This window comes from Melanerpes formicivorus, unplaced genomic scaffold (assembly GCF_026170545.1).
Source record: "Melanerpes formicivorus ecotype bairdi unplaced genomic scaffold, bMelFor1.0.p_v2 SCAF_28, whole genome shotgun sequence".
In the NCBI taxonomy this organism is placed as follows: domain Eukaryota; kingdom Metazoa; phylum Chordata; class Aves; order Piciformes; family Picidae; genus Melanerpes; species Melanerpes formicivorus.
The window spans coordinates 9,109,636-9,253,814 of NW_027142380.1; positions in this window are offsets into that span (position 1 = coordinate 9,109,636).

Below are 144,179 nucleotides of genomic sequence, written 5' to 3' on the forward strand. Positions count from 1 at the left end.
TCTAGGTCAGAGGCATGCCTGTCCATGGCATGAGGCTCAGAGTAGACAATCTCTGAGGTCCCTTCCAACCCAAGCCATGTTATGATTCTATGATGCCTTGTTCCTGAAACTTCTTTCACCAGTTTCCAAAATAAATCTTTTCAGGTACCAAAATTGAAATTTCTCCCTTCAGGCTGCCTGATTAAATGTGAGGATTTGAAAGCAACTGAAGATAGGGTTTTAAATCAGGTAGTATTGATCTGCATGATGAGTATAATCCCCACTGTTTGAATAGGTGGAGAGGTATTAGAGTGCCTAAAGATGACTTAAATCTGTTATTACTTTGTGCAACCCCAGTTAGGGATGAGAAGATCAGTTGGTAAATTGAGGGATCATCATTGCCAATCTTTCAAAGAATTAAAAAGAGAATATTATGAGGAATTTGAGTTCATTTCTGTGAGGAAAGCATCACTGTAGGCAGGTACATAACAGCATTAGATGGAGATATTAAAATCCCTTGTTGTGAGGGTGATTTCCAAAGCTACATCATTAAAAAGGATGCCTAATTAAAAGGGAAGAGGCTTCTTTCAAGTTCTTCCAGGCTTCAGCTATTTACTGTAATCAGCTACAAGAGAACAACAACCAAAAAAAAAAGGTGGGATTGTCTCCTCCATTTGCATGCCTAGAATAACTCTTTTGGAATTGCTCCAGTGCTCTGTGTAATTTTAGACTTAGGACAGCTGCTCACTCTAGTCAAGCTAATGAAATTTCACCCAAAAAAAAAATACATCACTCTGTGTGCAGAACTAGATGGAGGCAAAGAAATATCAAAATGCTTGATTTGTCTCACTACCTGCCAGCAAAGCTGCTCCAGATGTACCAGGGTGTGTGGCACCGTGGAACAGCTTCAGTGGAAAAGAGTGCCAAGGTAAAAACAATGGGAGTGAAAGGGAAGAGAAGCACTTCCCTGATGGGATTTAATTGTGCTGTTGACTCTGGCTCTACAGTATCCCATCCTGAAACAAATGACTTACTAAATGGTGTGTGGTGCTTCGCCACAGCTTTGCATCTTAGTCCAGGCAAGCAGCTGTGGAGTCCTGAGGATGGGTTACATAAGCTCTGCATCAGGTTTATTTGGGAAATGGCTTACCTCTGGTGTTGTGTCTGTGGCATCTGTGGGGAAATAATCTTTACAGTTCTGCCTTCCACCAGCTGGTCTTCTCTTGGTCTTCAAACATGAGTGTCTGCCATGGAGCAGCCACCTGCAATACATTCATAGATCAATTTACTGTCTAGTGGTTTGGAGTGATTCTGTGCTCACTTTGAGATGGAGTTGCCCTGAGCAGCTGAATTTCAATGACTGTTTCCCAGGATTGTACTTACAGTAAAGTAAACCATTTCAGAGGTTTTTCATTTAGGCTCTGGCAAGTGGTTCTGTACTTAACGTTGTTTCGACTGGGATCTACTCTACAGGACTTCTGTGCAGCTCTTAGTCCTCCCTGTAAAGCAGATGGGGAAGCAGAGGCTTCTACAGCATATCCTACCTCTGTGAAAAGTTAATTGCAGGCATCTCAAGTGAGCAAGGAGGATATTCAAGTCACTCATCAATTCAAGATCAACTCCAGTGCAACCAAACTCATCTCAGCTGTGCTTCAGTGGGAGCCCTTCCTCTGACAGCATTGAACTTCTTTGAGTCTCTCTCAGGATTGGTTTGTTTGGGATTTTTTGCTGTTTTCCTTCTTCTTTCCAAAGACAACACCACTTCCTTACTAATGTGCTTGCCATACTATATTTCATTGCTGTATACCCTTCCTTTTTTACAGACAAGCTGATCAGCCCTCACACTTTGAGTTAGACTCAAGCAAAGACCTTGAACTCCAGCAAAGGGAGCTCACCCTGCTCAGGTCCAGTAATTCCTCTTTCTGCTGTTTTGTGGACTGTGTGGCAATAGATCTGCTGCTTCTATTCACCTCTAATGCTCTGTCTCATTAAAAGTCCCTCCACTCTTAATGGCCTTGATGAAAAATACATACTGTCCTGAAATAGTATCAACTAAGCAAACATCCTGAAAGAACATTCCTCAGCAGTTTGTATAAGTGTCTCATCTGTGCGGGTGAAACTTCAACTGAATGGAGTGTGTGGACATGCAGTGTCTGTGGTAGAGCTGGTAGCTTTAAATTGTCTTTGCTGTTGGTTGTTTAGCAAGGTCAGGTTTGCCCTCATTCTTTGGGAGGTGGAGATCTTAACCAGAGCTATAGCACTGATGAAAACCATTCATACCTTCTTTGACAGCACAAGAGGAAATCACAGAATGTTACAGATTGGAAGGGACCTCCAGAGATCATTAACTCCAACACCCCTGCCAAAAGCAGGATCACCCAGGGTAGTCTGCACAGGAATGCATCCAGGTGGGTCTGGAAAATCTCCAGGGAAGGAGACTCCACAACCTCTCTGGGCAGCCTGCTCCAGAGCTCTGTCACTCTCACTGTAGAGAAGTTTCTCCTCACATTATGGTGAAGCCTTCTATGTTCAAGTTTGTATCCATTGTTCCTTGGCATATTACACCACCAAAAAGAGCTTGGCCTCCTCTACTGGACACCCACCCCTCAAACATTTATAGACATTGATCAGATCCCCTCTCAGTCTTCTCAAGACTAAACAATCCCAGGACTCTCAGTCTCTCTTCATAAGGTCCCTTAAATGGCCTCAAGTTGCACCACGGAAGGTTTAGGTGGGACATTAGGAACAATTTCTTCCCTTAAAAGGTTGTCAGGCCCTGGAACAGGCTGTCCAGGGCAGTGGTAGATTCCCCATCCCTGAAGGGGTTGAAAAGCCCTGTAGATGTGGTGCTGAGGAACATGGCAGTGCTGGGTAAATGGTTGGACTCAATGATCTTAAAAGGCCTCTTCCAACCAAAATAGTTCTTTGATTCTCCACTTCTTATATTTTATGAGATGTGAGCTATCTAATAAATTTCTGGAAAGAAACCTTTTTCTTTCCTCACCCCCCCAAGCTAAGAGGATAGGATTGCATTGGCTCACAGGGAATTTAAATGCATTAGCTGTTAGCCCAAATGAATTTTCATACAAATTAATATTGTTATTGTATTTTAATAAAGCCATTGCATTCATGGAATTATGTAGGCATCAATCACTCGGAGGTGTCTTGGAACAATTATTGACTTCATGCATCATCTGCTTCTTCACTTCAAAATTTGTTGCACTCCTCATAAACACCATACATCAGCGAGCCATAAACCACACTTGAAATGCCTTCTAGCCCATCACAGGCACTGCTGTTAGAGTAAGCCTTCCCCCCTGCCCTCCTCCCCTCCCCCCTCAGCTGATGACACCCTAATATGGGACTCTGTAATTAAAATTTTGACATATGCAAAGAGTTGTAAAATAGATAAAAGAGGATGTATTGTAAATAGAAGTTTAAAGGCTCTGAGCAGATGGTTCGTCTGTGAAAGAGGTGCAGGGAGCGCCAAGAAATGACAACCAGATGGCTTAGGTGTGAAGGACAGGCAGGGAAATTTGGAAGAGTTGAGGATGGAGTGGACAGCTCCCTGGATTTTTGCTCACACTAAGTGAATCACCAGGCTGGAATAGAAGGTTAAGCGTTTTACATTCCTCTATTTGCATTTGTATGAATGTGCCAGTGGAAAACGTCCAGCAACAAAGCTTGATAATCACAGAACTGTTAGGGTTGGAAGGGACCTCAATGATCATCCAGTTCCAATCCCCCTGCCGTGGGCAGGGACACCTCACACTAGAACAGGTTGCTCAGAGCCCCATCCAGCCTGGCTTTAAAACTACATCGTGCTTCACAGGCTTTAGGGATCGAAAGCCTGTTTAAATTGCAGACCTCAGGGATAACACAAGCACTTCCATCCCAAGCCATATGTGTGCCCTGAGCTGTCTTAATTCAAAGAGAAATGTTTGGAATTGTAGTAAAATCACATTGCTTTTAGCAGGGTATCAAATGAAGTCATGTTTGCAGCTTGCTCCTTGCTCTGCTGCTACCTGTTGTGTTAGCAGATAGGGTGTGAGGGATTTCAGGTCAAATTAAGGTGATTACACACTTAAAATCACGACCAAAAAGGAATGTCTTTTGGGCAGAAATATCAGATAGAATATTGCTTATTTTCCCCAAGCAGTGGCAAGTCCTGGATCATGACGAGATTAAAAGTAGGACACTGCTAAATCTATCATTGAGTCCAATTTTCTGTTATCTTTTGACTCTCTCCTATTTGCCAGGCGAGCTTAGAAAATACATCCCCAGCTACAAAAAAAAAAATGAGAGAAGACTTTCTGCACACAAATGGACAAAAAGATCACTTCACTTTCAGTAATCAAAATCAAACTTCCTAAGAACTGTAAAGGTGCAGGGACTTTGAGAGTGCTCTTTGGTCAAATTCTGTGTGAAAACTTGATTAATGTAGCAAAGGGGGGATATTTATGAATCCTCCTGCAGAGGTCAGTTAGTTTTGTCAGCAGCTATTCGTTCTGAAAACAGTAACTGAAACCAGGAGAACCTTAGGCATGGCCACATAAACATCCTCATTTTACAGCAACAGGCAGTGCCCCACTGAGAGAAGATAAACTTATGGGTACTGGGAAATTTGAATAGAATAGAATAGACTAGAACAGAACAGAACAGAAAGGAGTAGAATAGAACAGAATGGAGTAGAATAGAATAGAACAGAGTAGAATAGAACAGAATGGAGTAGAATAGAATAGAACAGAGTAGAATAGAACAGAATGGAGTAGAACAGAATAGAACAGAGTAGAATAGAACAGAATGGAGTAGAACAGAATAGAACAGAGTAGAACAGAACAGAATAGAACAGAACAGAACAGAATAGAACAGACCAGTTTGGAAAAGACCTTTGAGATCATCGAGTCTAACCTCTCACACAACACCATCTAATTAACTAAACCATGTCTCCAAGTGCCACATCCAATCCTTTTTTGAACACCTCCAGGGATGGTGACTCCACCACCTCCCTGGGCAGCACATTCCAATGGCCAATCTCTCTTGCTGGGAAGAATTTCTTCCTAACCTCCAGCCTAAACCTCCCCTGGCACAGCTTGAGACTGTGTCCTCTTGTTCTGGTGCTGGTTGCCTGGGAGAAGAGACCAACCCCCACCTGCTTACAACCTCCCTTCATAGCTTTGGGAAAACTTGACTGAAGAGATTTCTCAAAGCTGTGGGGAAGGATTTCAGGGAATATTCCAGAGAGGAAATGAAAGCAAGAGAGAAACATCTCAGATCCTTGAGAAAATTGTGCACTGTCCACCTTGCCTGGACTGGAAATCTCACCAGGCTGGCAGATTGTCTTAGCATGCCTTGACATTTACTGATGGCCAAGCATTCAGAAGTGATTAAAGGTAGTGTCAAGCACTCTATAAGGCACTGTATAGTACTCTATGTTTTTGAAAATCCAGATTGCATAAGGCTGAGAGTCAAAACCTGGAAATCTATCCACTACAGACTACTAAAAGGCCACCATCCTTCTGTAGGTAGTTACAGAGATGCAAAACACTCCCAAAACAGCTTAATTTAGTAAGTTCTGTAATCAAGATTTGTTCGTTCTTTTTTTAACTCCAAAAGGCTGTTTATGTTAGATATGGCATTTCTGGCTACGAAAAGTGGATTTCTCCAAAGCAGGAACCTATATTTTTTAGGTTTACCTCGAGTTTATCCTACCACTTGCAAAATATACCCCAACACAATCATTATTTTGGCAGTGCATAATAGTAACACAAATGGAACTAGCAGCTGTGTGCAATATAGATGCTATAGTAGCAGGGGGAACACTGGGGTGCTAATAAAACCCTGGGCTTTGCTAGCTCCTGCTGCATTCTATACAGGCTTGGTATTGTTTATTACAACTGTTTGAAAGACTGGTAGAACTCAGCTCCTCCAAGAATCAAAGCAGAGGCTTACAAAGGCGTCCTGTAGTAAATAGTACTGAAACCACCAACTGCCTTTGCTTGCATTTGAGCAGGCCCCATAAACTGGCTGAAGCTCCTTCTAGTTTTCTCCAGGAGTTATTCCAAGTCTGACCTGTGGAGCAACATAGAATAGAATAGAATAGACTAGACTAGAATAGAATAGAATAGAATAGAATAGAATAGAATAGAATAGAATAGACCTTCAAGATCACCGTGTCCAAACCCATCCAACACCATCTAATCAGCTAAACCATGCAAGCAAGCACCCCATCAAGTTTCCTCCTAAACACCTCCAGTGATGGTGACTCCACCACCTCCCTGGGTAGCACATTCCAATGGCCAATCACTCTCTCTAAGAAGAACTTCTTCCTAACATCCAGCTTAAACCTTCCCTGGCACAGCTTGAGACTGTGTTCTCTTGTTCTGGTGCTGGTTGTATGGGAAAAGAGGCCAACCCCCACCTGGCTTCAACCTCCCTTCAGGTAGTTGTAGAGAGCAATGAGGTCTCCCCTGAGCCTCCTCCTCTCCAGGCTAAGCAACCCCAGCTCCCTCAGCCTCTCCTCACAGGGCTTGTGCTCCAAATCCCTCACCAACTTTGTTGCCCTTCTCTGGACACATGCCAGCAAGTCAACATCTTTCCTAAACTGAGAGGCCCAGAACTGGACACAGAACTGGCCCTGAACTGGACACCTTTGTGAGGTACCTTTTAGATATGACCTTTTTTTTTCCTTTTCTTTGTCTTAGTCTGCATTTATTTTGCTTGCTGGATAATCCCTTCAATCCCTGACAAAGCTCTTTCCCTCAGCCACCTCGTTCTGTTGCATACGCCTCTCTGCCTAGTTAATGCTGTCTCTGCATTTCTCAAGCACATCAAGCAGCAGCCAACATCCTCCCAGCCGTCACACCTCCTTATGGTGACAATCCCTTCTCCCTGCCAGCTTCTCCCCAATTTTCCTACCCAAAAACATCTCCTTTGCTCTGCTTTCCATTCCTGGGGCACTACAGTTTGCTATTGTGCAGCAGAATTCTCCTCATGGCTCCATACTTTTTTTTTCCCCTAGGATGTTGGTAGATTTATCTTCTCTTTGCCTGGAGAGGAAGCTGGAGCTATAAGTTATTCTCAGAGAGATGAACTTACTTGACCTCATCATAGGTTTTTTTGGTGTTTGGTTTTATTTTTCCCTTTCATTTTTTCTTTCTCTTTTCTTTTCTCTTCTTTTCTTTTCTTTTCTTTTCTTTTCTTTTCTTTTCTTTTCTCTTCTTTTCTTTTCTTTTCTTTTCTTTTCTTTTCTTTTCTTTTCTTTTCTTTTCTTTTCTTTTCTTTTCTTTTCTTTTCTTTTCTTTTCTTTTCTTTTCTTTTCTTTTCTTTTTTCTTTTCTTTTCTTTTCTTTTCTTTTCTTTTCTTTTCTTTTCTTTTCTTTTCTTTTCTTTTCTTTTTTTTTTCTTTTCTTTTCTTTTCTTTTCTTTTCTTTTCTTTTCTTTTCTTTTCTTTTCTTTTCTTTTCTTTTCTTTTCTTTTCTTTTCTTTTCTTTTCTTTTCTTTTCTTTTCTTTTCTTTTCTTTTCTTTTCTTTTCTTACTTTTTTCTCCTCTTTTTGTTTCTTTTCTTTTTCCTTTTCTTTTTGTTTTTTTTTCTTTTTCTTTTTAAATTATTTTTTCATTTCTTTTAGCTTTTTGTTTCTTTTCTTTTTTCATTTTTTTTATTTTCTTTTTCATTTTCTTTTTTTCTTTTTGTTTCTTTTTCTTTTTAAATTACTTTTAATTTCTTTTTGTTTTTCTTTATTTTATTTTTTTGTTATTTTTATTTTATTTTTCTTTTTTATTAGTTTGCTTTTTTTTTTCTTTTTTTTCTTTTTCTTTTTTCCCCTTTTTTATTTTTTATGTCGTTTTTCTTTTCAATTCTTTTTTTCTTTTTCTTTTTCTTTTTTTGGCTAAAAAACTGGTACTTAAGCTTTTGCATTATTTTTGCCTTTTTATCTCACTCCTGTACTCTAGGCTACCCTGGTTCTTCTCCTTGATCTCTTTTATCTGCTAGGTATCACACCATGCCAGCTGTCCAAAGGAGAGGAATTTTGGCAGGGCTGTTTGTGCTCTGACAGCTAAGGTTCTATCAGAAAAGCATTACAAATTGCATCCTTCAAAAGTTTCTACTGGCCACAACCATTTGCTCTAAAAAATCTGTGTAAGGTTTGGGCTAGGGATGTTCATGGTTAGAAATCTGGACATGGTTTATAGAAATGCACACATGAAAAGCTGGGTGTGAGCTGGACACCTGTGCTTGCAGCCCAGAATCCAGCCATGTCCTGGGCTGATACAGAGCAGTGTGAGCAGCAGGTGGAGGAAGGGGATTCTGCCCCTCTGCTGTGCTCTGCTGAGACCCCACCTGCAGTTCTGGCTTCAGCTCTGGAGCCCTCAACACAGAAGTGAGATAGATCTGCTGGAGAAAGGAACAGAGGAGGCCACAGCAACGATGGGAGGGCTGGAAGCGCTCTGCTGTGAGGCCAGGCTGAGAGAGGTGGGGTCATGCAAACTGGGGAAGAGAATGCTCCAAGGAGATTTTCTTGTGACCTTTCAGTTTTTAAAGAGGCCAAGAAGAAATGTGAGGATGGTCTTTTAAGCCAGGGCCTGTTGTGACAGGGCAAGGGGTGATGGTTGAAAGTAACAGAAGAGAGATTCAGACTGGAGAGAAGAAAGTTTTTACACTGAGGATGAGGAGTCACTGGCCCAGGCTGCCCAGAGAGGTGGTAGATACCCCATCCCCGGAAATATTCAAGGCCACATTGCCTAGGGCTCTGAGAAATCTGATCCAGTTAAAGATGTTCATGTTAACTGCAGAGAGGTTGGACTGGATGACCTTGAAAGGTCCCTTCCAACCTAAATATTCTATGATGTTATGATTCTAAATGCCTAATGAAAACACTACAAATATATAACAATTATATTTATCACTACCAGATTGCTATCATTTCACTGGGGGGGATTGTTCTTAGATAAACATGTTATTTGAATAAAAATTAACAGATCCATGTAGGGATGTGTATTTTGCAACAAAGAGAAAACATTCAAGTGTTATTTAGATTTATCACATCCTTAAAAGTAAGCCCAAAGCTGAGAGCCGGATGTAGCTCTGTCACACCAGAGCAAGTACCTGCCAGGTAGAGTGTGGGTGGGTTATGAGAGGAAGGAGAGAAAGAAAGAAACCTAACCACCCTAACCTCTTCCCTCTGCCTCTACCAAAGCTGTGGCAAAAATCACAATGTTTTGTTCTTTTCTCCTCTGAAGATAAAATCTTGAGCTCATTTCAGTGGGGAAGGGCTGTGCCCTCATTTATACTGAAGTCAATGATTTTTTCAGATGACTTCAGATTTACAGTGCCCTGAGGTAGAGAAGAATTTGACCCTTTTTTCTTTTTTTTAAAGAACAGTTATGGTTTTTTTGCACCATCTTCCTCCTGAAGACTCACTTGACTCAGCCATCAATATTCAGCACTTTTTAAGGCGTATTTCCAGCAAGTTCCATCAATGACCTTTAGAAATTGGTCCCTTCAAATAATAAAAAAGACCTCAATTACAACAACATCTGGCTCCATCTAGCACTTTATTTGCCTTAGAGAAGGGATGGAATGATGTTTAAGTTAATGCATAGGTCATTTTCATTTTTCACATTTACCCTGTAAGTGGCTCCATGAATCACCATTTATCTGGAGCCCAGTCACAGAAGGCAGAGACAAAAACACTCACTGACTTCCACAGCCTCTCCTCTTGCACACTTCAGAGAGAAGTGGAGTACTGGCACTAACCCACCTTTACAACCCATACAATAATATATATGCTTTTTTTTCTTAGGGCTGGATAAGAAACCCTAAAAATCTCTGTTGTCTACCTCAGTTCTTTCTATCAATACTCTATCTGGGATCATCATGACCTTACATGCTCACTTGCAAGCAGTAAACTGACAATTCTGCTCCCTTAGCTGGGACAAAACAGAGTGAAACGACAGCAAAAGTGAACTGTTTCCCTACCAACTTATCCTGAGGCACATAGATAACCCAAGCTATGTGACCAGTGATAGAGTGCTGCCCAGGGAGGTGGTGGAGTCACCGTCACTGAAGGTTGGTCTCTTCTCCCAGGCAACCAGCACCAGAACAGGAGGACACAGTCTCAAGCTGTGCCAGGGGAGGTTTAGGCTGGATGTTAGGAAGAAATTCTTCCCAGCAAGAGAGATTGGCCATTGGAATGTGCTGCCCAGGGAGGTGTTGGAGTCACCACCCCTGAAGGTGTTTAAGAAGAGCCTGGATGAGGCACTTGGTGCCATGGTTTAGTTGATTAGATGGTGATGGGTTGGACTTGATGACCTCAAAGGTCTTTTCCAACCTGGCTAATTCTACTCTACTCTACTCTACTCTACTCTACTCTACTCTACTCTACTCTACTCTACTCTACTCTACTCTACTCTACAGTGCTGCAGTCCCTGTATGTGCCATGCTGCAAAGTATAGCACAGTCCTGCTTGAAGGGACAGAAAATTGTGTGGAGTGCCGATGCTGACATGGCAGTGAAGCTCCTAAGGGAGAGGATGTGTAAAATGTATTATGTGTATAATGGAAGAGAGGACACAGAGTGAGCTGAAAATGGAACTGATTGGGATTTGGGGAGAGAAAGACAGAAAACCAGAGCTGAGCCCTAGCCAGTCACCACAGTCACCACTGCAGCATCTTACCTCTTCCTGGGTCTTCTGAAATGACAGCTTGGAAACCACCCACTTTGAGAATCAGTCAGTCCAGTTTAATCTGTATCTTTGCAGAGATGTCTCAAAGGGTTCCATTCTCTGACTTCACACAGCTTTGCTGGTTTGTTCTTGGGCATCCCCAGCACAACACTGAGAAATTCCCTGTGTACACACATACCTGAACACATGAACCTGTAGCTAGCTTAATACATCTAAAGCTGAGATTGGAACTAGGGACTGAATCAAATCCAGTGCATTTTAGAAGGAAACAGAAGACTTTAGCAAATGAAGGTTAAATACAGTAAGTTGTCAGTGGAAAACGAACCAGGTCCCTACCAGTGTGTTCAAAAGCAAGCAGGACATAAGTGCATTACCACTGAGATGTGTTTTCTAATCACAGAATCATTTTGGTTGGAAAAAGCCTGTAAGATGATCAAGCCCAACTTTTAACTCTGCACTGCCAAGTCACCACTGCACCACATTTCTCTGCACCACTTCTACATATCTTATAAAACCCTCCAGGGACTCCACCTCTTTACTGGGCTCCCTGATCTAAGGCTTGACAACCATTTCACGGAAGAACCTTTTTTTCCCCAAGTACTCAATCTCCACTTTTTCTGGTGGAGCTTGAGGTGGTTTCCTGTTCTCTTAGTGTTTGTTACTTGGGAGAACAGATTGACTCCTATACAAGCCCTATTTGGAGAGTCTAAGGGAGCTGAGGGTGTTTAACGTGGAGAATAGGAGGCTCAGAGGAGACCTTATTGCTCTCTACAACTACCTAAAAGGAGGTTGTAGCCAGGTGGGGGTTGATCTCTTCTCCCAGGCAACCAGCACCAAAACAAGAGGACACAGTCTCAAGCTGTGCCAGGGGAAGTTTAGGCTCAAGGTGAGGAGAAAGTTCTTCCCAGAAAGAGTAATTGGCCATTGGAATGTGCTGCCCAGGGAGTTAATGGAGTCCCCATCCCTGAAGGTGTTCAAAAAGGCTTGGATGTGGCACTTAGAGCCATGATTTAGTTGTCAGGAGGTGTTAGGTATTAGGTAATAGGTTGGACTTGATCTCTGAGGTATTTTCCAACTTGGTTTATTCTATGATTCTCTTTTCAGGGAGCTGCAGAGAGTGAGAAGGTCTCCTTTGAGTCTTATCTTCTCTAAACTAAATAACCCTGGTTCCCCCAGCCACTCCTCATAAGACTTGTGCTTTAGACCCTTCACCACCCTTGTTGCCCTTCTTTGAACATACTCACATCATGCATTAGAAAAGAACCAAGCAGAACAACTTGTTGTGGAAGATGGCACTGAAACTTCAAGAGTAGAGAGCATATTGCAACCACTTGAGCTAATTGGGCAGCAAAGACTCATGAAGCACAGCTCTCTTTGGAGTAGAATCACATTATGGTGAGAGGCTGCTTGACCATTTCATTTGTTGACAAAGTTATAAAGATAAAGATCATTAGACAGAGTAAGTAGTCAAGGTTTACAGAAAAAGGAACAGTAACATGAAGAAAAATAGAGGTTTTTATTTGAACTGACAAATTGCATTTATTATTCAAACAACTATAACCATCAACCAGCTTAACACCAGAAGGAGCCTGGAAAGATGAGGTACAGAAAGAACTTAAACACAAGGCTGGAGAGAAGAATATGATCAGCATAAGGGTGATTAAAAAATAACCCAGAAAGTGTACTCTGCAAAGCTTCTGTGGCACAGAGATGCCCAGTTTGGGTACAAAGAGCTGAATGTCCAAGTGTAAGCAGCAGCTGGATTGCAAGGTGTGCACAACAGGATTTAACTGATAGAAAATGCTGGAGGGGACAAAAAGCTACACAGAGTATGTGCATTGGCTTAGCAGCACAAAATCACCTGTGCCACAAAGCAAAGGGACATAACAGATGAAGTGCCTCTACGATGAACATGTTGCCTGTGCTGTGGGACCAAGAGCAGGAGCATCCTCAGAAGGGAAATACAGAAGCTGTATAACTTACCTGCATGTAAATGTGTGCTCAGGAAAAGGTCCTGGCATCCTCACATGGAGCTTTGAGAGCTGCACACACAGACACAGAGATGTACTTCTAGCAGCAGAATTTTACCCTGTGTCCTCTGATAGTATGGCTGTCACAGTTCGTGCCCTACACTGGGGACCCACAAAGGGCTAGGGCTGGGATGGCCACCAGCCAAGTGCCAAAGGCTCTCCAGGAAACCCTCTGACTTCCAAAAGGGAAAAGAAAGGGAAGAAGGGAGAGAGACTGCCAGAGTGGGAAAGAGACTAAACCATCTGGGATGGAAAGAACAATCCCATGAAACAAAGCGACACAAAGCAAGAGCCAGCCCAAGCCCTGATGGCAATGACCACACCATTGGCACCACTGATGCTGGGGACAGGCACTGGGCAAGTCCCAGCCTGGACTCAGCAGCAGATGGGAACTAGACTCAGAAGCTGGATTCTGGAACTGGATTCAGGGACACACAGATTGGGATGGAAGGCAGGAGGGACATAATCTTCCTGAGACACCAGACAGGGAAGAAGAGGCTTGAGCCTGGGAATCACTCAGCTTGCTCCTGAAGATACCCTCCAGGGGCTGCAATCCTTTGGTGGTCAGTTGAGGCTCTCCTGTCCTGGCTGCTCCTCTCCACAGCTGCCACCTCTGCCTTCCTGCCCCCAAAGGTGTGGCACAAGCTGTGGAAGTGCCCTTGGTGTGCCCGGTAGGAGGTCTCAGGCAGAGCCTTTCTGTAGCCCAGCTCTTGGCAGGAACTCTGCCATCAGCTTCTCCCTGCTAGGAGCGGCCCCTGGCTGTGCAAACCTACCCTGAACTTCATCAAGGGCCTCACTCAGCAGAGCCTGAGCTGAGAAGCCACAGCACTGACCAGGATTAGTCTAGTGTAGCTGAAACCAGGACAGTGGAATGCCAAAATAGTTCAGTCTCACGTTGGAACCTATCAGCTGTTCAACACAGCGCATCTGGGGACATGATAACGTACACAGTCCTAAGCAAAATTTGATTCCTACAGACACTCTTTCTGTTTAAGCTGTTTTTCCTTATCCTTCAAGGATATGGGGTATATTTGTCTGAAGATAACATATATCAGTTCCAAGCCACATTTATGAACTTCATTCAAAAGCCAGGACTCCACTGAGTTATTAAACCATTAAAGGCTTCTCTCACTTTTCATGTCAAAGTTAATAATAAATGATTAAAACAGTTAAAGTCAGAACTGCAGCAGTCAAAATGCACCATTGTCTCCCATCTTATGAGAATCAAGAACAAGCCTAGATGGGTTTTGATATGAAAACTGCCTTGAACTGTTTGTAATTAAAGGGAGCTGCTAGAAAAGGAACTTAAAACATTGCTCATAATGCTATCGAAAGTAAGCTGTTTGAGCCTTCTTTCAGGTAAGGAAATTCATCCTCTGTTCCATTTAAATGCATTAATAATATTCCATCACTTTTATTTATCTCAGTTTCTTCAGATTAGGATCTGAATGTGCTTCCAACATCAGATGTGCCCAGTGCAGAACAATGATGATTTGTACTGCACGATGAACAGCTGCTTTGGTCCTGACAAGCTCTGAAGCCCGGTAGTACAAAGCCCTCTGAGCAAAACATACCCTGCACATGATTACTTTTTTGACTTACAAGCTTGCCAGCACGCAAGAGAGTGTCAGAGTAATCCTTGTAAAGGGGAGTGCTAGCAGAGGCAAATCCTGTGCCTTGGGGCGATGTCAGCTCCTGCACTGGCCCCAGCCAGCTGTGAAAGCCTCGGTGCGGTGGGTCGGTTTGTGTGCCAGGGAAGCAGCTTGAAGGATGGAGTGCCCCAACACCATGGGAGGGCAAAACAAGAGAAATTTGACATTTCTTTGACTTCTGGAAGCATTCCAGGTCAGGTTGGACGAGGCTTTGAGCAATCTGATCTAGTTGAAGAGATGTCCTTGCTCACCACAGGGGGTGTTGGACAAAATAACTTCTAAAGGTCCTTCCAACCTTTTCTATGATAGGATTCTGTGATGACCATTTCTATGAAATGATCCTTCAGAGCTGTAACTTCAGGGCTCTTTTGGTATTTGGGGTTGTTTGGTTTTTTTTTCAGATACCATGGTCTTAGATATACCTAACAATCATAGGATCACAGAATTGCCAGGGTTGGAGGGACCTCAAGGATCAACCAGTTCCAACCCCCCTGCCATAGGCAGAGACACCTCACACCACAGCAGGTTGCTCACAGCCACATCCAGCCTGGCTGCAAAAACCTCCAGGGATGAGACTTCCACCACCTCCCTGGGCAACCTGTGCCAGTCTCTCACCACCCTCATGGGGAAGAACTTCTTCCTAACATCTAATCTGAATCTACCCATTTCCCATTTCTAGTCTTATTCCATTCCCCTCCAGACCTATCACTCCCTGACACCGTAAAAAGTCACTCCCCAGCTTTCTTATAGGCCTCCTTAAGATAGCAGAAAGCCCCAATTAGGTCTCCTTGAAGCCTTCTCTTCTGCAGACTGAACAGCCCCAACTCCCTCAGTCTGTCCTCATAGGAGAGGAGCTCCAGCCTTCTGAGGATCTTTGTGGCCCTTGAGCTATGAACCCTAGAGCGATGATTTACCCAATCTTGTTTCTGGGAGCAGTCTAGAATGGCTAATCTCTCCCTGGATTTTCTGTCTCCTTCCAAATGTTGTGACTAGTCAGATATTTGTCACTCAGTCAAGGAGTGCTAACTCATTAACTACCATCACTGCTTCATCTTGTTAAATCCTGGACTTGGGCATCATTAAGTAGTTCCCTTATTGAAGCTAAGAGAATTATTCATGTGCTTATGTGTGTGTTGGAGCATTTTCTTGTTTAGAAGCCTAGTCTGAGAAGAAGAAAAGCTAACCAACAGCTGGAAGTTAATATGACATGAAAGATTTTAATCTGACTCACATTTTCAGTCACTCTTAACCTCCTGAATTTCTGCAGTTGAATTTCAATTATCCAGATGTGGCTTCTTGAAGTATAAGCTCTTCTGGGGAAACCTGATGGGAAAAGAAAGAAAAGTGTGGATTCTTCTCCTATTCTATGCAAATACATAGAATTTATGCATTATATGTTAATAGAACATGCTATTTTTAATGGGCAGTGGAAAGGTGAAATTCGCTGTAGAAACATTCTCTCCAGCAGCATTTTCCTGGAGGAGAAACGTGTTGAAATTCATTCAAGAAATCCTGCTGACAACTGCAATGAATTCTATTGCTGTAGCTATTTTTGGGGGCACTTTGTGAAGGATTTATCTGGTGTGTGAAAAGCTAAAAGATGGTGTTGTACATTGTGTGATGGCACAATGAATTTAGCCATCGTGCTGCCTTTCGGGCTCGTGCACTATAACAATTCTTCAGTTGGATGACGGGGTGCTGTGCATCAAGCATCACTGCATAATGCTGCAGATTTCTCACACCTTTGGTTAGCTGGGGGTTCATTGCTACAACATAGAATGGTTTGGATTGGAATGGATCTTAAAGGTCATCTAGTTCCCACCCCTCTGCCATCGGCAGGGATACCTTCCACTAGACCAGATTTCTCAAGACCTTGTCCAATGTGGCCTTAAACACCTCCAGGGAGAGAATAGAACAGAACAGAACAGAACAGAACAGAATAGAATAGAATAGAATAGAATAGAATAGAATAGAATAGAATAGAATAGAATAGAATAGAATAGAATAGACCAGGTTGGAAGAGACCTTCAAGATCATCATGTCCAACCTATCATCCAACACCACCTAATCAACTAACCCATGCAACCAAGCACCCTGTCAAGTCTCCTCCTGAACACCTCCAGTGATGGTGACTCCACCACCTCCCTGGGCAGCCCATTCCAGTGGGCAATCAGTCTCTCTGTGTAAAACTTCCTCCTGACCTCCAGCCTGAACCTCCCCTGGAGCAGCCTGAGACTGTGTCCTCTTGTTCTGGTGCTGGTTGCCTGGGAGAAGAGACCAACCTCTGCCTGTCTACAACCCCCCTTCAGGGAGTTGTAGACAGCAATAAGGTCACCCCTGAGTCTCCTCTTCTCCAGGCTAAGCAGCCCCAGTTCCCTCAGTCTCTCCTCATAGGGCTTGTGGTCCAAGGATGTTGGAACACAACAGATGTTGGAACACAGCAGATGTTGGAACACAAGCTCCTAACATTCAGGTACTGAGTTCTACTGTGATACAAAACACACCACAACCATGTAGGAAATGATAGAAGAGTAGAATCATAGAACACCAGGTTGGAAGAGACTCCAAGGATCAAATCAAATGATGACACCTCTAGCCAAGTGACTGAAAAACCAATGGGGTTTGAGACAGTGGTCTTCTCATTTAGGTCGTGTGATTAAATCATACAAAGTCATAGAACCAGAGAATTTTTTGTTGTTGTTGAAAATGACCTTTAAGTTCATGCAATCATAGAATTCTTTTGGCTGGAAAATACCTCCAAGATCAAGTCCCATCAATGGACTAACCCCACCATGGCCACATCACAGAGTGCCGTGTCCACTCATTTTTTTGAACCAACTTCACCACCTTCCTGGGTAGTCTAACATCCATTAAAGCTGGAAAAGACCTCTAAGATCATCAAGTCCAGCACTTCTATGACCACTAGACCCTGTCCCAAACTGCCATATCTGCTCAATCTCTGAACAACTTCAAGGTGAAAACCATTTATCTGAACCACAGGTAGCTGAGCAAAGTCAGAGCAAAAATCCTTCCAGAAGCTGTGCATCCAATCCCCTCAGATGTGCTTACAGAATGAGAAGAAAAAGAAAAAAAGGGAAAAAAAAGAATCATAGAATACATTAAGTTGGAAGGGACCTCAAAGACCATCCACTCCAACCCCCCCCACCATAGGCAGGGACACCCCTCAACTAGGCTCAGCTGCCCAAGGTCTCATCCAGCCTGACACCCCCAGGGAGGAGGCATCCACAACCTCCCTGGGTAGCCTATTCCAGAGTCTCATCACCCTCATAGTGAAGAACTCCTTCCTGAGATGCAGTCTAACCCTACTCTCCCTCAGCTTTAAACCATTCCCCCTTGTCCTGTCTCTAGACACTCTCATGAAAAGTCTTTCTTCAGCCTTCCTGTAGGATCCCTTCAGGTATTGGAAGGCCACTATAATGTCATCCCAGAGTGCTCTCTTCTGCAGGATGAACAATCCCAGCTCCTTCAGCTTATGTTCACAGCAGAGGTGCTCCAGTCCACTCCACCACTTCTCTGGACTCACTGCTCACTCAGAGCACATAGTGCCCTTTTGTCCATAAGCTTCATCACTTCTAGTCTGCTTCTAAGAGAAATAAGGACAATTAAGGCAGGTTCAGGAGTGCAGAAAGGAAATAACAAAGATAACCCCCCGCCGCTCAAAGTCTAACTTCTAACTCCAGTTGGAAGCAGCTAATGTGCACACAGACCTGGCAGTGTTTGTGTGATACCTGGCTGGAAACAACCCACTCAAATTAACTTCTCATTCTATTAGCTTTGCTCTGATTGAAGCTAGCAATATAAGGTTGTAAAAGTGACTCCCTCGATGTCTGCTTGCTTCTTTATAGTAAAATGCCCTGATTTATTATTTTTTATTTGCCCACTGCCTGTTCTCTTTCCCTCTCTGGGGGAACAGCTGATCAGTCTCAATTCAGGCAGTTTCAAGAGGAAAGAGAGAAACAGCTAAAACAAGCTAGCAAAAAAAAACCCAAAACCCACCCCCAAAACACACTACAGGAACTATTTTGCTCTCTCTGTAATTTGAAAGAGCTCTTCAGCCACCACGCTGTTAAATTCCACCAGGATCTGCTGGAAGAAAGAGAATGCTGCAGGCGAGGCAGGGAGGAATTAACTTGGGGTTGTGGTTTTTTTCCTTTCAGCTCTCTTCTCTTTGGAAAACATTTTTTTAACTGAAATCCTTGTTGTAGACTAAAATAAATCTCATACTTGAGATACACAACAGCAAATCTTATTTACTCTGTGCGGCAGTGAGAAGTCTGTTTCTCGGGCGGTGTGAGAAAATGGGATTCCACTTGTACGGCAAGAGGAGGCTTGAGGATGATGCCACTGGAGCAAAAGATCTCCTTGCTGTCTGACATGCTGCCTGCTGGGCAACATAGCTCAGGAAGAGGGATCTCAGGGCAAACTGGTCCTGAAGATCTGCTGAGCACACTACTCACAGGTTGGAAAAGACCTCAGAGAGCATCAAGTCCAATGTGTCACCCAGCACCTCCTGACTAACTAAACCATAGCTTCAAGTTCCAATCCTTTCTGAACACCTTCAGGGACAGGGACCCCACCACCTCCCTAGGCAGCACATTCCAATGGCCAAGCTCTCTTTCTGTGAAGAAATTTCTCCTCACCTCCAGCCCATACATCATGGCCATGAATGCTTCACCTCTCCATGGCTGGACCACACAAGCATATTGCTAGAGAGCTTCATCCTGAAGAGACCCAGTATGGGTGCTTTGAGATGGCAACCAAAGAGCAGTAAGGAGAGACATGGAGGAGGTGTGTTCCAAAGGTCACTGCTGCCTGGGCTGAGCAAAGCCATGAATGCAGATGCACTCATTTTGGTTAAGAGGTGCGGGATAACAACATGGGAAACAATTCAGCTGTTCAGAGCTGATGTGGATACTGCGGCTCTGGCAGCAGAAAGAGGTCTGCTGAGGAGTTCTTTACTTTCAAGTGAAGTGATAGTTTCAGATGACTGGAAAAAAAAACCCCAAAAGCCCAACAGTGTAACATGCAAGAAAGATGTTCATAGCTTTGTGAGTTCTCTGGGTGAGACCTAAGCGAAATCAGCTGACACTTCAAGTGATAGACCTGAGCTGGGTGGCATGGGCTGCAGGCCAGCTTGGGAGCTGCTCAGGATAGAGGTACAATGTTCCCAACCCATGCCTGCAGGAACCTTGAACTGACAGCCACACTGAAGAGTTAAAGATCCATATGCCATGACTTTTAGTAGCATTCAAGCTCCTCCAATCTGTTGTTACAACCTGGCTGTGTGTGAGGCTGAGGAAGAGAAAATGATCTAAGTTATTCCAGTTACTTCAACAAAGCTTGCTTAGGGAAACAAACCATAGCCAAACAGAACAAGCTCAACTTTTCTTCCCCAAGCCTCCAAATAAGGGATAAAAATCTTCATGCTGTCTAATTCACAACAATTACATCTATTACTGGCTTATTTTAATCATCTTTAGGCACACTAGAATAACATTTCCCTTTCAAATCCAACAGAACATAGAAAGGAATTTGTGAAAGTATTTATGAAAGGAATTACAGGATGTGATGTGCCAGTGGGACACAGGATATGCCAGCCCAGGAGATCTTTTCCCACTTCTATTTCTCTTTCACTGTGCCTGTGTTCCTCCTTAGGAGGCTGGTATAATGAAAGTGCTGCTCATAATATGCAATATATTCTTCCAGATTACTATAATAGTGCCAAAAAAAAAAGAGAAAGAAAAAAGATAAGCAATGAATAATCATCATAAAATATATGGAAAGGGGATCACAAATCTCACTGATGCAGAACAGGAAGAATTTATTTTCAAAGTGCTGCTAATGACTTCTCTGCCTGCCCCCTCTGCAAATTGCTTTGAGCTTAGCACTGTCCCTTGGAAATCCGATTCATAAATTCACAAGCAGCATGAAATTCCAGTAGGAAATAAACCCCTTTTATTCAAATGCATTACAGCATGTTAATGGTGTTGCCTAGAACATAAACTGTGCTAAACACCAGGCTGAAGTACAAACAAGGCGAGACCTAACTGTGCGGCTTTGCAAAGTCCCTGGGTTAAAAGCCAAAGCTCAGCACACAGACAGCTCACAGATCTGAGTAAGTGGATCCAGATGATATTCCATGGCTAATTCTATCAAAGAGAAAGCTGAGCTCCTGGGAGCAGGGTAGCCTTGCCCAGCACGAAGAATTGATGCAGGGAGGGAGCTGCTGCTTGGGGAAGCCGCAGGGAGAGGCGCAGCACTTCCCAGCCCTCTGCCAGGAGCAGCAATGTGCAGGGAGCAGGTGCTGCAGCCTGGTGCTTTGGCAGCAGTGCTGTGTCATTCAGCAGCTGCTGATCAGGGATCGTTTTTCAGGAGAGCTCCTTCTCCTGACTGCCTCTGCTCTCGTTTTCCTCTGCGTGCCCTTCTTAAGCACACTCCACCGATCTGCTCTGCCTGGAGGGTGGTAGGAAGTTGCTGAATTTCTAAGTATTGCCACTAAATACATGCTGGTTTGTACCAGGACTCTGGTAACAACTGGCAGTCTCCTTGTATAATATTCTTCATAGCTCTGCTGAATACTTTTTGATCAGCACAGATGGAAAAGCTTCTCTTCAGTGCTGCCCAGTGATAGGACAATGGGCACAGGCTGGAACTCAGGAGATTCCACTGTAAGACAAGGCAAAATTGCTTTGTTGTAAGGTGCTGGAGCCCTGGAACACATTGCCCAGAGAAGTTGTGGAGTCTTCTGGAGAGATTCCAAAACCCACCTGGACATTGAGATCTTGGACAACTTGTCCTAGGGGATTGGATTAGATGATCTTCAGAGGTCTCTTCTAACCCCTGTGAGTCAGTGGTTCTGACACTACCCAGCATTGCCAGAGCATGTTTGGTGCCTCATGTCAAAGGCTGCTCTCTCCTTTTTCTCCTCTCTTGTTTTTTTAAGGGGAACCAACCAATATTCTTAGAGAATCATAAGAGGAAGTGATAGAGAGAGAAAAATCCAGGATGTTCAGAAATTCTGAAGTAGCTGCTAGGTGTGATGGAATCTAAGTGTGCCCAGGGGCTGGAGGCACCCATCCCATGTGCCAACATGCATCTGAGCAAGCGGGGACTCTACAGAGCACTTGTGTGAAGCCACTGGTGGCACAGAAACAAAGTGAAATTATGCCTCTGTGGAAATAAACAAATAAATAACTCCTTCATTGCAAGTCAGAGCAATTACCTTTGGAAAAAAGAGAAGATTAATTAAGTGAAACTCCTATAGGTCCTGGGGAATGGGAGGTTGTCAAGCCCAGCCCAATCCTTGAGACAAGAAGTGAAGGATCAGCCACCTGGAACAGCTTCACCAGGGAAGGCTCTGCAGCAGAGGATGTGGCTTCCATGGAATCCTGATGTTTCCCCTCCTCTGTAGCTCACTCAAAATATTAAATGCTAAAAGAAAGTGACCTCTGCTGCAGACCAAGGCTTAGGCAAACTTCTGCAATGAGCACCCAACATTTTTAATTACAGTTTAGTATTTTATAATGATTGTGTTAACTGCCTATAAAAGAAGAGAGAGCAACTTCATTGATGGCTGATTTAGTGGAAGGAGAGAAAGACTAAAAGTGTGGAAATATCAAGAACTGGCTGGTTGAGGATCAATGCTCAAAAATCTATATTTATCCATAAATGCTGTAGCTCTGTGATGTATCTCTGTTATCAGTGTGTATCAGTGTGCAAAAAGTCTTGCTGAGTTACAGCCTTTCCTCTTACAATATAACCTTTATAGAGTAAAGGAGGAATTTCAATTCACATCAGGGAGTGTCTCTGTCTCCTGGGCTCAGGTCTGGTCACTCACCCATTTCAAGGCATCTGCAGACCATCCTTCTTGTCAGTCCCTGCTCTGCTACCTGAAGCCCACAGGCTGCAGCCCACCCCTGTACTTCCCTCTGGGACAACCTGAAGCCAAACAGGCTCTTTACAATGCTAAAAAACATTGTAGAGAAAAATCTGTTTCCAAACCCATGAAGTTAAATCTCCCTTCAGACACCACTCCTGGGACCTCGGAAAGGTAGGCTCCTTTGGGCTTTACCACCAGCTGAGGCTGCAAAGCTCCTTCAGCCCCAGCTCTGGACTTCTTTTGAGCTCCAAGATCCCAGACTAGGCAAAACATGATTGTTACTGAAGAGATGTCACTCAAAGAAACAAAATCTCCAACACAAACTGTGTGAGCCTTTGCCTGCTAAGACCCTAGGCATTCTGATTTCAGTTTGATGGCAACAGACCAGTTTTTTGTACTTTCCACTTTATTCTTTCCTGAAGCTGGAGGAATTCAGTGATTGTGATGAATAACAAACACTCTGCTGCACTTGACTAATGGTCTCTCTTAATAACTATGTTGCACGTTGGTATGCTTGCACTGTAGCCTCTGAAAGAGTTTAGTGCATTATTAAATATCAATTCCAGTTCTGTCATTTCAGGCTTAACGCAGCTGAAGCTGTCTTCATATTTGAAAATCCAGTGATCAGACTATCCCATGAATATCTCATTGCTTAAAATTAGAGACCTAAATTCACCCTAAACAGCCAAAGAAAACCAGAGGAGTTCTCAAACACTGTTGAGAAGCTGCAATGTTATCATAGAATGAATAAGGCTGGAAAAGACCTCAGAGACCATCTAGTCTAATCTATTACCTAATACTAACAGCTCATGACTAACCAAACCATGGCTCCAAGTGCCACACTGAACACCTCCAGGGATGGTGACTCCACCACCTCCCTGGGCAGCACGTTCCAAGGGCAAATTACTCTTTCTGTGAAGAACTTTCTCCTCACTTCCAGCCTAAAACTCACCTGGTGCAGCTTGAGACTGTGCCCTCTTGTTCTGGTACTGGTCGTTTGGGAAAAGAGGCCAATACCCACCTGGCTACAACCTCCCTTCAGGTAGTTGTAGAGAGCAAGAAGGTCTCCTGTGAGCCTCCTCTTCTCCAGGCTAAGCAACCCCAGCTCCCTCAGCCTCTCCTCACAGGGCTGTGCTCCAGACCCCTCCCCAGCCTTGTTGCCCTTTTCTGGACACGTTCAAGTGTCTTAATGTCCTTCTTAAATTCACAAGCCCAGAACTGGACACGGGACTCAAGGTGTACAATATGAAGATTGTCATTGTGCCTTCAATGGATCATAGAATCATAGAATCAACCAGGTTGGAAAAGATCTCAGAGATCATCAAGTCCAACTTAGCAACTAATACCTAACACCTCCTGACAACTAAACCATGGCTCCAAGTGTCACATCCAAGCCTTTTTTTAACACCTCCAGGGATGGTGACTCCACCACCTCCCTGGGTAGCACATTCCAATGGCTAACAACTCTCTCTCTGTGAAGAAATTTCTCCTCACCTCCAGCCTAAACTTCCCCTGGCACAGTTTGAGACTGTGTCCTCTTGTTCTGGTGCTGGTTGCCTGGTAGAAGAGACCAACCCCCAGCTGGCTACAACCTCCTTTCAGGTAGTTGTAGAGAGCAATAAGGTCTCTCCTGATCCTTCTCTTCTCCAGGCTAAGCAATGCCAGCTCCCCCAACCTCATTGCCCTTCCCTGGACTTGTTCAAGTGAATGATGTTCACAGCCACCAGTGAGATGAGATGCTATTCAGCCCCTTCAGAAACATAATCTATAGACTTACTTGGTAAATGTTGGGTTGCACATCTTCAGAGCTTTGGATGTTCAGCCTGAATGTCTTCTTGGGAGAACTCCACATTTCAGAGGCAGAAATGTTTTCATTTCCTGGAATAGCTGTGTTTATTGCTTTAATAAACTCAATTAGGAAATACAGTTATTGGTTTGCTAACCAGGCTGAATTAAGTTTCATTTAAAAACAACAACAACCACAAAAAAAGGAAAATCTAGAATCCCAGCTTATTGTTGACAGAAAGGCACTTAAAATGTTAGAACAACCATATTCCTTTTCCTCCTCCTTTTAATGTGTAGATAAAGAAAGTCCTTCCTGCATTAAACCTTGAGCTAATCTCAACATTTCAAAAGGACTAAAATGCCATAAATAAAACTTTTAATTAAAATATTTACTACATAATATTTCTGTATTTACTATGGATGATTTTCCCCCCTGTTTGCTGTAGCTCACAATATAAACTATAAAATGTCTTTATTAAACTAGCAGGGAGTTGCTCCGAAGCTATTACCTTGCCTCTCCTGTAGCAAGGGAACTCACTCAGCACAGCTACTGTGGGCTGCAGAAGCTTCTGCTGCTTTTGGCCATGATCCTTTCTCTGGAAGAAGAATCACAGAATCATGGAAAGGCTCAGGTTTGAAGGTACCTTAGAGATCACCTGCTCCAGCCTCTCCCACCATGGGCAGGGATGCCTCTTAATTAGACTCATCTGCCCAAGCCCTCATCCAACCTGGCCCCCCAGAAAGGAGCCATTTACAACCTCCCTGGGCAGCCTATTCCAGAATCTCACCACCTTGTACTGAAGAACTTCTTCCTCAGATCCAGTCTAAACTACTCTCCCTCAGCTTAAAACCATTCCCTGTTTTCCTATCTCTAGGCACTCTCATGCAAAGTCTCTCTCCAACCTTCCTGTGCAATGCCTTCAGGTATTGAAAGGCATCTCTAAGGTTTCTCTGGAGTCTTCTCTTCTCCAGGCTGAACAACCCCAGACCCCTCACCCTATCCTCATAGCAGAGGTCCTCCAGCAGGTAAATAACATGGGCTGCAGCATCATAAACAAAACCCACCAAGAAATTAGACACCATTCCTAGCTAAAATTAGCTTAGCTCACATTTAATGGCCATGTTAGAGGCACATTCCAGTGACAAAAGGAATCACCGGGTAGCAGCACTTTTGGGAGCTAATAAGCTTTCAGATTTAATGCTGAGACAGTTGGGTCATGTCTTTTTCAAGGCAGGTATGAAGGTATTTCTATATCCAGAAGTAATACTCAAGTGGCTCCTGCTGAGGCATTATGGTACCTCAGTGTCTGGCTGGTGTCAGATGGGCATCAGCTGGCACCTTTCAGAAAGCTCTGCCACAGCATGATTTACTGTGCAGTGAGTGAATGAGGGCACCTGGGAGCAATGCAGATGGGTACAACACTGACCTAGGATGCTTCAAAGCAGTTTGCCTGCTGTGAAGGAGGGCCAAAACACAAGTGACAAACATCTGTGAGCTTCTTTTGGTCTCCTGGGTACTTGATTCCAACATACAGATGTAGCTTGTGTCCCTGGAGAGATTGATTGGGAAACTCAAGAGTCCACTGATGTCTGTCTTGCTAGGACTTGAGCCTGTGACGTGTACAATTGGCCCAGACATGTCTGTTTCTGGGGACAACAGGCCAGGCAAAAGCTGCAGGATCAAATACAGTGCTGAGTCCTGATCAGGAATAAACCAGCTTGACACTAGGTCAGTAACACACAGCCTTCACAGGATCAACCAGGTTGGAAAAGACCTCAGAGATCATCAAGTCCAACCTATTACCCAGCACCATCTAATCAACTCAACCAAGTTGCTCCAAGTGCCACATGCAATCCTTTTTTGGACCCTTCACTGGGATCCCCTCACCTTGCCTATAGGTCTTCAGTACAGCAAAGATGATGTAGTGATGCCTTTTTGCTGTTGGAAATCTCACAATATGATTGTAGACCATTAACTTGACTTCTCCTCTGATGGGACTTTTAATAAGACAGAAAGAGTAACTGGCCCTTGGGATGTGCTGCCCAGGGAGGTGGTGGAGTCACCATCCTTGGAGGTGTTCAGAAAAGGATTGAACCCACTTGGAGCCATGGTTTAGTTGTCATGAGGTGTTAGGTAGTAGGTTGGACTTGATGATCTCTGAGGTCTTTTCCAACCTGGTTGATTCCATGGTTCTATGATTTGTTGAAAAGGACTTGGAAAGGCAAAAGCAATAGCTACTGCTATGGGGAGAGCCTGTCAGTGCTGTGCTTGTCACATCCATCACACACCACTCCCAGCTGCTTTTCTTAGTGAAGAAGAAGCATGAGCTGATTCTTTGATCTACACTTTTATCCCAGCAAATTGGTGTTTAATGGTCTAAATGAAAAAAAAAAAGGTGGGTGGAGACTGTAGCCAAGATAAACTCATTGCTTCACATCACAGAAATGGTTAAGATCCCTGTTTATTTCCACAGAAGCCTGCTCAGTGCATTTATAAAGCCACAGAGCTGCTTTGGACTGTGGGTGGGATATTGTGTACTAATTTGCACCTGCCCAGGTTTTCAATAGTTAGATTATCTCCTGCAAAAACGATTGTGGAGCTAAACTGAAAAGGTTCCCCTAAGCTGAATAGGTTTAGTTATCTTAAACACAATGGCAGATTCAGTCTGTGTTCAGAGAATCACAGAATGGTTTAGGCTGGAAAACACCTTTAAGATCATAGACTCCAACCATTTACTCAGCACTGAAAAGTCTTCTGCTAAGCCACGTTCCTCAGCACCACATCATTTAAATAACATGAAGGAGGAGGATTCAACCACTGCCCTGAGCAGCCTGTTGCAGTGGTTGAGAACCTTTTGAGTAAAGAAAATATTCTCCCCTGTTACAAAACTCAAGGTCACTTCCTATCATCCTGTCACTTGCTCCTTGGGAGAACAGACCAATGTCTACTTTGCTTCAACCTCCTGCCAGTGAGAAGGTCTCCCCACAGCTTCCTTTACTCCAGGTTAAACGATCTGTGGTGGTTTTAGGTGATGCCTTTAGAAAATTGAGTTACAGATTTTGAGCAGAAAAGTAGAAAAATAAAACGAAATCACTGCTGGGTGTAGAAAGGAAGACTAAAGACTGTTCTACACAAATTCATTGGAGAAATATCTGCTAGAAGATTGGCTGTACCAAAACAACTCTTTCTCTTTTCTAATCTCTTCTTTGCTTGCCTCGCTCAGGAGAGATTAATCTGCTTCTGGCTGACCTTGGCTGAATTGTTTTCATAGAATCATAGGATCAATAAGGTTGGAAGAGACCTCAAAGACTTGAGTCCAACCTGTCACCCAAGACCTCATGATTACTAAACCATGGCACCAAGTGCCACATCCAATCCTGTCTTGAACACCTCCAGGGACAGTGACTCCATCACCTCCCTGGGCAGCACATCCCAGTGGCTAACAACTCATTCTGTGAAGAACTTTCTCCTCACCTCCAGACTAAACTTTCCCTGACACAGCTTGAGACTGTGTCCTCTTGTTCTGGTGCTGGTTCCCTGGGAGAAGAGCCCAACCTCCACCTGACTACAATCTCCCTTCAGGGAGTTCTAGAGAGCAATAAGGTCTCCCCTGCACCTCCAGACCCTTCACCAGCTTTGTTGCCCTTCTCTGGACACCTCAGTGTCTTACTCTCTGTGTGTTAGAAGGAAGTTCTGCAAACTTCCTTTGTATTTTTTCTTCCCAGGCTCATAATTAAATCACTAAGCTTTCCACATACTTATTACAAACGTTGCAGGGCTGTAATGTGGGCAAAGAGAGAAAAGCATTAAATACAGTTTCTGTGACAGTAGTTAATAAAAGGAGAAATACTGCAAAAGCTTTATGACAGATTTAATAAGTCACTAAATGACCAAACCCAAATGAAGTACTTACCACTGGGAAGTCAAACTGTGCCAAAACCCTGTTTGCAAATGTTGAAGGCTTAATGGCACACTGTTTAATTCTCTGCCTTCTCTCAGACTTTTCTCTTCTCAGCTCTATTGAAGTATTCAGACAACACAGCTTAAGATAAAGCCACCCTCACACAAGCCAGCCAAGTCAAGCCACTGAAATCAGTGAGAGCATTCTGGCTTAATACAGTTTCAGACATTGGGATGTAAAAATGGTTGCTTTGTGGGTTTGGTTTTTTCTCTCTTTTATAACAAATTTTATGACCTTCCTGGACCCCAATCCAGCCCAAAGCACATAATTTCCTCTGATAGTTTATCAATAGTTAAAAAGGTAATGAATATAAACCAAGCTATTAATCCCTCAGACAAATGTAGGTTAAGAAATCACAGTGTCTTAAAGAGCAAGAGGATGTGCAGATTTTTCTCAGTCTTCCAGGGAAAAGTAGCACTTGTGTGGGCAGCAGCTCCCTCCAGGCTCACAGGTCATGTGTGGCACGAACAGGAATGCAGTAAGGGAAGTCCCCAGAAAATAAGAAGACATTCAAGAACAAAATGTCTGTGGGGTTATTTTAGGTTTACTATATGTGGGACCAGGTTCTTTACTATTAGGGTGGTGGAAGACTGGCACAGGTTGCCCAGGGAGGTGATGGAAGCCTCCTCCCTGGAGGTTTTTGCAGCCAGGCTGGATGTGTCTCTGAGCAAACTGATGATATGTGAGGTGTCCCTGCCCATGGCAGGGGTTGGGAACTGGATGATCCTTGAGGTCCCTTCCAACCCTGACAATTCTATGATTCTATGATCATGAAGTCCAACCATTGTCTAACTCTACCAGGGCCACCGTATCACTGAGCACCAAATCTAGACAGCCTTTAAATACATCCAGGGATGGCAATCCCACCACTTCCCTGGGCAGCTTGTTTGAGAGACAATTCCCATACATTCCCTGGCCCTCTGGATGAAATCCTTCTATAATTCATTCTAAAACCCTGCTGAAAGCAGTGGGAATTTGGGGTAAGAAAATATTACAGCTTATCACATGGTAATCATCGGTGTTACAGCACATCAGACTAACATGGCAGTAAGTGGCTGAGTGGAAAGAGACAGCAGTTGAGCTGGTATCAATAGATAGCACTTAGCAGCAGGGTGCTAAGCAGTTTTTGTGGCTCCTGCGATGGTAATTGATTAACGGCAACATGCTAAAAACTACGTAAATAGAGGCATTAGCTAATTACAAAGGAATCACTTTCTTGTCTGCTTGCATGAAAAGCACAGGAGTGATTTCCCAGCTCGTTGAGTTAGTAAATGAGAGAAGAGGGAAAAAAATTCCAGCTGCATGTGGCAGGAGCCAGTCGGTAGAGACAGAACTGTGCTGCAGAGGAGAAGATTTCTTGGTCAATATATAAAGGAATGGCCAAAGCCCAGACAAAGAGGAAAAACTTGAGCTTGCTTTTTGAATGAACCAAATAAACAGAGACAAAGAGAGAAAGAATGTTGTTTGTTTTGGTTTTCCCCTGTTATTTGTCATCAGCACTGTGTGGCTCTCAGGCTTCCAGACATTAGGTCTTCACTGAGCTTGATGCTTTAGGTCTTATTTGGGCCCTCACTACAAGAACATTGAGGTGCTGGAGTGAGTCCAGAGAAAGGAAATGAAGCTGATGAAGATTCTGGAGTAAAAGTATTATGGGGAGAGGCTGAGGGACCTGGAGTTGGTCATCCTGGAGAAAAGAAGGTTCAGGGGAGACTTTTTCACCCTCCACAACTCCCTGAAAGGAAGTTGAAGCCAGGTGGGGGTTGTTTGTTCTCCCAAGTAACAAGTGATAGAACAATAAGAAATGGCCTGAATTTAGAATAAACCTTTATTTAGAATAAACCAAACCAGGTTGGAAGAGACCTTCAAGATCATCGTATCCAACCCATCAACCAATCCAACCCACCCAAACAGCTAACCCATGGCACCAAGCACCCCATGAAGTCGCCTCCTGAACACCTCCAATGACGGTGACTCCAACACCTCCCCAGGCAGCCCATTCCAACGGGCAATCACTCTCTCTGTATAGAACTTCTTCCTAATATCCAACCTGAACCTCCCCTGGCACAGCCTGAGACTGTGTCCTCTTGTTCTGGTACTGGGTGCCTGGGAGAAGAGACCATCATCCGCCTGTCTACAACCTCCCTTCAGGTAGTTGTAGAGAGTGATAAGGTCACCCCTGAGTCTCCTCTTCTCCAGGCTGAGCAACCCCAGCTCCCTCAGCCTCTCCTCACAGGGCTGTGTTCCAAACCCCTCACCAATTTTGTTGCTCTTCTCTGGACTCGTTCCAGCAAGTCAACCTCCTTCCTAAACTGAGGGGCCCAGAACTGGACACAGTACTCAAGGTGTGGCCTAACCAGTGCAGTGTACAGGGGCAGAATGACCTCCCTGCTCCTGCTGGCCACACTGTTCTTGATGCAGGCCAGGATGCCATTGGCCCTCTTGGCTGCCTGGGCACACTGCTGGCTCATGTTTAGCCTACCATCGACCAGTACCCCCAGGTCCCTCTCCACCTGGCTGCTCTCAGCCACTCTGACCCCAGCCTGTAGCACTGCATGGGGTTGTTGTGGCCAATGTGCAGAACCTGGCACTTGGATCAGGGGAGGTTTAATTTGGCTATCAGCAGAAAATTCTTCACTGAAAAGGTTCTCAAACATTGGAACAGGCTCTGAGGGAGGTGACTGAATCCTCATCTATGGAGGTGTTTAAAGGTGATGGGGTGCTGAGGTTTAGCACCAGACCTGGCAGAGTTGGATAATGGTTGGACTCGGTGACCTTATAGGTCTTCTCCAACCAAAGTGATTCTGTATTAATTGACACGAAGGACAGAGATGGACAAACAGCCTGGTAAGCAAGTGCCCTGCTACCCAGGGTGGGTGAATAGGTCCTACCTACCCAGTGGCAGGCTGTTGATCTCTACAAGAGCAATGGGCAAGACCCAGTTCCAGTTTGGGGTGAGCAGTGAGAGGGCTGTGCAGCTGGGGGAGCTCTTCCCACAGCAGAGAAGAAACACAGCAGCTTGGGAGTGTCAGGGATGAGCAATGCTTAGGGGTGTTACTGGGCCATGAAGACAACATCCCAGTAATGAACCGAGAGAGAACTGAATGAGGAGAGGTCATGGAAATGAGAACAAGCAGCTTCTGTTTGCTTTCACACAAAGAGTGGCTAATGGCACAGCACTGCCAGGGAGTTGAAGTACTCAGATTAGGGAACCAAATATTCATTACTGAGATATTTTGAATGGACCAGAGTGGCACACAGTGGGTTTTGTTAAGGCCAAGAAAGAAGGTGGTGTGTCCTTTCTCTCAACCATTCCAGAAAGAAATCTCTTTGAAAAGCTAAAATAATTCCTTTGGTTTTTTCCCCCACTGAAAGAGAAGCTGCAGGGGCTCCTGGGAGCTCCTCTTTCTGCAGAAGCCCTGTGGCAGGGCATGCACAGAACTAGGGTAAAAGGGCACTCAGAATAAATATTTTGATTGCAGCTAATTTGTCAGCTACTGCATACAAACAGAAGAATAATTAAATGGGCCAAGATGCAGCTCACATAAGCAATGTCAAGATTCCAGGTGTTGCAAAGCAAACAGAGAATTGCCAGGCTTTCTGTTTTCCAAGAGTTCGAGAAGCAAAACTGCTGATGGGCTGGTGTGTTCCCACAAAACTTGCTGTGAACAGCATGGCACAGAGGTGCAGGCAAACAGGCTATAATGAGAAGATGGAGAATGGAAAACTAATTAGCCAGGGTTTATGGAGGCTACCAGCTCAACACAGGACACTGTGAAATTATCAAAGGCACTGCACAGGAACACAACGGCATGAAAGCCTGGCATGGCAGACTCACAGAGACCTGCAGGCCTTTGTAGCACAACTAACAGCACTTCATGCCAGTTAGTCTTGTGATTAGTCATTGTAAGTACAGCAAAACATGGATAAAATACCTTACTTGCATTGGGTCATCCACTTCCTTGTTTGTCTTCTAAACTACTTTCTCCGTTTCTGCTTCTAACACATTTTGAAAGATAAACTTCTTGAAAGCCATCTCTGGGACTCAGCTGCTGATTTTCCTTCAAGCAAGTGGGCTCTGAATACCAAACTCACAGAGGCAGCTTTGAAAGTGTCCTCCTTCATCTTTCCCTTCTCTCTTCATTAAAAATATTCCTTCTCCATCACCAGGAGTTTTCATCAGCCAAGATCAGAGAATTCTTCACACTGGGGAGGAAACAGCCACCTAAACAGAAACAATCCCCACCAGCTCAGGGCAGGCAGCTGTATTTCCATACAGGTGGGACATGGAGTGCAAAATATGCACCTGCAGGAAGCTTTGGAGCAAGCAGCCATCCCAGGGGAAGGTGAGGACTAATTAAAACTAGCGCTACAAAAAGATGTTGCTGTTCTAACATGTGTTAGGACGAGGTAGTGCACGAGAGAGCAGTAAAAGAAATGTCAAAGGAAAGGAGCAGTTGTGGAAGAGCCTCAGCTAGGGAAGGCAGGGACAGGTGCCTGGGGAAGCAGGGCAGAAGCTCTGTTTAGAGCAAGTAGAGTTCCCTAGAAAAGAAATGAAGGGCAAGGGAAAGAAGGTGCGGACGAGTTTCTCTGCCATGGGGACAAAGCATGATCAGTGGTCTCTGAGACAGATGTTCATATTTAAATGGATGACACTGGCAAATAAGACCATTTGATTTGCATAAAATCATTGCCCAGGGCATGGACTCACCTATGTGTATCCACAGCCCAAGAAAAGTCCTTCTCCAGGATGGTTGGAACTGTGCTGCAATAGGAAAGAGGAGACTTAGATTTCCAGCTCTTTAGCCAAGTCTCATCTACAATCCACAAACCACTTCCTAATGCTGCTGGTCAGCTCCACAGCTCATCCCTTGTCCACCTTTATTACAAATGTGCCTTGGAAAGCCCTACCAACCCCCATTAAGAGCTTGAATGACAGGGCTTGGCTCCTTGCTTCTGCTCCTTCTGGCTCTCAGTTCACCAAGGAAGTGGGCAGATGCCTGCCTGGAAGACAGAAGCTGTGTAGCAAATCTACCTCAGCAGGTACCTGAAGGACTGAATTCATTCCCAGTTCGCATCCATTATGATACAGAGCACAGCTGTATCATTTATGAGAGACAATTTTAGGTGGCAAAGTCACCTGGGTTACCACCAGCGTCTTGCAAATTGAAGCTTAATGAGCACCTAACCCTTCTCATGAAGAACAGGGAGTCCACCTCTACAGCCTGTCCTTAGCTTCCTGGAAAAAGAAAGAGCTAAAAAAAATTCCCAAGTGCCTGAAACTGGGCAACATCCAGTGCCCAAGCCTCCAAAAGCAGTATGATAAATCCTTTCCCATCTGGTTGGTCTTCAACTAATTAACTGACATGGCTGAAAACGAGCACCAGCTAATTGGAGCGCTCTGTTCTCCCTTTCCCTGGCAGGAGCGAAATGAATTCCGGATGATCCATGGATCAACACTTTCCAAGTCATCTCGATTCAATGCCACCACTCCTGGGCCAGCCTCCCAGAAACTTGCACACATCCTCACCTTGGGCTGTGAATCTAAAGAGCATCACTAGACAGGGAAGCTTGCCCAGTGTCCTGAAATTGTGGGCAGATGTCTGCAGTTCCTATGATATCCTGGAACACAAGGCACCTGTGAGTAATAAGAGGCCAGCTGAGCTATAGAGCTGCCTTTTCCCTGAAGCCAAGGAAATCCTCCAAGCTAGCCCATACAAGCTGAAGGTGCAGAGACCATCTGCAGTGCTCTCTGCAAGAGAATTGCAGTTAGACAGTTCTGTGAATGTCCTGCAGGTGATGGGCATGAGATCCCTGAATCTGGGGTACCTAAGGAGGAGAAAATTCATCAGTATACTGCCACTGAAGAGATGGTAAAGAATAAAAATACCTTAAGAACTCACAGAGACCACCTGTAAGAAGAATTGCCTTGGTCCACCCACCAGGCAATGTAGCACAAGACATCTGCAGGCTTTTGGGACCAGTGGCTGGGCAGAGCCCCCATGGTGGAGCCTGCCAGTCAGCCCAGCCCCACTCTCATCCAGATTATTGTGGCTATTCCCACAGACAGAGAGACTCTCACACCAAAAAAGCAACTAGTGAACACAGCTGTCATAAAGTATAGAACATCTTGGGTTGGAGAGGGTCTTTAAAGATCACCTAGTCCAAGTTCCATGTCTGTCCCTCCAGTAACCTCCTTCCCTCTTACCTGCTGCCATCTGAGGATTTTGTGTCTCCATCCTCAAGGGTCACGAGGATGATCAGAGGGCTGGATCTCCTCTCCTATGAGGACAGACTGAGGGAGCTGAGGCTATTCAGTCTGCAGAAGAAAAGGCTTCAAGGACACCTAATTGTGGCCTTCCAATATCTGAAGGGGGCTACAAGAAAGATGGGGAGGGAGTTTTGAGGGTGTCAGGGAGTGATAGGACTGGGGGGGATGGAACAAAAATAGAACTGGGTAGATTTGGGTTGGATGTAAGGAAGAAGTTCTTTAGCATGAGGGTGGTGAGAGCCTGGCACAGGTTGCCCAGGGAGGTGGTGGAAGCCTCATTCTTGGAGGTTTTTGCAGCCAGGCTGGATGTGTCTGTGAGCAACCTGCTGTAGTGTGAGGTGTCCCTGGCCATGGCAGGGGGGTTGGAACTGGCTGAGCCTTGATGTCCCTTCCAACACTGACAATTCGATGATTCTGTGATCCTTCCTTGTTAACAATTTTCTTATTGTCTCCAAGTACAGGACTTCCACAGGAACTTTATCCGCTACCAAACACAAGGAAGTGCTTCCAATGACAGCATGAAATCCCTTAAATACATCCCCTTACCTCCCAACTTATGGAATAGGTTAAACTGTGGCCACTACCAGTGATGCCTCTGTCCTCTTGCAGTCATTTGCCCACAGATGGTTTCAACACCCTCATCTCTCACAAAGGCCAAGCCAGCAAAGAAAAAAAAACAAACACCAAACCACCTCCCCAAACATCTTGGTGAACAAAAAGCAAAACTCTTTGTAAAATTATCTGCTGCAACAACCAGGAAAATGCTGGGAAGGTCAGGCTAGATGTTGTGATTCAGCTGGAGTGGGAATAATATTCCCTAGATTCCCCTGAAATCTTGGGATGAAGGTTGTAAAGTCCATGTGAACACAACACAGACAGAGAAGTCCTTTCAGATATGACAAGAGACAGTGATGAAAGCTAAACCCAGCTGTTTGCATGGATGCAACTCTACCTGGCACACAAGGAGGGGGATTTTGCTCTCAGTTGTGCAGCACTAAAGCAGGTTTAAGCCCCTTGGGGTCAGTAGGTGGACTGCAGTGAATCATAGAATCAACCAGGTTGCAAAAGACCTCAGAAATCATCAAGTCCAACTTACTGCCTAACACCCAACACCTCCTGACAACTAAACCATGGCTTCAAGTGCCACATCCAAGCCTTTTTTGAACACCTCCAGTGATGGTGACTCCACCACCTCCCTGGGCAGCACATCCCAATGGCCAATTCCTCTTTCTGGGAAGAACTTTCTCCTCACCTCATGGAACTGAGGTGTATGAGAAGACTCACAGTTAGTGGAAGTTTTCTGGTTTCTATGCAATGTAATTATATTTATTTTCAATTCTCCTGGCTTATTTTCTGGCCTTTAGTGGATACTAAGGGGGAAAAAAAATCATTTTATTCCCAAACTCTAATTGCAAGGTGGTTTTGGGTTTTGTTTTGGTTTGTTTCTCTGTTTTCATCTTAAATTATTAAAATCCCAGCAAAATTAGAGCAAAAGCTGTATTAAATAAGAGGAGTTCTCTATGTTTTGAGTTTTATTTCTGGGTGTATCAAAGTTTGGATATAAGAAAGCATAAATAAAATATCTCCATGGGATGCTCATTTACTGCTCTTTCTTTAAGACATGAAATGCAGTTGTGGAATACAGATCATCCTCCAGCTAGAAACATCATTTATAATTGATGCCTACAGCACTCAGCACTGGGGAAGCAAGGCTGGTATCCCTCCTCTTCTTGATCTGTTATCTTTCAGGGCCCTGACCTCAGAATGAGCCACCACTAAATGGTGCTGTACCAATATTTGTTTTATCCCAACAAGCAAAGTTAATTTTTAACTCTAAAAGTTTGAATGCTTCCCAGCACCAGAGCCTTTAGAAGCAACTTAAAGTTCATTTTTCTTTATTGCAATACAAACAAACAGCTTTGGGAAACCAATTTCAAGACTTTCCTTCGCTGGTTTCCTCGCTCCTTAATTCACACACTGCAAAAAATGACAAAATGTTAATTTGTTGGCAGTGGCCAACCTGGAGCTACTCTGGATCTCAAATGCATTTAGAGCTATGGTAATAAACTTAATACCATTAAAGGCCTGCTCCATCTCCCAGATGAGTTTGACACAAACCCTGAGCATGTCAAAGGGATAAAAAACAGTTTAAAAACTAATGGGAGGTGTTGTGGACTGAGCACTTTTGAATCTCCATCCTCTTTGAACACGAACATCTTAAATATCTGAGCCTTTACATCACCCTAAATAGAATCATAGAATCAATAAGGTTGGAAAAGACCTCAGAGATCAAGTCAAACCTATCACCCAACACTTTGTGACTGAATAAACCATAGCTCCAAGTGCCACATCCAATCCCTTTTTGAACACCTCCAGGGATGGTGGCTCCACCACCTCCCTGGGCAGTACATTCCAATGACCAATTACTCTTTCTGGGAAGAATTTTCTCCTCACCTCCAGCCTAAACTTCCCCTGGCACAGCTTGAGAGTGTGTCCTCTTGTTCTGTTGCTGGTTGCCTAGGAGAAGAGACCAGCATCTACCTTGCTACAACCTCCTTTCAGGTATTTGTAGAGAGCAATAAGGTCTCCCCTGAGACCTCAGTACTTCTCTATCTTGTCCCAGCATGTGGTGGGTTGAAATTTCTTCCCCCAACGTTAACTTTGCCAGACCAGTTCAGTTGGAAACAAATGGGAGCTGTATGTACAGGCAAAACTACAACCTACAATGAAATGCAATGAATATGTACAAAATAGACAGGATTTACACTGTTTACAGATATTCACAATTAACAAAGACCAGGGGAAGCTACTAGCTTCTGCTTCCCTGCCTACCCAGACACCCCCTGCACAAAAGAAGGGAGAAAAGAGAAGAAGAAGTTGCTGTTAGACTTCAGCAAAACACTGCAGCCAAAGTCGAGCAGAAGCAAGTTACTATCTCTCCAGAGCCAAGAAGCAATAAGAGAGAATTGTTTTGGTACAACCAGTGCAAGTTCCAATGGAATTGTGTAGAATTATCTCTATTTTCCCTTTTTTTACACCCAATAGAGATTTATTTACACTTTACTACTTTTCTGTTCAAGATTTGTGAATAAATTTTAAAGGCATAGCCTAAAATTACCACACAGCATCATACCTGGAGGCATCCTCTGTACAAGAACCCATGAGCCGGTGTGTCCTCCAGCTCTTTAAACTAGAAGAAATTACTACCTTTCTTAAACCTCTTGCTTGATACCTTGATCTTTTGGAGATGTTAGCACCCACCCCTTGCTGTCTACAACCACCTGAAGGGAGGTTGTAGCCAGGTGGGGGCTGGTCTCTTCTCCCAGACAACCAGCACCAGAACAAGAGGACACAGTCTCAAGCTGCACCAGGGGAGGTTTAGGCTGGATGTTAGGAAGAAATTCTTCCCAGAAAGAGCAGTTGGCCATTGGGATATGCTGCCCAGAGATGTGGTGGAGTCACCATCCCTGAAGGTGTTTAGGAAGAGCCTGGATGAGGCACTTGGTGCCATGGTTTAGTTGATTAGATGGTGTTGGGTGATAGGTTGAACTCAATGATCTCAAAGATCTTTTCCAACCTGATTAATTCTATCCTATCCTATCCTATCCTATCCTATCCTATCCTATCCTATCCTATCCTATCCTATCCTATCCTGTCCTATCCTATCCTAAAGGATAGTTGGGAAGAATCCTACTTTCACCATCAAAATGAACTGTGTGCTGTTGGCATAGCAAAGGTTTGGGGCAGTGATTGTGATAGCACTGAGCTTATTGCAGGTGGTTGCAGGAACCAGATGTCAGTGCTATTTTCTCAGCCTCTAATTGCATTGGCATTAAGCATAATGGCACATTAAAAGAAAAAGTGGGTTTCTATGATAAGTTAAAATCATCTCACTGTGAATTTCCATCTCTGCACCTTAAAATGTTTCTTTTCTTAAACACTAATCTCTGTACCCGGCTGCTCATTTGCAGACCAATTGAAATGATTCTTTACCATTTTCCCACACACACACAAGAAAAAGTAATTAAACAATATTTTTTTCCTCATTATTGGCAGGGCAGACACCAACCATTTATTCTATGAAAAAAATATATCATCACCCTCCCCTGAAAACAAAGCAGCCTTATGTTGCCAGGTGACAGAAACCACCAGCTCCCAGCCACGCAGGACGTTCGCTCCAGCTGACGAACCAGAGGCTATTTCTGTCCTGTGCATGAAGCAAGCATCCAGCATCCCACCACACTCCTCCCAGTTCAGTTTGAAATTCTCCTCCAGCTCCACCTGCTTTTTGTCAGAAGCAGCAAGGATGAAATCTGCAAGCAGGTAGAGTAGCATGAATTCAAACACAGTGTCCTAAAGCTGTTGAAACAGATGCTGATTCACCCACAGTGTTAACCCTGGTCCCCAGGCTTTTTGGGCATCTCCAGTGATGGTGACTCCATCACCTGTCTGGGCAGCCTGTTCCAATGCCTGACCAGTCTTTCACTAAAGAATGTTTTCTTAATATCTGACCTAAATCTTCCCTAATGCAATGTGAGGCCATTTCCTCTCATCCAATCACTTAATACTTGGGAGAACAGACGTACAGAGAGGTGCAGCTGCTAAAATAGACTATCCAAACCACTGTACATACTTAAAATCCAGTCAGTTTCAAGGCAGACCTGGTAATCACAAAGCACTGGGTGCTACTCAAGAGAAAACAGAGAAGGTGAACACTGAAGGTTAGGACACTGCAGTAAATTTGACTTTTCTGAAGGAACACCATGGGAAGTTCATAGTCAACACTCAGAGAAGAATTTTATATGACAAAGCATGAGAAATTTCAGTGTTTTCCATGTTCAGTGGCATATTGACCCTTCAGTTACCTGCAATAAAAATCATCTCCTGGTTTCTGTTCACCTTAGCTCTTGCTTCCCAAAGTTACACAAAGTTTTGACTGTGTTGGCTGAGGGGAGACCTTTGTGCTGTCTACAACTACCTGAAGGGAGGTTGTAGCCAGGTGGGGGTTGGTCTCTTCTCCCAGGCAACCAGCACCAGAACAAGAGGACACAGTCTCAAGCACCAGAGGAGATTCAGTCTGGATGTTAGGAAGAAATTCTTCCCAGAAAGAGAGATTGCCCATTGGAATGTGCTCCCCAGGGAGGTGGTGGAGTCACCATCACTGGAAGTGTTTGAAAAGAGACCAAATGAGGCACTTGGTGCCATGGTTTAGTTGATTAGACGGTGTTGGGTGACAGGCTGGATTTGATGATCTCAAAGGTCTTTTCCAACCTGGTTAATTCTGTATTCTGTAACACAAATAATTTAACACCAGTGATCCTTTGGAGCACTGCTTCTGCAGCTGGTGAGGTGCAGACCCTGAGCAAGAAACACAGAAAGCTGAGCAGAAAACAAAAGGCAGCAAATGGATTCAAACAGGGTGGGTCATGAGGGAAACCCTCTGCTCCCTGGACAACTTTTGTTATTAGTGTGTGATTTCCCTCCAGTCTGCCAGTGATTCACAGCAGGTGGTGCCCAGAACTGTTCCAGCTGCAACAGGACTTCAGAGACACATACAATGGTGTGGGTTGAAAGCGACTTTGAGGGTCATCTGGTCCAACTTCCCTGCAGGCCACAGGGACATCTGTAACTAGAGGAGGTTGCTCAAAGCCTCGAACAACCTGACCTGGAATGTTTCCAGGGATGGAGCATCTGCCACCTCTCTGGGCAACTTGGGCCGGTGTCTTACTACCTTCATAAAAATGTGTTGCTTCTCTCTAGTCTAAATGCCCCTCTTTCAGTTTGAAACCACTGTCCCTTGTCCTGCCACAACAGGCCCTGCTAAAAGGACTGTCCCCAGCTCTCCCAAAGACCCCCTGAAAGGCCTATAGAGTTAGGATGGGTTTATTTTTTTCTCTGTGGTGAGATTCCTTTATCAGCAAAAAAACTTTACAGCAGTCTTCTTTGCAAATCAAGCTTTCATGTGCTTAAATGTTCTTGCCTATAGTATCACTTTTTGCAGTCCTTGCCCAGCTATTGTCTCCCCGGTTTTATGCTTAAATTCAGCATAAAAGGAATTCTGGGACAAGGGCCATGTGCTGAGCTCTTCCAAACTTCCATTTTCATGTGAAGCATTTCTGCACAGGTGCTACTTGCTCCCAAACACATTAGGATCAGTGGAAATTGCTTGACATCCTTTAGGATATTTAGCATTCATACTGTTATGCAATTAACTCTCATTACCACCTGCATTTGTGTAATTCCAGCCAAAACAACTTTCTTGCCAGTGACCTCACTTTGGGAAGAGGCAAGAGCACAGTGACTAAGCCTGGGGGTAGGTGAGAGCAGTCACTCCAGCACAAAATTGCTGTGTTTTGTGTAGAGGATATTTATTAGTAATTGGATTGCCACTGAAATGACTACAAGAGTGGGTAATCTACCCCCTAGAAAACAACCTGGATATTGTTGGCTGGCTCCTTTAGAGCAAATGAGAAGAAGGTAATGATTACCCCTGCCAAATGCAGCAGCTCCATCGTGGGCATGTTCAAAGCACTCTTCACAGCATTTCACTTGCCTCACCATGGTTTAGTGAAGGAGCATCCAAAAGTCTGCAGAGGAGATCTGAAACAAATTGTTCTTATCTCACTTGCCCTGGAAAAAAAATATCTCTACTGGTTTTAATTAAACTAAACAGAGGGTGGCAATCTGGGTAGCATTTAGAGTACTAGGGGAAAGGGGGAGGAGAAAAAGTCTTTGTTCAAAAAGTGGAATATTTGGATCAGCATCCATTGGCTTTCCATCAGCACCCTTCCTTTCCACCAGCACCCCTGCTTTCCACCAGCACCACCTATACTCAAGCTGAGGGCCTTGTCTCCAGTTGGGTGCAAGGACTGAATTTGCCCTGCACAAGTCAGGAATGTTATTTCCCATATCAGAATGCCTTGAGAAAGGCCCTTCTTTGTGCTCCTATCTTTTCTTTTTATGCCTGCCTTTTGGCAGTGGTGCTGCAGAAGTTGGGGCACAGCTGAGATGATTTTCTGCAAGGATGTTTTAAGATCCCAGCTATGGAAGTTGCTCAAAGTCTACCACTATTATTGCCCTTCAGGAAAAACATCTGTGCTAACCCTGATTACATTCACTTTAAGGCTCACTGTTGTATTTATAAACAGAGCTGCTGGTGATTTGGGTTTCTCAGAAGTCAATTTGGCTGTTTCTCTGTAGGAACAAAACAAAACCACCCCACCACCCCACAGCACTGTAGAAGAACAAACAGACTTCAGAGGGATGTCTTAAATAGTACAACTAGAAAAAGTTTCCCCATCTGCTACAGTTCCATTCAATGCTAAAATGTGGAGTTTTCAAGCTTGTGAGTTGGGTGGTAGAGGTTTAAGTAGTTCTGCTCACATGTAGAGTTTGCAGCCATCCAGGCATGTCAGGACTAGGTACAGATGCCTGGGGAAAAAAAAGAAAGAAAAGCCCAAATCTGTACACACAAAGAAGGTAATTTTGATGTATGGATCACAGGGACACATATACAGGCTGGGGACAGAGTGGCTGGAGAGCAGCCAGGCAGAAAGGGACCTGGAGATAGTGGTTGACAGCAGCCAAACATGAGCCAGCAGTGTGCCCAGGGGGCCAAGAAGGCAAATCCACATCCTGGCCTGCATCAGGAATAGTGTGGCCAGCAGGAGCAGGGAGGTCATTCTGCCCTGTGCTCAGCACTGCTCAGGCCACCCCTTGAGTCCTGTGTCCAGTTCTGGGTCCCTCAATTTAAGAAGGACATTGAGACTCTTGAACATGTCCAGAGAAGGGCAACAAGGCTGGGGAGGGGTTTGGAGCACAATCCTGTGAGGAGAGGCTGAGGGAGCTGGGGTTGCTTAGCCTGGAGATGAGGAGGCTCAAGGGAGACCTTCTTGCTCTCTACAACTCCCTGAAAGAAGGTTGTAGCCACGTGGGGGTTGGTCTCTTCTCCCAGGCAACCAGAACAAGAGGACAAAGTCTCAGGCTGTGCCAGGTGAGGTTTAGGCTGGATGTTAGGAAGAAATTCTTCCCAGAAAGAGAGATTGGCCATTGGAATGTGCTGCCCAGGGAGGTGGAGTCACCATCCGAGGAGGTGTTCAAAGAAGGCTTGGATGTGGCACTTGGAGCCATAGTTTAGTTGTCAGGAGGTATTAGGTAATAGGTTGAACTTGATGGTCTCTGAGGTCTTTTCCAACCTGGTTGATTGTATGATATTGACTCTGTTCTGTGGTAAGCCTCAACTTGCATGTCCTAGAGTTCTGAGTACACAAATATGAAGAAATAGGCCACTAGGAAACAGAAATTCTTTTTTAAAGGTAATATCATAAAAATAGCTACTCTGTATCTCTCACAGGTATAAATCCCACTATTTTCAACCTATTTCTGCCTTTATAATAACCTTAAATTAAAACATATTTCTTCAAGAATTAGGTCAGCATAAAAACGGGGGGGGGGGGGGGGGGGGGGGGAGGGGGAAGGAATTCTTTAAGAAAGAAGTTTTCTTTTAGTTCCAGTTACATAATGGAATAGTCAGGAATGATGAGCTGGTCTTTTCATTATTAGATATAGTGTGGGTTTTTTTCTTCCCCATGAGGGTGGGGAGAGACTGGCACAGGCTGCCCAGGGAGGTGGTGGAAGCCTCCTGCCTGGAGGTTTTTGCAGCCAGGCTGGATGTGGCTCTGAGCAACCTGCTGTAGTGTGAGGTGTCCCTGCCCATGGCACAGGGGTTGGAACTGTTTGATCCTTGAGGTCCCTTCCAACCCTGACAATTTTGTGATTCTATGATTCTACTCTCAAGTAACACATCTTCACCCAGCTTGTTTGTAGCACAAACAGCACAATAAGACCTGTATAGAGGATAACAGACCTCTAGCATGGAGAGAGTTGGAAGGGACCTCTGGAGATCAACTAGCCCACCCCACCTTGCTAAATCAGGGTCACCCACAGCAACTTGCCCAGGATCACAATGACCAGGCAGATTTGGAATCTCTCCAGAGGAGGACACTCCACAACCTCTCTGGGCAGCCTGCTCCAGACTCCAGCACCCTCACACCAGAGAAGTTTCTCCTCCTCTCTTCCTGAGTTCCAGTTTGTGCCCTTTGCCGCTTGTCCTGTCACTGAAAAGAGTCTGGTCCCATCTTCTTGCTCTCCCATCCCTTTAGCTACTAGTCAACATTGCTCAGCTCCCCTCTGGGGCTGCTCTTCTCCACGCTCAACAGCCCTAGGGCTTTCAAACTTTCCTCCTCACAGAGCTGCTCCGGGCCCCTCAGCATCTTTACAGCCTCCATTGGACTCTCTCCAGTGGTTCCCTGTCTCTCTAATTATGTTCAACTTTGATAGTACTGCCAAATAATTCTTTTGAACAAGAAGGTGAGCTGGTTTACATCCTCACTGTCCCTGGAGAGCAAGGCACATCCTCAGAAGATGTTATATGCACTAAGAGAACCCCCTAAACCTTCACTTCTTGGGCAAATGAACATGACTTGCACCTAGCAATAAAATATCCACACAGACAGGTATTGAGCTGTGATCTTAGCTGATGATAATAATGGGGATTTATGCCTTTAAATAGGAAACTTGTAACTGCGTGTCTGGTTAAGTTAGGCCGTGTTTTGCAGCTGAATCTGTCACTTGTTCAGCTCAAAAATTGGTGCTGGCAGTTTGAGATTACCTAAGGTAGGTATGCATGTGGTAGACACACTTGTGGTGCTGAATTTTAAGTGCAACTTGCAGCTGTCCTGATTTTTTTTGGCAAACTCAGCTTTGCTTCTGACTATTTTCAAGTGACAAGTAAAACTTTGTATCCTTTATAGCAGGGAGGGAGGGGGGAAGAATCCTAACTCAAAACAATCCTGCCTGAGGTCGTGAAGAACAGTCATAGTTCAGAGATGAAAGGGATCTAAACAACTAAATTAACTCCTTATGCTCAACTAGCAAAGTGAATTGCATGTCTGGATGTAATCTCACGGTCAGAGTGGTTTGGGTTGAAAGGGACCTTTAGTGGTCATCTAGTCCAACCACCCTGCAGTCTGCAGGGATACCTGCAACTAGAGCAGGTTGGTCAGAGCCCCAGACAACCTGACTTCAAATGTTTCCAGGGGTGGAACACCTATCACCTCTCTGGGCATTGTGGGCCCGTGTTTCACCACCCTTAGTCTACAAAATTTCTACCTTCTCTCAATCTCCATCTTTAAATTTTCTTATTTCATAACAGGCCCTGCTGAAAAAAAGAAGTCTGTCCCTGCTTTCTTAGCCTATTTAAGAACTGAAAAGCTATGGGAGTGTCTCCCTGGAGCCTTCTCTTCTCCAGGCTGCCCAACCCCACCTTTAGAACTCCTTTGTAATTAAACAAAAAAATGAAATTACTACCTGAAGGGAGGTTGTAGCCAGGTGGGGGTTGGTCTCTTTTCCCAGGCAACCACCAACAGAACAAGAGGACACAGTCTCAAGCTGCACCAGGGGAGGTTTAGGATGGAGGTGAAGAGAAAGTTCTTCCCAGAAAGAGTAGTTGCCCATTGGAATGTGCTGCCCAGGGAGGTGGTGGAGTCACCATCCCTGGAGGAGTTCAAGAGAGAACTGGATGAGGCACATGGTTTAGTTTATTAGATGGAGTTGGATGATAAGTAGGACTTGATGATCTTGAAGGTCTCTTCCAACAGGGTTAATTCTATTCTATTCTATCTTGTCTTATCCTTTCTATTCTATCCTATCCTATCCTATCTTGATTTGTTTGGTTTAAACGCTCTTAAATTTTGGTAGTTTCTTTTGATAAGGCTTTTCTTAGTTTGACAGACCTTCAGTCCTATTTTAAACAAAGTTGTTCAGAAATATGATTCTGTAGGATAAGACAGAGTCAAGTAGTCCATGCCACAGAGTAAAAGACCAGAGGAAACCCAGCAAAGCTTTATTTTTCTGTGCCTACCCAGACTTCAAGTTACTGCAACAGAAATCAAGTGTATGGAAGGTTATGGAAACACATTTCTTTTCTTCCCTTCATGTTTCTGAAGAGCTGAGACAGCCCCTAAAGCTCCCAAACCGACAGAATTAAGGCAGGAAGGGTGTTGCAGTCCTCTCAGGAGCTACAGCAACAAGAAGTGCTGTGGCAAAAGCTGTCAGGGAGATGCGAGGGGAGCACACACCTGCTGGCGACGCTTCCCTGCGGAGATGCTAATTGCAAAGCAGGGATGGGAGGCAAGCACAAGGAGCCTGTGCTGCAAGACAACAAAGAAATTATTAGGGGATGATATGATTAGTGGAGTTTTCCTTCCTGAAAAACTACTGAGTGACTCCAGGTGTGAACAGGCTTGGTTCTGCAGGCAGTGAGCTGAACTCTGCTCCTCCCAAGCAAGGCAGCTGGACTGGGAGACAGAGATGACAGGGTCTGATCTCCATGCAGTTATGGCTTTCAAGGACAAGATTGTAGCTTGGATTAGTAAGGAAGAGAGCTGGGCTTGCTGAGTATGCAGCTTCACAGATACTAATACTTTGTGCCCTTCCTTCCAACCCCTACTATTCCATTATTCTGTGATTCCTCTCCTTATTAAAAGCCAAGCAGAGCAACAGTCCTGACAGTCTATTTTCTATCCCCTCTGCATGCATCATTTGTACATTTTTGTGCTGGAGGCAAAACTGGAAAGCCTCTTGCTTATGGATCCTTCCTAACCTTTAGTTTAGAAAGGTTTTAAGGTCAGTTATTTTTCTCACAATCTCATCTGAAGCTCCTTGGACTTCTTTAACATCCAAGCTCTGCTTTTGCCTTGCCCCAAAATAGGTTCTGAAAAGACTTAATTGGCATGAAGCCACCTAAAATTTCCTCCATGAGGTACTTGTTCCCGGTTGTGTTGCCACAACATGAGAAGACTCACAAAGCTGTTTTCTTTGGGCTTCAAGGCAGCACAAATTTTATGCCATCTATGAGAGACACATGGCAGTATGTTCAGTGGGGTACCAATGGATATACAAACCAGAGTGAAAAAAGAACCCATATTTTCCTTTCTAATCCCCTAGATTTTAGGCTATAAAGAGATATAAACCTGGTGACACTGCTTTCTGTGATAAATGCCTTTCAATTACAAACCTCATTATGTTATTGAGTATCAATCTTTGGTGCCACAGCAATCAGTGAAAGACATTTTTGCCTCCCTGCAACCCTGTGCCTTTCTGCCTGCCCTGGCAAATAGCTTTCCCCAGTTTGCTGTCCATCAGATAGAGTGGAGGATGTGCTGGAAAGCTGTGATAGGCATGTATAGATTCACTAAGCTTGAAGAAGGTCTTGCTGTTATCCAGTTATCTCAAATTACAATCCAATCCCAGCTCAGGTGAAGTGGAGATAGAGGTATTTATAATATCAAAAAAACCAGACCACCACACAGCAACAAATGACATTGGTGAATAAATGAAAGGAAATCTGCTTTATCTATCCTGAGGCCACATCAGAAAGTCTTCTCTGCTTAACTTGCTAATAAACAACCCTGCTTGAGAATCATATAAATCTCCCTCCTCTTCCTCCTGGTAGTGACATTTTGTTCTTCTTTCCATCATTATGACACCACTAGCTGATACCAAAATACCAATGATACCAAAAATTTGTCTGCTGCTGGTTCAGAGCTTGCAGAAATGAGCCTCTATCTGCAGCATTAGCAGGTCTGGGACAGTGGATATTTTATAGAACCACAGAATTGTTAGGGTTGGAAGGGACCTCAAGGATCAGCCAGTTCCAAACCCCTGCTGTGGGCAGGGACATCTCACACTACATCAGGTTGCCCAGAGCCACGTCCAGCCTGGCTGCAAAAACCTCTAGGGATGAGGCTTCCACCACCTCCCTGGGCAACCTGTGCCAGGTTCTCACCATCCTCATGGGGAACAACTTCTTCCTAACATCCAATCTGAATCTACACATTTCTGTTCCATTTCTCCTTTTCCTATCACTCCCTGACACCTTCAAAAGTCCCTCCCCAGCTTTCTTGTAGCCCCCTTCAGATACTGGAAGGCCACAATTATGTCTCCCGGGAGCCTTCTCTTCTGCAGACTGAATAGCCCCAACTCCCTCAGTCTGTCCTCATAGAAGAGGAGCTCCAGTCCTCTGCTCAGCCTCATGCCCCTTCTCTGGACATGTTACAGCACCTCCAGATCCTTTCTGTAATAGGGCCTCCAGAACTGGACACAGTGCTCCAGGTGGGGTCTCACCAGAGCAGAGCAGAGGAGGAGAATCACCTCCCTCGATCTGCTGGCTATGCTTCTCTTGATGCATCCCAGTTCTTCCAGTGCAAATTGGACCACATCCAAATGGCCTTTTAAAATGATAATTGAAGTTTTAGATATGTAATAACCTGACTACTGAAATGCATATTAAAAATAATTACTATTGCTGTCATATATCTGCCTTCTATAAGCACAAGCTGTCCGACAGCATAACAGCTGATCTCTACCTGGGACCTGGGGGATCATTTCAGTTTCAATGCCCTATTTCTTCAGAAGTGGGGGGCAGGGGGAGAGCAGGCTGAAGGAACATTTACCCCCTATTTCTATTTAGCCATTCAAGTTTAAAATCCTATTCCTGGCCTTGCAGGAGTCTGCACATGGAGCCTTTAAACACATAACTGCAGATTCTTCTAGGACTGAGAGTGCTGGTGTTCTTGTTTCCTCTGCAAACGTGGTGCAATCAAAGGTATTTTGCTGTTTATGTTCCCCCTGTCTATTTTACTATTCTGTTTCAGATACAATGTGCTAAAGGAAGGATTTCCAAACCAATTTGCATCCCCCACCACTGGCACTACGAAAAGGCTCTCTGAAGAGCTAAATTTCTCCTCAGGCAAGGGCATGTGCCCTGAGTATGTGCTCAAGGAGGGGTTTCCAAACCATGTCACATTCCCCACCACTGGCACTACGAAAAGGCTAATTGAATAGGTGAATTTCTCCTCAGGCACATGCATGTGTCCTATGCATGCAGCCTGGTGCTGCAGTCAGACAGGAGCAAACTAAATCTGATATCTATGCTGCAAGCCAAAGAGGACAAAATTGTGGATTGCAGTGGCACAGGCTCCATCTGAAAGCCAAAGTAAAGCTCAGTCTGCAGTACCTCGTGAGAAGCACATTTAGCTAACCTGGTGCTGTCTGGTTATCCAGAAGACTTCACAGCACTGGAAGATCAGAGACTGGGCACTCGTGCTCTGGCTGAGTATTTGAAGCATTTTTCCCCTCTCTGAACAACATCACTTTCATCTTTCTTGAATTCAGCCCGTGCCAGCTGCTCCTTGTCCATGAGCTCCTTTCCTCCAGGCTCCATAAACCTGACAGAGAATGTGAGAAGTTTGCAAAGCTGATACATAAACTCTGCCTTTCCAAGAAAATGCCATCTGTATTGCACGCTAAAATTAACCAAGGCTAATTGCTTGCCACACACAGAGCGTGATATGCTCTGCTTGATAAAGCTACAAATGTATTAGTAGATTTAAACTGTTCCATTATTCTCTGCTACAGGAAGTGTGCTCACCCTATTAAACCCAGGGCATTAGAGATGCACTGCTGCCTGCACAATGGGGAACAAGGAGCTGCTCTTATGCTCCGAGTAAGGTGAACCAGGCTGGCCCCAAAAGAATCATGGCTCAGAATCAACCAACAGGAGACAAACCTATTTAAAATACAAATGCTGACCTTTCACCTCTGGTGGAAGTTATTTGCAAAGAGAGCTTCATTTTTTCTAAGTCTCAGAGAAAGCCATGGCTATTGAATAGCACAACTTTGGTATTGATCTGGGCTTCCTACAACAACACTGTTAGTTTTCTTCTGATCCTTTATACAGTGGTGTTCTTTAATCCCAGTTGGCAACTAAGCCTCCACCAGATCAACAAGGGATGTCATATTGAGGATCAAGCTAGAAGATCACAAGGGTCAAGCTCCTCTTTGAATGGCCAGTGTCAAAGGAGAACTTTACCTATTCTGCCTTTGATCTGCTTGTTCCTGAGTCCACTTCCAGAACCCAGCTCCTGAATCTAGCTCCCATTTGCCACAGGCTCCAGTCTGGGGTTTCCCCAGTGCCTGCCCTCAGCTTCAGAAGTGACAATGGTGATGTTGCTGCCATCAAGGGTTGGGTTGGCTCTTGGTGTGCATCTCTTTGTCTGTATTTCATTGGATTGCTTTTCTTTCCATCCCAGCTGGTTTAGTTTCTTTCCTGCTCTATCAGCCTGTCTCCTTTCTTCCCCTTCTTTTCCCTTTGGGAAGGGAGAAGGGTTCATAAAGTGTGCTTGCCACTTTTCTAATGGCTGATGCAGCCCTGACCTTGACTCCTGCAACCTTGGCCACCACCAGAGCTTCATATCCGGAGAATTAGGGCAGCACAATCAATTATTTCCCATCTTTGGGATAAGACAAGTAGCGAACCAGAGACAATGCAAAGCATGTTGTGAAGGAGCAAGCACTTTGTGCCCTTCTGCATCAGTACAGGAAGCTGCTAACACGGGAAAGGGAGCCACTGGCTCATCTCTAACCCCTTCAACAGCCCATGAAGCAATGAAAGAAAAGCTCTACTCTCCCTCAGAACCACTTTCTCACAGAATCGCACGTTAACACATTTGGTCCAAAAATAAAGAGCCGAGATGTGCATCTGTTACAGGAAAGAAATGCAACAGAACTTTTTAATGGATTAAAGGATGCTCCCTTGGATAAAGCTGCATTTTCATTTAAAACTCATTTGGTATGAAAGGCAAGTTTTTAAAGTTATTATCTGAGGTTTAATTGCATGCATTACATTTGTAGCCTTAGGTGTCGCAGGTAGCGCTTCAATATTTCCTGCAATATATTGAGATCATGGAGCAATCATTAAGAATGTTCCAGAGATAACTATGGGAAAGAAATGTAAAAACTAATGAAAAAAGAAAAAAAAAATTGAAAGTTTGGGCTGTTGAGTAAAAGGCACAATGTTTTTTTAAAGAGGCAAGGCTCAGATTGTGCAAAATCCTGACAACCTTTCCTTGAACGGCAACAGATTTGGGCCCGGTTACAGGGAACTTTCACAGTTTTAGTTGTAGCACATTATAAGCATATGGACTGTCATTATTGAGTCCACTCCTGACAGTCAGACACCACATTTAAAATAGAAGTCCTTTCAAGCTGCAATATGGGTGTTTGGAATGGTATCAGATACTCTCCTTCAAATGTGTAAAATATCACATGGGCCCAGGCAGTTAAACAGGGCAGAACTGCCCCTCCCCTCTAGAATCATAGAAGGGTTTTGGCTGGAAGGGGCCATAAAGATCACCTAGTTCCACCTCCCTGCTGCCATGGGCACAGATGCTTTCCACTAGACCAGGTTGTTCCAGGCCCTGTCCAACCCAGTCTTGAACACCTCCAGGGAGGGGGCATCCATGATCTCCCTTGGCAACTAGTTCCAGTGTCTCACCATCCTCACCAGAAAGAATTTCTGACACCCAGCCTAAAACTCCTCTCCTCAAGCTTTGATCCCTTCCCTTTTAGATGATAGGTTGGACACGATGATCTTGAAGGTCTTTTGCAACCTGGTCTAGTCCTATTCTATTCTATTCTATTCTATTCTATTCTATTCTATTCTATTCTATTCTATTCTATTCTATTCTATTCTATTCTATTCTATTCTATTCTATTCCATTCCATTCCATTCCATTCCATTCCATTCCATTCCATTCTATTCTATTCCTACAATCCCTTATAAAAAGTCCCTCTCCATCTTTCTTGTAGGAACCCCTCAGGTACTGGAAGGCCTGGTAAAGCAGGTCTGTAGTAGGAGCTGCAGCTGTAGAGAACCTCTTCTCTGTGCTGCATGATAAGCAGAGGGTCTGAAGACAAATCCTGAACATAAGCTAAGAATAATCAAACTTCCAATCCTGTGTCAAAAAGATTTGGTGGGGAGTGATAAATCCCATTAGTTTCCTTGGTGTCTCTCTTTCTACAAACATGAAGGTATCTCAAATGACACAGCCCCAAGAGACCAAAATTCATGTGTCTAAGGGGTTGTGTAAAGCCATAATTACCCTTTTCATGATTCAGACCACATCATGTTTCTCAGTTCCAGTCTGGGGACCGAAGTCCCCCTCGGATCCCCTTGTAAGTGCCTTGTTTAAGGCCAGCAGGTTGAGGTCTCACTCAAGGAGTAGAGAACCTTTGTACACCACCTATCACTGCTCACAGGGCAAAAAAAAAAGGGTCAGCTACTGAAGTGCTACAGATGAGAACTCAGGAATACTTTTAGCAGACCTAAATCACTTCACCCAGTCACTAACACACAGAGAGGATTTCTGCACATGGACAAAACAGTGAAATTTCTCCAGCCCAAATGCTTCTCTCACCAGTTGTCATTGAAGTATCACACGAGTGATCCACATCTCTCCAGTTCTGGGCTCTCCAGTTCAAGAGCACAAGAGAACTACTGGAGACAGTCCAGCAGAGGACATGAATATGCTGAGGACACTGGATCATCTTTGTGAGTAGGAGATGGGGGTTTTAACCTGAAGAAGAGCAGCCTAAGAAGGGATCTTCTCAATGCTGATCAATAGCTTAGAGGATAGAGGTCAAGAGGGTGGGGCCAGGCTATTTTCAGGGGTGTCCAGTGACAAGACAAGGGACAATGGGCACAAACTAGAACACAGAAGGTTCTATCTGAACAGGAGGAAAAAAATTCTTTGCTACAAAGGTGCTGGAGCCCTTGACAGGTTGTGAAGTCTCCTTCACTGGAGAGATTCCAAACCTTCCTGGACATTGTTACCCTGGTCAACCTGCTCTTGGTGCCCTGCTTTAGATCTCCAAAGGCCCCTTCCAACCCCACCCTTCTGTGAATCTGTGATTATTTGATAGTGCTGTGTTCACCAGATGCTTGTTTAACTCAGAATGTTTGCTTATTTAAAAGCAATCTCTGCAATGAAAATGTACTGCCTGGTGCCTGTGTATTTCACTGTGAATTGAGAAGAGAGGACAGGAGAAAGCCAAGCTAGGCTGTGACAGAAACACTCTACACTGAGAATAAAAAAAACAACCAACCAAGCCACAGAACTTCCATTTCTTGATCAATCATTTTAAATGAATGCAAACTTTCTTTCTTTCTTTTTTTTTTTTCTTTGCCATTTAATTTTAAATTAGTCCAATCAGACATCTGCTAGGATCTGTCTAAATTAACCAAAGTGAACACAAATCTTAGATGAGCACTGGAGTATTGCTTTCCTCAAATCACATTAACTCACATGGACACACTGTGGAACTAATTGAACATCCCTAACACAATAGTCTAGACTTTCTGATTTAACTTTATTATAGTCAGAAGGAATAACTGTATGGGAAGAAACATGTTGCCAAGGACTTAGCAGCAGAACAGCTCCAAAGTTGTTCAATAAGAGCAGGCTGCCTTATCCTACTTCATTATCTTTGTTATTGCTGCTTTAAGATGAAAAGAGAATTTCCTCACAAGTCAGAAAAGTAGAGTTGCTCTCAGAGGTCTTTGTTTTCTTTTTGAATAGGAAGGTAGAGTTTGCCACTTAGAATTCCAGGGGCATTTCTTTCCTGCTGGCACAGGGAATATTGGTACTGTGGCCACCTCCTCTTTCTGTACTACATTATCATAGTATCAGTCAGGGCTGGAAGGGACCTCAAGGATCATCTATTTCCAACCCCCTTGCCATGGGCAGGGACACATCACACTAGATCAGGCTGGCCAGAGCCTCATCCAGCCTGGTCTTAAACACCTCCAGGGACGGGGCCTCAACCCCCAATGGACAACCCATTCCAGGGCTTCACCACTCTCATGGTGAAGAACTTCCTCCCCAAGTGTTCCACAGAATTACAGAATATTAGGGGTTGGAAAGGACCTTGACAGACCATCCAAGTCCAACCCTAGCCCTGCCAGAGTAGGATCACCTAGGGCAGGTCATGCAGGAATGCATCCAGGTGGGTTTGGAATGTCTTCAGAAAGGGAGACTCCTCAACCTCTCTGGGCAGCCTGCTCTTCTGTTCTGCCACCCTCACCATGGAAAAGTTTTCCTTATGTTTATGTGGAACCTGTAAAGGTTTTGATGTTTCTCTACAAGGTGAAGGAGTATTCTGCTGAGTGTGGACAAATTCTGAGCTAAATGTCTGTTTCAAAACTCCTGAAATTATACAGAAGCTGCATTAAATAACACATTTGGTCTTCTCAGTAGACAGGACATTCAAATATGGATTAAGAAAACTGAAGGACTTCAATTTTTGTGCATTTGTGAGTTTGACCATCTGAAAATCCCACCAGTCAACTGAAAATCCCACCCATTTCAGCAGCCAAACTGCCAGTTGAACTCTCCATCAAGTAATGCTTTAGTACTGGGTGAAAAAAAGAGTTCTGAAGAAAAAGTTTCCTCACTTATATTTTAACCTAAAGGCTTTTCTGGTTAGCTGGTTTGAGTTTTTTGTTTGTCTGGTTATTGTTTGTTTGCTAGAATAGAATAGAATAGAATAGAATAGAATAGAATAGAATAGAATAGAATAGAATAGAATAGAATAGAATAGAATAGAATAGAATAGGAGTAGACCAGACCAAGTTGCCAGAGACCTTCAAGATCATCACGTTCAACCTATCATCCAACACCACCTAACCAACTAAACCATGGCACCAAGTGCCTCATCAAGTTTCCTCCTAAACACCTCCAAAGATGGCAACTCCACCACCTCCCTGGGCAGCACATTCCAATGGGCAATCACTCTCTCTATGAAAAATTTCTTCCTAACATCCAGCCTAAACCTCTCCTGGCACAGCTTGAGACTGTGTCCTCTTGTTCTGGTGCTGGTTGACTGGGAGAAGAGACCAACCTCTGCCTGTCTACAACCTCCCTTCAGGTAGTTGTAGACAGCACTAAGGTCACCCCTGAGTCTCCTCTTCTCCAGGCTAAGAAACCCCACCTCCCTTAGCCTCTCCTCATAGGGCTGTACTCCAAACACCTCATCAACTTTGTTGCCCTTCTCTGCACATGATCAAGAGTCTCAATGTCCTTCTTAAACTGAGGGGCCCAGAACTGGACACAGTACTCAAGGTGTGGCCTAACCAGTGCAGTGTACAGGGGCAGAATGACCTCCCTGCTCCTGCTGGCCACACTCTTCCTGATGCAGGCCAGGATGCCATTGGCCCTCTTGGCTGCCTGGACACACTGCTGGCTCATGTACAGCCTACTGTCAACCAGTACCCCCAGGTCCCTCTCTACCTGGCTGCTCTCAGCCACTCTGACCCCAGCCTGTAGCACTGCATGGGGTTGTTGTGGCCAATGTGCAGAACCTGGCACTTGGATGTGTTCAATCTCCTGCCCTTGGACTCTGCCCATCTGTCCAGCCTGTCAAGGTCCCTCTGCAAAGCCCTTCTACCCTCTAACAGATCAGCACCTGCCCCCAGCTGTTGTTTGGTTGTTCTTTAAAGAATTGTAAAGGTATCTAAGATTCCAACTTGCAAATTCTACAAGCAGAACAACCTCAACATTCCAAAATACATAGTAAGAGAAACATTAATCCAAGAGATTCAAGCTCTTGCTATCTTTACCTACTGTTGAGGGTTCATGGGCTTCAGAGGATTAATTAAAAGAGAAGCTTCCATTCTTGGGGCATTTCTGCTCCTCAAGGTTACTGTTAAAGCTGTTAAAGGAACAACTCTGAAGTTTTCATGAATTTTTCAGGCACCTGTACCTCTATCATCTCTGAAATATATTTAAAAATATAAATAAATAAGCTCAAGTTTCTTTTTTTTGTATGAGTAATGGGGAACGAGGAAGAATCAATCACTGGCAAAGTAAAAGATGTTTAATATTGATTGTTCTTCTGAAGGATGAGGAAGCTTTTCTAATGGTCTGTGGGGGACATGGGGAGGAGATAGCTTATAGATTTGTTTTCTTTTCTGTGCTCCCAAGGGAGCAAGGAAAAGATGAGGCTATGATAGATTATAATTCTGCAAGGAATGACTAATGAGTAACTGAACTAGCTGTGTAGCAGTAGTGAAGGAAGTAATAATCAGAGTAATTGGGTTTATTGGGTTTCTGCTTAGCACACATCCAGTCCTCTCTTAAACATCCTGTCCCCTCAAATCACTTTTATACTCTATGCCTTTCCTTTCATTTTTATTATGCCTGACTTGAGTTATTTCATGAAATTTGACCTTGTATTCTTAATCTCATCTGCTTGTTCTGAATAGTTCATCTTCCTCATTTTCCTTCAATAACTGTTCTGTCAAGCAGCCCACGTACACATAACATCTTAGTCTGCAGGGCCAGCCCCTGTCTGACTAAGAAAGTAGATATACATTAATATAGCCCCAACTGCTCCATTTCTTCCTCTCAGAGAACCTGGCTAAAGAAATAATCCTTTAGTATAAATTCTGTAGAAGTGTTCAACCCTCCTGCACAAACCACTGTGTGAAAATTAATTGCCCCTTTCCATTGCCAATGAAATGTTTGGAGGTGTATTTTTTTTAAGCAAGTAGGAAACAGCCAGAGTTATCTACAAGTCAGGAAAAATAAAGTTGGGTTTTTTTTTAACCATGATTCTTTTTTTTTCTTTTACTAAAAGGCTTTTCTACTCCTGCTGTGAAAATCTCTCTCTCTCTGCAGAAATGCATTCTTGCAGTGGGGGGGGGGGCGGGGGGGGGGGAAAGCACTAAAAATCCCTCATTTCCTATTTCCTTATGTCAGTGACATTCCCCTTCCAATTCCCCAAGAGCAAAAGTGACATTTCATTCAAAGCTAATGACACAGGAGCTGGTTGTTCCCTAAAGCTGGGTGGTTTGCATAGGGAATTCATTCCTCTTGCAATATTATGTCATGCTGTTTCAACAGGATCTCCCTTTGGGGAAGTATTTTCAGACCCTGCTCCTGCCCCCAGCATATTCAGATCTTGCACTCATAGATTTCCCAGTGGTGGCTCATTTCACAGGCACTGCAAAGGCATGGCTCATGCTTCCTCATTCCCACTACATATGCTCTAGTCCCAGTCGGCACCATTCCCTCTTGAGAGAAAACTGATCATCCAGAAGATGTTTGGTCTAACTATGATGGTGTTCCCCCCAACAGTAACTTCAGTGCCTTGTCTATGAGATGGAGTCTTTAAGGGAAAGACAGTCTGTGTCTTCCACCTATATCAAAGGTGTTGCTTACCTCCTTCCTGAAAGTCTGCAAGATGAACTTGGAAAATGTTGTCAGAAAAGTTAAGCATCCTTTCAATCTTCTGTTTGCTTCAAGGGTTTCTTTTCTCCACATCTTCTCCCAGGCAACCTGTGACAGAACGAGAGGACACAGTCTTAAGCTGTGCCAGGGGAGGTTTAGGCTGGATGTTAGGAAGAAATTCTTCCCAGAAAGAGATTGGCCATTGGAATGTGCTGCCCAGGGAGGTGGTGGAGTCACCATCACTGGAGGTGTTTAAAAAGATGATGGATGAGACACTGCCATGGTTTAGTTGATTAGATAGTGTTGGGTGATAGGTTGGACTTCATGACCTCAAAGGTCTTTTCCAACCTGGTTAATTCTGTGTTCTGTATATTTCCTGTATTTCACTGTAGCTTTCTAATGAGTATAGCCTTATAGTAGCTTTCCCTCTTTATCCACTACATCTTGAGCTGAATCCCCTTTGCTTTATGCACCAGCATCCTCCAGCTTGGTTAATAGAAAGCCCTTGGCCCTTTTCAAATCCACAGAGTGCAGCAGAAATAATACCTATAGAAGTGGGTGCTTTCAATTACCGTGAGTAACTGGCGAAGGTGAGGAAAGGGACTGATGATAATAAGTACAATAGTAACTGTATTAGGCCAACAGGGTCAACAGCTAATCTGGCTGCAGCCTGAAGAAAGGTTATTTTAATTCCAGTAATTGGCCCCAGCCACCAGCAGCAATTGATGTGCTGCCACTTTTATCTGCGTGCCGCTCCCCACGTTCGGACGCGGCCGCGCTGCGAGAGGAACACAAATTACCTGCCCGGGTCAATGGAAGTGTTTGCTTCTGCTCACGTTATCGATCAGCTGTGTTGCTTATACAAAGCTTCAGTCACTGCACCATCTCTAGCTCACTGAAGGCAGGTACCAGAGTGTTCAGAAAGCCGGGGAACAGGCTAATGTTATTATACCAGAGATCATTGTTATGATTATTTTTCTTAATGACTAGCATTTATATGATGCTGATCACACAGTTACCCTCCAGCAGTTTGTAAGCTTCGACAAAAGGTTTTACAAACTACATTTCCTAGCCTGAAAGCATTATTGTAACTCAGTGACTACTTGTGGTGTGGCCTAGGGCCAAAAGAAAGATCAGGATTACTCTTAGTAAGTGTGGTATGGCTGCTTTCTGGTGACAGGCAAAAGCTCATGTATATCTAAACACACAAATCATCCAGTGGGACCTACTGGATACCTGGGGAGTCACAATTGGTGATGCACATGCCATAAGCTTACCAGCATCATAAATGAAAATCAAGATAGCCACCAAGGAAGTGGAGAAGAGAAGGCTCTGGGGAGACCTAATAGCAACCTTCCAGCTCTTGAAGGGGGCCTACAAGAAGGATGGAAAGAGACTGCTTACAAAGATCTGCACTGGTAGGATAAGGGCCAATGGTTTCAAATTAAAGAGCAGATTTAGATTCGATGCTAGCAAAAAGTTCTTTACCATGAGGGTAATAGAACTTTGGAATAGGGTGCCCAGGGAGGTGGTTGACTCCCCATCCCTGAAGATATTCAAGGTGAGGCTCAACAGGGCTCTGGGCAATTTGATCTAGTTGAGGATGCCCCTGATGACTGCAGAAGGGGTTGGACTGGATGACCTTTGGAGGTCCTTTCCAAGCCAAACCATTCCATAAGGACTGACACAGTTCATGAGTGTGGGTCACAGCCATCCAAGAGCATGTCACCATCTCAGGAGGCTCCTTTTCACTTGCAATTTTTCAGGGACTATAAAGCTCCTGACACAAATGCTCAGTAACTTTGTTAAATGGAGTGGATGTAACACAGAGTTATGCTTTTGTGTGAATATTTGAGTTCCATGTCACAAATGTTGTTGTCATGAATGTTTTATATTGGATTCCAGCTCCTCAGCAAAAAAGGAGTGGACAGAGAACCATGTACTCCATGTTCCTTTTGATGTCCAGGGAACCTCTGCCTGAACTAACTCAGTGTCTCTACATTCCTCTCCCTGTCATCACAGGCATGTTCTTAGGTACCTGCTGCATCTTCCACAGGGATTTTAGCTCCTGATTCAGAGAACATATTTTCTGTTACTTAACCTCTCTACTCTTTAACACTGAGGGGGAAAAATTTATATGTGTGTATATGTATCTCCATCCCACACATATCAAATGCTTTTAAATTTGAGGTATTACCTCATGAAATGCAAAATTATGAACAATCATATTTAGGTCTATTAGATAAAATTTCCAGAGCTATAAAAACTCAGATGAAAACATTATATATAGTGATATATATACACACATATATATACACATATATATATATATAAATATATAAAACATTATATATAATAATATTGGCCAATCTCTTTGCTTAAGTAAGAAGCAATAAAACAAGAGGAAATGGCCAGGAAATGTATAGGTTGAGCATTAGAACAAAAATCTTCCCCAGAAAGGTTGTCAAGCCCTAGAACAGGCCCTCCAGGGCAGTGGTGGAGTCCTCAGCCCTGGAGGGATTGAGATGTCCTGTAGATGTGGTGCTGAGGGATGTGGTTTAGTGATGGCCTGGTACTGTTGGGCTAATCATTAGATCTGATAGTCTTAAAAGTTTCTTCCAACCCAAATGGTTTTATGATTCTATATCATAACAGAATGAGAGCCTGAAACTTGAGTGTTGAAATTTAGGAAGCTTCACTTAACAGGAGTTTGGTGCCTTATTATTAGTGGTTTCCAGTTCAGGGGTTGGTGCTGTTATGTTCTATCATTTACCAACTTGAAAATTGGAGGCTTTGACTACCCTCTGTCCTACAAATAGGAGCAGAGAGAATTAGCAGCAGCCTGTTTGAGAATCCTGCCTTTTTGCACTAAATCAGGACACCTCTAAATGTCCTTTGTTCCTGGTGCTTTAACTTCATGTTTGTGTGCTAAGGTAGAAGCAATTAATTACAGAGGCTTCAGTGGAGCTGAGAGCTCTTCACTGGAAAGCACCTTAATATTGAGTGTAAATAAAACAATCCAAGAACTCTGGACCCACTCCAGGAGCGCTGCTCATCTCATTCCTTTATGGATACTCAGAGAACGCTGTTACACTCCCCCACCCAGAAAAAAATATTTGAGGAAATTATTTGTTCCACCTGATTACTTGGCCAATTCCCCAGTGCAGAGATAAGAACCATAGCATATGCATTTTGCAGATTACTGATCTCTGCTATCCTTGTACTCGTAGGAAGGGACTCTCTACAGGAGCATTTCAGCCTAAAGAGCTGCAGTACTTTTTCTTAACCATGTAAGAGATAAATTAAATTAGAAAATTCTGTTCAGCAAGGACAAATTTTGCTGTCTATCTCCAAGCCACATAGGAGATGACAAAACTTTATAGTTGTACTTGTTAAACTCCTTCTCACTGGCTTCACTAGGGAAAAAAACAAACAACCAAACAAACAAGCCAACCCAAAAGCTAGCCAAGCAAGCCAACCCAAAAGCTAGCCAAGCAAGCCAGCCAGCACAAGAGCAAACCAAGCAAGCCAGCACAAGAGCAAGACAAGCAAGCCAGCACAAGAGCAAGACAAGCAAGCCAACCCAAGAGCAAACCAAGCAAGCCAACCCAAGAGCAAACCAAGCAAGCCAACCCAAGAGCAAACCAAGCAAGCCAGCACAAGAGCAAACCAAGCAAGCCAGCACAAGAGCAAACCAAGCAAGCCAGCACAAGAGCAAGACAAGCAAGCCAGCACAAGAGCAAGCTAAGCAAGCCAACCCAAGAGCAAACCAAGCAAGCCAACCCAAGAGCAAACCAAGCAAGCCAGCACAAGAGCAAGACAAGCAAGCCAGCACAAGAGCAAGCCAAGCAAGCCAACCCAAGAGCAAACCAAGCAAGCCAACCCAAGAGCAAACCAAGCAAGCCAACCCAAGAGCAAACCAAGCAAGCCAGCACAAGAGCAAACCAAGCAAGCCAGCACAAGAGCAAGACAAGCAAGCCAGCACAAGAGCAAGCTAAGCAAGCCAACCCAAGAGCAAACCAAGCAAGCCAACCCAAGAGCAAACCAAGCAAGCCAGCACAAGAGCAAACCAAGCAAGCCAGCACAAGAGCAAGACAAGCAAGCCAGCACAAGAGCAAGCCAAGCAAGCCAACCCAAGAGCAAACCAAGCAAGCCAACCCAAGAGCAAACCAAGCAAGCCAGCACAAGAGCAAGACAAGCAAGCCAACCCAAGAGCAAGCCAAGCAAGCCAACCCAAGAGCAAACCCAAACCAACCAACCCAAAAGCAGCCCAACCCAAAATCAAACCCAAACAAACCAACCCAAACAAGACCTAAAAAAACCCAAACAAAACCCCAACAGGGGGGAAAAGGGCAAAAGCAAATTAAAAACCCCCAACCAGCCAACAAACCCCAACCAAAACTACAAAGTTTGTGTTTGTTTTGAAGCAAAAGTAGCAACTGGCTAAATAAAAAGTCTGCCACAAAGCCCTGCAATTTCATTAGCTTTAAGACTTAAATATAATTGTTAGTTAAAAAAAAAAAATAAATAAATAGAGAAAAAGCAGTTTTCTGTTGCCTCTCTGCCATTTTCTAGGCTGTTTTAATTGAAATGTTGAGGAAAGAGATAGATTTCCACCATACTTTAAGCAGGGGTTTCTACATTTAGAAGAGGTGTCTAATCTGGGGAAAAACCTGACTACTTCCTCCTGTGATTCCAAATAAGCCCCACGACCTGGTCATTACTCCCATGTAGCAAAGACAATAGCAGTTACTTCCAAGTGTTGGTAGTTACCCAGTGCCTGGTGTTTCAAGGATTGGTGTCCATTTAATTCTTTTGAAGCTGGTACCCTCCTGGATATGTTGCCTGGCAAAACCCCACCCCATGTGTTTACATTGCTCAGCAGCCAGCAGAAACAGCACACGGGGCAAGGCTGGGATGTGTTGTGCTGAAGTCCTGCAGTAAAGATGTCAGCAAGCATCAAAAGAAGCATGGTCAGCACAAAAAGAACATTAACCTGTTGGAGAGGGTCCACAGGAGGCTGCAACAACAATATGAAGGCTGGAATCCCTCTGCTGTGAAGACAAGCTGAAAGAGTTGGGGTTGTTCAGCCCAAGAAGAGAAGGCTCCAGGAAGACCTTATAGTGGTCTTTCAGTACTTAAAGGAGCCAAGACAACAGCTGGGGACAGTCTTTTATAGCATGGCCTGCTGTGACAGGACAAGAGGTGATGGTTTTAAACTCAAAGACAAAGGCTTACTCTAGAGACAAGAAAGAATTTTGTACACTGAGGGTAGTGAGACACTGGCCCACATTGCCCAGAGAGGTGGTAGCTGCCCCATTCCTGGAACCATCCCAGGTCAGGTTGTTTGAGGCTCTGCACAGCCTGCTCTGGCTCCAGATGTCCCTGCTGACTGCTGGTGGGTTGAACTAGATGACCTTTAAAGGTCCTTTCCAAAACAAGATACCCTATGATCAATAGCTGCTATTCAAGAAGTAGACCCTTCCCAGTCCTAGGCATGAAGTGTGGGAAGGACATTGCAAGGACAAACTTTTATATCATCACCAGGAAGCTTTTGACAGCTGGCAAAATATGAAAGAGATGTTCTAAGGACTCAGCTCGTTGTGAATTTTGCCCCCAGTCTCTTTGTGGGAATGGAATCTTATGGACACACACAAAAAAAAGAGAGAGACATAAAACAATCTTTGTCATTCAAAAGGGTAAGCTGTCTGATAGATCATGAAGATGATGGACAGTTATCTCCTGAAAAAATCTGATGCCTGACAAAATGATGGACATTGTGATTAATGGCACGAAGGGATTATGGCAGGTTAATGAAGTAAGCCCATCTCCCTACATGAGCAAAATAGCTGCAGGACTTTTCAGGTAGGTGCATCTCACTTTTCCCCACATGCTGCATTAAAAGGTTTTATTTTTGGAAGCAGAAACACCCTTTACAACTGTTGCAAGTTTTATCTGGCTCCTCAAATCATCCGTGAGATTTCCCTTTGGCCTTTTAATTGAAATTGTGAAGGCAAATATAGCTTCCACTTTTTATCATGCAACCACCACCTTTAAGTCTCTGTCCTCAAAATGATCCCCCAAGACCAAGAAATGCTTTTCCTGTGTTTGTCTCACTGACACTACACCAAACCCATGCACTTGAGCAGAGGTCAAGAGGCAGACAATTCACACTGCTGAATGCCCATCACAGTACTTTAGGGGTTGGAAGGGACATCAAGAGATGATTGAGTCCAACCCCCCTGCCAAAGCAGGATAATTTAGGGTGGTCTGCACAGGAATCCAGGTGGGTTTTGAAAGTGTCCAGAGAAGGAGACTCCACAGCCTCTCTGGGCAGCCTGTTCCAGTGCTCTGTCACCCTCACTGTAAAGAAATTTCTCCGCATGTTGAGTTGAAATCTTTTATGTTCAAGCTTGAACCTGTTGTTTCTTATTAGTGTGCACCACTGAAAAGACCTTGGCCCCCTCCACCTGACACCCACCCCTCATATTTATGCACATTCATGAGTTCTGTTGGGGTTTGTTTTGAGCAAGAGGGGACATGGGTCCCAGGAACACCTGTGCAATTCAGGCCTTGAAGAATTCTCTGTTGATAATATAGTGGTGGAGTAGGAGATGTGAGAAAGTGCTGATTGCTTGGTATGCTGAAGTCCAGCTGCCCCTGAGAAGGGAGGCAAGCAAGATAAGGAGGAGGCGAGATCTGGGAAAGAGAGCAATTAGACTGAATAGAAGAATTCCACAGAGTTGTGAAAACAATGATGTAATCTTTTAGAGAGAAACCAATAGTATGTGTTAAATTAGAATAGAATTAACTATGCATAAGATAAGACTATAAATAATGAAGTGTGGAGCAATAAAGTTGGATTCGATTGATCACATTGGTCGTGTGTCGACCCCTTTTTGTAACAGAGATCCCCTCTCAGTCTCAATACTAAACAGCCCCAGGGATCTCAGTCTCTCTTTATAGAGGAGATGTTCAAGTCCCTTAATCATATTGCCCACTCAGCCACAGCTGCTCCACACCACACAAGGCCTGCTGCTTTCCTAGAGCAAACCATGGTGGGAGGGATAGCATCCATCAATTAGGCAGGGGAAACAACCCAAAGAGTTGATAGAAGCTACAGACAAACCTTTGGTTAGGAGAGCTTGGGGCACAGCATTATCCCTCTGTTTACATTAGCATCTCTAAAGATAAAGCCACATTTACAGTTAAATTTAGCTTCATTGAAAACAGCCAGCCAAGAAGTTATTGGCTTTGACTGTTCAGGCTGCTCAGTTCTACATTGGCTGGAAACTTTTAAATTATGCATGAGATGTTTACTTTTTCTTCCTCCTGTTTTTTTCCTCTTCTTCAGAAACAATGTTCCAAGGCTCAGTTCAGGCTGTAGTATGATAAATATCTACGCCTAAAATAACTCCCAGGATTTATTAAGTGAAATTAGGATGAAGCTTATTATGACACTTCAAAATGATCTCAGAAAGCACTCACAAGACAACAAGGTGGTTAACAGCAATACAAAGCAGTCAGTGATTAAAGATTTAACATGTTGTCTTGGACTCACAAAACAGCTATTCTGGAAGTCAGAAACATGCTTGTAGGATTTATAATTCCTTATGGAAAGCAGGAGAAAGAGAAGAAGGAGAGAGGGAGAGAGAAGAAGGAGAGAGAGAGAGAGAGAAGAAGGAGAGAGAATGAAGGAAAGAGAGAGAGAGAGAAGGAGAGAGAGAAGAAGGAGAGAGAGAGAAGAAGGAGAGAGAGAGAAGAAGGAGAGAGAGAGAGAAGAAGGAGAGAGAGAGAAGAAGGAGAGAGAGAGAGAAGAAGGAGAGAGAGAAGAAGGAGAGAAAGAGAAGAAAAAATACTTCTTCCTAGGCTGAATGTTAAGAAGTTCTTCATAGAAAGAGAGATTGGCCATTGGAATGTGCTGCCTAGGAGGTGGTGGAGTCACCATCCCTGCAGGTGTTTAGGAAGAGACTGCATGAGGCACTTGGTGCCATGGTTTAGTTTATTAAATGGTGCCGGGTGATAGGTTGGGCTCGATGATCTCAAAGGTCTTTTCCAACCTGGTTAATTCTGTTCTCTATAAGCTCATTTGATCTTGATACCATTTCACAGAATCTACTGAAGTTTGGTAAGAGCAGAAGACAGGTTAGTTTGATGGGTTGGGTTGTTTTGGGGTTTTTTGCCATGAAATCAATGGTTAATCTTTGGAATATGTTTTATCAATGTGCTTCAAAAACAAGTGTGTTTGTAAGAGACAGGCAGCTCCTTAAATGGACAGTCTAGAAGCCTCTCTGTTGACATTCATATGTCTCCCAATTTACTGTCCAGTTTATCTCATTTACAGAATCACAGAAACCTTCAGGTTGGAAAAGACCCTCAGGATCACTAAGTCCAACCCTGAAACCTACTCTACAAAGTTCACCCCTAAACTGTATCCCCAAGCACCACATCCAAACGGCCTTTAAACACATCAATGGGTGGTGACTCCACCACCTCCCTGGGCAGCACATTCCAGTGCCTGACCACACTTGCTGTGAATAAATTTTTCCTGCTTTCCAGTCTAAAGCTACCCAGTGGCAGCTTGAGACCATTCCCTCTTGTTCTATCACTAATTACCTTTGAAGAGAGACCAGCAGCAACCTTTCCACAACCTCCTTTCAGGTAGTTGTAGAGCACATTCCTGATACCATTTAGAACTCTGATGGAGGAAAAAATCAAGCAAACAAAACCCAAACCAACTCTGAACCATAATTTTAACATACAGCACATCAAATGTTCAGATGCCTGCTTGCATATAAGTTCTTCCACATACTGCAACAAGATTTGATTGTCACCTTTATTCAAAGGAAGTCATCATCTATATCTAATCTTGCAAGATATTGTAGCACTGCAAAAGCAGAAAGATATTCAGTAAGACTCTCAAAAGCAGCTCCCTCATTAACTCATTTTAGCATCAGTGTTTTCATTTGGGTAATAAAGTCTAAATAATTAAAGATACCCAGGAAACCACACATGCACATAAACATGCTGCCGTGCTCTAGATGGGTGTTATGCACCTGAGCTCCTTTGAAACTTTCATTTGACAGAGCTTCAGATTTAGGTGTTGAGACTGTTGTGAAAATGTCACTCTTAGGCTCCTGTGCTTTCATAGATCTATCTGCAAAATAATTGTAGAATCCTAGGATGCCTTGGATTGGAAGAGGAATTGAAGGTCATTTAGTTGCATGCCCCCTGCCATGGGCAGGGATACCTTCTGCTAGAGCAGGTCATAGAATAGAATAGAATAGAATAGAATAGAATAGAATAGAATAGAATAGAATAGAATAGAATAGAATAGACCAGACCATGTTGGAAGAGACCTTCAAGATCATCGTGTCCAACCTATCAACCAACACCACTGAATCAACTAAATTATGCAATCAAGCACCCTGTCAAGTCTCCTCCTGAACACCTCCAGTGATGGTGACCCCACCACCTCCTCAGGCAGCTCATTCCAATGGGCAATCACTCTCTCTATGACGAACTTCCTCCTAACCTCCAGCCTAAACCTCCCCTGGCACAGCCTGAGACTGTGTCCTCTTGTTCTGGTGCTGGTTGCCTGGGAAAAGAGACCAACCTCCACCTGTCTACAACCTCCCTTCAGGTAGTTGTAGAGAGCAATAAGGTCACCCCTGAGTCTCCTCTTCTCCAGGCTAAGCAACCCCAGCTCCCTCAGTCTCTCCTCACAGGGTTTGTGTTCCAAGCCCCTCACCAAAACCAAGGGCCCATCCAACCTGGCTTTGAATGCTTCCAGGCTTGGAGCCTCTGTAACATCACTTTGCAATCTGTTACAGTTGCTCAGCACCTTCATGGGGAAGAATTTCTTCCTAATGTCTGATCTAAATCCATCTCCTTCCAGCTTGAAGCCCCTCATCCTGTCACTCCACACCTTTGCAAAATCTCCCTCTCCAGTGCTCCTGGAGGCTCCTTCAAAGGCTTCTCTGAGCTCTCCCTGATGCCTTCTCTTCTAAATCATTGGCCAATGTAAAGATGAATATATTAATCTATGATATTAAAGGACTGTGTGGTGCTCAGACACCACAGTAAAAGGAAGGAAGGATGAGAAACAAGACACTGCAAGTGAAAGCATAACTGCATTGTGGTTTATGGTCCTTTGGGGAAATTAAGCACTGATACACCACAGAGTTTAGAAAACTGGAAAGGCCTGGAAGTGTTCTGAATGGGAAGAGAACAGTTCTGGGTTTCCACCAAAGCTGGTGCAGCCCAAGGTAAAATAGCTACATTCTTTTGTAAATAACTTAGAAAAATAATTTTCCCCAATAAAATAGAACTCAGTCAGATGTCTTCTTGTCCAAATGCAAGATTAAATTGAATAATTGCTCTATTCACCAGCTGTGTGCTTCCTCCATTATGCTGATGATGCAGCTATGGCTGATGTGGCAGCTTTGCTGGCTCAGTTTGGAAATGCACAGGGAGCAAATGCTTGCTCTCAGATGTTTTATTGGCCCCAAAAGCAGAGCATGGAGACATCAAGGTCTTTGGAAAAAGGGCAAGCTGGTGCATTACCTTGAATTCCCCACAGATCTGCCCTAGTCCTTGCTTTGAGAAAGAAAACCAGAGATTAGGGCTAACAGAAATGATGGTTATGAAGGAATAATCCCCCTGGACGTTTGCCTTCCTGAAGCTTAAATCCCCCCCCTCTGCCTCCCCCTCCAGCCTCCTCAAATCACTCAGGACTGGTTCAGCATCAGTTTCTGTAAATAAATGTTGTGGGGTGGAAGGAGCTAATCCTTCATTACCTTGTATGAGTAACTCATTTGGTGACCTTGAAGCAGTTACACAACCTTGTTCTGCAATCTCACCGAGCCAGGAACGGGGGTGAAATGAGGACCCACTCTCCAAGCCAGCTGCTACAATTCATCTTGTCCTTCTCTGGTAGACTGATTACAATACATGTTGCAAATAGATTAGTTTGTCTTAGAGGCAGCTATTTTGGGTTACCAATTTATAATCTGAAATTACAAAAAAAATATTATTGTTTAAAGGGAAATGTGAAATGACCAAGGCAAGCTGCTGAAGTGTGATATTAATGCCACTTTGATCCAAGCCATTGTTATAAACCGAGATCTCTCTCAGGGCTTTGAGAAATGATCCATAGGAAGTAGTGAAGGGCAAACTCCAGCGCTTTGGAAGTTGACTCCATGTTTGCTACAGAGCAAGTGTGGTAAGCCTCACTAGATCCCTCTAGAGCTTCTGCATCTGTTAAATTGACCAAAGGCTCATGAAAATGACCTCTCCTGGGATTGCCCACCCTTCCTGCCAAAGCTCAGCTGCCACTGCTTCCCAAGAGGAGGTCAGAGCAGTCTGAAATTTCAGCATCTCATTATAACCAGAGTGCAGTGGCATGTGAATGTGATCACTGCCAAAATCAAACATCTGAATATTTGGAACAGAGGAGATTCAGTCCATCACATGTAACGTCTGTCACTTGAAATGCCATTCACTCAAGCACTACGACTAGTCAGATGAGAACTGTTATCTCCATTTTTCCCCACCACCTTAATTTTGGGTGTTTTATGCCACAGTGAATACTTTAGCATCACAACATTTTTAGACTCTGAGAACTACCTTAACTCTTTGGCATGGCATGAATATTTGCATGTGGAATAAGAGGACAGGTGCAGCTGAAGCATCACCTGCGGGTAGAAACAAGGCTTCAAGACCTTGAGAAATACTTCAAGTGCTTTCCTAGGTCTGGCTGGTTCTAACTTTTCCATATTGAGTAGTCTCATAAAAGTCCTTCAAAGCAATAATTTTCTGAAGTAGCACACTTAATCCAGACCTCACTGAGAGATATTTTTTTTTTTGCATGAACTAAATTCACAAAGCCTCCTGTGAAGGCTTTTGATAATTGTACAAAAGTGCCCTCGAAGGCTCGGAACTCCGCCGTACCCTTGACTTGCCAACGCTGGTTACTCATTGATCACTCTGGGTATCTCAATTTAAGGAGACTCATAAGGATGTAAAGAGCTACCACTCAAGTCCCCCTGTCACTGAGACAACCGAGTTGCTCTATCACTATGCTGACACTCCTTCAAAATCAAATGGGATGAGACGGGAAGCAGCTGAAGCTTTTGTTTCTCTGGTTTGCTTGACCTTTTCATAGCTGGCTGAACATTAAGAGAAAACTCCACACTTTATCAGGCAAAGGGATACTGATGAAAGACACTGCCTGAAGCAGTGCTGCTCCTGCCTTTCCCCACTAGATGCAATTTTTGCTGTCAGTATACCTTGCTCTACTTTTGTACGTATTCATTATAACCAACTTCCCTGAAGTCACCAAATATCTAATACCATGTGTTTTCACTTCAAAACCCAGAATAAATCTCAGTTTATTTTTGAATGTGAAGCTTTTAGGCTCCAATCTTTGTCCTAAGTGAATAAATCAATTTCTGCTTAAGGAGTGCTGTCTTTCTCTCTGCTGTTTGGAACTGATGTTGGGTGACAAGTTGGACCTGATGCTCTCAAAGATCTTTTCCAACCTGGCTGATTCTGTATGCTGCAAGAAAAGTTACATTTACTCTACACACAGGGGAAAAAAAAAAATCACCTCATTGAGTCTCAGGCTGCACCAGGGGAGGTTTAGGCTGGAGGTTAGGAGGAAGTTTTACACAGAGAGAGTGATTGCCCATTGGAATGGGCTGCCCGAGGAGGTGGTGGAGTCACCATCACTGGAAGTGTTCAGGAGGAGACTTGATAGGGCGCTTGGTTGCATAGTTTAGTTGATTAGGTGGTGTTGGATGATAGGTTGGACACGATGATCTTGAAGGTCTCTTACAACCTGGTCTATTCTATTCTATTCTATTCTATTCTATTCTATTCTATTCTATTCTATTCTATTCTACTTTCTAGACTTTGATGCTGACTGGATCACTAATTTGCTCAGACCACTTAATCATGTATCAAAATTCACCCTCTTATGTTCAACATATGAGAGATGGACTGCAAGTAACTCAGTGGGAGGCTGTGCTCAGATTAAACAACCTATTACAGAAAAGAAAGAAAAACACCAACAACCACCAAAAACAGAAAGAAGAAGAAATTAATAGAATTAGTTTGGCTTCAGAGAGAGGATTCCATTCAGAGTTCACTTTCAGAGAGAGGCCTGAAGTTTTGCTGCTTGTGGTGGGTTGAGATTTCTGCCTGCCAACATTAACTTAGCCAGAGCAGCTCTGTTGGAAAGCAGAGAGAAAGTCTTAACCAAGATAATGCAGCCAAGATCAGATTAATCTCTCCTGAGTGAAATAAGCAGAGAAGAGATGAGAAAAGAGAAAGAACTGTTTTGGTACAGCCACTCTTATATTTTCTCCAATGAAATAGTTTAGAATTACCTTTACTTTTCCTTTTTACACCCAATAGTGATTTATTTGTATTTTTCTACTGTTCTGCTTGAAATTGTAACAAAATTTTAAAGCCTAAACCCACCACACTGCTTTACCTCAGAAAACGTCCCCTAGTTACCAACCTTCAGCCACGCAGTTCGTTTCTAGTTAGAAGATGGAACTGACAGCTCGCAATATACATGTCCAAAAGAAGCCCTGTCTTGATTGTACAGAAATCAATCTGCTCTTTTCAAATTACAAAATTAGCTAAGCCAAAGCTAAATCCTTTCTACAAACCCACTTCAACAAACACTCAGCTATGCCACTTTGGATGCAACAGAACTATTTCTGTTCCAAATAGCTTTCTGTTCTCAGATTGTGTTCTCTTTAGATCAGTAAGCCTAACAGGATAAACAGAGAAGGCAGAGAAGACCAGCTGAGGTGGATGCTGGATCATCTCTTGGTGCAAAAAAAAAAATAAAGATCTTTGCATTATTTTTAACAGGTTGTCTTTATCACCAAGCTTAATCAGCAGAGCCATCAGGTTGAGGGAGGTGATTCGCCCCCTCTACTCCGCTCTGGTGAGATGCCATCTGGAGTACTGCATCCAGTTCTGGAGCTTCTATTACAGGAAGGATCTGGAGGTGCTGGAAGGTGTCAGAGAAGGGCCATGAGGATGAGCAGAGGGCTGGAGCTGATCTGCTATGAGGACAGACTGAGAGACTTGGGATTGTTCAGTCTGGAGGAGAGAAGGCTCTGAGGAGACCTAATTGTGGCCTTCCAGTATCTGAAGAGGGCTACAAGAAAGCTGAGGAGGGACTTTTTAGCATGTCAGGGAATGATAGGAATAGGGAGCATGGAAAAAAAACTAGAAATGGGTAGATTCAGATTGGATGTTAGGAAGAAGTTCTTTAGCATGAGGTTGGTGAGAGACTGGAAGAGGTTTCCCAGGGAGGTGGTGGAAGCCTCATCTCTGGAGGTTTTTGCAGCCAGGCTGGATGTGGCTGTGAGCAACCTGCTGTAGTGTGAGCTGCCCCTGTATATGCAAGGGGGTTGGAACTAGCTGATTCTCGAGGTCCCTTCCCACCCTAACAATTCTATGATTAATACTCTACAAATTCAAACAAGAACTAAGATAACTCAGGGCTATCTAATTAAAGTTTACTTGTTCCTTTTTTTTTTTGAGGGCTGAGACAAGAAACAAAAAGTGCACAATTGAAACCTTATCTCCCGTGTTGAGCCTGTGCTAATGCTATGTAACAGAGCTTGCAGGATGTAGATAAATGGCAAAGCAAATGTTGGGCAGAGCAGTCCTGAAGTTCCCTTTAATTAGTAACATTTAATAGCCTTTACACTCTGACAATGAATTAGATGCGTTCATGTCTGACACTTAAGAAATTAACAAGACACAAATCATCTGTAACAGACTTTTACTGCAGTGACAACTGATTTCAGCTGTCTTCTCCTGCAAGGAAGAAAATTAGTCTTTTGTGAGCAGCCCTGAAAGCACTGAGCAAGAACCAGCTTTTTACAAGGGAGCTGGGAATTTAGCAGGAGCGCTCAACCCTTGGCAGAGGCAGACCTTTAATTTTTATTCTGGAAGAGGAAGTGGGAAGGATTTGCTTTAGCAGAATTTATAGAGAGGTGCTTTATATGCAGAGTCCATAATGCAGATGAATAACGCTGGATGTTTACGGTGCATTTAAGTACACTCGTGGGAACCATCCCAACTCAATTCTGCAATATCAATTTGGTTATATATTTGCTGTGGGGAAGATGTTAATAGGCTGTTAAAACAGTCACTTAAGGAAAAAAAAAATAAAGAAATATTTTAAAATCCTATCAACTTCATCAATCCCAAAGCATCTGATTTCAGTTTCAGGTTTATTCTGTTTGGATCTCTCAATGAAATGAAGAGTTAGATTCCCTGAAAGTGTTTTGTAGGTTACACTGGTTTATAGTCTTCAAATGCACTTGGTAGTTCATTTTGTTTCATGATAAAGGAATAAGAAAGCCACATTATGCCTATAGAACGTCCTCAGCTCAGCTACATGCTTTGCACCCCTTGCTCTTTGAGTTATGGCTCCTTAAAGCTGGGATTTTCATTTGCCTCCTCGTTTGAGTTTCCTTGAGCAAAGCACTTCATCATTGCAAGCCATGTTATTACAGGAGGGAGATTAGACCAGAGTAGATTACCCTATTCACTGCCCTTTACCCACTGTAATGGGGACAAGAAAGAGAGCCCAGACACAGAAAGTATTCAGCAAACTAAAACACACAGGTGCAAGGCCACAAGAGCCTCTTTTAATAGTTTCCCCTTAGATTAACTCATACACACATTTCTACCTATGCAAGGCAAATGCAGATTTCACCAGATGCATAGGCAGCAGGTTTGCTGTGACAAGGCATGTGGCAAGTGGCTGAATCCAGAAATGACAGAAAGAAAAGTCCTACCTAATTCACAGTTACAGGAGCCATCTCAGGAAAACAGAGCTTTGTCTCCTTGTTCTTTTACAACTGCTGAAGACTTGGCTTTTAGCTTACAGGTTTGGCTCAGGATGAAGGGAGCAGGGAGTAAAATACTATAGAATCAACAAGCTTGGAAAAGACCTCAGAGATCATGTGTATTACCTAATACCTAACACCTGACAACTAAACCATGGCTCCAAGTGCCACATCCAATCCTTTTTTTGAGCACCTCCAGGGATGGTGACTCCACCACCTCCCTGGGCAGCACATTCCAATGGCCAGTTACTCTTTCTGGGAAGAACTTTCTCCTCACCTCAAGCCTAAACTTTCCCCTGGCACAGCTTAAGACTGTGTCCTCTTGTTGTGGTGCTGGTTGCCTGAAAGAAGAGACCAACCCCTACCTGTCTACAACCTCCCTTCAGGTAGCTATAGAGAGGAATAAGGTTTCCCCTGAGCCTCCTCTTCCCAGCTCTCCAGTTCCCTCAGCCTATCCTCATAGGACTGTCCTTGAGACCTCACCCCAGCCTCATTACCCTTCTCTGGACATGTTCAAGTATCTCAATGTCCTTCTTAAACTGAGGAGCCCAGAACTGGACACAGAATAAATGGACATCAGACTCACAGAGCTGCTAAATTACACAGGAGACTCTCAGGCATGTTGTTATATTTGTTTTCAAAATGTGTTCTGGTCCTTTTCTGCAGCAGTAGTTGCAGAGAGCTCAGCATGACTCTACATACCTTGTACATTGTGATGGAAGGATCCCTCGAGGCCACGTCATCCACTCCTTATTTGTGTGACATTCCCCCAAATCTAATCACAGAATGGGTTAGGCTGGAAAGGATCTTTAAAATCATTGAGTTCAACCACTAACCCAATACTACCAACTCTGCAACTAAGCCATGTCCCTACATGTCTTTTAAATCCCTGCAGGAAGGGTGACTCCACCACTGCACTGGGGCAGCCCAGTCCAGGGCATGACAAGCCTTTCAGTGCAGAAGTTATTTTTCTCTCCTTTCCTAATGTTTGTGGCAATCTTCTCTTTCTCTGCAGGCTTCTTTAGGATGACTGATGAATTTAATTTCCTAGTTGTGAAGATTTAGAGCACATGACACCATGCAAAGCCGGGTGAGCTGTGCAAAGCCTTCAAAGGCAGAGATTGCCAGGAGCCCTTGCACCCTGTTGCTGCCTCTGTGAGGCATACATGCTACAACAAAAGGAGCAATTCCATGGAGCAGTTCCATCGCCACATGCCAACAAAATTCACTGACTCAGAGCTTACAGCATCTGAGAGCAGTAACGAATAAGGGAGATAAGTGCTGCTAAAAGTGAAGGAAGTTTGGGGTAAAGCGTACTTCTTGTGTCCTGTCTCTCTCGAGGTACCAGGTTCCTTCTTGTGTGGAGGAACTCACATGCCCAGTGAAACACCTTCTAAGCAAAAAGATCTTTGACAGCTTCTTTCCCTGTTCCCAAGCCATCTCAAAACACATTCAACAGCCCTGTTTTCTTCCTGAGTTCACCAAAGGAACTGATCATCAAGGAGATCAGTCTAGTTAAAAAGGGTAACCATCTTCTCTTTACTTCCTTCTACTGCACAGCTCTGCAAGGCTGCATTTTCCCCATCTCTGCACGGACTCTTCTTTTTTCTGCCTCATCACAAAGTAACAGCTCCAGTTCTTTGGCCAAAAGGATGCAAAGGGCAGTGCTACACAATTTTTTTGTAGTTCATTCCACTTTACAATAAGCTACAGCAATAGCTGTCAAGGGATGACAAATTTAAAGTATGATTTAGACTCACTCCCATTTTGAAACATGATTTACTTGGTTGTGTTTTGCTCTTCCCTCCCAACCTCTTACTCCCTGCTTCCCCCCCCCCCCCTCCCCCCAACTCTCTTTCAGTATCCCTGGTTTTGTTTCCTACTTGCACAGAAAGGTTCTACCAATTTCCTTGCTGCAAGTTATTTCTGTACCTGGCTGCTGGCTGGCTGCTCTGCGTGCAGGCTCCCTGTGCTGGGAGTCAGGGCATGAGATAGAATAGAATAGAATAGAATAGAATAGAATAGAATAGAATAGAATAGAATAGAATAGAATAGAATAGAATAGAATAGAATAGAATAGAATAGAATAGAAGAATAGGTTTTAAAAGACTTTCTAGATCATCAAGTCCAACCTATCACTCAACACCATCTAATCAACCTAACCATGGCACTAAGTGCCTGATCCAGTCTTCTCTTAAACACTTCCAGTGATGGTAATACCACCACCTCCCTGGGCAGCACATTCCAATGGCAAATTACTCTTTCTGTGATGAATTTCTTCCTAACATCCAGCCTAAACCACCCCTGGCACAGCTTGAGACTGTGTCCTCTTGCTCTGGTGCTGGTTGCTTGGGAGAAAGGACCGACCCCCACCTGGCTACAACCTCCCTTCAGGTAGTTGTAGAGAGCAATAAGGTCTCCTCTGAGCCTCCTTCTCCAGGCTAAGCAACCCCTGCTCCCTCAGCCGCTCCTCATAGGGCTGTGCTCCAGACCCCTCCCCAGCTTTGTTGCCCTTCTCTGGACATGTTCCAGTAACTCAACATCTTTCCTAAACTGAGGGGAGTTCCCAGCTATGTGTGCTGGGAGGTCTGAGTTTCCTGTCTGTGACACATCTCTGTAACAGCCACTTTGCTGAGACCCAAGACCACCTCCCAGCAAAGTCTGGTGTCCTCCACATGGGCATTTTTACACCTTCCCCCCCACCAGACTGGGAATGTTGTAGCTGAATCATTGTTGCTTGGACCTCAAGTGTTCAGGCATCCCTTCTCACTTGTATTTTGAGGGTTCTCTCTCCCTTGCATGCCTACACTGGGGAGAAATTATTGGTACCTTGGACTAACATTGTCTCCTGAACCTCAAAATGCTTGGCTGCCACTCTAGAGAGAGATGTAAATATTTCTGGGCAAATTCATTCCTTGAGCACAGATATCCTATCCCTCAGTTTACATCAGGAACAATCTTGAGGTACATCCAATACAAAACCCCACAAGTACAGGCCCTCCAAATTCAGATAGTGCCCTGTCTACCAGCCACAGGGAAACACCCAATAGGGCTGAAATCAATGTTTATTTCTAAGGGAAGCAAGACTAACTCCACAAGCATCAAGGACTTCGTGCAGTATTCATTATTAATAAGTATCCAGGTCGGTGGTGACAGAGGAGCGTGCAACCTTCTTTGAAGCAATGAACTTCAGTCCCCCAAGCCAATATAAAAATCTCATTTAGCAGTGTTTGGCTGTGTGAGGAATTGGGGGAACGTGTCTAAATATGATTTATGAATTCCATTGTGCTTTTATGAACTACCTGTACTCTTACATCTTATGACTCTCTGTACTGTCTTATGACTATCTTTTATTGTATTGTGCCTTATGGTTCGTATGCTAAGGACACAAGAGGATAGTTTGGGTACATCTGCTCTTAAAGAATTGATAGTTAAGGACTACAAGTTGCTGAATAGACCTAATCTGGGGAGAACGAATGACGTATGGCACTCAGGGTAAGCCAGCTTCTCCAATTTTCTTGCAGAGACCTGGGATTTGAAAGGTTCTGGTTTACCCAGAAGCAAAAGAAACTGATGAGATATTAGCAATACTTCTTAAAAAACACATAGGCTGAGTCACTCACTGGAGGGACTTGGAAAATGAGTCCACTCAGCACAGGACATTTCTCACTCCTAAGTTGTGGTCAGAAACCTAGTGTAACGCTGGGCTTCATAAATACATGGAGTAGCTCCAGCTGAACTGCCTAGAATTGCTCCATTCCCGTGCCCATGAGCACCTCTGGCTTCTCAAGGAGAGCAGGTCTCCAAATACAGATTGTGCTGTCATCTCAGCCCAGTCAAGGAGAGACCACCAGGCACCCCAGAGCATCTCCCCCTATATTCTGCACTCTTCTGTTGAGTACTGAAGGTCACCCAGCTGTTCTCTCCCTGTTCCTGTTTGCCAGAACTGTGCCTGGCTGCCCAGAGAATCATAGAATCATAGAAGGTTCTCACCAGAAATGCTGCACAGGGAAACAGCATTAAGGATAATAGAATCATAGAATCAATAAGGTTGGAAAAGACCTCAAAGGTCATCAAGTCCAACCTGCCACCCAACACCTCATGACTACTAAACCATGGCTTTACTGTCGACTGCTTCCTTCCTTTTAATTTCTCCATCAATACAGGATGCTACATTGGCTTCAGGGAATATTTCTAACTGGATTTTCTCTGTGGTTTTTTGGGACTTCAGATGCAGCCAAACAGCACAGAAAGTTTAATTCCTTAGGGTCACTCCATGCTCCTTAGTTGCCATTGTTCGAGTGCACAGCGTTTCACCCCTGTTGTCAAGTGAGGTGAAGGAGGCATGAATGGAGTGGTGGTGCTCTCCTTGGGGAGCCCAACAATGGAACACCACCATAACAAGTTATCCATGGGACAGCAATGTGCCCTGGTGGCCAAGAAGGTCCATGGGTCCCTGGGGTGTACTAAGAAGACTGTGTCCAGCAGATCCAGGGATGTTCTCCTCCCCCTCTACTCTGCCCTGGTGAGACTTCATCTTGAGTACTGCATTCAGTTCTGGGCTCCCCAGTTCAAGTGGGACAGGGATCTGCTGGAGAGGGTCCAGCAGAGGGCAAGAAGGATGATTAGGGGACTGGAGCACTGCCTGGTGAGGAGAGGCTGAGGGACCTGGGGCTGTTTAGTCTGGAGAAGAGAAGACTGAGGGGGGATTTAATAAATGTTTATCATTATCTAAGGGCTGGGGGTCAGGAGGGAGTGAACAGGCTCTGCTCATTTGATAGGACAAGGAGCAATGGATGTAAGCTGCAGCACAGGAGGTTCCACCTCAACACAAGGGGGAACTTCACTGTGAGGGTCCCAGAGAAGTTGTGGAGTATCCCCTTCTTTGGAGAGATTCCAAACTTGCCTAGATATTGTGATCCTGGGAAGCCTTCATTGGGTGACCCTGCTTGGCAGAGGAGTTGGACTTGATCTAGATGATAGCCAGTGGCCCCTTCACATCCTCACCATGTTGAGATTTGGTGATTCATGAGTTCATCTCAGCTACAGGTAGGGGAAGGAAGAATTCACTCCTACTGAAGCAATGGCCAACAAGAACCCAGATTAGTTTGTCCACCCTGAGTCAAGTGTAAGATAAGCTTCACTAAAATCCTTCAATAAAATCCCACAGCAAAACCTTTTGTGTTTTAACACTGATTCAGATCTGCTACTCAAGTTTTGTTAAAGTAGTCATAAGTGAATAAGGTCTTTTATAGCAAAGAGCATCAAACCCTCTCCCTTGCCCCCCCAACAGCCAAAAAGTCATTCTGAACCTCTACATGTTTTGTTATCTTTCTTTTCCTAACTTGTCAAAGTAACAGTCAAAGAAAAGCAAGGAAGATCCAGCCACTCTACCTGACCAAGGGCAATGCTCTTTAAAAACCACTCAAGTGTGTTACTGCTGGATGAGTTAGACTAAAGAACTACCCTGGTTAAGTAAACAAATGATATTTTATTGCTGACAATTTATACCGGGGTTTTATGTTCCTAACAAGATCTCTGAGCCTTCTAGCCAGCTCATGAAAGAGGCCGAGCTGACAGCACAAAGGCAGAGCAGCAGCAGAAAACAGAGCATGAATGAGAAAAGGCAGTTTGAAGCCAAATAGCAGTGGATGGGCTTGGCACAGGCATCGCTTTCATGAGGGAATGTTCCTCTCTGAAAAACATCGCCAGGAGCCTTTTAATTTCAGCAGAATGGAACCATCTTTAATGTCTTCATTGCCTTCTCTGTAACACCATCGTTTTGCCTCTTAAAAAAAGAGTAGGGGGAAAACAAAAGGCAAAAATAAAAGCTCTGCTTACAGTCTAGCCAGCTTAAGGGGAAAACAATCATTCTGTACAACAGGTGGAGTTACTCTCTTACCAAACAACCAGCAATATGGAGTTTTAAGAGACATCCATATCACGTTTTTGCAGACTACTTTGGAGACAAAGGAGAGTCCCAAAGATGGGAACCCAAGCCCAACACTCACTGAAGGAACTTCACTGGCTTCAGCCCCACACAGAGTAGGTAGTGGAGTTTTGTCACACTACATGACCTAACAGTTTGCTCTATTTTTGCTTGGTCAAAGAAGAAAAGAGCTGAGCTCTTGAAATGGATCTGCCTGTCTGTAGGGGAAAAGTATTTCCCCTGGGAAGATGAGGATAGAGGAGAGACTGAGGGAGTTGGGGCTGTTCAGTCCGGAGAAGCGAAGGCTCCAAGGAGATCTTACTGTGGCCTTCCAGTATCTGAAGTGGCCTATGAGAAAGCTGGGGAGGGACTTTTTAGGGTGTCAGGGAGTGATGGGAGTAGAAGAAATGGAACAAAACTAGACATGGGTAGATCCAGATTGGATGTTAGGAAGAAGTTGTTCCCCATGAGGGTGGTGAGAGACTGGCACAGGTTGCCCAGGGAGGTGGTGGAAGCCTCCTCCCTGGAGGTTTTTGCAGCCAGGCTGTATGTGGCTGTGAGCAACCTGCTTTAGTGTGAAGTGTCCCTGCCCATGACAGGAGGGTTGGAACTGGATGATTCTTGAAGTCCTTTCCCACTCTAACAATTCTATAACTCTATAAGATGGGTTTATCTTTGCCCTGCTGTACCACAGCCTTTTCGGGGTGTCTCCCTTCCCCTCCACAGCATAAGAATCAGAAGATCTTTGATCTGCTGCAGCACTGCATTCCATTCCCTGGGAGGCATGTATGCAAGATAGAACTATAGATGAATTTATAATTGTGCAAGCAGACAAGAAAGCTCTCCCCCAGATTAAAACCATAGATTGGAAGGGACCTTAGCTGTTACCTACTTCAACCTCCCTGCCATGGGCAGGGATGCCTCTCCACTAAATTTGGCTATTCAAGGCCTCATCCAACCTCAACTTGAGCACTCCCAGGGAGGAAGCATCCACAACCTCCCTGGGCAGCCTATTCCAGAGTCTCACCACTCTTGTGCTGAAGAACTTCTTCCTAAGATCCTACTCTCCCTCAGCTTCAAACTATTTCCCTTTGTCCTATTGCTAGACACCCTTATGAAAAGTCTCTCTCCAGCCTTCTTATAGCTGTATGTTAACAACTAAACTACCCAGCTCCCCCAGGACTCCCCAGTTTTAGTGAGGAAACTAGATAATAATGTTTGGATACTTTCCTACTGAAAGCATTAAAGTTATTCAAGTAACTCAGTCTAAAGCTTCCACTTTTGAAATCTAACCCCTTAAAATGTCAAAAGTAAGTTCTACCAAGACAAGAATCTGAAGAGGTTACTGAAAACCAGCTGTTAGAGAATTTTCTGTGTTCCACACAATAATTTAATTCAGGATGCTAATTTTTCCCAGTCTCTTTGTGCAGCAAAAAAAAAACCCCAACCACCCAGAAAACTCAGTGGCAGAAAACTGAGTATGAACAGCAAATAATAAAGACTGGGGAAAGGACACAAAGGCAGCTTTGATAGTCAGGGAATGTTTAAAAATAGGAAGAGCAACATCTTTTCTGCACAAAATTCAGCTCTGTGCTGGGTGACATCAGCTCCCACTAGAAAGGGTGAGATATTTGGAGCTATTTATAGTCTGCAAAATGATTGCAATTTGGAGACAATTTTAGTAGACAGATCTGACAATGCTACTTTACAAGGACTTTATTTTGCTTGTGTTAAATAATTACTGCAGATATAACAACATCTCTGCAGCATGCTGGAACATTTCAGTTTCTCTGCTCTTACTGAACACCTGAGTTTTGATTTAGAGAGCAAATGGAATCTTGTCAGAGCTAAAACCCAGGGATTCCTTAGAGAGACTGGAATACATCAAAGCAAAAGAATGAACAAGCTACTTAATTTCATCATTCTGCATCAGTAAGTCAGTATCATTAGAATATGATTGATTAATTGTCAAGGGTTAGGGCTAGGCCAGCCACTAAATGAATGACTATGAACACCTCTGCCTTCCCAAAGGGAAGAGAAAGGGAAGAATGGGGATAGCGGTGGGGTGGGAAAGAAACCAAACTATCTGGGATGGAAAGAAGAGCAATCAAATGAAACAGAGATAAAGAGACACAACCCAAGAGCCAGCCCAAGCCCTGATGGCAATGACAGCACCATTGGCACCACTAATGCTGGGGGCAGGCACTGGGAAAGACCCAGCAGCAGATAGGACTTGGATTCAGGAGCTGGACAGTGGAACCAGGTTCAGGAACTCATGGATTTGGATCCAAGGTGAATTGGACAGAATCCTTCTTGGAAACTAACCATTGAAACAGAAGCTTGACCCTCAGCCTCATCCTGAAGGCAACATCCATAGAATGGATGACAGTCAGTTTGGGGTCACCTGTCCTGTCTGCTTCACCCCACAGGTGCCACCTTTGACTTCCTGCACCACAGTGTGGAGCACAGATGTAACAGTGTCCTTGGTGTGCACCCTAGTCCTTGCTACTAACTCTCCCCATGAGCTTTCTCACTCTTAGAGGCAACCCCTGGATGTGCAAACCTGCCCTGAACTTCAGAAACTGCCTCACTGCACAGACCCTGAGATGAGGAGTCAGAGCACAGGCCAGAATCAGTTGTGTTCTACTGAAACCAGTATGTATAGCAGACCTGATATACTAGTTCAAGTCATAGGTGAAAGCAGTACTTGTTATTTACCACTAAAGGATAATGTTCCTACTAAATTCCAACCACTATTTAGCCCAGAAGAGTAAGCTTTGCTGCTTACCTAAGAAGTCATGAGACAAACCAATAAATAACCCATCCTTTCACAACAGAATGTGAGCAGAGACACCAAGGTCATCGACCTAATTCTCTCTTTTCTTTGCAATTAAGTTATTAGAGCAAGCATGGGAAGAAGTGTTCTGTTAATGGAGTTTTCATACTGACTTCACAGCACAAAGGGTAACTGTGCCTTGAGCTCTCAGGTGTGCTGAGCTTTTTCCCCTCAGTGCAAAGGGGAAGCAAACACTGCCTGTCTCTCCCGTTGCTGTGCTGCAAATGAATGGCAATCCATCCACCCAGCTGAGCTTTTCTTGGGTCTGAAAATCCAGACTATGCTTTAGACTGCCCTAATGAAAGCAGGTATGTTCATGCACAAAGCGTCTCCCATTTATCATGTCCCATCCAGGATCTTGCTGAGTTTTCCATGGCTGTAACTCATGCTCAGCAATCTGCTTCCATTCTGAAACCACTGAGCTGGCAATCAATTTCCCACTGTTATTTGGGTGGAAAGCTAAATCTAAAAATGAAACTACTAATATATTACAAGTACATACTAAATCTATTAAGAGGGAGCTGACAGATCACATTAAAACATATGCCCTTAAGCTCTAGATGGCATGGCAAGTGACTTGTGATACATGATATCATTATTGACCTTTGAATTGTACAATTTATAAGAAAATAAAATAAAACCAAACCAGTTTTGCCTTGCACATAAGCTAAACAGAAGGGGGAAAAGCTGAAAGGGGAGAGGCTGAGGGAGCTGGGGTTGTTTAGCCTGGAGAAGAGGAGGCTCAGGGGAGACCTCGTTGCTCTCTACATCTACCTGAAAGGAAGTTGTAGCCAGGTGGGGGTTGGTCTCGTCTCCCAGGCAACCAGCACCAAAACAAGAGGACACAGTCTCAAGCTGCACCAGGGGAGGTTTAGGCTGGAGATGAGGAGAAAGTTCTTCCCAGAAAGAGAGATTGGCCATTGGAATGTGCTGCCCAGGGAGGTGGTGGAGTCACCATCCCTGGAGGTGTTCAAAAGGGGATTGGATGTGGAACTTGGAGCCATGGTTTAGTTGTCAGGAGGTGTTGGGTGATAGTTTGGATTTGATGATCTCTGAGGTCTTTTCCAACCTTATGAGGTGTTAGGTAATATGTTGGACCTGATGATCTCTGAGATTTGTTCTGTGATTCATGCTGCCACCGTAAGCAAGTTGTAAAGCTTGCTGAAAGTTAATACCCTGCATGAATTCCCTGATACTAATTTAAAAGCAAATCCTCTCATTCTTTTGTTGCTTTCAATTTTTAGCTCTGTGTATTCCGTACAGATGAGTCAACCTGCAGCTACTCAGATTCTGGTGCTGTTAACAGTTTCTCACTGAAGGCCCTTCAGCTCTCCTCTGAGGCTTCAGGACTTGCAGGAGGCACATCGATGACTGAGAATCCCGTCACAGAATCTTTCTCATGGCATTGTCAGTACTGATTTGAAGGCAATCATCCAACAGAACTCATTCTCTGTGACAGGTGGATTTAGGTTGCTACAATTAATATTTACTGCTCAGGGAATCAAAATAAAAAGAGAGAGTCAGGAGTGATCTCTTGGAAAGTAGCTATGTTGTAGGAAAATTCTTACAGCTAGTTGGGAAACTTGATCAGAAGAAGCAAACACAATGTTTAACACCAAAAAAATAAAAACCCAACCATTTTTGTAAGTCTTCTCATTCTTTCCATTTATAACACACCAAGGGCTGTGGTTTAATTCCTGCTCTTCTGCTAGTTGAGGCAAACCATCTGCTTTCAACAACAACAAGCCATATAGAGATTGTTCTTGGCACTGTTTAGGATAGAGATCTATGTGCCATGATGGGGAACCCAATGTCCTAACCATTTTCTCCATAGGCCCAATTGACCACCACCAGGCCTGCTCATTATCTGCTTTCTCCTGGAGAAGAGAGGAGCCAAGCCACAGAGGCTATGCAGATGGCAAATTCATCGTGGCCCAAATCCAGAAGTCAAATGTAGAGCAGTACCAATAGCAGGGGATGCAACATGGAACAATTTCACGGGCGTAAGTAGAACCAGAAGCAGTAGCTAGCAACTGACTTTTGAAGGAATCATTTTACAGAGCATAATTGCAACCTGGTTGTGACTCTGAGCAAAGAGAGAGAGAGAGAGAGAGAGAGAGAGAGAGAGAGAGAGAGAGAGGCATTTACTGAGAAATGCATTAGAACAAAATGAATTATAACAAAGAGTTCCGGTTGGGCTTATTTTTAACCTCAGAACATCAAATTGTGGGCAATTATCTCTGATCATATTTCAGCCCTCTGCCCAAAGCCAGAATCCAAGTGATTAGTGATGCTGGACCCGATGCTGTTTCAGTTCCCACTGACGTAAACTGGGAACAGCACGACGGAGCTTCATCAGCAAGAGGCTAATCGAAGCATTATCAGAATCAAGTGTATGATTTAGAGTGGGGTTTTTTGAAGGCTGTGGATTCTTATCCTGCTGGGTTACGATTTCAGTGGCAGCAAAGTGCTGCATATGCACTGAAATCAGGCAAGCACAATAACTTTGACCAGCTGAGCTGATGGCCTGTGTTCTCAGGAAACATTGATTTGAGAACAGAATCCAAGAAGTTAATCGCACTTCACTCTAGAAGGAAGCTCTGCTTCTGTTGAGTACCCTGGCTATGATGGTTTTACAGATCATTTGGAATTTTCTTGCTGGGTTTCCTGGTTCTGAAAACACTTTGTGAGCCACTTGCAGATTTGATTTATTTATATGTTTTTCACCCCCCACCCCTGGAGTGTGAAGCCAGAGAAAGAAAAGGATTGCAGAGAGAATCCTCTCAGATTGCTCTTCACTGGATTTAAAAGCCTTCAGGAAACATTTGAAGTAATACAGAAAGATTGAAGAGTACAGATGTACCTCCCAGGATGTGAGGACTAATGCATGTAGTAACTGTATTGCTTTAAAATGACTTTCAGAGTTAAAGGCATAGATGTAACTAAGGGATTGGACTCAGGCCAAGTTGTAATACCTCTGCTGGGGGGGGGTTGTGCGCTTTTGTTTTGTTCTTTTAACCTTGTTTGTTTGTTTTTGTTTCCCTCCCACTGCCCCTCCAGCAGAAAGAGCAGAACAAATATTTTACTAAGAGATTTATTTAAGGTTTGCTTTCACTCCCTCTCAAACTTAGACGTCCTGCCCCAAACGGTCTCCAATCACACAAATCAAAAACTAAACTGACTGAAAATGACAGCTGAAACAGAAAGCCCACTGCTCAGGCTATTTTTATTTTCTTTGTCTGGTAGGAAGAAAAAGAAGGGAGAGAATGGTATAAAGAAAGAAAAAGGAAAGAGAAAAAATGGAGAAGAAAAAAAGAAAGAAAAAAAAAGGAAAGAAAAAAAAAGAAAGAAAAAAAAAAGAATAAAAGAAAGAAAAAAAGTTTTTATTTCCTCTGCTTCTCCTATAAACTCAAATTTTCCTGCTCATACACAACTCTCTTCCCTGAAGAGCTCCATCCTCCTGCCCATGGAAGACAGCTCTCTGCTGTGCTTGCCTCCACTCACAACAAGGAGGCTAAAGGTTTCATCCCTGCTGCCTTACAGCATCTCTTGTAGCTCACACCCACGGCCAGTTATTAAACACATCAGAAGCAGCATTTCTTCTTTAATGGCTAGTAGGAAAACTTAAATACTTATATAGAGCTTAGGAGCTTTTGGAACCTTGGCCTGGATGCTTACAATTCTTGAAGGGGTGAGAAGAACTTCTGCCTCTCTCACAGTAAACACTACCTGAAGACTGCTCTCATGCAAAGCACATCTTATGTCCTATAGAGAGGTAAACCTACTTTAGCCAGCATGCAGGACATGATAGAAAGAAAAAAAAACAACCAAAAGTGTTTTTTTCGTGCTTCAGTATTTTATACATCTCTACTTCCTAAGCCTTTTCCAGCCAACAACCTGTTGTAGCACCTTCAGGACACAAATTTACAGATAAATTCCTAAAAAAAAAGCCTCAAAAGCCTCAGACAGAAGTGCTCCAATGCTACTTTTGCTGCTATTCTTATTCCAATCTCTATTAAGACAGTAGAGAAACAGGCCTTGAGCTCTGGCTAGGAGGACAGGCTTTTTTCCTCCTACTCTTTTCAGCCACACCATTTCAGCTTATTTTCCAGTGCCTCCCTCTGGGCTAAGTTCTGCCTTTTGAAACCCAGGCTGCCGAAAGGCAGACCTGGCCTCTTTCCATCATCTTACAAAGTAATTTTCAAGGTTAACCACAGGAAAGACAGATGAATTATGTGGAAATAATCATCTGCAAAGCCCTTTCTTCAGGTGCTCTTTCCCCCATCCTGTCCATTTGCTGTGGCAGTGGACGGAGACAACGCGCTACCGACCAGAGAATTAGTCAAAAGGATTTAGATTTATGCAGTGCAATAGCGAGCTTCACAACGAGGCTTACAGGGAGAAAATAAAGATGAAAACTCACCTACACTCCTGCCAAAAACTCTGGAAAACAAAAACAAGCCTGTAATACAATCCTGATTGTTAAAATGCTTCAGGGTGCCTGTGTTCCAGGGCTGGGAGCATAATAAATTAACGTAAGTAGTGGATGCCGAGGACAAAACCCTGTGGGATACCTGAGCCAACCCAACAGGTGGAGAAATTGAAAACAAATTGATAGCCTTGGGACAGGAAATATTAGAAGCAAGCAATTATAATGCCAGACTGTCTAGCAGGAAAGGCAAGGAGAGCCAACAATGATTTGCATTGATATAGCACCACGAGCAGTGATGTCTCAGAGCTTTTCACAGCGATGGAACATCACAGCACACAACAGCTGAAGGTAAAGAGAAAGGGCGGAAAAAAAGGAAACAAAAACAAAACAAAAACCCACCTACCTCAACCCACCATAACAATTCAGACCAAAACAACAAAAGCAGAAGTATTATTTTAAGCTCATGTGGGAGGAAAGAGGCAGGCAGCTGATCTGCATAGATGTTTTCACAGTGTCTGTGCTCTGAGGAACTCAAGAGTTGTATTTCACTTGGTTCCTACAGCAGCCCTGGAAATCAAAACTTGCACAAGAGTTTTGTTCCCCAGTACAGAGAGAGGAGGCTAAAGGAGAAGATCCCTCTTTACACATGCAGCTCCTTGCCCCTGTTTTTATTATTTTACCTCTGCACTCTTCCAACCCGTGTGCCATCATAATGCTGCTCTTTTGGCTCAGTGCAGCTAAAGGGGATGGTGGACCTTTCATTTTCATTTTTGTTCTACATTATGTGATGCAAGCAGGCACTTGGGTCACTCTGCCTCTGCCCTGAAAGCTACATCTGAGCTATAGATTCTGCAGAAGCAACTCTTGGCAGCTTTGAGTTGTGACCTTTTGCTGATCCCACTTTTCCTGGGAGCTGCTACGGATCTACAACTAATTGCAGTTCCAGCATCACTGCCAACTCTGTGCTGTTTTCTCCCAGGATGGTCCAGAGAAAGGCAACAAAGCTGGGAAAGGGTCTGGAGAACAAGTCTTATGGGGAGCAGCTGAAGGAACTAGAATAGTTTAGTCTGGAGGCTTAAGGAAACCTTCTCACTCCCTCCCTAAAGCTACCTGAAAAGAGGTTGGATGGGGTCAGTGTCTTCTTCCAATTAAAAAGTGACAGGATTAGAGGAAATGCCTTCAGATTGGAAGTTTAGGCTGGACATTAGGGGGAAAAAATTAAATAATCTTCACTGAAAGGGTTGTCAAGACCTGAAGAGGCTGTCCAGGGAATTGATTGAATCCTCATGCCTGGAGTTATTTGAAAGACATGTAGAGATGGTGCTGAGGGACATGGTTTAGCAGCAGGCTTGGTAGTGTTGGAATAATGGTTGGACTTGATTTTAAAGGTCTTTTCCAACCTAAAGAATGTTACAATTCAATTGTCAGACTCTCTGCTTATATGTGCATCATTAACACTAAGGCTCAGCAAAAGGCCACACTCCATAGCTGGCTGCTCAGTGCCTTATTATAGGAGAGACAAAGTGGCAAGCTTTCCACTTCACTCTGCAGGCCAAAGCAATCTCAGGGCCTATTCTTGAAACAGTTTGGGTACCACCTTGTCGCTGACCTCCTGGTGCACAGCCCATCCCTAATCTGAGGGGGAGGGCTGACCCTACAGTAGATATGCAAGGAAGTGGGATTAGAATGCAGAGATTATGATGCATAGGAGGACACAGTCTCAAGCTGGGCCAGGGAAAGTTTAGACTCAAAGTGAGGAGAAAGTTCTTCACAGAAAGAGAGATTGGCCATTGGAATGTGCTGCCCTGGGAGGTGGTGGAGTCCCCATCTCTGGAGGTGTTCAAAAAAAGGCTTGGATGTGACACTTGAAGCTATGGTTTAGTCAGTCAGAAGGTGTTGGGTGATAGGTTGGACTTGATGATCTCTGAGGTCTTTTCCAACCTTATTGGTTCTATGATTCTCCTTCTCTGGAGACATTCAAACCCACACGGAATTTTGCAACCTGCTCTAGGTGAGCACATTTTATCAGGGCAGTTGGAGTAGATCTCCAGAGTTCCCTTCCAAACACCACCATTCTGTGATGTGAGACATGCTATATGGTGTTCTTTCTCCACAAGAGGGAGGAAATTGGCTTAAGGACTACACCCCTGAAGTTTTCCCAGGAAAAGTCTTCTTCACAGATGTATTCTGAGGGCTCAGTATTTTGGAAGCAGCCATCCAATAGAAAGTGCCAGAGAAGCACTCCCTGTAATTACAACTTCACCACTTGAAAAGCTTGGCTGTGTCATAGCAGTGGCTCAATTAAGTTGAAATGCAGGACTGCTCCTGATGGTGCAACAGTTGTGGATAACATCATAAACCACTTGCTAGTCTCCTGGAAACATGCTGATTATGGGCACAAAGTACACTCTGTTTTCTTCCTGAGCACTGAGGCTCAACACATTTACTTACATTTGGAATCAGGACAGCTACTGTCTCCTTTAATACAACTTGGTGTCATCTATGCTTCACATCAAAATAGCTCTGCTACAGGCAGCACAGGAGTAGATGCTTTTGGGAGCCTGTTTACCTCCCAGAACAAATCCTCCTGTAAATCTGCCACGGCTCTCCTTGACTGCTAAAAAACTCAAGGCACTTGTCTTTGTGGGACAGCAGAGAACTGAATCAAAGGAAGTCAGGAAAACTTAGAGTACTGCTGATTATACTGCATTAATTAAAAAGGCCTAGGATTCAAAGGAGCTGACCAGAAGAGATGACTACAGACAAGATCTGATTTAACATATTACTTCTGCAAGGCTTTCAAGACCATTTACTAGGCAACTTCATGCAGGAGTGCATGCAAAGACCAGATAAGCATTCCTGGATAACAATCTAAATGCAAGAGCAATCACCTCATCTGCTGAGACAGGTGAATCAGGGCAAGGGAACGATTTAAAAGCCATTCCCCATGATACACAGCTCCTTTGCACAGACAATGGAAGGAATTGGTTCACCCTCTCCTACTCTCAAAGCATAAGTCAAAGACCACAGAAAGAATGAGGTGTTCGTGTCGCTGCTTGTCCATGTAAATAGCAGATTCTTCTTTTCTGAGCAACAGATGAATGGTTGTCAATTGTTTGTGTCAAAAGATATTAGTAGAATTATCTGTTTTATCCTGGAGTTTTATTGGATCTTCTGCCAGGATACAGTGGCTACACAGCCATGAAGAAGTTAAAGGCTTTCACTAGAGAGTATTTCCATCCTAAATAAGGATTATTCCCTCATCAAGAAGAGCATAAAAATAAGCAAATGCTGTGGAATTTCAGAGGAGGCCTTTAAGAAAATGGTGGCTCCAGCTGATTTCTTTAAGCACTCTCATTTTAACAGCATTCTTTGCCATGCTCTGTAGCTGTGATGCTTAGCTATTACCTCAGTAGGGTTGTCTGTACTTATACTCAAGAATGCAGTAAAATTACACTTAGCATAAAATAAAAACAGGTCCATGAACTGCACAGTCAACCCCAAGATTATTCCCTGGGTCAAATGCTCAGTGCCTCAGAATTTGAGCTACATACAAGGATACCTGAAGGTCATATGCACATGCTAATCTTTTCCTCACTCAACGAGGATAGCGAGTTCAGTAATCCCTCTGAGCCATTTTTTTTTGACAGAGATAGGCTTCATTTTGCATCCAAGTGCTAGCACAGTGTCACACAATCCTCTACACAGCAAATCCACCAGTCCTGACAGTTCAGCAAAGTCTCTGACAACAGAGTTTCTTGCAGGCAGGACCCTGCGTGAGATCTGCTGTTACAGCTTAGTTTGGCATTATCCTTGACAAGACATATCAGATAAAAATGTGCAAGTAGCCATTGGGTCTGCAGATTGCTGTAAGAGAGAGTACTGAACATGTTCATTTTGGCCATTCAGCTGGACAGGGGACCCTGGGGGAGCATAAGTACACATTAGACTGCTGTAAGGAGACATAAATCTCTTCTGACTGGCTAGCCACTGGCCCTTAAGTGGCTACATAATAAATGTTAATCATTTTGAACCTGATTCAGGATTAAAAGAGTCAGACTTCCTTTGGTGCTGTAAGTTGTGGAAGGCTGAGGATGGCCTGAAATTGATTGGGTCTGCGAAAAGCCAAATGGATGCTGCAGTTTGAAGTAGGACTCGCACAGCCCAGAGCAGCAGTTACACCACTAGAGAAATTCCGTTTCAAGTGAGGCTTCGATCTTTCCTGAAACACCCTCCTCGCTTCTCCACATCTCTGCAGCGGGGGTGATACCTTCGTTCTTGTTACAGACTTATTTTTCAGTTAATTCAGCACTGTAAAGCCGTCATTAAGGCACATTATGAGCTATTTCATGGACAATGGAGTAGGACAAATAGGATGTGATGGTGATTTGGACATACAGCGACAAGCGCTTCCTCCCTCCACCTCCTCCTTCTCACTTGTGGCTACCTCTTCAATCTTTTTTTCTCAGAGAACAGCTCTCATATACTCTAAAGGACAGAGAGGCTGAAGTAGCCACTGAGCAGGAGACAATACCAAGGGATAGAAGGGACATTCAGCTAACTCATTTCCGAGTACAGAACACAATTTTTTGTCTTTGCAGGCTTTGTCTGCACTGTTCTTGTCCACCTCTGGCTGCTGGCAGTACAGAACAGATACACCAGTGCTGCCTGGGAAAGCCAGGCCTTACTCCACCTAATCTGCATGGTGCTCCCTCTTAGAGAGCTGTGTTTTAGGACACAGTTTACATGTTCCAGTCTTTTAGAGCTGTCATGCTCTACATATGTCATGTCCTCACCTACTTCCAAAGTGAAAAAGGAATGGCTGTTGTGACTAAACCTACAAATTCTTTTGGGGAGGAAACAATACCCAGTACAGATACATGAACAGAATAGAATTAACCAGGTTGGAAAAGACGTCAGAGATCATTGAAACCAACCTATCATCCCACACAATCTAATCAACTAAACCATGGTACCAAGCATCCCATCAAGTCTCTTCTTAAACACCTCCAGTGATGGTGGCTCCAGCACCTCCCTGGGCAGCACATTCCAATGGCCAATCTCTTTTTCTGGGAAGAAGTTGTTCCTAACATCCAGCCTAAACCTCCCCTGGTGCAGCTTGAGACTGTGTCCTCTTGTTCTGGTGCTGCTTGCCTGGGAGAAGAGACAGTGCTGAGAGAAATGCTGCAGAAAAAAGCGCCTCTCTGAGGAGGAAAGTTTGAGACTTGGGGCAGTTTAACCTGCAGAAGAGAAGACTGAGGGGGGATCTTATCAATGCTTATCACTATCTAAGGATTAAGGGCCAAGAGAATGGGAGCAACCTCTTTCCAGTGGGGCCCAGAAACAGAATAAGGGGCAAAGAGCACAAACTGGAACACAGGAAGTTGCATCTGAACATAAGGAACAACTTCTTCCCTGTGAGAGTGCCAGAAAGGAGAGGTTGTGGAATCTCAGTCTCTGAAAGATTTCAGAACCCCCCAGGACATGTTCCTGTGTAACTGGCTCTGAATGCCTCTGCTTTAGCAAAGGGGTTGGATTCTACCTCCAGAGGTCCCTTCCATCCCCCACTATTCTGAGGTTCCGTGTAGGCGTGCTTAGTCCCTGGACATCAGCTTTCTATCTACAGTCAGTAATTCTACTGTTCCTGGTGACTTAGTTTCTTCATTTCAATTACTTCAAAGCCTTTATGCACAGTCTACCCAAAAGGAAGCGTGAGGTTAATGTGAACAATGTATTTATAACCACTTTGCTTTAGCTTGGAAGTGACAAATACTCCTTGTTTCTAACATTCCCTCAAGCCTTCTGTGGAGTGTGATTTCTTATTTTATATTTTAAAGCCTTAATCTCTGTTCTTTTACAGCTGACAATGAATCTCTCCATATTATACACAGACATGCAAGCACATAAAATTGCCAGCCCAAAGCTGGAGGCAAGAGAAATTCAAATGTTATTGATAAACGATGCTAACTAGATTTGACATTTGACCAAACTTGTTGAAACAATCAGAATTTGATATCATTAAACCTAATAAAGATGAAAGATTCCAGCAGTACACCCAGCCCAAGACTGATCTTCTGCATAGTGATACTAAGCCAGTGTGTTAAACCATTAGCATGGCCTCAGAGCGTTGGCTTGTGTTTGGATTAACAACTGCAGCGATATATTTAAGGGATAAAAATTAATTCAAGGTGCATAAAGATATTTGATCCTAACTCTGTAACCCTGCAGCAATGAAGTAGGAGGGGGGGAAAGGTGTTGAAAGAAATCCACAAAGAAGACTGTTTCTTTAATACAGGATCACATAGATAATGAAGAGGTCAAAGGAGTTAACTAACAAGGAATTTCCTGCAAGGATAGCAGGAAAGCTAAATACTGTTGCATCACAAGGAATGGATACTACTTAAAAATAAGTAAGTACATAAAAATCTCGATGTACACCACAACCAAAGATAGGAGAAGAGACCAGGCTCAAGAGAGTGGTGCCTACAGGCACGCAGTTGGAAAGAGCAGCTGTTTAGTTATACAGAGAGAAAGAGTAGAAAAGAATGAAGAGGGGGGGAAATTACTTTAAAATGAAGTTGTAAAAGACTTGGGTGAAACACTGAACTTGATCACTTTCTTTTCTGAAGAGAGACCAGGACAAGATGATGGAGGTGACAGAATGAGTAACTTCAGTGTGCTTGGTGGAGAATAGAATAGAATAGAATAAACCAGGTTGAAAGAGACCTTCAAGATCATCGTGTCCAACCTATCATCCAACACCACCTAATCAACTAAACCATGCAACCAAGCACCCTATCAAGTCTCCTCCTGAACACCTCCAGTGATGGTGACTCCACCACCTCCTCGGGCAGCCCATTCCAATGGCCAATCACTCTCTCTGTGTAAAACTTCCTCCTAACCTCCAGCCTAAACATCCCCTGGTGCAGCTTGAGACTGTGTCCTCTTGTTCTGGTGCTGGTTGCCTGGGAGAAGAGACCAATCTCTGCCTGTCTAAAACCTCCCTTAAGGTAGTTGTAGAGAGCAATAAGGTCACCCCTGAGTCTCCTATTCTCCAGGCTAAGCAACCCCAGCTCCCTCAGTCTCTCCTCATAGGGCTTGTTTTCCAAGCCCCTCACCAACTTTGTTGCCCTTCTCTGGACTCATTCCAGCAAGTCAACCTCCTTCCTAAACTGAGGGGCCCAGAACTGGACACAGTACTCGAGGTGTGGCCTAACCAGTGCAGTGTACAGGGGCAGAATGACCTCCCTGCTCCTGCTGGCCATACTGTTCCTGATGCAGGCCAGGATAAGATTTCCAGCTACAAATACAAGGAGGAACAGTGAAGGCTGCATTACTGAAAATCCTTGAAGAATTTCCCCCTGCCATCTCTTATCCAATTCCTTGCTCCAGTTCAACAGCAGGGATGTGTTTGAACATTAACATCTATTGCAAATTTCCACCTTTTGGTAAAAATCAAGAGAAAAGAGAGAGATGTTCTTTATTTTGTTAGAGGGAAAAACAACAACCCAACCAACCAAAAAATTCACTCAAAAGACAAGCAAAAACCCCTAAACCAACAGAAGAATACCAGCATGTTCTTCCTACCTGAGCTAGGTAATAACTAGAGAAAGAAACAGAACCAGATCAGGGCAGCCTGATCTAGTTGAGGTTGTCCCTGCATAGCAGACAGAGGGTTGGACTGGATGACCTTTGGAAGTCCCTTCCAACCAGGACCATTCTATGATTCTATAACTGGAAGAGCAGAGAGAACATCACCTTGATTCTGGTGCACTGTTCCTAGAGATATCTAAGGTACTCAGGGAGATAGCTGAAGGAGTAATGAAAAGTTTGGCTTGTAAGTCCCTTGAGGTAAGTATCAAGGAAAGTGTCCTGAGGAAGGACCTCAAGACTAACTTCCCTGTGCTGTTAGCAGAAAATGCTGTACATCAATTCTTCTGAATGACAGATGCTGGAAAGAGAAAACTAAGACCTAAACCAACAGGAATAGGACTTAAAGTCCTGCCCTGATCTGGATTAACCCCGACCTACTGGAAGACAGATGGAACAGAGGACAAAACAGTATGATGCTACTGCAGTCTACGCCTTTAAAGCCAAACTATCCAGTGCAAAGCAATGTTAGCACCAGGAGGTCTGGAGAAGCTGAGTGGGTGGGAGAAGATGTGTAGAGCTTCCTTGGTGTGTGCAAAGACCTACCAAGAAGACAAATGATCTTTTCACAAGCAAAATTTAGCTCTTTCCCTGCCACCCGCTATGTAAACACCTCCTTAGTCCTGGTTTCCTTACCTCAAGCCCTGCACAGAACAAATTTGCATGGAAAAAAGGTTTTTATTTTCCTGGAATCTATTAGTCACAGGAGCTTATCCCTTGCAAAAGTCATAATCCTTCCTCAGTCATCATCACCATTTTGTCACATCCAAATGCAATGTCACAAATGAGATGATGACTTCCCATAGAAAACAAACATCTGGATCCAATGCATCCCTGTGGAACAAAGATCCTGTTCTCATGCAAATTAGTTCAGTAATAAAAATTAAGGGGGGGAAATAAAAAGCCATAAATCCTCCAGAAAAGCACTGTGATGTGTGAGCAGAATTCCCTTTAGACAGAAGGAATCGTAGTGCTATGGTTCCATGCCACAGCAAGCACCAGAGTTTCATAGTTTCACAGTTTCGTAGTTTCATTCAGGGTTGGAAGGGACCACAAGGATCATCTAGTTCCAAATCCCCTGCCATGGGCAGGGACACCCCACACTAGATCAGGCTGGACAGAGCCTCAGCCAGCCTGGGCTTAAACACCTCCAGGGACGGGGCCTCGACCACCTCCCTGGACAACACATTCCAGGGCTTCACCACTCTCATGGTGAAGAACCTCCTCCTCACATCTAGCCTGAATCTCCCCACCTCCAGCTTCATTCCATTCCCCCTAGTCCTATCACTACCTGAGATCCTGAGAAGTCCTTCCCCAGCCTTCCTGTAGCCCCCTTCAGATCCTGGAAGCCCACAATTAGGTCACCTCGGAGCCTTCTCTTCTGCAGACTGAACAGCCCCAACTCCTTCAGTCTGTCCTCATAGGAGAGGTGCTCCAGCCCTCTGATCATCCTTGTGGCCCTTCTCTGGACATGTTCCAGCACCTCCACGTCCCTCTTGTAATAGGGGCTCCAGAACTGGACACAGTACTCCAGGTAAAAAGTTGAAAAGAACAGATCTATTTTCACAGAAGTATGAAATCCTGGTAACTGTACACATAAACAAAGGTATCCATTTAAAACCCAATCTGAGCCTTTTATTTGGTGACCACTGCCAAGAGCTTCTTGTCCTACAGGACAGCCACTGCCACTGAATTTGAGCAATTTGCACATGAAACTAATTGAAAATAAAACATGTGGGATATTTGGGGGGTGTGGGTTGGTTGGTTGGTTTGTTTAAAAAGAACCCAGCACATTACCATGAAAAAGGAACCTGATGAAAATATGAAATGTGAATCACTAGGAAGTGGTTTTGTACTCTTTACTAAACAGCAAATCCCAAATAAAACATAATTAGGTTGGGTTTTTTGGTTGTTGTTATGGTTTTTTTCCATTTTAAAAGGGGTTAAGAAAGTTTTCCTTGATATTTTTAGAGGTGAGGATTATGAAAGGGAATGGGAAGAATTCCAGCTGAAGTTTACTTCAAACTAGGTGTGTTTCGCTCTATTTGTCTCTGCATATAGTGATTTAAAATCATTGTAAATCCATTGATTAACACTGTAAATGCATAGGCAAATAGTGGATGCAAAATTTCTTAGGAAAGATGTTGAGTTGCTGGAAGGTGTCCAGAGAAAGGCAACAAAGCTGGGGAGGGGTCTGGTACACAGCCCTGTGAGGAGAGGCTGAGGGAGATCGGGATGCTTAGCCTGGAGAAGAGGAGGCTCAAGGCAGACCTAACTGCTCTCTACAACTCCCTGAAGGGAGATTGTAGCCAGGTGGGGGTTGGTCTCTTCTCTCAGGCAACCAGCACCAGAACAAGAGGACACAGTCTCAGGCTGTGCCAGGTGAGGTTTAGGCTGGATGGTAGGAAGAAATTCTTCCCAGAAAGAGAGATTGGCCCTTGGAATGTGCTGCCTGGGGAGGTGGTGGAGTCGCCATCACTAGAGGTGTTTAAGAAGAGACTGGATGGGGCACTTAGTGCCATGGTTTAGTTGATTAGATGGTGTTGGATGATAGGTTGGACTCTATGATCTCAAAGGTCTTTTCCAACCAGGTTAATTCTATTCTATTCTATTCTATTCTATTCTATTCTATTCTATTCTATTCTATTCTATTCTATTCTATTCTATTCTATTCTATTCTAACCTGTCAGGATCAATTGTTTCACATGGGATGCTTCAGACCTGTTCAGTGGGAATCATGTCAAAGCACTATGAACACACAAAGCCAACATTCATAGGATCATGGAATGTTTTAAGTTGGAAGGGACATTTAAAGGTCATCTATTCCAACCCCCTTGCAGTCAGCAAGGATATCTGCAATATGATCAGGTTGTTTAGAGCCCCACAAGACCTGATCTGGAATGTTTCCAGACATGGGGCATCTCCCACCTCTCTGGGCAAGCTAGACCAGGGTCTCACCACCCTCATCTTAAAAACTGTCTTACTTCTTTCCAGTTTAAATCTTCCCTTAATCATCTCAATGACCATGCTAGCATATAGCTAGAAGTTAGAGCATGCCCACATCTCTTCATAGGTGTTCTAGATTTGCAGTCTGTGCATAGTCTTCAAAGCTTCCTCTAGGGCAGGTGCAAACCCAGCAGACAGGCAATGCAAATCTGAGCGTGCACTGATCAACCTCATCCAGTGGAAGGTGTCTGTGCCCATGGTGGGGGGATTGTGGGGGGGTTTTGTACTAGATGACTTTAAGATCTCTTCCAACCCAAACCATTCTGATTCTATGAACTACTTGGCATCAAACAAACCTGAATCTTCTGTTTATTTTCAGCACCAGCTTCACTGGAACCTTCCTAGCATTTTCTGTGATGCAGCTCAACCTGAGCAGTGGTAATGTAAATTAGGCTCAGAGAGAGATTACCCAAGTGTTCTCAAGGTGCTCCTGACTTACCCCAAGTATAAAGGCTAAAATTTTCTCCTCTGTTCAAGAGCCTGTTAACCAGAGGCAAAAAAGGGACAGCAGAACAGTACAGAGACACACATCAGGCAGAAAGTTGTTCAATTTGTCTACAGTAAAGAGCCTGACTGTAAAACAATAACCTGTGTAGCAAGTTTACAAGCTTGTATTTACCATTTACCAGCCTGCAAGTACATATAAAGCAGCCCAGTCCTTTCTAATCAGTGTGCCTCTGGAATTTGCTCACAGCAGCATGCTCTTTCCTCACTTTGGCAACTCTTATTAACAACTGCCTTCCCTCCACGCTGCCATGTGAACAGTCCAATGTGATCTGCATGCTTATACACAGAAGGAGAGCTCATTGCAGGCTGCAAAATTTAAATGCAATACAAATGTGGATGGAAAAGAGAAAGAAAAGGAAAAACATTTCAGTAGGTGTCAAGGAGCTCAGCAAACAAGAGCGTAACACCTGAATCAATCCCTACTAAGAATACAAGGATCAGCTCATTAAGATGGTCTGTCCATGGAAATGGTGGCCTTGGGTTTCTGCTATTTTATGTCCTAAATCTTGCCTTTTCCAGGAAGCTTTTAACATAGGTGTAGGGTCTGGAGAACAGGTCTTGTGAGGAGCGGCTGAGGGAATGGCATGTGTTCAGCCTGGAGAAAAACAGACTGAAGGGAGATCTTCTCACTCTCCACAATTCCCTGAAGGACACTGCAGTGAAGTGGGTGTTGGTCTCTTTTCCCAAGGAACAAGTGATAGGATGAGAGGAAATGACCTCCAGTTGTCCCAAGGGGAGGTTTAGCTTGGATGTTAGAAGAAACTTCTTCACTGAAAGTGTTCTCAAACACTGGAGCAGGCTCCCCAGGGAAATGGTTGAATCTCTATTCCCGGAGGTGTTTAAAAGAGGCAAAGATGTGGCGCTGAGGGACGTGGTTTAGCATCAGACTTGGTACAGCTAGAGAATGGTTGGACTCATTGAGCTTAAAAGTATTTTCCAAACAAAATTAAATTATTGTATGATTTTCTACTACTATCCAATTTATCAATAGCTATTCTTAAAAGATTACATAAGATCATAGAATCAACCAGCTTGGAAAATACCTCAGAGATCATCAAGTCCAACCTATTACCTAATATCTGCCACCTCATGACAACTAAACCATGGCTTCAAGATGTCCCAAAGGGCCAGGGAAACCTGACACAATGCACAGCACCATGGTACTGCTCAGCTTGGCTTTTATCATGACTGAGAATTTGGCCTAAATTTAAGGTTTTAAGCAAGCAAGTGTGAGCTTTGGCTATTTAGCACTTCACTCACATAACAGAACACTGATGAACCAACCCATGCATTAAGGATGCATCTGAAGGATGAGGAGACAAATCAGTCTAGCATGGAGGTCAGGGCTGTTGATTTGTCTCTAAAAAACACAGAGCAGAACAAACCAGAAACAACAAAAAGCAGACTCCCAAACCCACCCCGGAATACCCTTCTCCATTAATTTTTGCAAACACTTCAATACTAGAACTGCCAAGAAATTGTTTCCTCTCATCCTCTGCAATCTTGCAAGCTTTCCTCAGAAGCAGAAGTAGAGGAGAGTGTAAGCTCCCCAAGCTTTCTTCTGAGGTACGACCTGAGACGTGCACAGCTGAAAGCACCAGATCCCTCCCTGCGATGTGTTGCCCTTGGCTCATGAGCAGACCTCTCTGAAAAGCATCTCTCAAGCATTTATCCCCCAAGTGCCTAATGGCTCTTCACTAGTACTTGCTTTTATTCCAAAAAATGCCACTCTGCTGCATAGTTAATTCTATTTCAATCACCCTCTAAAACATATTTATTAAACTTCAGGGTGCCTGCTCTGGGGGACTTCCTCAAGCTCACTGAAGCCAACTTGAGTATGTCCTTGCTGACCACTAGAGACACCTGCATTCACCTGCTACAGCTTGTCCACAAAATTGCTATTGGGTTTAAATATTGATAAGTCCTGGGACAAAAATAGATGATTAGTTTCCAAATGCTGAAATAAAAACTGTTGGATGAGCACTTCTGCAGATGTGGCTCGAGTACCTCATCAGCAGGACCATGAAATTCAAGCTAGTCACAAGAATAAATGAGAGCTGGCCTCTATCTGTATTTTTAAAAGCACTTATGTTGTATTTGTCACTGACAATTGCTTTGAACTCAGATAGAGCTTACTGCTCAGATATTAACACTCCCTATTGATTAGACATCTTTTAAATGAATAAGAGGAGCTGATGTTGCTCTGATGTGCCCCCTGCCCCACCCAACAGAAAATGGACAATGTATTTTTCTATAGCCCTACTTTTCCTTTTAAATGAACATAAAAATCTACATTTTCCATTTTGGTGGTGTGGTAGGAAGAGGACAGATTTGACAGCTCATGATTTGACAGGTAAATATTCTGTTTTCTCAACACCAACACAGCTAACACAGATTGTGTTTGGGAAAGCCCTAATCAAAACTGTTATGAATAACAACACATCTACTCTTAGCTACAGATAGAAGAAGATCACAGGATGTCAGGGGTTGGAAGGGACCTGAAGACAGCATCCAGGCCAACCACCCTGCCAGAGCAGGACCATACAATCTAGCTCAGGTCACAGAGGAGCACATCCAGACAGGCCTTGAAGGTCTCCAGAGAAGGAGACTCCACAACCTTTCTGGGCAGCCTGTTCCAGTGCTCTGTGATCCTTACAGTAAAGAAGTTCCCCCTTGTGTTGAGGTGGAACCTCCTGTGGTGCAGCTTACATCCATTGCTCCTTGTCCTGTCCCAGGGAGCAAGTGAGCAGAGCCTGTCCCCTCCCTCCTGACCCCCAGCCCTCAGAGATTTATCAACATTTATTAAATCCCCTCTCAGTCTTCTCTTTTGCAGACTAAAAATCCCCAGGTCCCTCAGCTTCTCCTCACCAGGCAGTGCTCCACTCCCCTAATCATCCTGGTATGCCTCTGATGGACCCTTTCCAGCAAATCCCTGTCCCTCTTGAACTGGGGAGCCCAAAACTGAACACAGTACTCAAGGTAAGATCTCACCAGGAGAAGCAAGCAACAGCTCTCAATCCAAATGAAGCAGCATGAAGTTTAAATTATTTTTACAGTCTGCAAATCAAAGGCCACTCCCTCCTCAGATCCACTCTCTTCATGCACACAGATCCACTCTCCTCATGCACACAGATCCACTCTCTTCATGCACACAGATCCACTCTCCTCATGCACACAGATCCACTCTCTTCATGCACACAGATCCACTCTCCTCATGCACACAGATCCACTCCCCCCACACACACTTCTTTACATAAAACCTTTAGCTCTGCTGAGAGAGATTGATTCTGTCCTTGGTCAAAATCTTCTGTTAACATTTTCAACTCAGTGACTGCAGCTATTGCTTGTGCCTTGGAATTCAGTCTGCTTTACATTCTAAAGTGGTTTTGTGTACACCATCAATTCAGAGGGTTCAAAACAGAGGGTTAAAGGCTCCTCCAATTACGTTACAGCTCTAGACAACTTGAAAGGGTGCATCTAGGACTAAAGCTCAAAAGCTATATTTAGAATTTAAAAGATGAGCAAAGGCTGAGTGAGTCCAAGTTAAAGATGATGTGTTTTCAATCAGTCATGGGACAAAGTGGCACAAACTGCAGGTAACTCAATATTATTGCCTTTTTTTTAAACCACAGTGAAGTTCTCTGCAGTTACCTTTAGCATCACAGGCTCTACTTTATACAATGCCCAGCTTGCTTCACAGCTAGTGAAGCCTTATGTGATGTGCAGCTGCACTGATGATAGATACAAGCTACTTTCAGCTACATTAGCTTCAAATGACCAGGCTTCTTTGTCCACTGCATTTGCTGAGGTTCATCTCCAGCCTTGAATCTAAATGTCATGCTTCAGGAACCAAGGCTGGGTATGAGACCTGTGAAGAAGAGACTGAATGAGGCACTTAGTGCCATGGTTCAGTTGATTAGGTGGTTCTGGGTGATAGGTTGGGCTGGATGATCTTGAAGGTCTTTGCAACCTGGTCCAGTCTAGTCTATTCTGCTTTTGAAACTGCTGAGGGAATATATTCAGTGCTTGGAAAATCAGAATATGCCTGGCTCAGAATTTGGACAACCCCTTGGATGTAGAACTTGTGAAGGGCTTCATGACACTTTTAGTGGTTCTTATTCAGGGCACAGCTACTTCAGTCACAACCAAACAATGGCTAGCAGTCCACTGATGTTCATTCCTCACTGGATTCAAGACAACCATACACAGACAGCATGAGTGAGGCAAAACCTGAAAACAAACAACAACAACAAACAAACTTTAGGATTTCCTCTTTTTTCCCCCACCAGTAGAACACAGACAAGTTCAGTGACAAAAGAGTACTCAGGCAAGGCAGGCAAAGATGTTTTGGAGATGCACCCACTGAAGAATCAATAACAACAGCAGTTATTAATGGTTGCAAGGTAAATATTATTGGCATGTGTTCCAGTTTATCGTCTTTGGAAAGTCATGCCATATGCCTTTGCCCCATCAGCTGGGTATGGCTTAGCCTTGAGTAATCACGGAGTCTTGGCTTTAACTGCAAACTGCTGCATGGCTCCAAACCAAGCAGAAGCAAAGACCTTTACAAAGCCCACTGGAAAGGAAAAGTGATTTTTCAGGGTCTGGAGCCTGCTGAGCAACTCTGTTTAGACTCATTAGACAAATGTGGTCTCCCCAGAGACAGCCCTGCAGAGCAGTACATCAGGTCACAGCTCCACCTGAGACTGACAAGGAAATCACTCACGTGTATTTCGAAATATGTAAATATTTGTGCGACTGGCGGGCACAGGAAAAATTATTTACCATAAACAGGAGGAGGAATTTAACAGCATGCCCAAAATGGTGTCACAGCTTGCTGAGCAGGAGTTAATAAGCCAAATACTTCGTGCAGCAGGTAAAAATTGGTAACACCTCTCCAGTATTATTTTGCCCCTCAACTTACGGCACCTAACGTACAGAACCCAAGGTATGCATGCCTTCTTGGTATGCATGCACACCCCTGCCCCAGCCCAAGGTCACAGCATTTCCTGCAAACACCTTGCTTCTGTTTTTCCAAGTGTGAAACTCATGGCTAGAAACACATCAAGGCTTTTTGACAGCCCATAACTTCCTAGCTCCTCTCTGAGGAACACGCCTTCAGAACAAAAAGACGTAGCACAGCTCACAGTGTCACCAGAGCTGTTGTAAAAGGCATTTGGGCATTGTGAAGATTCATGCTCAACACCTTTGTGTAATTTGTGGGAATATGCTTAACATCTCCACTGCATACTAATGATGGAATATGCAGAAGAGCTGGACTGCATTAAGTAAAACATTTCCAGGTGATAAAGAGGAGCAATGAGGAACAGAAATATACCCAAAGATCTTTTCACCCACCTGTGATCACAAAAATGTTAGTGAGTAGTGATGTTGGTTTCTGCCCTGTGTAGGCTCTCCATAGCTCTGCAGGGCTGGCTCTGATTTCAAAGGTTAGTTCATGCTTACAGCAGAGAGAATGATGGGCACTCAGTGTACTCTGGCAGGCAAAACATGAGAGCTAGAACTCAAAGAGCAAATTTGCCTCCTTTCTGTGACCTCTTACATTTCACCTAATATTTCTGCCTCTCTTTCTTGGTCTAATAAGATAAACAAACTTCACTGTACTGGAAGAGCATGACCATTTTGTAACTCTCTTCTTTTTTTTCCTCTTCTTTTTTTTTCCCCCCTGAGCTATTAAGCTACTTGTGCTGCTGCTGGTGTTTAAAAGAAGAGGAAAGATTGGCTGGAAAATTGCCTAGCAGAGAAAGAACTGGGAGTGTTGATTGACAGCCAGGTGAATATGAGCCAGCATGTGCTCAGGTGGCCAAGAAGTCCAACATCATCCTAGCTTGGCTCAGGAATTTTGTGACAAGCAGGACCAAGGAAGTGGTTATCCCACTGCACTCAGCACTGGTGAGGTTGTTTCTTGAGCACTGGGGGCAGATTTGAGCCCCTTACACCAAGAAGGGCATTAAGGTGCTGGAACCACTCCAGAGGAGGGCAATGAAGCCCATGAAGGGTCTAGTGCACAAGACTTGTGAGGAGCAGCTGAGGGAACTGGGGGTGTTTAGCCTGGAGAAAAGGAGGCTAAGGGGAGACCTTCTGGCTCTCTAAAACTCCCTAAAAAGAGGTGGAAGCCAAGTGGGTGTTGGTCTCTTCTCTCAAGGAACAAGAAGAAACAGACTCAAGTTGCACCAGGGGAGGTTTAGGTTGGACATTAGAAGAACCTTCTCCACTGAATGGGTTCTCAAACACTGGAACACGCTCCACAGGGAGGTGGTTGAATCCCCACCCCTGAGGTGTTTAAAAGAGGCAGAGAAACATGGTTTAGCACCAGACCTGCAAGAGTAAGATCACTGAGTCCAACCAATATCTAAAAAGGTCCTTTCCAACCAAAATTATTCTATGGTTAACCAACAGTTAAAAGGTTGCAACCAACTTTCACTCCACTGCAAGACAGAGGCAAGCTAAACTTAGCCTCTCTCCTGGAATCAAGAATGACTTCATCACCCTGCTATATTCTTATGCAGCTGAACCAGACATTGTGTCCAAAGTTTCTCCTTTTGTCCTGTTAGGGAGCTGAAATGCTGGAGATAGTGAACACTGAAAACTGTTAGAATAGGAAAACTAGGGAACAGCTTTTGTTATTATAATAAATAACATTTGCATTCAGACAGCACCAAACACTGTCCACAAACACATGAAAACAGAGCCACTGGTTGAGAGAGCTTACAATGTAAAAGAGAAGTTTTATTTACTTTTTAGTAAACCTTTTGGTTCTTCTAGGCAGCAAAATACGATTCCATAATCATTACCTTATGCTGTCCTGACATTTGCATTACCACACAGTGCTGAAAGCCAGAAAATACCAACTGTTCTGCAGAGGATTTTGTTTTCTGCAGGGCAAAAATCTATTAAATTGCAGTCAGAGCTGTTAAAAATAAAATAGAATATATATATATATAAAATGCACTCTTGGATTGCAGGGCTGGGAGAGCTGCAAGTCCTATCACAGTATCACAGTATAACTTAGGTTGGAAAGGACCTCGAGGATCATCCAGTCCAACCTATCAACACAGACCCCATGACTAGACCATGGCACCAAGTGCCATGTCCAATCTCTTCTTGAACGCCTCCAGGGATGGTGACTCCACCACCTCCCTGGGCAGCACATTCCAATGACAAACGACTTGCTCGGTGAAGAACTTCCTCCTCACCTCGAGTCTAAACCTCCCCTGGCACAGCTTGAGAGTGTGTCCTCTTGTTCTGGTGCTGGTTGCCTGGGAGAAAAGACCAACCCCTTCCTGGCTACAAGCACCTTTCAGGTAGTTGTAGAGAGCAATGAGGTCTCCCCTGAGCCTCCTCTTCTCCAGGCTAAGCAACCCCAGCTCCCTCAGCCTCTCCTCACAGGGCTGTGCTCAAGGCCTCTCCCCAGCCTTGTTGCCCTTCTCTGGACACATTCAAGTGTTTCGATGCCCTTCTTAAACTGAGAGGCCCAGAACTGGACACAGGACTCAAGGTGTGGCCTAACCAAAGCAGAGTCCAGGGGCTCAATGACCTCCCTGCTCCTGCTGGCCACACTATTCCTAATGCAGGCCAGGATGCCATTGGCCCTCTTGGCCACCTGGGCACACTGCTGGCTCATATTCAGGTGGCTGTCGATCAGCACCCCCAGGTACCTCTCTGTTTCTTTTTAAAATTTTTTTTTTAAAGTCCTAAACTCCATGTGGAGACTCAGAGAATTGTTAGAGTTGGAAGGGACTTCAAGAATCAGGCAGTTCCAATCCCCCTGCCATGGCCAGGGATATCTCACACCAAATCAGGTTGCTCACAGCCACATCCAGCCTGGCTGCAAAAACCTCCAGGGATGAAGTTTCATCCACCTCCCTGGGAAACCTCTTCCAGGCTCTCACCACCCTCATGGGGAAGAACTTCTTCCCAACATCCAATCTGAATCTACCCAGTTCTATTTTTATTCCATCCCCCCAGTCCTATCACTCCCTGACACCCCCAAAAGTCCCTCCCCAGCTTTCTTGTAGCCCCCATCAGATACTGGGAGGCCACAATTAGGTCTTCTTGGAACTTTCTCTTCTCCAGACTGACCAGCCCCAGCTCCCTCAGTCTGTCCTCATAGGAGAGGAGCTCCAGCCCTCTGCTCATCCTCATGGCCCTTCTCTGGACACATTCAGCATATTAAGGACAAATGTGTGATGGCAGTTTGGAAAGGGTTAAGCAGGTTTTGAGAAACCTCCTATTCTGAGGATAGATTGCAGGTACTTATGAACTGGGGGGGAGGTGGGGGGGAAGGACTGTAAAAAAGTAGCAACATATAAGGTCTATGGATAGATGAGAGCAGGGACATGTGTCAAGATCTGTCTGTATGTCTATATAATGACCCAAAGATTGCATCGATCTGTGTTGGCAGCATTTACTAGAATGTACAGAATGTATCCATGGAACTGGAAGGGAAGGGGAGAATCAGAGCCTGGGACTTAACACAAACCCCTTTATATCCCAAGGAAAAAAAAAAAAAAAAAGAGCCTCAACTCCAGGGGTCACCACGAGCACTATTTCTACACAGAGATTTAATCAATCCGCCCCACCACCAAACTTTGCACCTTTTACAGCATCCATTGCTCACGACAGTGACATTTACTAGGGACTGTGAAGGGCTTAGAGCAGCACTAATTTCTCCAATTCTCGCTGGACTGATGAATGGCTCCTATAAAAGGTTAAATCATCACTTATCCTGCCCCTCAGAACCGCGGCGCTTCCTCATCTAAACTCTGCCGTAAGCACTAAGAACACAAGGGAGAAAGCTGTGAGTAACAACAGCTTTTAGCTAATAGCAAAGGCAGCACTCCCCAAAGCCCAATTGCCTTTACTCTGCCTTTAGCATGAAGGGCTCTGGCTACCTCTTGTCCACCTGAAGGCTGAGGAAGGAAATGGACAGAGCAAGGCAGTCACATGCTGCATCTGAGCTTTGTCTGAACCTTCACTCATGCCACTGGAAATTTGCTTAGAGCATGCAACAAGTTTCTTGGCTGGTGATGGGGGCCTGTGGTAGTTTTAGGCTATGCCTTTAAAAACTTTTCACAGATCCTGAACAGAAAAGTAGAATAGAAGAGAATAAATCAGGTTGGAAGAGACCTTCGAGATCATCGCATCCAACCTATCATCCAACACCACCTAATCAACTCAACCATGAAACCAAGCACCCTATCAAGTCTCCAAGTAAGTAAAAGTGCAGATTTGAAGGCAAATCTTAAGGCAAATCTTAAGGCAAATCACTACCAGATGTAAAAAGGAAAATAAGGATAATTCTAAACAATGCCACTGGAAGAGATAAGGGACTAAAACTAATTGTCCCAAAACAACAACTTCTCTTTTCACTTCTTTGCTCTGGGAGAGATCCTAACTTGCCTCTGCTTGACCTTGCCTGCATTGTTTTGGTATTAACTTCTGTGCTTCTGGCTCTTCTTCCTTTTGTACAGGGGGGGTAAAGGGGAAGCAGGGAAAGAGAAGCTAGTAGCTTGCCCTGGTCTTTGGCCAGGGAGGTTCTTGTGCTGTTTACTAATTATGAATATCTGTAAATATTGTAAATCCTGTCTGTTTTGTACATATTCACTGCATTCCATTGTAGATATAGTTTTGCCTGTAAATACAGCTTTCCTTTGCTTCCAGCTGGTCTGGCAAATTTAATGTTGAGGGGAAATTTCAACGCACCACAGGGCCTCAGTGGCCAGATGTCTCTCCAGGGTAACAACGAAGGGCTCCACAGCACTACTCTCTGTAGCCAGGAGACATGAGGACTATTTTGCTGCACTAGAAAACTGGCAAGAAACGTAGCTAGGAGGAGAACTTGGTTAGGAACCCTCTGTCAAAACAGCCTGGTCAATTCCATGGCAGCACCAGGCTTTCCAAAGGATGTGGATGAGTTTCAGCAGCCTGGATGCCACCCCTGAAGCAGAATTTCTGGGTGAGGGGTGGTGTTTCTGTATTCCATTTACTACCCCTAATGCTAAGGAAGAGCTGGGCTGGGGATATAGTCCCTGCTGACTCGATAGGCCAGAAAGTCTGTATGACATTGCCTCGATACTTCTGTCCCTGGAGCGAGGTTGTACCATATCTAGGACAAGAGGAAACGGCCTCAAGGTGCACCAGGGGAAGTAAAGAGTTGATATTGGAAGAAGTTTCTTCACTGAGATGGTGCTCAAACACTGGGCTCTATGAATCCCTACTGCTGTAGGTGCTTAAATGATGCAGAGATGTGGTGTTGAGGGGCATAGTTTAGCACTAGACTTGGCAGAGTTAGAGAATGGTTGGAGTCAATGATCTTGAATTATTTTCCCCACTGAAGTGATTCTATATAAAGACACAATTCACCTAGGTAACATGAGGCTGTTCTCTTTAAATTAGGGAAATAATTTAAAGCTGCAGTCTCTGCATTTAACCACAATATGGGCAATACAGCACAGCCTAATTCTAGGTAAAAATAATAAGTTAAGATGTCTTCTGTCCAGTGCCTGAAAAGGCAGCAAGAGTTTCCTTCAAAGATGAAGCAATTTGTGCTCAAAACCACCTAAGAAGAAGTCTTGTCCCCCTCCAAACACTCTGTTCTGGCAACAGTAAGAAATTAGCCTCTGTGTAGCTTCAAGCCTCTGTGCCTGTTCCATATCATCCCCACCAAGCATCAGGATGACATCAGATGTGCTCGTGCTCTTTGGCTGCTGAGCCATAATTAGTCGGACAGTCAGAACAATGAGTTTTGATGTTCCATTGTTTGCAGAGTATCTCAGAAGTGAGAGGTTAAGACCCTGAGAGAAACAGATTGGTTTGTAATTTTTAAGGAGCAGAGAATTCTGTGGAACTAAGGATAACTGAAATTTTGCTGAAAAACAAATCCTTAAGTCCACAGGAAGGATGCCAGCTAACAGGTAAAGATGATTTATGCAATTAATATACTCATGTACTATTAATAATCTTGATTTGCATGAGTATTAGGTCATTCTTATGTAATTAGCTAAAGCAGAAGGGTTTGGGTTTTTTTTGTCAATTAAACTAATTGTTTTCCACACTAGATGTAGATTGCATATTGATCTTTTCCATTCAGCTCACTTACATAAGCAAATTAGGCCTAATTGCATCCTTACCACATCATTACTCAGTTATTGTAAATTACAGAAAATAGATTCTCTTGCAGAATGGTTCTTTGCTTTGTGGCATTGATGTTGAAAAGAGAGAGCAGTTAATTTAACAACTTCAAACTATTTTCTTCCATCTGTCAACTGAGGAGATATTTGCATCGCACAGTGTCTCATTGCGGGTTAACTTCGTGTACCAGTAGGGATCTACTGCTGCTTGCAGTAGAGAATCCATATGGATACATGAAAGGCCCCAGAAGAAGAGCTGTTTCTTCTCAAATAATCAGTGAGAGGAACTCACAGATAATTACTTTAGAGTTTTTAAATGGAATAAGATTACCACCAATTTTCCAGGGATTTTTCCCACAGTTGTGGTTGCTGTGGGTGGGGGTTTTGGTTGGCTTGGGTTGGGGTTAGGGAGGTGTTGTTTTCTTAGGGTTTTTTGCTTGTTTTGTTTATAAGTGACAAGAAAGAAACTTAGTTACTACTTTTGCTTACAGATAATTCATAGAAGCAGAGAATCAACCAGGCTGGAAAAGACCTCAGAGACCACCAAGTCCAACCTATTACCTAATACCTCATGACTAATTAAACCATGGCTTCAAGTGCCACATCCAAGCCTTTTTTGAACACCTCCAGGGACGGTGACTCCACTACCTTCCTGGGCATCACATTCCAATGGCCAGTTACTCTTTCAGTGAAGAACTTTCCCCTCACCTGAAGCCTAAACCTCCCCTGGCACAGCTTGAGACTGTGTCCTCTTGTTCTTTTGCTGGTTGCCTGAGAGAAGAGACCAACCCCCACCTGGCTACAACCTCCCTTCAGGTAGTTGTAGAGAGCAAGAAGGTCTCCCCTGAGCCTCCTCTTCTTCAGGCTGAGCAACCCCAGTTCCCTCAGCCTCTCCTCACAGGGCTTGTGCTTGAGACCTCTCACAGTGTCATTGCCCTTCTCTGGACAGCCTTCTCTCAAGTATCTCAGTGCCCTTAATTCCACTCTTTTCAGTAGTTTCAAGAGAGAGAAAAGTTGTGGCCATTTTAACTTGCAAAAGAAAACCCCAGCCCCAAACAGCACTTTTCCTGGCTGTTTCACTTCACACCTTCTATTTTTATTATAATGATATAGAGAAATTAAGATCTCTCTACTTGCACATTTCTCCACTGTGTGATCTGTGTGTTACACATTAGCTCTTGAGGAAAGTTTGGAAATAAAGAAAGTTCCAAACAGCTCATATTAGAAATTGGGGGGAAAAAAAATTGAGGACAGTGTGAGGTTCACTGAAAGGGCTCTGAAACACTGGAGAGTCTCCCCAGGGAAGTGGTTGGAGTCCCCATCCCTGAAGGTGCTTAAAAGATGCGCAGATGTGGTGCTGAGAGAGATATTTCAGCACCAGACTTGGTGGAATTAGAAGAATGGTTGGACTCAATGATCTTAAAGGGCTTTTCCAACCAAAATGATCCAATGATTCTATGACTTAAGGAAGCATTTGCCACCATGGACATTCAGTATTCCTAAGGTTGGAAGGGACCTCAGAGATCATCGAGTCCAACCTGTCACCACAGACCTCATGACTAGAGTAGGGAGGACACTACTGCCCACTGCAGGCTTAGAACTCGTGACCTTCCCATTAAGGGTCTGATGTGCTACCAAGTGAGCCGCCTACTCCACACTAAGGTCACAGACAGAGGAATTGGCCATTGGGATGTGTTGCCCAGGGAGGTGGTGGAGTCCTCATCCCTGGAGGTGTTCAAAAAGGACTGAATGTGGCACTCAGAGCCACGGTTTAGTTGTCAGGAGGCATTAGGTTTTAGGTAAAAGGTTGGACTTGATGATCTCTGAGGTCTTTTCCAATCTGGTTGATTCTATGACAGCTACCCAGCAATCATTGTGTCTGCTTCAGAGATGCACACAAAAAAATAAAATACAAATCTATCCTGGACAGTGCTGGCAGGAAGCTCCTAACCATGCTGTTTGGCCTCTGCCAGTATCTCAGCTGCTGTGCTGAAGCTGCAATAACCCAAATCAGCCTTCAGTGCTTATTAAATTCCAGTGTTAAATTGTGTGTTCCAGCATGAGGGAGAAAATTTCACCACACACACTCATACTTGTGATGCCTGCAAAGTTCTGAGTGCTTTGCCAAGGCTTTCCTAGCTGTGTTTCTTCTCTAGTTCAGGCTAGAAGAAATGATCCTGAAGAGATGTCACTGCAAGCAACATGCCTTAATGCACTACAAATTGTTTCCCTAGGAAAAAAAGTTATAAATAAAGTAGAATCAATCAGAAATGAGCAGTACTTAGGCTTGATGGAGTGTTTGTCCTTTTCACTTGTTAAAATTCTCTGGTGTTAAAACCAGGCCATATGGAAGAGAGTTGGTGGTGTCAGAGCCCAGATGCCAGCTGCCTACATTCTTACAGCAACTGCATCTGGATTTCTCATCACTGGTTTCAGAGTTAAAAGGAGGGAAAAAAAAAAAAAAAAGTGCTAATTTCCAAGGCAAAAAACACATTTTAGTTTTATTTCCCCCCTTCCCTCCAAAATTCAATCAGCTACAGTCCATCAAAGGCACAGGATTCAACACAATTTTCCTCTGCCTGCCAAGCTGCCTTCACTGAACACATGGCTGATACTTGCCCAATGCAACCCTGAGTTGAAATACATTCACTCTGGCATCACCATGGAGGGCTTAGGTGAATGCATTTTATTGCTCAGTGAGGTAGAGCTAACAGCACTTGTAAAAATCAGGGAGAGAAGCTCAGCTGGCAAGCGGTAACTTGTTAAACCACTATAAAACAGTCGTGTTCAATCTTGTACCAAGAGCCTACACAACAGGGGGAGTGGGAAGGAAAAAAAAACTAACACCAAAAACAACAACAAAAAACCAAAACCAAACCCCAACAACTTAAGAACAGTCTACCATCAGCTAAATATAACCCCCTCAGCAAGCTCATAGCTGGAGGAAACAGACTTCACATGAACACAATGCAGCTGGGCAAGTTATTGCAAAAGCCTCTATCTTTTACACGTGTTCCCTCAGAAGTGCAGATAGCTGAAAGCAGGCTCTTGATACAGACCTGCAGATTCACAGAATCATAGAATCAACCAGGTTGGAAGAGACCTCCAAGACCATCCAGTCCAACCTATCATCTAGCCCTATCCAACTAACTAGACCATGGCACCAAGTGCCTTATCCAGGGTTTTCTTGAAGATCTCCAGGGATGGTGACTCCACCACCTCCCTGGGCAGCACATTCCAGTGGCAAATCACTCTCTGAAGAAATTCTTCCTAATATCCAGCCTAAACTTCCCCTGGCACAACTCGAGACTGTGTCCTCTTGTTCTGGTGCTGGTTGCCTAGGAGAAGAGACCAATCCCCACCTGGCTACAACCTCCCTTCAGGTAGTTGCAGACAGCAATGCGGTCTTCCCTGAGCCTCCTCTTCTCCAGGCTAAGCAACCCCAGCTCCCTCAGCCTCTCATAGAATCATAGAATCAATAAGGTTGGAAGAGACCTCAAAGATCATCCTCACAGGGCTTGTGTTCCAGGCCCCTCCCCAGCTTTGTTGCCCTTCTCTGGACACGGTCCAACATCTCAACATTCCTAAACTGAGGAGCCCAGAACTGGACACAGGACTCCAGGTGTGGCCTAACCAGTGCTGAGCACAGGGCACAATGGCTTCCCTGCTCCTGCTGGCCACACTCTTCCTGATACAGGCCAGGATGCCATTGGCCTTCTTGGCCACCTGGGCACACTACTGGCTCATGTTCAGATTCTTATTAAATGTGCAAAGAAAGTAATCTACATGCCCAGCTATAATATTGTCCTGGTTTGAGTTGGAACAGGACTGGTTCTGTTCAATGATTTGACTTCTCAGCTCAGGCTCCGCGCAGTGCTTGCTGAAGTTCAGGGCAGGTTTGCACAGCCAGAGGCTGTTTCTAGGAGGGAGAAGCTGATGGCAGAGTTCCTGCCATGGACTGGGCTGCAGAAAAGCTCTAGCTGAAGACTTGCTCCTGGACAGACCAAGGACATTGTCTCAGTGTATGCCCCATGCTGGGATGAAGGCAGGCAGAGGTGGCAGCTGTGGGGAGAAGTACACAAGACAGTTGACCCTCAACTGCCCAACAAGGGATTGGAGGGTACAAGTGTCAAGCTGAGGGATCCCCAGGGTCAAGCCTCTCCCTCAATGGCCAGTGTCCAGGAGGATGCTGTCCTGATCTGTGTGTTCCTGAATCCAGGTCCAGAGTCTAGCTCCTGAATCCGTTTCCCATCTGCTGCTAAGTCCAGTGCCTGCCCCCATCATCAATGGTGCCAATGGTGCCCTCATTGCCCTCAGGGGTTGGGTTGGCTCTTGCTTTGTGTCTCTGTTCCTTAGGATTGTTCTTCCTTCCATGCTATCTTGTTTAGTTTCTTCCCAACCCTATCAGTCTCTCTTTTTCCCATTTCTCTTCCCTTTTGGAAAGCAGAGGGGTTCATGGAGAACCTCTGGCACTCATCTGGTAGCCAGCCCAACCATAACCCTTGACAAACACCCAAAAATTCATACTGGTATTTCTGCCTATGAGGTAAATTGTGTAGAAACACATTTCTCCTGAACACTAAGAACCATCCTCAAAACCAGCTTGGAGTATTCTGCTAAAACCTGCTGTCAACTAGCTGCAAATACTTCAATTGCTCTAAACCATCTTAAACTCCTCTGCACTTGGGACACCAATTGTGCAATGCTGTTTTCTTTCTGTTTAATCAGAAGCTGAAATTAAGGAACCTCAAGGGCCTGTGGTGATAAAGTAGACCCTTGCACACAGGGCAATTTTCAGAATTAGGGAAATGCCTTTCTTAAGGCAAGGAGTAAGTACCCAGCATAAGTACCCAGTGCAGAGCAGAAAGCCATTCATTAATGAGCACTCACCTGATAGCTTCAGGTGCACAGAAAAATGCATTCAGGTTTATTCACTGCAGGAATACACTGGCTTGGTTAGATACAATTCATCTGACACATAATACTTTCTAGATTCAACAGCAGAAGGAGAAAGATCCCTTTCTTAGCAGCACATAAAAGTGCTGCTAGTCACAACAGGCCTCCCAGGCCAAGTTTTGGAAACTGCTCCTAAATAGGTTCTTAAAATTGTTTCAGATCAAGCCCAAGCATCAGCCTAAGACCACCAGGTCCTAAAATGCCACAACCACACCTTTCTTGAACACCTCCAGGGAAGGTGACTCCACCACCTCCCTGAGCAGCCTGTTCCAATGCCTGACCACTCTTGTAGTGAAGAGATATTCCCCAATATCCAGTATTTGACCAAGAAGGTGTACTTGGAGCCCTAAAGTACCTTAGGTATCCCTTTTGAGTGGTCTGTGGATACTGGAAAAAAAAGTTAATTGGCATCTTGGGCACCATAAGTAAGATTTACCTCTTGACCTACCCTTAGTGTGTTCAAAAGTGGAACATATGCTGAATTTATTCTCTAGCCTGGAGTTTGCTGGCTACTTGCCTACTTTAAATACTATTTTCTACCACTCAAGCCTGGATGTTCTATAGATGTATGTAGAGAGGTATATTGAGTAATGGTAACCCTTTCATTGTAGCCAGCTTAGACAGCTAAGGAGGTTTTATGTGCTAGTAAGTGAATTTCAGATTCTTAATCATAGTTTTCAATTGATTTTCAGAATCTTAATCACACCATAAGGAAAACTTTGCTGTGAAGGTGCTGGAGACTAGCAGTGGGCCAGAGAGTTTGTGGATTCTGCTTCTCTTGAAAGATTCTAAAACCACCTGGACACTGTGATCCTGGGCAGCCTGCTGTGGGTGACTCTGCTTTAGAAGGGGGTTGGAGTAGATGATCCACAGATGTCCCTTCCAACCCCCACCATGCTGGGATTCTGTTACTCTGTTCCATAACATGATTCTCTCTCATGCTTAAGAGCCCACCATGAAAACATGTCGCAAGTCCACATTCTGGCACTCAGAAAGGACTGCATGAAGAGTGCAATCTTCCTACCACTGCCCTGAGCTGTATTTTCCAGCACAAAGGTTTAGGCTGGATGTTAGGAAGAAGCTCCTCCCAGAAAGAGAGATTGGCCATTGGAATGTGCTGCCCAGGGAGGTGATGGAGTCACCATCACTGGAAGTGTTTAAGAAGAGCCTGGATGAGGCACTTGGTGCTGTGGTTTAGTTGATTAGATGGTGTTGGGTGACAGGTAGGACTTGATGATCTCAAAGGTCCTTTCCAACCTGGTTAATTCTATTCTATTTCTATGTATTCCTTTGAAATAGATTCATAGAACCATAGAATCATTAGGGTTGGAAGGGACCTCAAGGATCAGCCAGTTCCAACCCCCCTTGCCATGGCCAGGGACACCTCACACTACAGCAGGTTGCTCACAGCCACATCCAGCCTGGCTGCAAAAACCTCCAGGGATGAGGCTTCCACCACCTCCCTGGGCAACATGTTCTGGTGCCTCACCACCCTCATGGGGAAGAACTTCTTCCTAACATCCAATAAGTAGACATCCTCTATGTATTCCTTTGAAATAGATGTCCTTTTGCCTTTTCTTTACAGGGAAAATGAACTTTTGGTACCATATGCTGGCAGCTAACTTTATTTTGGGCAGACTGGAATACTGAAAGTGGAGAGAACGGAGGACTCTGTGAGTTGCAAAAAGCAATATCCTAAATATAAGTATAATGTACACTTGGGACTACCTCTGAACAAACTAATATTAGTTATAGAGAATCAATTTTCAAGCCTGTTTCTAGAGAAATCCCATGGGATCTTTCTGTATCACAATCAATAAAAAGGTAAAAACACTACAGAATCACAGAATTGTCAGGCTTGGAAGGGACCTCAAGGATCATCCAGTTCTAACCCCCCTGCCATGGCCAGGGATACCTCACACTACAGCAGGTTGCTCACAGCCACATCCAGACTGGCTTTAGAAACACCCAGGGATGAGGCTCCCACCAATTCTCTGGACAATCTCTTCTAGCATCTCACCACCCTTCTTCCTAATACCTAAACTAAATCTCCCTCCTCTATGTTAGATCCATTCCCCCTAGTACTATCACTACCCAACACCCTAAAAAGACCTTCAGCAGCTTTCTTGTTGCCCCCTTCAGATACTGGAAGGCCACAATAAGGTCTCTACCTAGCATACCATGGGTGTTATTCAAATACTGGTGGAAATTAGAAGTATGATGTCTTTTTACTTCTCACCCATTACCTCCTGGAAACTCAAAGGAAAAGCACAATCCATGCTCACCAGAGCATCTCTATATTTACCTCTTCTAAACTTAACCTGCTGAAGCGGGTACCAATGGATACTCACTTCAAAACCAAATATTTCTTCCTAAAATATGTTTTGCCAATAGTTGACAGGGAAAAGTACTTCAACACAGCATAGAGTCAGGTATGCAAAGAATAACTTTCCCCCTTCTTGAATTGTTTCTTTTGCACACACAAAGCCGCCTCTGCCACGAAGAGGAATCCCACTGCAGTCAATTAAAACAAGGCTGCTCGTGGACAGAAAAAGAAACCCCAGCCCTTTATGAATCAACCTGCAATTTTCTTTTTGTTCTGTGAACAAAAGCAGAAATGTGAAGGAATGGAAAGTGTTAGAAGGTAGAAAACAGCGTGAGTCTTCCTGTTCACAGAACAGGTTGAAGGTTTCAGCAGGGTAATCTTTCCTGAAGTGTCATTTTGATGAGCAGCAGGTAAAAATATGAAAGGACTTCTCACATAGTCCATGCTTTTATTAGCATAGAAACAAGATCCTGTTTCCCAGAAAGTTTTGGTTACTTTCTGAAAACACCTGGAGTTTTGCAGTGGATTAATATTCTCCCTGAGAGTCCCCTTGAAGAATCAACAGGAATGGTAGAACCACACACTCTTTCCTGGCTTTGAATCAGAATATTTGCTTCTGCTGGACAATTCTGTGACATTTATTTGCACAGAGTCACTCCCATTGTTGCCAAAAAGGCAAAACCCAATCACCACCCCCAATTCTCATTACTGCAAGCCACTGTCAATAGAGCTAGCTGAAAAATATAGGAAGCCTGAGAACTCAGAGTTCATAGAATAGTTTTGTCTGGAATAGACCTTTAAAACAATCAAATCCAACCACTACCCAACCACTACCAAGTCCACTGATAACTGAACATGAGCCAGCAGTATGCCCAGGTGGTCAAGAAGGCCAATCACATCCTGGCCTGCATCAGGAAGAGTGTGGCCAGCAGGAGCAGGGAGGTCATTCTGCCATGTACTCAACACTGGTTAGGCCACACCTTGAGTCCTGTGCCCAGTTCTGGGCTCCTCAGTTTAGGAAAGATGTTGAGTTGCTGGAAGGTGTCCAGAGAATGGCAACAAAGCTGGGGAGGGGTCTGGAGCACAGCCCTGTGAGGAGAGGCTGAGGCAGCTGGGGTTGTAGCCAGGAAGGGGTTGGTCTCTTCTCCCAGGCAACCAGCACCAGAACAAGAGGACAGCCTCAAGATGTGCTGGGGGGGGGGGGGGGGGGGGGTGTTAATGCTGGAGGAGAGGAAGAAATTCTTCCCAGAAAGAGTAATTGGCCATCAGAATGTGCTGCCCAGGGAGGTGGTGGAGTCACCATCCCTGGAGGTGTTCAAAAAAGGCTTGGACATGGCACCGGTTTAGTTGTCAGGAGGTGTTAGGTATTAGGTTGGACTTGGTGGTCTGAGGTCTTTTCCAACCTGGCTGATTCTATGATTCTAAATCCTGTGTCTCCACACCACATCCACATGGCTTTTTAATCCTTCCAAGGGTGGTGACTCCACCACTGCCCTGAGCAGCCCATTCCAGGGCTTGACAACATTTTGAGGAAGATTTTTTTCCCAGGTCTCCAACCTAAACATCCTTGGGTGAAACTTCAGGCCATTTCCTTTTGTCCTGTCACTTAACTACTTGAGAGAACAGACCAACATCCACCTTGCTACATTGGTTGACTTTCCACATTAGCAAACTTTCAGAGGCCCTAGATAATTAACTTCTCATCTACAGAACTATTGCATTCTACAGCAGAGTGTTTAGAAGAGAAACAGTTCCTGGCTGACTCCACAAAACAATTTCATATTGTACAACATTTCTACCTTACTGTACTCCCACCTCTGAGGTGATTCTTGGGTATAGTTTCATTACAAAACCTGTACCACACACTTGTGACAGTCCTGATAACAGAAAGGTGATTCACAATCAAGAACAAACTATTTGCTATGCTCAGGAAGAGGAAGCAGTGTTCACTTTAAGGGCCTGACAATAAAGGTATTGAAACATGCACATACCAAGGGTCACATATTAAAAGGCACTCAACTCCACACGTGACCTTTTGAAAGTAAAGTGCCTCAGCATCTCACCTCATGCTTTCAGCCTAATCTAAAGCCTATTAAAAGCCTGCTGCTTCCCTTAGTATCTTTGGAAAGCCTCACCAAGTACCTTCAGCTGCTGCTGAAATCACCAGGAGCTGGAAGCACTGCGCATTTTACACTACCCAAGGAGCCACCATGATCAAACACCTTCCGAAGTGATATTTGTCTCTCCTGCTGCGACTTGCTCTTCATTCTGCATCTGGTGTTCTAACCTTCCTGCTCCCAGAAATCCCCCTCCAGGGAACACCCTGATGCTGAGAATCCACTGACTGGCCCTTTTCTTTTCCCTTCCCCTTTTAGTAGCTTCTTAATTTAGGTTCATTCTTTGTTCCTGAGGAGGTAAAGCTCTTCTGTCCCTTTCTGCTTTCTGTGCTGTTTCTCTAATGTATGTGTATGTGTGTGTTATTACAACACCTCCCTGGCATCATTATTTTTCCTGGCAAGGAAAAAAAAGTCTGGCATCAACTTCAATACAGAGCTTAGAAGTTCCTTTGTTTTATGAACCAATTCCCACTCCAGGTGAGGAGGAAAATGCACCACACCTAGTAGCATTTTGTCAGAAGATATATTTCCCATTAATCCCCTCTTTCCCCCTTGCTATTACACTTAGGCTTGAATATAGATTAAGAATTAAAAGCGAAATGAAGCCAGTAAAGCACTCACCTGCAGATAGCAAGCTCAGACAAAAAGCAAGCTTCACCAGGTTTTTCTCCCTGTCTTGCTCCCTTTTTCAACCTTAAAAAGGGAAATCTCCTGGAATGGATTTTTACAGTTTTTATGACTTTTGTAAGGCTTCCTTAATGACCTTTCCAGGTGATAAAAAGTATAATTAAAAATCATAGTTCCCTCAATTAATTCACATTTTCTTTCTGTGGCACTAGCATGATCAGCTTTATAATCCAGATGATAAACCTTTTCTGTGGACCTTAATTAGGTTCCTAAATGTTTCCTAAGATCTTAATTTCATGCCCATCTTTCATAAAAGATTATTTTCAAGAGGGTAGTTTTGTCTCTTAAAGGCAGAAATACTAAAAGACACTACCCCACTGGGTCTGAGTTATTAAATCAGCAAAGGAAGTGCTTCTGCTTGAACGCTGAGTTGTGAGGCAAGATTCACACAGCCATTATCCTGGCCTGGAGGTACATGACTCAGCCTCACATCTCACAGAGCCTGCAGTCAGACACCTTTTCACAGCTGTGCTGGGTACAGTTATTGAAATGCTAGGGTCTCAGAGATGACAAAGCTGGTTTGGGATGCTATTTTAAGGAGAAAGTCTGCAGAGCATAGCAGGGTCTGCCTCATAAACTACAAGGGAAGGAATTCAAAGAAGAGCTGCTTGCTTGATGCTGAAAGACTCTCAGTTACAGGGAGCTGCATGAAAGACAAAGGATCCAAACCCACTCAGATTCAAGTTAGAAGGCAAACAGATGAAGAAAACTCAAAGGTGATTTAAGTCTCTGGCCATCATTCTGGGACAAAGCTCTGAGGAGGACCAGGGCTGTGGACAAGTGTTGATGCAAAAATTTGTTGGCCTCAGATCAAATCAGGGAAGACAATGTTCACACCTGTCGCAGATTTGCTCAAGCCTGAGCAACGCCTTTGCTTCATTAGGGGAGAGTTGAGAGAGGCTTGAAATCCTTTGGGTGGGCCTAGGAGAGCTGCAGGACCACTGCTTTGCATTAGATGCTGTTTGAGTTTCTTAGAGTAACAAATACAGTTTTATTTCTGTGTTACGGGGACTTTCATCTCTCCCTTACAATGCAGCCACTGTACCTTCACCGTCTTTCTCATTAGAGCCCTTTTCTTCTCTCTCCACTCTTGACTTTCCTTACACTGTTTGCACTTCTTTATTCTTGTTCTCTATCCCTGTATCAAAACTGCTGTGTTGAAGAGCAAGTGCCTGAGAGGGAAGGTTTTTTTTGGGTATCAAATGTGCTTTTTGATGCTCAAAGTGCAGCACAAAGAATTAAGATTAAAAGAATTGAGTGATACAGTAGAGATTAGAGGGAGCAGAAAATGCTAAAGACACACAAAGAGTGCAGGAGAGCTAAAAATCACTTCAAACACTAATATCCTTCTTTGTGCCATACTCCACAAAAAGTGTTCTGTATCTTGAGCTGGAATCTTTTCTTCTTTTTATTTTATTTCAAGCAATTCTCTGATAAGATGAACATCCAAACTTTTTAAAAAGCCACTAATGTTGTCATATAGATATGGGGGGGAAAAAAAATATATATATATATCTCTAGTTCAGGAATAGAATACCCTGAGAGGACTTCTGTTAAACCAACAGTGCCTTAAAAAGAAAAGCAAAACACAGTCCTGGAAGTTTTGTTGCACAGGACCATTAGAGGGAAAAAAAGAAACTGGCAGATATCATCCTGGAAATGTGATGAGACTGCAAAGAAATGGTTTGCCTCTTTCTTTTTCAAATAGGAAGAAGATCTACACACTCTGCAACCACTAGCGGATGGTACGTCACAGAGAGGGGTGTGCAATGAGAGGTCTCCTTAAGGAAAGGGGAGGCTGAAGGAAAGGTTTAGGGTTGATAGGATTTTTTGCTTGGTTGGATTATATTTGCTTGTTGGTTGGGGTTTTAGAGTTGGTTTTTTTTGTTTGGTTTGGGGGGGTTTGTGTTATTTTGCGTTGGTGTTTGTTTGTTTGTTTAACTTACGCAACAAGGATGAAGATTTTCATAACCTTCCTGATAAACTCTGCTTAGACCTTGCCTAACTCTTCCTAGTTTTGATCCAATGTGGTGTTTAATGCAACCAGGAAGAACCTGATGAAAAGTACTAAAAAACACAAGTAAACAAGAGGGACCCAAAACTTAATTGAGATTATGCAGAGTTTTGTAAAGAAACACCTAGAAAGTTAAGGACTTTTTGAGGGGATAAGAGGAAGCAGCCTTAAGTTGCATCACAAGAGGTTTAGGCTGGACATTGGGAACAATTTCTTCCCCAGAAGTGTTGACAAACCCTTGAACAGGCTGTTCAAGGCTGTGATGGAACCCCCACCCCTGGAAGGATTGAAAAGCCCTGTAGATGTGATGCTGAGGGACATGGTTTAGTGGTGACCTGGCAGTGCCAGATGAACGGTTGGACTCGATGTCAAAGGTCTTTTCCAACAAAAATGATTTCCTGGCTCTAACTTTGTGCCAAGACATTTCCACTGCCATGTTTGCACTCGCTAGTTTTAAACCAACTATCTGCATTTCTTTCAGAAAGAACATGAAATGGGCTGCTGGAGCAGGCAAGTCATTCCCAGAGGAATGAGCACATTCCAGAGTGGAGCCAGTTCAGTACACAATATTAGTGTCCTCAGAGGTTTCCAAGGAAAACATTGCTTTCTCCCAGGAGGAAGGCTGAATACCAACAAACTCCCTTAAGTGGCATGTAAATAAAGAAAGGAAAAGTATTTTCTTTACCTCGAATTTGTCTTCTCTGCTTCTGAAAGCACAGTGAAGACATGTTCATTGTTTACCTGCCATGGAGCACAGTGAGGTGCATGTAATGCTCAAGGCAGAACACAAAGATTCAGTTGATTCACCACTTCAGCTTTTTCCCCTTCAATTTTTGCCTGCACTTTTTAATGACTGCACTTATGTGACTATATGGAAGCACTTCAAGTCCTTAATGCCACACAAAAGGTTTGGTTGATGCCACTTTGCTACGGCCCATTTTCCTGTCTCTGCTCCCTGCTGTGCTCTTACGTGACTACAGAAATAAAAAGATAGGCTCCCCACCAGGCCAATTTTGTCACATCACAGCAGCCACCATAGCCCAGATGCTCAACTGGATGTTCTTAGTACAACTGGCTCATGTAGCTTTTCTCAGAGCTCTGGCCCACAGGCTCATCTGAAGGACTTCCAGAACAATAATGGAAATCTGACAGGACAAGCAACTGGCATTTTTAACTGGGCAGTAGGGCAATCTAAACTCAAGTCCTTCGGTGCAAGACAAGCTATGACATCACTGGAGAGTTTTGTCAAAGGCTAGCTTTTGAGGAATGAGGTGTCATGAGAAGGAATAGACCCAAAGATTAGAATAAACCAAACCAGGTTGGAAGAGACCTTCAAGATCATCGTGTCCAACCCATCAACCAATCCAAACCACCCAAACAGCTACCCCATGGCACCAAGCACCCCATCAAGTCTCCTCCTGAACACCTTCAATGATGGCAACTCCACCACCTCCACGGGCAACCCATTCCAATGGGCAATCACTCTTTCTGTATAGAACTTCTTCCTAACATCCAACCTGAACCTCCCCTGGCGCAGCCTGAGACTGTGTCCTCTTGTTCTGGTACTGGGTGCCTGGGAGAAGAGACCATCATCCGCCTGTCTACAACCTCCCTTCAGGTAGTTGTAGAGAGTGATAAGGTCACCCCTGAGTCTCCTCTTCTCCAGGCTGAGCAATCCCAGCTCCCTCAGCCTCTCCTCACAGGGCTGTGTTCCAAACCCCTCACCAACTTTGTTGCTCTTCTCTGGACTCATTCCAGCAAGTCAACCTCCTTCCTAAACTGAGGGGCCCAGAACTGGACACAGGACTCGAGGTGTGGCCTAACCAGTGCAGTGTACAGGGGCAGAATGACCTCCCTGCTCCTGCTGGCCACACTGTTCCTGATGCAGGCCAGGATGCCATTGGCCCTCTTGGCTGCCCGGGCCAAGAGGATGAGGAGAGGGCTGGAGCTGCTCTGCTATGAGGACAGATTGAGAGACATGGGGTTGTTCAGTCTGGAGAAGAGAAGGCTCCGAGGAGACCTAATTGTGGCCTTCCAGGGGGCCTACAAGAAAGCTGGGGAGGGACTTCATAGGGTGTCAGGGAGTGATAGGACTAGGGGGAACGGAACAAAAAATAGAGATGGGTAGATTCATATTGGATGTCAGGAAGAAGTTCCTCCCCATGAGGGTGGTGAGAGACAGGCACAGGTTGCCCAGGGAGGTGGTGGAAACCTCATCACTGGAGGTTTTGAAGGCCAGGCTGGATGTGGCTGTGAGCAACCTGATGTAATGTGAGGTGTCCCTACCCATGGCAGGGGGGTGGAAGTGGGTGATCCTTGAGGTCTCTTCCAATCTTAACAATTCTCTGATCCTATGACTTTTCAGCCCAGTATATCTGAGTAAATAGGACAGAAGGACAATCAATCGCCCCTAACACAAAACTGTCTCAGTCGCTCATTACGAGCTCCACCTCCAACTCCTCATTCCTTGTTTGCTTACAGATCTTTATGGGTATATCATACAGCCACCATGGCAAAAGCCTTAGCTGACTCGTTAAATGCATTTGATTCAAACAAGAATCACATTTTATGAGCCTTGTTGTTCAATAAAAATATCGCCAGGCGAAGTCTCCTGTACAGACTGATGACCAGCAGACCATTTGAGCTGTTCTTTGTTTTTATGCTGTCAGCAGACACCAGATGTTAGCTTTAGGTCTCAGTGTTACCACCACAGCTATTGAGCAACCTTGTACAATCTGCATGATCCTGAAAGTGAGCAGCAGTCTTCATGGAGACCATAGAAGACAAGTGTGCACAGCACCTTGATGCTAGCTCTGCAGTTTGCACACAGCTGGGAGGTTTCTCATGTTTAGCCACTCCAGAATAATTCCCAGAATAGAAGCTACATTATCAGAGCAGCTGAATATATACATGGTAGACGCCTGGGAATCATCACTGACTCTAAACAGAAGTAAAACACACTAGGTCAGGGGCAAAACATAAAACTGAGCTGTACAGCTGACACTCCAACAGTGTAAAACATAGAGGGCATGACTGAAATAGATATCACATCGTTATTATCACATTAGAGAGACTCACATCATTAGGTATCCAAAACTGCTGACTATTAGTTTATTGAGAGTCACTTTTACATCAGGGAAAAAGAATAAACTAGAGAATAAATAATGTTATGGTTTCTATCGTGGTAGATGGCACTAAATTCACTCTGGCCAGAGTCACCAAATCAAAAGGCTGGAGGGGAGGAGAAAGTTCTTCACAGAGAGAGTTGTTAGTCATTGGAATGAGCTGCCCAGGGAGGTGGTAGAGTCACCATGCCTGGAGGTGTTCAAGAGGGGATTAGATGTAGCACTTGGAGCCATGGTCTAGTAGTCGTGAGATCTTGGGTGACAGGTTGGGCTTGATGATCTCTGAGGTGTTTTCCAACCTTGTTGATTCTATGATTCTATGTAACTTCCAAGTTAAGTGCTTGAGACACTGAGTCAGAATGACATGTTCACAATGGAAAAGATCAGAGGTGAATGCAAGGTGGATATTACAGCTGAAACTCCAATGCATTTCCAACCAACGTGAAAGGAAATATAAAATAAGCAGGAGAGCTCAATATTTTTATTGTTTTTGGCTGGTTTATACTGCAAATTGTTATTCAAGAAAGAAAAGAAAGGAAAACAAACAAATGAGACATGCTTTAGAGGTGAACACTGATCTGCAGTGTCTGTGAGTTTAAAGACAATCATTAGAAATATACAAAGCTTTGACCACTACCAGGAAAACACACTCAATCCACACCAACGTATTGCAGCTGGCAAACTCCCTTCAAGCAAGCACTGTCAAGAGCCCTGCATAGTTCTCATAGTACTTGCAACCTTGCCACTACTAAGACTTTCTCCCAGATTCCCTTTCCTTAGGTACAAAAGCAGAGTTGTTCCCACCAGGCCAATATGAAGGTGACAGCTTCCCTAGCAGCAATACCTTACATTTTTACCCCCTTAACCGTCCAAGTTATGAGCAATTCAAGACAAGCCCATGAGAAGAGATTCAATCTGAGCTTTACCACAAAAAGAACATAGTTTACACAGCCATAGGAATTCAGTAGCTTGCTGCCCTTCAAGTATTCACTGTATTGGATGTGCTGGAACATGGCCAGAGGAGGGGAAGGAGAATGAGCAGAGGGCTGGAGCACCTCTGCTATGAGGACAGACTGAGGGAGTTGGGGCTGTTCAGTCTGGAGAAGAGAAAGCTCCAAGGAGACCTAATTGTGGCCTTGCAGTATCTGAAGGGGGCTACAAGAAAGCTGGGGAGAGACTTTTGAGGGTGTCAGGGAGTGATAGGACTGGGGGGAATGGAAAAAAATAGAGATGAGTAGATTCAGATTGGATGTAGGAAGAAGTTCATCCCCCTGAGGGTGATGAGACACTGGCACAGGTTGCCCAGGGAGGTGGTGGAAGCCTCATCCCTGGAGGTTTTACAGCCAGGTTGGATGTGGCTGTGAGCAACCTACTGTAGTGTGAGGTGTCCCTGGCCATAGCAGGTGGGTTGGAACTGGCTGATCCTTGAAGTCCCTTCCAACCCTAACAATTCCGTGATTCAAGACATAGATATTAACTAAGATCCCAGTCCTACATCTTGATTCCAGCCTGTGAAGATCCCTACTGTAGTCAATGCTTTGCCTGAATTTCGAGAGCAGAAGAGGTCTGGGCTACTTTAAATTCCTAACCACTTATTTGCCCTTAGCTCTAAATCTAAATAATCTGCTTTGGCAATGGGCTTTTGTATTGTTTAAATGGGGCAAACCCTGCTACAACACTTCTGTTTTATTAGAAAGTAAATCCCAGAGGTCTAAACTTTGGATGCAAAACAGACATTTTATAAGTTTCAAGACAGATAGGAGAGCCTTGAAACTGTAGCTTGTAATTAGAACTAGCAGCCTCTTTCATCCCATTAAACATCACCTCCATCCTATTTTTCCAGTATCACATGATTGTGTACTTCATTAAGGCAATTACAATGTATTTATGAACAGTCTCTTGTCTCTCTGCGCAGGTTGCCAAATGGGGGTGGGGAGAAAAAAAAAGTCTTATTTCTAGATCTTCCAAAGCTTTCCCCCTGCCCCTCCCCCTTCAGCTGTACTTCAAAATATTTTAATTAAATCCCTGGGCACCAGTGGATATGATTTAGAAGGCAATTCAGGTCTTTAGGCCTACACAGATGTCACTTAAAATCATCTTTAAAGGATGATTTCAGAAACAACTAAAGCACCATTAATGAGAGTAAATTGGAGGTGCATGAGTAGCAACCACTATTATTTTGACAGCATTCAAGTGAAATAGCAGCTACAAGGAAGAGTGTGCCCATTAATGCTGAGCTGATCAGCATTCAGGAGAGGAACTCATTAGAATATCAGTCAAGGGGGTTTTATTTTAACTCTTTCCCCCCCACCCCCAATCAAAAAAACCAAAACCCCAAACTCAATACAATGAAGAATTTGCAAGATGCAGATGAAAACATGAATTTTCATAAAGCACTAAGCATGTACGGAAATGAAACTGATTCACAAGGTTCAATATGCCTGCTGAGATCTGTTCACATGTGGCTGTGCCCCAGTGAATTATTTGTGAGAGGCACTTGATGGTTCTTAAAAAAAAAAAAAAAGTATAAAAAAAAATCATAAATGAATGGTGTGGGAGCCAGAATCTTGAAGTTGAAATGAAATCAGATATAAAACAAGATAAAAATGAGCTGCCAGCAGGTTTCTTTGCAAATTGAAACTTGATTTAGTAGCATGGAAAGGACAGAGTTTTTCACAGTCTCCTCAGGAAATCTAGATGCTGTTTGGAGCTAACAAGGAGCAGCTTACTCTAGGAGGCAGCAGGGCTGCTCAATCACAGCATCACAGCATCACAGTATCACTAAGGTTGGAAGAGACCTCAAGGACCATCAAGTCCAACCTGTCATCACAGACCTCATGACTAGACCATGGCACCAAGTGCCACATCCAATCCCCTCTTGAACACCTCCAGGGATGGTGACTCCACCACCTCCCTAGGCAACCCGTTCCAATGACGAATGACTCGCTTGGTGAAGAACTTTCTCCTCACCTCCAGCCTAAACTTCCCCTGGCGCAGCTTGAGACTGTATCCTCTTGTTCTGGTGCTGGTTGCCTGGGAGAAGAGACCAACCCCTTCCCGGCTACAACCACCCTTCAGGTAGTTGTAGATGGCAATGAGGTCACCCCTGAGCCTCCTCTTCTCCAGGCTAAACAACCCCAGCTCCCTCAGCCTCTCCTCACAGGGCTGTGCTCAAGGCCTCTCCCCAGCCTTGTTGCCCTTCTCTGGACACGTTCAAGTGTTTCGATGTCCTTCTTAAACTGAGGGGCCCAGAACTGGACACAGTACTCAAGGTGTGGCCTAACCAATGCAAAGTCCAGGGGCACAATGACTTCCCTGCTCCTGCTGGCCACACTATTCCTAATGCAGGCCAGGATGCCATTGGCCTTCTTGGCCACCTGGGCACACTGCTGGCTCATATTCAGGCAGCTGTCAATCAGCACCCCCAGGTCCCTCTCCATTTGGCAGCACTCCAGCCACTCCGACCGCAGCCTGTAGCTCTGCATGGGGTTGCTCTGGCCAAAGTGCAGCACCCAGCACTTGGACTTGTTGAATGCCATCCCATTGGACTCTGCCCATCTGTCCAGTTGGTTGAGGTCCCTCTGCAGATGACTGACTGACTCAATCCCCTCATCCGAGCACAGGGCCCAGCACTGATCCCTGGGGGATATCACTGGTGACTGGCCGCCAGCTGGATGTGGCACAGTTCACTACCACTCTCTGGGCTCGGCCCTCCAGCCAGTTCCTAACCCAGCTCAGAGTGTTGCGGTCCAAGCCCTGAGAATACTTATGTACAAACCACATGTTGGGGCAGTCTCTGACAACCTCAAAGATAACTTCTCCTCCATGACCCATCGTGACAGACACCACATAACCGAATGCTCTGAGTGAACAGCTACAAGCTCAGCTCTGTTGGCCACCCTTTCATTCACCAAAGGCTTCAAAACAAGCTCACCATTCCAGAGCAACAGGGACCTGTCATCTTGGATCAGCATTATAAGATCAGAAAAGCCTCAGAGCTCTCCCAGGTACAAGGGTAAAATCCTTTCAAATAATTTCTTCTTCACAATGCCCCTCAACCCAGACACCATGGGGAAGGAAAGAAAATATGATATCAGAAAGCAAGGGTGCAAGGGGGAAAGAAAAAAATATGATAAAGGAGAGCAAGGGTGCAAGTTCTCCTGGCTAGCCATGACAAGCTTAAAGTACCACAACTCCTTTTCTTACCCTAAGCACAGCAAGGCAGAGAGCAAGTGACCAACAAATACAAACACATCCTCAATATCTAAAGCAGCCTTTTAGGTCCACAGAAATGCACACCCAAGGGAATCACACACATACAATTACTTTCAGGCTGTTGTGATTCAAAACAAACACACCTCAGCAAGCATTTCATTTTTGCAGCAGATGCTTTTGTCAGCTGGGTCAGATAGTACCAGCTAGGCTGGGCAGTGACTGGCTTGAGAGCAGCCCTGAAGAAAAAGACCTGGGGGTGCTGGTGGATGAGAAGCTCAACAGGAGCCAGCAGTGAGCACTTGCAGCACAGAAAGCCAATCACATCCTGGGCTGCATCAAGAGAAGCAGAGCCAGCAGGTCGAGGGAGGTGATTCTCCCCCTCTACTCCACTCTGGTGAGACCCCACCTGGAGTACTGTGTCCAGTTCTCTGTTACAGGAAGGATATGGAAGTGCTGGAAGGTGTCCAGGGAAGGACCATGAGGATGAGCAGAGGGCTGGAGCTGTTCTACTATGAGGACAGATTAAGGGAGTTGGGGCTATGCAGTCTGGAGAAGAGAAGGCTCCAAGGAGACCTAATTGTGGCCTTCCAGTATCTGAAGAAAGCTGGGGAGGGACTTTTGAGGGTGTCAGGGAGTGATAGGACTGGGGGGAGTGGAGAAAAACGACAAATGAGTAGATTCAGATTGGATGCTAGGAAGAACTTGTTCCCCATGAAGGTGGTAAGACACTGGCACAGGTTTCCCAGGGAGTTGGTGGAAGCCTCATCCCTGGAGGTGTTTGCAGCCAGGCTGGATGTGGCTCTGGGCAACCTGCTGTAGTGTGAGGTGTCCCTGCCCATAGCAGAGGGGCTGGAGCTGGTTGATCCTTGAGGTCCCTTCCAACCCTAACAATTCTATGATTCTAACTAGTCACACAAGCCAGAAAGAGGGAACGATTTGCTCCAGTTCACTTAAACAGGAGAAAGGCACAAGGACAGTGCAGAACCTACCTAATTGTGGCATTTTGGTATTGCAATTATGCTGCTAACAGAACCTGGAGGATAGAATGAAAAGGTCCTGTGCAAGGAGCCAGGGCAGGTACCTTCAGAGGTTGTCATAGGTTGAGTTGAATCTGCTGCTGACACTCAGTACCATGCTGCCATCATGCCAGCTTCAAAAGGAAAATGCTGGCTGCAGCAAAGTATAGAGGGTTGAAGTTCAGATTGTAACATGAGAGGCTTTCTGTGCCAGTTGCTGTTTCTGGTTTTGAGGTCTGGGGTACTGAGCAGGGAGGTGGCTGGCTTCTGCTGCTGCCTCTGCATATTGCTGTGTTCTTCTACAGATAGGCTAAGGTAATTGTACAGTGGATCATTTCCAGCAAAACTCTTTATCTTAACCCAGTGTGTTACTTTCCCTCCCATCCGAGTCAGGGGAGAGAGGCTTGTAAGAGCAGACTGCGTTAACCCAGGGCAGAGGTAAAGGTAACCCAAAGCTTCATTGCTTATACAATTCTACTTCCTGCCTGTCTTGACTTTCCAGTTATTGTCACCAGGATCATTAATCCCAGAAGAAAATAACCAGGGTGCTTGCTTCCTGTGGCTGCATTTTCTCTCATTACCTTATAAAAGAGAGTGTTACAGTTTTTAACCTCAGGGGAGTCAGAATTGTTACCCAGTCGCTTTACAAGCAGCACATGAAAAGCAGGCAGGAATACAAAATATCATGCAGCTTCCAATTTAACAATAAGCAGGTCTACTAATCCAAAGTTGAAAGTTTCCTTAAAACAGCTCCCTAAAGGTTAAAAAAATCCACCACAAACAATTTACTCCCCCACCAGCACTCCTCTTTCCAGCAGAACCAGAACGTTCTCCCTCTGAGCGACACCTCTAGCTGCAGATGGAAACAATCAAGTACTTAAGAAGCCAAATACTCACAGCTGTCCTTTAAATAGGGTTGAGCTTCCTTCCCCCCTCCCCTCAATTGACAGCTGTGCTACCTGTGGGATAAAAAGCAAGGATCTCTTTTCATGGATTTGGTTAAGCCTTCCTTTCCCCAAATGGTCAACATCTTTGTGCAATTGCACTGTTAGGTGCCTTGCTACTACTTTCATTATCCTTTGAGGCCAAAGGAACAAAGAAAGTTCAAGAACCCTACCTGTCTCAAGTTTCCACAGCACTTAAGGAGGGCTGGTCTGCAAGAGAGCAAACTGTGGAAGGTTTTTTTGCTTGTTTGTTCTTTCCTTCTTGAAACTGAAATAAAACTAGCTCCTTTTTTTATTTGTTAATGAAGTCCAGGGGCTACTGTTCAGGTATACACCTTGAGTTTCAGATGAGAGCTGAGAAGGCAGAGAATAGAATAGAATAGAATAGAATAGAATAGAATAGAATAGAATAGAATAGAATAGAATAGAATAGAATAGAATAGAATAGAATAGACCAGGTTGGAAGAGACCTTCAAGATCATCATGTCCAACCTATCATCCAACACCACCCAACCAACTAAACCATGCAACCAAGCACCCCATCAAGTCTCCTCCTGAACACCTCCAGTGATGATGACTCCACCACCTCCCCAGGCAGTCCATTCCAATGGGCAATCACTCTCTCTGTGTAAAACTTCCTCCTGACCTCCAGCCTGAACCTCCCCTGGAGCAGCCTGAGACTGTGTCCTCTTGTTTTGGTACTGGCTGCCTGGGAGAAGAGACCAACCTCTGCCTGTCTACAACCTCCCTTCAGGTAGTTGTAGACAGCAAGAGTTGAGCTGCAGGGCACTGGTAGAAGTTGCAAGACCTGACTCCATGTGCAGCACTCCTGAGGCAGAGCTGGGTCAGTGGGATGGTTGGTTTACAGCAGAAAGGGAGTTTTATATCTTCCTGGAGTGCACACAGTCTCTACTGTCTTTGTATTCACATCTGGGAGCTCATTGCTCAAGTATTTTAAGAGAAAGGCAGGCCAGTGATGCCTGGGCAAGGAAAGTTTTCTCTCTGATGTCCCTTGAAGTAACCTAAGCCACCCACATGTGTACCAAGAGCCAGAAGCACATCACCATGGTAGCTTAAACAAACAGCATGAACCCTGCCAGCTCTTGCCAACTGGCTTTCCATCACACATAGCCACCCTTGGAATAAGGGGAGTAGCAAAACAAGGAAGCCTGTAGGGCTCCACACCACCCCCAGCCTGCGGGCTGGTGCGCGAGGGCTTTTCCCTACAGCTCTTCTCCTGTAGCCCTCAATGCACCCCACATCATCTCACTTTTCTTAAAAACTAGAGAAAATACCTAAAACACAGCTCACCCACCACTGTAGCCTGTTTTGCTATTGCAAACTGTTTAGGCACCTAAAGAAGGACTGAAAAGGGTGAAAGCCGCCCTGTGACCCCATTCAACAGCACACCAGGGGAGCAGATATTTTGTGAGGCCTCCTTTATTAATGAGATTTTAATCAGTGGGTGCTGAGAGCAGGGCTAACCCTCCCCTACCCCTGCTGCAGCCTGAGGGTTTGCCAGCATGAACCAGGCACTTCTGAGCACACAGATATAAAACCCAAAAGTGGCTGTTCCTGCTGAAACAACAGCCAAGTTTATGTCTCCCCTTTACAGAACTCCTCAGTATTTACCAAAGTTTATTTGCCTAAGCAGATTCAAAAGCCTCCTTCCCAAAGCACATCTGGATAAACATTTTAACAGGTATGTGGAGGTGATGTTAGCAATAATCTCATTCCTCTGCTGTTGAAACTGTTCTGCTTTGTGGTAAAGAACAGAAATGTAAGGATATAAAGCAAGGGCAGTGCCTGTTTGGCTGCAGTCAGGATGCTTAGCCTCTCTGTGGATGCTTTCTAAACATGTGTCTAACAATCTGCTCTGAAAATGAACATTACTCAATACAGGTTCTCAGGTAATCAAAGGAGACAAACCTTTCCCATTCCTTGCTGTTCCTTCACCAGGAGCAGAGCATGTGTCTGCTTTTATCAGTCAGCTAACCCCAACAAACGGCCCACGGAGATGCAGCCCTGCAAGAGGTGAGACCTCTGGGGGGAAATTGCTATCAGCCTCTTTCTCTTCCTCTAACAACTTGCATTTCTTTTTTTCTATTGAGTTCTTCACTTTCAGCATCCTCTTCTTCATCTGATCTGTCTTCTTAGGCCTTTATACTTTAACTGTTGAGACCAAGGGAAATACATACAGCAAAATCAGCTTTTCAGGCTCATCTAAGCACATGTACAAGTGCGTGCCTGTCTGCTAAGTGGTCTGTTCTGTACTATTGAATAGCTGAATGGATTTTGGGCTGCAGCTGGGTTAAGCTTCTAGGGAGACAGCTCAGACAAGCAAGAAAAAAAAATGGATAGGAAAAAAGAAAAGAAATCCCAGTGGGAAGATTGAGGGATGGACTGCTGAGGCAGGGTCAGGAGTCAGAGCTCTCCTCAGGGCAAACCATAGCAGCAGGGGCTTCCCAGGAAAGACAGCTCCCCCACTCGAAACATCACCACATGTCAGCATGTACATTATATGACTAGTGAAACCCAAAATATATTCATAGAATCAACCAGCTTGGAAAAGACCTCAGAGATTATCAAGTCCAACCTATTACCTAATACCTAACACCCCCTGACAACTAAACCATGTCTCCAAGTGCCACATCCAAGCCTTTTTTGAACACCTTCAGGGATGGGGACTCCACCACCTCCCTGGGCAGCACATTCCCCTGGCCAATCGCTCTTTCTGGGAAGAGCTTACCCTCACCTCCAGCCTAAACTTCCTGTTTGAATATTTAACTGTCTTACCTGCAAATAAGGAAACCCAAACATAGCAACCCTATAAGTTAAAGTGTTAAAAAGTATGCTTGAAGTATGCAGATATTGATTGGAGGTGAAAAGCAGAATTTCTGTTCAGCAGGAAATCATGAAATGCTGATTACTATTATTATTATTATTTTCATTTTACATCCCAGTACAAACTGCTGAAGCAGCAGCTTCATTCCCACATATGCCACATTTCTTGTTAGGAATTTAATTACCAGTTTTAATTCCACTGCTTGGCTAGCTAAATGTGAACTAGCTGGGCTGATGAAAAGTGATACCAATGAGTAATTTTAAAACTCAATAAAGCTTTCTTTGAACCTTCACTGAGAAATGTCTAGACAGAACCCCAACAGAACAGACCAGTTTTGGTTGGGAAAGACCTCTAACATCATCAAGTTGAAGCATTAAACCAGCACTGCCAAGTCTTCACTAAACCATGGCCCTCAACACCACATCCTCATGGCTTTTAGATCCCTTCAGTGATTTGGACTCCACCACAGCCCTGGACAACCTGTTCCAGGGCTTGACAACCCTTTTGGGGAAGGTATTTTTCCTAGTGCTCCACCTAAACCTCCTCTGGTGCAACTTGAAGCCATTTTCTCTTGTCCTAGCATTTGCTATTTGGGAAAAGAGACTGACCCTGACCTTGATATAACCTCCTATAACTTGGGACCTTTTTCCATAGCACTAGGAACTACAAAATCCCCAGACAACTGGGCAAAAATGAAACACATGAGAGCTTCTGCACAGAGAAGCAACAAATAGATTTGTAAAGGCACTTAGACAATTATAATAGTAGGTATCTACCCCACTGAGGTTTGGTGAGTCCATGACCAGCTCTCTAACACTTATACCCAGAATGCCCATGCCTGCAAGCAGGTTGAAGGTGCCAAATTTAGCCACAGCATTACATCATTTCAGGGCTTTCTGGAAGTGCTTGTCCCAGTCATATTCCTGTTGCACCAAGCTGTCCATGCATAAAAGTCATTTTTTTCCCCCCCAGTAATATGCATAGTGTGCTTTCAACAAATGGAAGAAGCCTTGGTGATGCTGTTGTTGGCATCACACTTCCATCTCACTTCCTATGCTTTTCAACTCGTGGCCTGACCCGACTGCTAATGTATTTTTACACTATATATAGTCTATATTTTTTTTTCCTCAATAAAACATGACCTACTTCCTTCCACCTGTGTGTCCCAGCTTATCCATCTAACAGCTGCGAGGCAGGTCTGTTGTGACAGATAGTGCGCTGCAGAGCTGTCACTCGTGGCTGTTGTGGGAGAGAACATTCTGGAGGAAAGTCTTCACTGACATTTACCAGTGGTAAAGCTTAAACCACTTCTGAACACAGAGGAAGAGTTTGATCACAGCGTCTCTTCTGGGCCCGATTCCACTGCTTGTATTCAAAGAGAAGTGTTCCTCAGCAAGAAGCTCCTTTGAGGTCAAGCTGGGTTCTGTGGGGTCTGCACTGGGAGCAGTGCAGTTCGTTATTTTCATCGGTGATGTAGGCAGGGAATCAAGCTCAACTAGCTGGACAAGGGCTAACAATGTACACTGGCAGCCCAGAAGGTCAACTGCATCTTGGACTGTAGGTGGAGGGAGGAGATTCTGCCCTTATGCTCAGCCTCTCTGCTGAGACCTCACCTGCAGTGCTGGGGCCAGCTCTTGAGTCCTTGGCACATGAAAGACATAGACCTATTGGAGCAGGGACAGAGGAGGGCACAGAAATGCTCTGAGGGCTGGAAGACCTCTGCTGTGAGGACAGGCTGAGAGAGCTGGGATTGTTCAGCCTAGAGAAGAGAAGGCTCCAGAGACTCCTACTTGTAGCCCTTCAATACATAGAGGAAACCTGTAAGAAAGATGGGGACAATTGTTTTAGCAGGAGCTGTGGTAGCAGAAGGGGAAAGGAAGGGGGATGCAGAGAGGAGGAGAAAATGTTTTACATTGAGGGTGGCAAGTCACTGTCCCAGGTTTCCAGAGAGATGTTAAATTCCCCATCCCTGGAAACTTTCCAGGTCAGGTTTCTCTAGTCACAGATGTCCCTGATGACTGCAGGGGTGCTGGACTGGATGACCTCTAAAGATCTCTCTCAACCCAAACCATTCAGTGGTTCAACGATGACCTCTTCACTGTTCTCTGGCAGAGAGCATGCACTGTCAAAAGCTTAGTCTACACAACTGACAAACAAAAATAGAATGCAATTAACTGTGTTTTGAGTAGATCTTGAGGACATTTAATGATAAAATGAAAGCCCTGGATTTGAAAGCTTTTGATAGTGGAAAATCTTCAGAACAGCCTGCGAGCACATCTAAGTTTGGCAGCATTGCTTTGAGTAAATTATGTAAAGTTCCCCTTATTTCTCTCTCAAAAGTAGATTTGTTTTGCTAATGTAAATGAATCCATGCCCAGTTTCCTGGAAAACTACCTGCTTCTCAAATTAGTTGGTTTCTCTCTATTCTATAGTGAATAAATAATACGCATCATCAAAGAAAATTGCCTTTGCAATTGAATAAGAATCATCCAAATGAGGCACCAGAATGATGAATTTCATCAAAATGAAGACTGTTGGCACACAAGGTCAAAGAAAAGTTTCCCTATTAAAAGTAGCTGCCTTTGTGGCATAAGAGAAGCTCCTTTTCATACAGGGTATTCTGGTTTGAGCTAGACCAGAACTAATTGGGGTCAGTGCTCTGACTTCTCAGTTCAGGCTCTGCTCAGGGAGGCACTTTCTGAGGTTCAGGGCAGGTTTGCACAGTCGGTGGCTGCTTTGAGCAGTGAGAACTCTGATCAGGAGAGTTACTGCTGGACATTGGGGTACAGACCAAGGTTACTGATTAATCTTATTCACTACATTGGGGGTACAGATAAAAAGGCCTCACTGTGGGGAGAAGAATTGCTTTCCATGGATGGAGTCTTCAGGAGAAAGCTGAGGGTTCCCCAAGGTCAAGCTGGTGTCCCAGAAGGACTTTGATCCTTATTTGTGTGTTCCTGAACCCAGTTCCAGAATCCATCTCCTGAATCCATTTCACATCTGCTGCAGAGTCCAGTGCCTGACCCCAGCATCAGTGGTGACAGTGGTGATGTCATTGCCATTGAGGTTTGGTTTAGCTTTTGGTTTCTGCCTCTTTGTCCCCATTTCATGGGACTGAGTCACCATTTCAGAGCAGTCAAGGCAAAGATCTCATGAGCCAGCAATGTGTGCTTGCAGCCCAGCTGGCCAGCTGTGTCCTGGGCTGTATCAAAAGCAATGTGACCAGCAGGATGAGGGAGGAAATTCTCTTACTCTGCTCTTTTGAGACCCCACCTGGAGTACAGTATCCAGTTCTGGTGTCTCTATTGTAAGAGGGACATAGGGCTGCTGGAGCAGGTCCAGAGGAGGGCTGCAAAGATGATCAGAGGGCTGGAGCACCTCTCCTATAGGGACAGGCTGAAAGAGTTGAAGCTATTGAGTCTGGAGAGGAGAAGGCTTCAGGAAGACCTTAGAACAGCCTTCCAGTATCTGAAGGGAGCCTATGTGAAAGCTGGAGAGGGACAAGGGCTTGTAGTGGCAGGACATGATGCAGCGGCTTTGAGCTGGAAGAGGGGGGATTCAGATTGGATGCTAAGAAGAAAATCTTTACAGTGAGGGTGGGGAAACACTGGAACAGGTTGCCCAGGAAGGTTGTGGATGTCCTCTCCTTGGAGGTGTTCAAGGCCAGGTTGGATGAGGCCTTGAGTAAACTGGGCTGGTGGAATGTGTCCCTACCCATGGCAGGGAGGTTGGAACTAGGTGATCTTTAAGGTTCCTTCTGATCTAAACCATTCTATGAATCTATGAATTGTTCTTCTTTCTATCCCAGCTGGTTTAATTTCTTTCCCACCCCATCAGTCTCTCTTTCTTTCCCCCCTTCTCTTTCCTTTGAGAAGGCAAAGGGGGTCATAGAGAGTGTCTGTCACTCCCTAGTGACCAGTTGAGCACTGACCCTTGATGAATGGTCAGACAATGTGACTTACACATTATAGCTCCTAAAGAAGTTTTGGACTGCCAGGAAAAATAGCATGGTTTCTCAGCAAGACAAGAAATATGTGGAGGTAACTCATATTCCCATACTGTGAATTCCTTCCCCGCCAGGACTGTTTCCTATGCTGATGCAGCACAGATGTTACATGGTAGCTGTGCTTATTATCTTCCCCTTGACATCCTATTTCTAATGAGATAATGGATTCCTCTCCCTGCCCCCTCCATCCACCATGAGAGTTGAATCAGCTTAGCTTCCAAATCCATTTTATCAGCATTACTGGTCAAAGTGTATTGCCATCCTTACTCAACATATTAGAAGATCCTGAAAGGAAACCAACCTCTTATTCTTTATGAAGAAGAATTTTCAATGGAGCGATTTTATTTCAGCTCCAAAGTGGGGCTGCATAGAATCAACCAGGTTGGAAGAGACCTCCAAAATCATCCAGTCCAACCTATCACCCAGCCCTATCCAATCAACTAGACCATGGCACTAAGTGCCACATCCAGGCTTCGCTTGAAGATCTCCAGGGATGGTGACTTCACCACCTCCCTGGGCAGCACATTCCAATGGCAAATAACTCTTTCTGGGAAGAACTTCTTCCTAACCCCTGGCACAGCTTGAGACTGTGTGCTATTGTTCTGGTGCTGGTTGCCTGGGAGAAGAGACCAACCCCCACCTGGCTACAACCTTCCTTCAGGTAGTTGTAGACAGTAATGAAGTCTCCCCTGAGCCTCCTCTTCTCCAGGCTAAGCAACCCCGGCTCCCTCAACCTCTCCTCAGAGGGCTGTGCTCCAGGCCCCTCACCAGTAGTAGGAGGTTGTGGGGAAATGGATGTTAATATGCCCATCATCCCCACAGTGCAGAAGTTGTGGTTATTGCTGTTTCTTCCCATTACTTTTCTTGTTTTAATTCTGATTTCACACTGTATTTCCGTATCCATGCCTAAGTGTATATCTTCATGCATGCTTGCATAAAAGCCACTCACTTATTCAATAAATACACAAAGGAATGGACTTATGTCAAAAGAAAAACAAATCAAAAATGTGGTTGGGAATTTAAAATGGAACTGAAATTCAACCCCAATGTGTCAATAAAATGTCCACAATTGGTTTTATGTCTCAGAAGAGGGGCTTTAAAATACTGTTGTGGCAACAAAACAAGGTGGGTTCTAGGAAGGTTTGGGTTTTTTATTAGCTGGACTAGAAATTAATAAAACAAGTAATAATTTTATGTTCTTTCCACTGCTGTTCAATTTGAATGGAATTTATCAAAGCCAAGTATAATTTACCCTGGCTTCTTCTCATGTTTATGCACAAACCAGACCTATGACTGCCTGCTTACAACCGCGCAGGATACGGTGCAACTGGGGCAACAACCCCCCCCAACCTCTCTCTTAAGGCAATCTGTAACTTTTGAAGTTAAGGAAGTCTGAAAATTATGTTTCAAATAAATCTCCAGAATCTCTCTCAAGCAAGCAGCATAAAACATCCGTTATGGGAAGTCATTTTGAAAATGTGTCTTCATTGATTAGTAGTTTTAAAGAACACAGGAATCCATCACACCAGATTTTCAGTACCTGCACTGTATCAATCCTCGCAGACCCGAAAATTTATATCAAGACATACAGGAAAACCTAAAAGTGATTAAAGGCTGACTAGAAACAATGAAAGTAGCCCTTCTTGAAAAGAAGTTTGGTTTACAACAAATCATTTGTAGCAGAATGGTGAAGGTGGTTTACAGGAAATCCTGGCATTAAGTCGTGCTGCTCTGCATGCTGCTCTGCACAGAAAGAATAAAGATCAGGCAGTACAATTAACACTCCTCTGACTGCAGTTAACTCCTTTCATCTATGTCCACAGAATCATAGAATGTATATCTGGTTGGAAGAGACCTTCAAGATCATTCAGTCCAACCTTTGACCCAGCACCGAGAGGTCAACACTAAACCATGTCCCTAAGTGCCAGGTCCACATGCCACTTAAAGACCTCCAGAGATGGTGACTCCACCACTTCCCTGGGCAGACTGTTCCAATGTTTGAGAACCCTTCCAGTGAACAAATATTTCCTATATCCAACCTAAACCTCCCCTGGTGCAACTAGCAGCTGTTTCCTCTAGTCCTGTCTTGTGCCACCAAGGAAAAGTGGCTGGCCCCATCCTTGCTCCAGCCTCCCTCCAGGTAATTGTAGAGAGCTATTGTATGACTTAGCTGATGATAGAATCATCTTTGAGCTCCTGATGGATTGACGGATGGCCAGACACTAGCATGACGTAGAAAGACCATGCATCAAACAAGCTTATGTTCTGGGTGCTAGTATCATAGTATCAGTCAGGGTTGGAAGGGACCACAAGGATCATCCAGTTCCAACCCCTCTACCTCTCCTCTCCTCTCTCCTCAGGGCAGGACTAAAAACGGGTCAAGACTAAAGCAGCAACAAAACAGATTCTAATCCAGAACATTCACTATAACAGTATTTATGAACCACTAAGTAATTGGCAGTGATTTTTCTTTTTCCAAAGCTTTGCTAGTAAAGAGGAGGAGGTTTTATACTTGGCCAATTTCACAACCAAGAGAAGAAGATTGCAAGTGAGGAAATGGATGACCATTGTCTGTACAGGAGCCAAACTCTGACATCACCACAAAGCTATTTAGTCATTCAAGAAATTGGGTCTTACAAACCATGGGAGCCTGATGCTAAAGTTTTAAGTCTCTTTTTGTATCATTCATGATCAGAACTGTTAAGGATGATCCACACAGGTGGTCCAGCATCTCTTCAGATCACGTGTGAAAGGCTTGTGTTCATAGAATCATGGAATTGTCAGGGTTGGAAGTGACCTCAAGGATCAGCCAGCTCTAACCCCCCTGCCATGAGCAGGGACACCTCACACCACAGCAGGTTGCTCACAGCTACATCCAGCCTGGCTGCAAAAATCTCCAGGCATGAGGCTTCCACCACCTCCCTGGGCAACCTGTGCCAGGCTCTCACCACCCTCATGGGGAAGAACTTCTTCCTAACATCCAATCTGAATCTACCCACTTCTAGTTTTGCTCCATTCCCCCCAGTCCTATCAGTACCTGACACTGTATGAACACATTACTGTTCTTGGGCTGATAAAAAGGGTTAATTCACTCTGTTTACATTAATATGTGGCTTTCAGACTGGAACAGAGGGAGGTCAAAGCAGTCTGTAAAGAGTGTCCTCATTCATGCACATACATATGAATTTTTGCACCATCAGTCAATGTTTAGATACCAGAACCTGTTGTTTTCTTTATGTTGGACCTTTCTTCTAGAAACTGACACCAAATTATGCACAAGTGCTCCCTTGTTTTAGGAAGACAAATGACATAAAGAAGTGGATTGGATTGGTTTCCACATCATAAAACAGCAACAAGGATCCAGAGTTTGCAGAAGTCATATAATCTGTGCTACTTATTTTAGCTCTTTGCACTCAATTAAAAGAATCTTAAGAATTTCTGTTTGGATGAAACTGGTTAAAACCTGGTCCTGAAAGTCCATTTCAGACAACCCCAGCAGGAAACAAATCAGAAGTCAATACTGACATGATGCATATTTCCAATTCACTCTGAATTTTCAGTCAGAACACTTTGATACCTGTCTCAAGTGCCGTATTTTTAGCCTCTCCTCCTTCTTCCCTCACATATTGACACTTTTCATTTCACTTCTCACTAATTAAATCAAATTACATGGAAGCTTGATGCTCCATATACTTGTGGATTAGCAAGAAAATAAGGCCCCAGCTATGACAAGAATTTTGCAACGCAATTTTAAGCCTCCAAGTAAGCCTGCTTGTGTCAGTTGCATTACTCTTGTTCTTAAATTTAGGTCCAGATCTTTGACTGCTGAGTTGTGATTTTGGTTTGATTGTAGGTTTCATCACAATAGTCAGCAAATTAGAAGTAGATATAGATATAGATATAGATATAGATATAGATAGAGATAGAGATAGAGATAGAGATAGAGATAGAGATAGAGATAGAGATAGAGATAGAGATAGAGATAGAGATAGAGATAGAGATAGAGATAGAGATAGAGATAGAGATAGAGATAGAGATAGAGATAGAGATAGAATTAACCAGGTTGGAAAAGACCTCAGAGACCATCAAGTCCAACCTATCACCCAACACCATCTAATCAACTAAACCATGGCACCAAGTGCCTCATCCAGTCTCCTCTTAAACACCTCCAGTGATGGTGACTCCACCACCTCCCTGGGCAGCACATTCCCATGGCCAATCTCTCTTTCTGGGAAGAATTTCTACCTAACATCCAGCCTAAACCTCACCTGGCACAGCTTGGGACTGGGAGAAGAGACCAACCCCCACCTGGCTACAATCTCCCTTCAGGGAGTTGTAGAGGGCAATGAGGTCGCCCCTGAGCCTCCTCTTCTCCAGGCTAAGAAACCCCAGCTCCCTCAGCCTCTCCTCACAGAGTTTGTGCTCCAAACCCCTCACCCGTTTTGTTTGCCTCTTGTTCTTCATTGTTCTGATATGTGAAAGGAATGTTTTAATAATTCAGTGTTATTAGTGAATCTGGGATCTTATTATTTGTGTGGTTTTTTTGTACTTGAAATATTGCATAAATTTATAGCCACTGATATTTTCTCCTCTTTTGTTGAGGAGTTTGCATAACCACGCCGAGAAATAAATAGTGTGTGCTGTTAATCCATCCAGCAACAGATGTCTGATGCAGACTAGCTCTGTAAATCAAAACATGAACAAAAGCAACTTTGTTCACTGCCAAAGACAGAATGAGGCATGGATTTCATTTCTCTTTTAGAAACCAAAGATTTTTTGGTCAGATCCCAAAGTTGCTTAAATCTCCAAAGTCTGCAGGAAGTTCCTGGCTACCTCTCATCTAAGGCAACAACGGAGCTTCACGTTCTTTGTACAATTCCCTTTCATCACTTTCCAGTTCTTGAGGATTATCAGCAAATAATGATGCAAAGCTCAGCCACTTCCTTGCTTTCCTTCCTGCTGAAACATTGATGCTTAGTGTTTGATATCCAAGGATGTTTCTCCTCGGTATTCACACCTTCGAAGTTAAAGTATTCATTTACTGAATCTTTCATCATATACCACCAGTCAATACATCCCTGGTGTCATTTTTCATTGATGCTGTAATTTTTCTTTGGTATTTCCATTGGTTGTCTCTGGATCAGCCACAGCAGACTATATATATATATATACACACTTTTGTTTTCCTCTCCTTGCCAACATCCCTGAATTCTCTCAAATGCAAAGTGATCCCATCCGGTCCCACACAGATTGCAGCACCTCAGACATGACAAAAAGTAGCAACATTGATGTGCCAAAGAAACGCTCCCTCTGACATCTCATAACCCTGTCAATTCTGCATGGCCAGGAACTACCTGGGAGCTCAGCAGCTCTCTGTCACATGTGGATTCATAAATGAAGCACACCAAACTTCAGCTACTCTTCCAAGCTACTTTTCTCCAATGCTGCTGTCACTACTCCAGGTCTCATCTGCTTTGAATTCTTGGCAGGTAGCTCCAAATCCTGAGTTCCTTCCTACAGACACCATGCCCTGCACAGCTCAGATGAGAACTCTTCAAAACCAAGCTGTGGGAGCATGTCAGTGACAGCAGCCTGAGAACTTGCTCCCTTTCACCTCTGCTTCCAAAGTTTCATAGCTGTTTTGAACAAGCCACTGCAAGGTACACTCAGAACAGGCTTCTGCAGCTCCTGAGGTAAGGATAGCTCAGAATCACAAACAGAATCACAGAATGTTAGGGGTTGGAAAGGAGCTCTACTCCAATCCCTTGCTAAAGAAAGATTGTCCACTGCAGGCTGCCCAGGATCACAATGGCCAGGCAGGTTTGGAATCTCTCCAGAGGAGGAGATTCCACAACCTCTCTGGGCAGCCTGCTGCAGGTTCCAGTACCCTTGCAGCAGAAAGGTTTTTCCTTATGTTTAGGTGGAACTTTCTGTGTTCCAGTTTGTGTCTGTGGCCCTTTGTCCCAGCACTGAGCACCACCGAAAAGAGTCTGGCCCCATCTTCTTGCCCCCCAACCTTTAGCTCTTCCTGAGCATTGCTCAGATCCCTTCTGGGGCTGCTCTTTTCCAGGCTCAACAGCCCCAGGGTGCTCAGCCTTTCCTCCTCACAGAGCTGCTCCAGGCCCCTCAGAATCTTTGCAGCCTCTACTGGACTCTCTCTAGTAGTCCCCTGTCTCTCTTCAAGTGAGGATCCCAGAACTGGATCCAGTACTCCAGCTGTAGCCTGACTAGGGCAGAGTAGAGAGGGAGAAGAACCTCCCTTGACCTGCTGGTCACAGTGTTCTTAATGCACTCCAGATTTCCCCATTTATGTTATAGCTCCAGTTATAAGGAAAACAATTAATCTTCACCACCATGTGTTGCCTAATAAAGTACAACTATAGAGGTTTCACACCTGCTTTTCTTCCTATGGTCAGCCTTTACTCCAGATTGTGTTTTCTCACCATTTCCATTTATTCCTAATACCTTAGAATTATGGAATCCTATGAATGCTACTCAGTTTTGATGCAGACAGGCTGGAAATTATCCAGAGAAGGGCCACAAGAATGATCGTGTGGCTGACAGGCTGAGCGAACTGGGCTTGCTCAGACTTGAGAAGAGAAGGCTTAGGGAAGACCTTATTGCTATGTACCTGTGGCAATGCCAGTGATGAGCAGTGTGAGCCATATGGCAGTGCAGGCCTAGAGCCTGACATGCTGGTAGGCTGTGCTCAGCATAAATGCAGAGCCAGCTAGCAGTGTAGCAAAACAGTGCTGTGCCTGCATCATGTAACTAAAACAAGGCTCTGGTAGCTATAAACATGGACAGTTATCTTGGGACAACGGGACATGCACCTGCATCAACAAACCTTGTGTGTCATTAGTAGTTGGACCAATAATCTGTAATAGTGTGATGGGAACCAATGAAGCCATGCCAACGAGGCACTCTGAGTTTATATAAGTTGTAGCAGTTCTCTTGCTACGCACTTCTGCCTTTCCTGTCTCTTCTCCTTCTACACTTTACTGTGCTATACTCACACTACAGGCCTGCACCATAGGCCTGCAACACTGGAAAAATAAAGGAGCAATACTTGATTACATTGGTGAGCCGTATTGATTCCAATCTCCATCGCCCAGATGTACCAGTACAAAAAGGGTGGCTGCCAAGAGGATGTAGACTCCCTTTTTACAAGGAGTCACATGGAAAAGACAAGGGGTAATGGGCACAAATTAATCCTGGGGAGTTTCCCATTGTACTCCAGAAGAAAATGTTTCCCCGTGAGAACATCTAAATATTGGAATCATCTCCCAAGGGAAGCAGTGGATTCTCCTACACTGGACAGTTTTAAGACTCAGCTTACCAGCGTGCTGGGCCAGCTCATTGCGACTCTCCTATTACCTAGAGTGTTGGGAGCAGATGATCCTTGAGGCCCCTTCCAACCTGTCAATCTATCTTTCATTTGCCATCACAAAAGACAGACAAGCCTGTAGGCTACATTAATCAAAACCAATACAAAGAAAGTAATCCCCCAGCTCATCTTTGTTTTTCACCTGTTAACAATACAGAGTGAAAACTAATTGTGACTGAGAATTGCCTCTTGGTGTAAGAATGGTGGTTGAAAAAAATAAGCCAGGGAAAGCACAAAGATTTATGTCAGGGAGTGATAGGACTGGGGGGAATGGAGCAAAACTAGAAGTGGGCAGATTCAGATTGGATGTTAGGAAGAAATTCTCCCCCATGAGGGTGGTGAGGCACCGAAACATGTTGCCCAGGGAGGTGGTGGAAGCCTCATCCCTGGAAGTTTTTGCAGCCAGGCTGGATGTAGCTGTGAGCAACCTGCTGTAGTGTGAGGTGTCCCTGGCCATGGCAGGGGGGTTGGAACTGGCTGATCCTTGAGCTCCCTTCCAACCCTAACAATTCTATGATTTGTTGCATGTGTAAAAAAAGCATCACCCCTGTGAGCCACAGAGGCTGTGGATGCTTGCACCTGAGGAGGTTTTGTATCACAAGCCTCGATCGTTTGGTTTCTGAGCTTTCGTTTTCTTCCAGGATTTCCAGAGAAAGCAAAACAAAACTCTCAACTTTGCCAAAGGCCATTTTCTTTTATTATTCATAAATGGGAGATATTACTAAGGATAGCTTCATAAACTGGGAAAAG